This window comes from Dunckerocampus dactyliophorus, chromosome 17, assembly GCF_027744805.1.
Source record: "Dunckerocampus dactyliophorus isolate RoL2022-P2 chromosome 17, RoL_Ddac_1.1, whole genome shotgun sequence".
NCBI classification, from domain to species: Eukaryota; Metazoa; Chordata; class Actinopteri; order Syngnathiformes; family Syngnathidae; genus Dunckerocampus; species Dunckerocampus dactyliophorus.
The window spans coordinates 2,253,453-2,382,500 of record NC_072835.1 but is presented as its reverse complement, the minus strand read 5'-3'; the positions used below and the strand labels follow the sequence as shown (position 1 = coordinate 2,382,500).

The window sequence follows — 129,048 nt, the reverse complement described above, 5'->3', positions numbered from 1 at the left end:
ATACAGAAGAGAGGTGGCGGACCTCATAGCTTGGTGTCGTGATAACAATCTCCTTCTCAATACAGATAAGACTAAAGAGATGATCATCGACCCAAGAACAAGGGAAAAGGAGCCGCATAGACCCCTGTTTATTGATGAGACTGAGGTGGAGAGGGTGAAAACCTTCAAGTTCCTTGGCACACACATCAGCGAGGACCTCACCTGGTCTCACAACACCCAACAAATTCTGAAGAAGTCCCAAAGGAGACTGTACTTCCTGAGAAGACTGAGGAAATTTGGCATGTCCACCACAATCCTGAGTTGCTTCTACAGATGCACTATCGAAAGTGTCCTTACCGCCTCCATCACTGTTTGGTACGGTAACTGTACAACACGTGATAGGAAGGCACTCCAGCGGGTGATCAAGACCTCACAGAACATTGTTGGGGCAGCCCTCCCCTCTCTGCAAGACATTTATAAATCTAGAGTCCTACGCAGAACACACAACCTCATCAGGGACAGCACACATCCACAACACTCATTATTCACACTCCTACCGTCAGGCAGACGCTACAGGAGTTTGAAGTCCAGGACCACAAGACTGGCAAACAGCTTTTACCCACAGGCCATCAGGCTTCTCAACGAAGCACTCGCACACGCCGCACGCAACACACGCACACACTCATAGCACTTTATTTATTTATTTATTTATTTATTTGTATATTTATTTGTATTAATGTCTCTTCTGTTGTTGTTGCTTAATTTATTGGTATATATGTTTATATGTTTATGTTTCTTATGTTCTTATTCTTTCTTGTGTTTTCTTTCTTTTCTTGGGAGAATGAACAGAATAAGAATTTCATTGCATAGTATAACTGCCTGTTTTACTACGCATATGACAATAAAACTCTTGAATTTTGAATCTTGAATTATTTTTCCTCATAATTTTAGAAATTTAAAAATTCTCTTAAAATTGCAACTTTTTTTCTTGTTAGATTATGACTTTTTTCTCTTAATATGTTGACTTTATTTTTGTAAAATTGTGGTTGTTTTTTTCTTTTAATTTTCCAACTATTTCAACTTTCTTTTTGTAATTCTGACTTTATTCCTGTAATATTTTACTATTATTCGTGTAATATTCTAACTTTTTTTGCAACTAATTTCCCCAAAAAATGACAACTTAACCTGTTGTTTTGTTTGTTTGTCATAATATTTTGACTTTTAAAAAGAACAACTTTTTTCTTTCATGTTTCAACTACCAGTATGTGCTACAAAATGATGTTTTTGTTCCTTATAATATTTGGACATTATTACTTTTTTTGCAACTTTTTTTTCTTGCTAGAGTACAACTTTTTTTCCTTGTAAAATTATGGCTGTTTTTTTTTTAAATTTCTGGTGTTTTTTTTTTTTTAACTTTCCAACTATTTTAACTTTCTTCCTTTATATTTTTTCTCCTAATTATGACTTTATTTGTTGCTATTTTAACTTTATTCTTGTAATATTACCAGTGATTTTTTACAATTTTTGCCATTGTTTTTTTTGTTTTTCTTGATCAATTAAATTTTCAGAATGTACCACGGGCCAATAAAAGAACATCCACAGGCTGCAAACGGCCCCCGGATCCCATTTTGGACCCCCCCGATTTGGCTAAAGAAATGTAAACATGGATTTTATACTAATATTTTCACATCGGGTTTGATGAAACATTTTCCAGAGTTGAAGCCAACGTTTCCAAATGAGTTTCTTCTCCCGTCCCCATCGCTCATATCTGCCTCTTCTCTGCTGCCCCCTCCTCTTTCTCCTTTCCTCACCTCTTCTATACGTGACCCCCTCCGCTCCCCTCGGCACTCTCCTGAAGAAATATGCCTGCAGTTGAAATGAAAATATATTTGTTGTTTTGCTTGGCCTTCTCGCCTGCCGCTGGGCTGGCGTGATTGAGGCCGAGACCCCAGAAAGCCTGCATTAGTGCTTGATCAGCGGGCGGCTGACATGCACGGCATTAGGCCCTGACGTGGGATGAAATAAAGACTAATTTATTGGCTGCTTGTCTGCACAAACCATTCCTTTTCTCGCTTTGGCTCCTCGTATAATTAAATATGCAGAGATTCATACTGGGGGAGATCAGATTAGAGCAAAGATTGATCAGCTGATTTACCAACAATACACTGGAAACGCCGATACATACAGTACATACATACACTACCCTCCATCCTCAACAATCAAACGAAATGGGGGCTACTTTGATATTTTTCATCTTGTAAAAAAGACAAAAAACAATCCAATATGCTTGCAAGCTTTATATATAAAGTATACACACAGTGGTGTGAAAAAGTGTTTGCCCCCTTCCTGATTTCTTATTTTTTTGCATGTTTGTCACACTTAAATGTTTGAGATCATCAAACAAATGTAAATATTAGTCAATGACAACACAACTGAATACAAAATGCAGTTTTTAAATGATTTTTTTTATTATTAAGGGAGAAAAACCATCCAAAGCTACATGTCCCTGATTGCCGCCCCGTTAACATAACTGAAATGAATTGTGGAAAAGATTATAAAGCCATTTCTAAAGCTTTGGGACTCCAGCCAACCACAGTGAGAGCCATTATCTACAAATGGCCAAAACAGTGGTGAACCTTCCCAGGAGTGGCCGGTCAACCAAAATGACCCCAAGAGTGCAGCGAGAGGTCATCCGAGAGGTCACAAAAGACCCCACAACAACATCCAAAAAACTGCAGGCCTCACTTGCCTCAGTTAAGGTCAGTCAAAAAAAAAAAAAGAAATCAGGAAGGGGGCAAACACTTTTTCACATCACTGTATGTATGACTCCTTCTCTGAGGGTCCCGTCACACCTTGACAATTTAGGCAGCGCATGCCTGATGTGATCATTTTGATGGCCGACGTTTATTTTTTCCAATTTTGGGCGTATACATAGCGTATTCATAACGAGGTCGATGTAAACATGACGTATTAGTAACTTATATAGAATGTTTCTATAACTTATAGACAACGTATATCAACGAATGCGTAGCGTGTTGCCAGTGTTCACAATTTATCCCCAACGGCCAACGCCTGGCACACCTTGACGATTTAGCCAGCTTACGCCAACGTATGAAAAAATTGGCCAATACGCTGGCGTACGTCCAATAAGTTATGGGTAAGTTTTGTATAAGTTAAGAGCACGCTGAAGAACGCCAGCATACGTCATAGTACGTTTAAGTCATCCAAAAATTTTGTGCATGCACAAAACATTTCATCGTATGTCAACGTATGATTAATACGTCCCGCATACGCGGGCAATAAGTTATGCGATCATTGACGCCCGTTCACACACATTATTTGTAAGTTAAGGCCCTGGCACACCTTGACGATTTAGCCAGCTTCCGCCAACGTATGAAAAAATTGGCCAGTACGCTGGCGTATGTCCAATAAGTTATGGGTAAGTTTTGGATAAGTTAAGAGCACGCTGAAGCACGCCGGCATACGTCATAGTACGTCCAAGCCGTCCAAAACATTTTTTTCATACACAAAACATTTAGACGTATGTCAACGTAGGATTTATACGTCCTGCATCCGCGTGCAATAAGTTATGCGATCGTTGACGCCCGTTCACACACGTTATTTGTAAGTTACGTACAAGTCGTAATACGTCAACATACCTTGAGACAGAACTGTCTTCTTGGCGAGTGAAGATGAAGGCTGTTGTTATTGTATTTGCAGGTAAGTTTGTAGCTTGACCAGTAGAGGGCACTGTGACACTGGGAATGGAACCAACTTGGTTTGATTTTTTAATGAACTTTATTAATGCATTAGCGAGTCACAAATCCATGAGTGGCAGTGTACCGCCCTCGAGACATATACCTCACCGTGATTGGTTCGTTCGGCCGAGGTCCCGCCCTCGAGACATATACCTCACCGTGATTGGTTTGTTCAGCTCCGCACACGAGTTGCGGGCCACACGAATATTAATTTTTCATATTAAGACGGGGGCCACAAACTATCGTCCCGGGGGCCGCAAGTCTGAGACCCCTGGTGTAGGCTGCATACGCTACCACTCATGGATTTGTGACTCGCTAATGCATTAATAAAGTTGATAAAAAAATCTAAACTTGGTTCCATTCCCAGTGTCACAGTGCCCTCTACTGGTCAAAGCTGCAAACTTACCTGCAATTGCAATAATAACAGCCTTCATCTTCACTCGCCAAGAAGACAGTTCTGTCTCAAGGTATGTTGACGTATTTTGACTTGTACGTAACTTTGTGTGTATGGGCGTCAACGATCGCATAACTAATTGCCCGCGTATGCGGGATGTATTAATCATACGTTGACATACGTCGAAATGTTTTGTGCATGCACAAAATTTTTGGAGGACTTGGACGTACTATGACATATGCCGGCGTGCTTCAGCGTGCTCTTAACTTATATAAAACTTACCCATAACTTATTGGACGTACGCCAGCGTATTGGCCAATTTTTTCATATGTTGGCTAAATTGTCAAGGTCAAGGTATGACAGGCGTTGGGCATAAATTGTGAACACCGGCAACACGCTATGCATTCGTTGATATAAGTTGTCTATAAGTTAGAGAAACGTTCTATATAAGTTACTAATACGTCATGTTTACATCGACCTCGTTATGAATACGCTATGTATACGCCCAAAATTGAAAAAAAAACCCGTCGGCAGTTCAACGTATGCCATCAAAATGATCACGTTAGGCATGCGCTGCCTAAATCGTCAAGGTGTGCCAGGGCCTTTACATAAAAGTCAAAATACATCAACATACCTTGAGACAGAACTGTCTTCTTGGCGAGTGAAGATTGAGAGGAGATGGAAGCTGTCGTGTTTGCATTTGCAGGTAAGTTTGCAGCTTGACCAGTAGAGGGCACTGTGACACTGGGAATGGAACCAAGTTTAGATTTTTTTTATCAACTTTATTAATGCATTAGCGAGTCACAAATCCATGAGTGGTAGCGTATGCAGCCTACACCAGGGGTCTCGGACTCGCGGCCCCCAGGACGATAGTTTGCGGCCCCCGTCTTAATATGAAAAATTAATATTTGTGTGGCCCCCAACTTTGATATGAATGACACTTGTCGTGTGCGGAGCTGAACGAACCAATCACGGTGAGGTATATGGTCTTGAGGGCGGGACCTCGGCCGAACGAACCAATCACGGTGACGTATATGGTCTCGAGGGCGGGACCTCGGCCGAACGAACCAATCACGGTGACGTATATGGTCTCGAGGGCGGGAAATTGAAAAAACATCTGTAATTTCACAAGAATAAAGACAAAATATTAAGAGCAAAAAGTTGTATTCTAATGAGAAAAGTAATATTATCAACAGATTTGAAATATCAAAGAAAAAAGTTTAGTTGGAAAAGTTGTAGAAAAAGTTATCATATTACAGGAATCATGTCAAAATGTTATGAATATTGTAAATATTAATACATTGAAATAGTTGGAAAATTTGTATTTTTTTTAACCCAGCGGAAATTTATATATATATATATATAACTTGTTAGCATATCTTACAAAATATCAAAGTGGCAGAGTTGCATCCTTGCTGGGGAAACATTTGTACACGTGTGTAGACACACACTGATAAATAATTCAGCTGACTTTCATTGAAAAGATAACCGATTAAGTAATCCTCAAAGGCCAAAGGTCCTCCCGCTCTCTCTCGCTCTCTCTTTCTCTCACTCAGTAGGAAGTGAAATATTCACAGCTGGCGCCGTGGTCAGGTGATGCGGCCACAAGACTCCGAGGGCAAACAGAGGAGCTGCGAACATGCAAGGCGCTCGGTGTACGTTCCATCTGAGGTCCGACACCGGCCCGACAGAAGGTGATGTAGTCAAAACAGAAACAGCACACCGAGCCTCGCCACACGCCTCAACAAACCAAACATAAGCCGTCCTGGCGCACATGGAAACCAGAGGTACACAAGTACACCACGTGCCTCCTTCGCAAAGTGGACCACTTTGGCTTCAAGGTTGCAAATATCATTTTTAATCATCTTCCGACAGGAATATGTCTCCCGAAAACAAAGCTCTCAAACTCATGCGGGCCAAAGCACAGTCCTGGAACTACTACTCTCATGGCAGCCTCAGGATGTCTTTTATTGGTGCGCGGCATATTCTAAAAAACATTATTTATTATTATTGAAATATTATTATATAATATCAATATTATTTAACAAGAAAAACGACAACAACAGCAAAAATAGAAAAATCAGCAGTGATTTTACCAGAATAAAGACCAAATACAGTAGATGCCCCTACAACGTAAATAATCCGTTCCGAGAACCTTTATGTGATAGGGTTTTTATGTTATACGAAGCGTAAAATACATGTAAATAGCCTAATCCGTTCCAAGATCTTCCCAAACTCACCCCTTTGGACCTTCAAAATATTCAAAGTCCACCAAATATGTTGGGAAAATATAAGAAAACGTTAGCATAAACATAGTAGAGATGCCTTGATCAGGAGCACGCAAGTGGAGCCAGGAGGAGGAGTAGGAGGAGGACTAGCCTGAGTCGAAACGCGACTCAAAGAGTCTAAGAGTCAGCTGGTCTCACAGACAAACGCACACGCACTACACGATAATGCTGTATGCTGATAATGCTGAAGAGTAAGGAGGTTGAAGGGAGAAGCCTGTCTCTCACACAAACTCAAGTACGCGCTGTATAAGTCAGCCAATGATGCCTCGATAATCAGCCAATGAGATGAGAGCATAGGCGGTGCCCCGATAATCAGCCAATGAGATGAGAGCAGAGGCGGTGCCCTGAAAATCAGCCAATGAGAGCGTGAAGAGTCAGAAGGCGTCACTAAGTGTTAGTCTGAACTTGCACCGACTTGACGCTTTACGTTATATGGAATTTCTTCCGTAATACGATGGAAAAACTTTACATAAATTCAGGAGATTTACATTATGTGAGGTACTACTGTAATAAGTGGAAAAAGTTGTAAAAAGGAAATTTAACAAGAATAACATTGTAATACTGTGAGGAAAAAAACATAATTTCTGGTGCAGATAGGTGAAATATTAAGGGAAAAAGACATTATTTTTACAAGTCATAATATAATGAAAAACAGACACAATTTCTGGAAAATTAGGCTGCAGAAAAAGTTATAATATTACAATAATAAAGTCTATTATGGGAATAAAGACCATAATTATAAACACAAAAATTAGAAGAAGAATGATAAAATAGTCGGAAAATTAAACAAAACAATCCAAGTAAAGATGAACAAAACAGTCATTTTAGGAGAATAAAGTCAAAATGTTAAGAGGAAAAGTTGTAATCTAACGAGGAAAAGTAGACATTTTACTAGAATAACATTAATAGTAATATTATGAGGGGGAAAAATGTCCTTTTTTCAGCATATTGTTGAAATATTCAAGAAAAGAGACGTCATTTTTGAAAGTCATCATTTAATGAAAAACAAGCAAAACCATGAGTAAAGCTGTCATTTTTGGAAAATTAGGTTGTGGAAAAACTTACAATATTATTTTACAATTTCTGGAAAATTGGGCTGCAGAAAAAGTTATAATATTACAATAATAAAGTCAAATTATTATGGGAATAAATTCATAATTATGAAAAAAACATGAATAAAGTTGAAATAGTTGAAAAATTTAATAAAAAAAAACAACAGCAAAAATGATACCAAAAAATTGTAATTTTATGAGAATAAAGACAAAATCTGAAAAGAAAAAATTGTATTCTACTGAGCAAAACGTTGCAATTTTATGAGAAAAAATGTGCAATGTTGTAACATAATTTTAGTAGAACAGAGTTGAAATATAAAAAAAAAATACTTTAGTTTTTAAAGTTGTAATATGACGAGAAACAAACAAAACAGCAAATAAAGTTGGAAAATTAGGTTGGGGTAAAAAGTTATAATATTACGAAAATAATCGCAAAATATTATGGAAAAAAAGTCATAAATGGAGAAGGAAATTTGCAAGAAGAAAGCTGAAATCGTTGGAAAATGAAACACAAAAACCTTAGCAGGGATGAACAAAGCAGCTGTTATTTTTAAGACAAAAAAGTCAAAATATTAAGCGGAAAAAGTTGGATTCTAATGAGTTTTAAATTTACCAGAATAACATAATAGTAATATGATGAGGGGGAAAAAACCTTCTTTGTGTCGCATATAGTTGAAAAAGACGTTATTTTTTAAATATAATGAACAACAAACTGAAGAAACTTGCGGAAAAAGTTAGAATACTATGAGAATAATAGGAAATAAGAAAGTTGAACTAGTTGGAAAATTTTAATAATGAAACAAAGTGAAGAAAAACAGCCATAATTTTATGAGAATAAAGTTAAAATATTAAGAGAAAAAAAAAGTATTCTGTTGAGAAAAAAAATGCAATTTTAGGAGAATAAATTTGTAATATTATGAGAAAAAATAATATCATTTTAGTAGCATAGATAGCATTAGAAATATACAGTTGAAATATGGACTATAAGAATCAAACAAAACAAAATAAAGTTTTCATTTTTGAAAAATGAGGGTGGCTTTTATGTTTTATATTATGGGAATAAAGTCTAAATTATCTTATATTAGATACAGTATATTATGTATATATATATATATATATATATATATATTATATATCTTAAATGTATATTTATATATATTAAATAATATTTGCCGTCTCAGCGTGTAGGAACCGTTTTTTTTCTTATTGGCCCACAGCACATTCTAAAAATATAATTTATCAAGAAAACAAAACAAAAGAACAACAGCAAAAATAGAAAAGTCAGCAGTCATTTCACCAGAATAAAGTCCAAATATTAAGAGAAAAAAAGATGCAATCTAAGAAGAAAATCTGGTAATTTTACAAGAATAACGTCATACTATTATGAGGAAAAATAATGTAATTTTATTAGCGTCAAGTTGAAATATTAAAGAAAAAAATGTGATATTTTAAAAGTCAGAATATTATGAGAAAGAAAACCAAATAAAGTTGTAAATTTTAGAAACTTAGATCGCGGAAAAAGTTCTAATGTTACAAGAAAAAGTCCAAATATTATGGGAATAAAGTCATAAGTACAATAAGTTGAAATGGGGAAAAAAAAAACAAAAAACACAACAGCTGTAATTTTATGAGAAGAAAGTCAAAATAATAAAAATAAAAAGTCGTATTCTAACAAGAAAAAAGTCACAATATTATGAGAATAAACTCGCAGGAAAATAACGTCATTTTAGTAGCATAGAGTTGGAATAGTCGAGAAAAATATGTTGTAGTTGTAATAATATGAGAAACAAAACAAAATAAAGTTGTCATTTTTGGAAAATTAGGTTAGGAAAAAAGCTATAATATATAAAGTCAAATTAAGCAAAGACAATTTACAAAGATTATTGAAGAAGAAGATTTAAGAAGATTCGGTTTCCCTCGCTATAACGCGGTTCACTTTACGCGGCCTCGCTATCACACAGATTTTTTTGTATGCAATTTTTTGCTTTTTTTTTTTTTTTTTTTTTTACAGAGTATGAATGCATTGTGTTCTGCATTCCGATTCGCCGAGGGAGAACCCGCATTGTCTTCTGTGTCCCCTGGCTCAGGGACTGTACAGAATGCGTTCAGCTTGAACTTACGGCGCTGTAGGGCGCCGTTACGGAATAAATGAATCTTCGGTTCGTACCATAAAGGAAGAGGAAAATAACATAAGGACGACAGCAGCAATAAATTTGAACAAGGATGCAAAAAGGGCTTTAACTGTCCGCAACAAGACCACGGAGAGGCCGCCTCTGCGGATGCCGGGGCAGAGGCACACGTAAACTAATTTAAAGCCATCATCAAGGGAGGGGGCTATATAAGCCTGAACAAGTTTTTAATATGGATGAGACAGGCTTATTTTGGAAACACTACATCGCTGATTCAGCCCGTGGACCGTGGATGATCCGCGCTTTCAAGGCCCTCCATATGCGCAACATATAGTGTATATTTCCTCATGTTTGAGAAAAGTGTATAAAGTGTGTGGCGAGGAGTTTTACAGCCTTAAAACTTATATAATAAATGGAAAAAACATATCCAATAAACACAAAAAACATATATGATGAACAAAAAAACATATCCTGTGAACGAAAAAGCATGCACTATAAATGGAAAAAATATGATACCGTAAATGAAAAAACATCCTGTAAATTAAAAAATATATAATGAACGAAAAAACATATATAAAAAACAAAACAAAAAAAAACTTCTACTACACGGATTTCACTTAACACTGGTATTTTTTGGAACCTAAACCCTGTGTTAAGCGAGGGAACACTGTATTTTGAAAAATTTTTTTAAAAACAACAGCAAAAATTGGGAAAAAAAGAGCAAAGAGTGAAGTTGATGTTAATAATATGCTTTTCCAGCGATATGATAAAGCTGAGATGAAATATGTACCAGGGTTGTCTCACACATCTACTTGTACTTGTGTTGCTTTACAAAATATCAAAATTGGAGGAAAACCTTTGACTCGCAACAAAAATTGCAACATTTTGACTCGCTTTTGCCGAAGGAATGCCAGCCCTTGATCTTTATGAGAGTGGGTTGGTCAGGGTGGGGGTTTTGGCGTCCTGAAGGCGTTTCTGAGTAATTGTACTCGATATGTCGTTTATCAGCAGCAAAGTAGGAGCGCCCCCACCCCCCACTTACTCATGCAGACCGGAGACCAGACCAGAATCCTACACCTTGTCCGTACCAAACACAGGAGGATGAGTCCGTCCTATTCTGAAATGAACACACACACACACACATGCACACGCACACACACGCATACACACACACACACACACACACACACACACACACACACACACACACACACACACACACACACACACACACACGTAGAGAGGAACAGATGGCAGAGGGTTGAAATGTGATGGATGCAATGAACACATTGTGTGCGTGTGTGTGTGTGTGTGTGTGTGTGTGATGTGGCTGATTGTCGAGCCTCAACAAGGCATGACAAGAGTCAGTAAGGGGGGGTCTAAAAAGAAAAAAGGAGAGACATGGCAGGACCCAGACCAGGAACCACATGATGAGAGAACGGCGTTAAGAACTCACAAAGAAGATTAAGAAAACATGAGATCATAGTTAATTAGAATCAGGTGATAAACAAGCGGGCGTATTTACCTTACGCCATATGCCCCCGCTGTCTCCAGAGGCGGGCGAGGGGCGTCACGGCAACAAGTTTCAGACAAGGAAGGTCAAGGAGGAGGCCTTTCCCAGCTGCTGGACCACACTGGAACTCATGCCTGCTTTTACTTTGCTCCTTGCACCAAATTTATAGCAGCAAAGAAGACATCCACAATACTTGTGTGAGACGTGAACGCACGTCTTTCTCTTTTCGGTGCCGTCTAAACATATAAAAACTGATTTAACAAAAGAGGCAGCTGATTAATGCACGTAACGGGACGCACCTATTCCTATGGGAGCCCTGAAAGAAAAAAATATCCCAGTGGGAAGTCATGATGAGGAGATAAAAAGTCCAAACTATGAAGAAAAAATATCATAATTATTATTATTTTGTACTGCTTTCATCACTGGAGCTTCGTCACGTGGCCCTCAGCACATGCACAGTCTCATAATTATCACTTATTATCTCAAAATTATAACTTATTATCCCACAATTATGACTTTTTATCTAACAATTCTGACTTTTATCTCGCAAATATAACTTATTATCTCACGATTTTTACTTTTTATCTCAATTATTACGTTTTGTCTCACAATTCAAACTTATTATCTCACAATTAGAACTTATTATCCCACAATTATGACTTTTTATTTCAATTAAGACTTTTTCTCTCACAATTAAAACTTATTATCTCAAAATTATAACTTATTATCTCACAATTCTGACTTTTTGTCTCACAATTATAACTTATCTCAAAATTATTAGTTTTATCTCAAAATGAAAACTTATTATCTCACAATAAAAACTTATTATCTCAAAATTATAACGTTTTATCTCACAATTATGACTTTTTATCTCAATTAAGACTTTTTGTCTTGCAATTCTGACTTTTATCTCGCAAATATAACTTATTATCTCACGATTATTACTTTTTATCTCAAATCTGACTTTTTGTCTCACAAGTAAAACATATTATCTCAATATTATAACTTATAATCTCACAAGTATGACTTTTATTTCACAATTATGACTTTTATCTCACAATTGTAACTTTTTATCTTTAAATTACAGTATGACTTTTACCTCATAATTAAGACTTATTATGTGACAATTCTGACTTTTTATGTTGTGTGCTGACAAAGGCTGGACCCCAGATGCAGGAGGCAGGAGGCAGGAGGCAGGAGGCAGGAGGCAGGAGGCAGGAGGCAGGAGGCAGGAGGCAGGAATTAAAAGGCACCATGAAAGAAGGTTAAACAGAAAGGGTTGCCAACTGGAGGGCAGGGAGCAGGGATGGTGTGGCGAGGTGTCACTACGCCACACCATCATCAACATAGTTCTTGGGGGTAACAGTGTTAGTAGCAGTAACAAAAACAATGTCGCTGTAGCTTGGATAACATGCAGGTCACATTTTGTAAACGTGTCATTGCTGGCTCTTTTGGAGGTTTTTGGAGGTCCCACAAAATATAGAGACATTAGCTTACATGACATTACCTTAGCACTGCATGAAGTTATGAAGTCAGCCATGGCATGTCCCACATGATGGAATGAAAAGAAGTTATTCTCCCATTCCGGGTGGAAGTGGTAGGTTTTGGGCTTCTTAAGTTTTGAAAAAATGAATTCAAGGCAAACTGGTTAGCTCGCTAGCTGGCTAGCTAGCTGCCTCAAGTCCTTGCAGCAAGAGTAGCAATGATAATAATAAATAATAAATGTTTTATTACATGTCTAATAATGTTAAAAAGTGTATGTATTAACATTGAATCCTATATTGTGAAAACTCATTTAACGCGTTCAGGTCTGGAACCAATTATAGGGACGACTGCAATGCACAGACACACAGAAATATGAACAAAAAAGCATTTTATAGAGAAGAATTATAGTTTTACCAGCAGAAAACAATGTGAAATAATTATAAATGAAGGATGGTTGGCACTTTTTATTGATGCAGACTTTGCGTACATCCTGGTGAGATTTAATTCGATAGTTTTTCTCACCTTCTGCATCAAACTGCTGCCAATCACACTTCTTTGGCCCCATGGCAGGTCATTTAGTAGTCTCACACAGGAGCGAATCAGCACAGGGCAAACAGACTAGTTTGTTAAGTGCAATATTGTGACAAAACCGAAATTTGCAGAGAATCGTGCCATGTGGCGGTATAAAAAAGTGGATGTGAACTGTACAATTTTTCAGCGACGCCTTCCGCACACATGGCAGACATGCTGCAGCGAACATGTTGTATTGTCCCATGACGTCATCGGGATTTATGGTAGAGTAACACCAACATGCGTCTGGTTTCTATGAATTACACTATATTTATTTCTGCAAAACTCTACTGCTGATTTGAAGTGAATATCTTTGCAACTGTGTCCATCCATCCATCCGCCTTCTTACGCTTATTCAAGGTGGGTATTTTATAGGACTACTTTGGTATGGGATCGTATTGGTATGCTCTGGTATGGTATCATATAGATATACTTTGGTATAGTATCATATTGGTATACTCTGGTATGGTATTACTGTATATAGCTATACTTTCTATGGTATCATATAGGTATACATTTGTATGGTATCATATTGGCATACTCTGGTATGGTATCATATAGGTATACATTTATATGATATCATATTGGCATACCCTGGTATGGTATTTTTATGTATGCACTGGTTTGAAGTGGTATCATATTGATATATTCGGGTATGGTATCGTATAAGCATACTTTGGTATGGTATCAGATTGGTATACTATGGTATGGTATCATATTGGTGTACTCTGCTGTGGTATTGTATAGGTATGTATACTTTGGTACATTCATTTCCTATGCCGCTTCTCCTCATTTGGGTCACAGGGGCATGCTGGAGCCTATCCCGGCTGACTTCAGGTGACAGGTGGGTGCCAATCGCAGGCTCATATAGAAACAAACAACCATTAGAGTGCCCAAGGGAGAATCGAACCCACGTCTTCCCGATCTCCAGACTGTGACTGTGTGGCCAACATGCTAACCACTAGACCACCGTGCGGGGTATGGTATCATATAAGGTATATGGTATCATATACCTGTAGATATACTTTGGTATGGTATCATATATAGGTATACTTTGGTATGGTATCGTATTGGTATACTCTGCTGTGGTATTGTATTGGAGCTTTTTTGGGGGGGGGCTTTACAGTCGGAATAGGTGCGTTCCATAATGTGCACTGTTAGCGCCCTCATGCTAACTGTTTTTCTCTCTTTAGAACGCACAGAAAAGGGAAAGACGTGCGTTCATGCTTCACGGATGATGTGATGTTTGTGGATGATGGGCAAAAGTCACACTTTTTCGTTCAAATTCTGGTCAGGAGTGTATGATACATAATCATAGGAGGGTCTTGCTCGTATTTAACGTGAAATCATTTCCACATGTTAGCCATGATAAATGAAATATGTGAGAAGGATCAAAGAAGTTGAAGACACATATATTTCCATATTTATTCAGCTTTACAATGAGATAGTATTAAAAAAAAGAGAGAAGGATAAAAGGGTAAAAAAGACAAGACAACTGCCTCTTTAGCATGTTTTCTGTTAAATATTACACAAAATAAATAAATTCAAAGAAAACCCATGATATTGTTTGACTTGGTTTCCATCTTCTCCGACCTTCTCTTCTGACTTCTCAGTCCATCCCACAAGCTGCTGATCACATTTATTATTATTATTATTATTATTATTATTATTATTATTACTCCCTTATTTCTTACTGTGCCAGCGCACTTTTATAACTTAGAGCAGAAAATATTCTATACATGTATAGCAATATACAGCATCTTTCTTTCAAAATAAAATTGTCCTCATCTGACAGATGCAGAATGTCTTTATGGTGTCCATCCTACCCAGTGCATCCTTCACATCAAGGAGCCTTCAGTCAGCTTCCAAACAAAGTCATCCAGATGCTCAGCAGTCTGCAGAACCAACCCCCTTCCCGCCCCCCCGGCCGGTACAACGTCCCATCATCGTGGATGCACCACGATGGGCAGGAAGTGAGTGGTTGTGTTTTTTCTCCTGGTCTTCTTCCCCCTGACGGCCTTGCCGTTGGCGTTGAGTCCCACAAACATGTGCTTCCGCTTGTTGCGCCACTCGGCCGAGGCGTACGTGTTGTACTTGTTCTCCTCGATGCGCTCGATCAGGCGACAGTCGGGGCCAAAGTCCCTCTGCGGGCAGAGATTCAGAGTTCAGGTGTGAATGGAAAGCGGGGCAATGATTTGCGGAAGAAAGAGCTGATGCGTTTAGCGAGGAGGTTTCGTCTCAAACCATCGACCTTTGCCTCTCAGCTGGGGACGTGATACCCCCCCACAAAACTCTAGTAATGGTCATGATTTAGTTTACTTCCTGAACAAAGTTACAGTGAATTCAACGTCTCCGAAAATGCTCACTTCCTGTGTGTAACATGTACCACGTTACCGTTTCCTGATAGAGAAAAATATTTCAGAGTAAAGTTAAGAGTGCAGAGCAGGGGTGTCCGAAGGTTTTGGGCCACATGGTGAAAAATAAAACTCTGAGATTTGTAGCTATGCTGAGAAGTTATACTGTATATATTTCATCTCAGCTTTGTCATGCACTGTGGGTGACTTCACTCTTTGCTCTTTTTGTCCCTTTTTTGCTGTTGTTTTTTTTTTCATTTTCCAAACACTTCAACTTTCTTCTTAAATAATATTTGTTAGTTTTCTTTTTTTATTATTTTGCCTTTATTCCTATAATATTTTGACTTTATTCTCATAATATCACAATCTAATTTTTCCCAAAAAAATGGTCATTTTATTTTGTTTTGTTTGGTTTCTCATAATACTAGGAATTTTTTAAAAAACAAACATGTTTTTTCTTCAATATTTCAACTCAATGCTACTAAAATTACATAATTCTTCCTCATAATATTACAGATAGCAACTTTTTTGTAGTTAGAAAATAACATTTTTCTTGTAATATTTTGACTTTTTCTTGTAAACTTACTGCTGTTTAGTTCCAATTCTGCTGCTTTTTTTTTTTAAATTTTCCAACTAATTTTGTTCTTGTAAATGTCCTTTCCCTGCTTTGACTTTATTCCCATAATATTCATAATATTTAGATTTTATTTCCGTAATATTATAACTTTTTTCTGTCAACCAAATTTTTCAGAAACAACCATTTTATTTTGTTTTGTTTGTTTCTCATAATATTAGGACTTTGTTAGAAATTAACATATTTTTTCTTCCATATGTCAGCTCTATGCTACTAAAATGAATTTTCCTGATAGTAAAAATGGAGTTTGTTGTTGTAAAATTGCGACTTTTTCTCGTTAAAATACGACATTTTTGTCTTTATATTTTGACTTTATTCTCTGAAACTTACGGCTGTTTATCTCCATTTTTGCTTTTTTTTTTTTTAAATTTCCAACTATTTCAATTTTCTTCTCCTATTATGACTTTATTCCCATAATATTACAACTTTAATTAAAATTACAGCTTTTTTCCCTGTTTTTCTGCTGTTGTTATTTTTAACATTTTCCAACTGCTGCAACTTTCTTCTTGTAAATTTTCCTTTTGTAATATTATGACTTTATACCCATAATATTATAACTCCCCCCCCAACATAATTTTCCAAAAATGACTTTGGACACCCCTCCCTTACATTGTTGGGAAATATACGACACAGGTCGTATATGAATTAATCATGTAAACAGCTTTAACCGTCAGAATCGAATGCAGAAACATGACAGCTGCTGTGTTTTATGTCATTTCAACATGACACTATCTGGCAACACCAGAGAAAAACAACCCCCGAATTCCAGATGCAAAAAATGTGCTGTCTTTATGGATGTCATAGGAGACGGACTATTGATGTTGCCAGTCCATAACATGCATGCGATGCGTGCATGTACTGCGTCAGTATGTCAGGTGACTTTGCCATTTCAACTGACTGCATGCAACTCGCTCCAAATGACATTTTTGGAAACTTAACAATAGAAGAAGGCCATCGCCGGCTAGCATATGTTACCAATAGTGGTTTCAGAGAACAGCGTGTGCAAAAAAAAATGTCTATATTTGACACAGTTACAAATTAAACAAAAGAAAAATGTTTGCAAATTGTCATGTGGCACAAATAAAATAACTGGCGTTCATTGCTGCTACTGGTATGCATGCACACTAGCGTGTGTGTACATTCAATGATAGTACCTTTTATTATGTCTACTATATTGAGTAATAGGAGTGTAAATGTGACTATAGGGGTGTTATTTCATGTCTAGAGGGTTATAATAATGTTAAAAAGTGTATTTAGAAGGTGGTAAACACGTTTTCTTTGCTTAATATGTGTTATTTTCTCTTATTATATATACTATATTTGGTAATAAGAGTGTAAATGTGACTATAGGGGTGTTATTTCATGTCTAGAGGGCTCTAATAATGTTAAAAAATGTGTATTTAGAAGGTGGTAAACATGTTTTCTTTGCTTAATATGTGTTATTTTCTCTTATTATATATACTATATTGGGTAAGAAGAGTGTAAATGTGACTATAGTGGTGTTATTTCATGTTTAGAGGGCAATAATAATGTTAAAAAGCGTATTTAGAAGGTGGCAAACAGGTTTTATTTGCTTAATGTGTCATTTTCTCTTATTATGTCTACTATATTGGGTAATAGGAGTGGAAATGTGACTATAGGGGTGTTATTTCATGTCTGGAGGGCTCTAATAATATTAAAAAGTGTATTTAAAAGGGGTTAAACAGGTTTTATTTGCTTAATGTGTCTCATTTTCTCTTGTTATGTCTACTATATTACTACTATACAATGATAGTACCTTTTATTACGTCTACTATATTGGGTAATAGGAGCGCAAAGGTGACTATATGGGTGTTATTTTATGTCTAGAAGGCTCTAATAATGCTAAAAAGCATATTTAAAAAGCAGTAAACAGGTTTTCTTTGCTTAATATGTGTTATTGTCTCTTATTATGTCTACTATATTGGGTAATTGGAGTGTAAATGTGACTATAGGGGTGTTATTCCATGTCTAGAGGGCTCTAATAATATTAAAAAGTGTATTTAGAAGGTGGTAGACAGGTTTTATTTGCTTAACGTGTCTTTTTTTCTCTTTGATTGGGCAGGAATAAAATAACTGGCGTTCACGGCTGTTACTGGTATGCATGCACACTAGCTTGTGCACATTCATTGATAATGTTAGTAGCTAAACTTTGCCAAATCGCTATCATGAGCTGCTACAGCTAAAACACACGTGCGTGCGTTACATTTTACATGCTCAAAGCAGGAAGAGGCCGGATCTAATCCTGCGGGTAGGTTTGAATGTTGGCGCCCTCTCGGCAGCTGGAGGAAACATTGAAAGACGAATGAAAAGACTTTGAAATCATGTCTCTCTTTCCCCATGCTGGATTAATCAAGCATTGTTTATGGTGGCTTTTCTGTGACAATAGAAGTGCAATCACGCTGAACCCTCAGGCCACAATTGCATGTAATAATCCGCGAGTTGAATGAAAGGATGATTTCATTGGATGACTCCTGGATAAAGAAGTCAGCGTTGCAAAGCCATCACGTGTAATCAAATGCCGGCCCTTCTTCAGCCCTGTGCCGAGTGCGGCTTGTGTTGCAGCCCGGCGCGAGGCGACGTCATGGGAATTCGGTGCAACAGAATGCCTCCTTTGCTTTTCTAGCGTGTGTCATTTCATCTGTGCCGCCACTGCTGCCGCTCCTCAAAAATTGCCTCTTTCACACTGAGAGAAAAGAGATGAAACGCGGGCCGCATCCCCCACCCTTTCACCCACACCAACCACACTGGAGCAGGTGGAGGATTGTGTTCCCTGTCTCTGAATGGAGAGAAGTCACATTAAGTAACTTTGCTTCCTGTTGCAGGAATAGAAATCTCCATTGACCCTGCTTACAGTATGTACTAACCTGCCACAACATCCATCTAATGAGCTCCAGGACTCACAGCTGTACCAAAAATCAATCAGGTGAATGTAAATCATGCTTCTTTCTATGGTTGGGTTCTAATATTGGCACCAAATTAGGTCATTGAGAAACAGTATTGAGTAAGTATGATGCAATCAAGTCCGACACCACTGCAGAACACAACCACAATTATAAACACATGTCCAATGAGTATCTGTCCAACACAAGTACTCCATACAATTGGATTGTGAAATTGGTCTGTAGACCTCCCCCTCCACTGAAATGCGTATTTCCATTTTAAACGTCTGAATATGCGATGAACGTCCTGTTTTATTTTGAAACGGGAAGCGGCGCCCCTAAAACAAAGTGGCGGTAACTCGTCAGACGACAGCAAGGCAACGAAGATGTATGTCCGGATTCAAAATATACCGGTAATCATGTTTTAGCTGCTAGCTACTAGTAGCTTAGCTGCTTCACTATTTGCGACAGTGCCGTGTGTTACGGAGGCCCTGAGGGGACATGGAGGCAAAAGTAAAAAAAAAAACTATGTGACGCTACGCGATACACGTCCGGTCAGGCTTGCCTCCACACATGCATTTGCCTCCAAATGCATAGTTTAATTTCCATCTTCAGCATTTCCACATCCCTTACTGCACAACTGCAGCGGTTAAAGTCACACTCGAACTGCAGGAACACGTTTTCAATTCCGTCATGGTCATTGGGCTCGTCTTTTGGAAATAAAATGCTGACATCTGGTTCTAGCTAGTGGTGCTGGAAACACATCTCTGTGAGTACCAGTACTCCAAAGGAAATACACAAGGTCCCCAACTTACGAACACAATTGGTTCCAGATGACCGTTCTTATGTCGAATTGTTCTTAAGTAGGGGAAAAGGTAATATTACCTATGATATAGTGTATACATATACAGTATATGTGTATGTACAGTATGTAAATATGAGTTTGGATGCAGTAGTAATATTAAACCAGGATCATTAATGAAAAAAACAATAATAAAAGTGATATAATAATACGTAATGATAAATGTTATTTAACTTTGAAGAGGAGTGGTCGAGCATACGTTGTTGTGGTGGTGGAGGAGGAGGAGTTATTGAAAAAAAGACAAATCGTCGTCGTCGTTAGACTCTTGTAAAAGAGGTAGTGTTCTGTGGGTGGTGTAGAATTAAGCAGGCCTATTAACTCTTCATAAACTTTAATCACACGCTCTGTCCGGGTTGTATAATTTAGCTTTCCATTTAGCTTTATCTCCCCAGCGTCTAACTCTTCCTCTGTTGGTCTCATTAGCTCTCAGGCTGCATTAGCAGTGTCACAGTGCCCTCTACTGGTCAAGCATGTACAGTAGCAGTATAAATACTGATTTGAGCGACTACAAGGCAAAATAAAATAAAGTATAGACCAGTCGGCTTGCGTTCGTATCCGTGAATACGGGTCGTCGGGTGTTCATAAGTTGGGGACCTAGTGTACTTTGATTAGCCATACATGGGATTCTTTCACTTGTGTGCACAGTTTGTCATATAAGTACACATACATACCTATAAGTCATACCTGAAACTCAACCAATGTGCTGCTCTTAATTTGAAGTTTATGTCTACTATGTTGGGTAATAGGAGTGTAAGGGTGACTAAAGGGGTGTTATTTTATGTCTAGAGGGCTCTAATAATCTTAAAAGTGTATTTGGAAGGTGGTAATCAGGTTTTCTATGCTTAATGTGTCTTATTTTCTGTTAGTGTGTTTATTATATTGAGTAATAAGAGTGTAAAGGTAAGGTAAAGGTGCCGGTAGTGTTAGATTGATGACACAATAGCCACTGCAGGGAGTACTGCACAGCAAAGTACAGAACAGCAAGTCAAATGGAGCAAGAAAAGGGATCTAATATTGAAATGCTTATTTAGAAAATGGTAAGCAGGTTTTATTTGCTTTATATGTCTGATTTTCTCTTATTATGTCTACTACATTGGGTAAGAAGAGTGACTACAGGGGTGTTATTTATTTTCTAGAAGGCTCTAATAATGTAAAAAAAAATCATATTTTTAAAGTTGTAAACAGGTTTTCTATGTTTAATGTGTCTTATTTTCTCTTATTATGTCTACTATGTTGGCTAATAGGAGTGTAAAGGTGACTATAAGGGTGTTATATCAGGTCCTGAGGGCTCTAATACTGTAAACAAGTTTATTTTGAAGGTCATGCTAATGGCTAACGAGTTTTTGAGAACTTCACCATCAGGTCCTCATAAGTGGGAATGAAGGAAAGACAGTTTGTTTTGTTGATCTTTTGTGTGCATATTGTCTGTGAGCCTCGTCGGTATGTGTAGTGTCACTCAGTGAACGTGACGTTGCATTCCAGTGCATGTCAGTAGACAACAAAGATGCACCACTCACCGCGCCGTACAGCTCCCCCTTCTTGCTGATGGCCAGGTAGTAGTTGCTGCTGAGGCCCCTGATGGCCACCACCCCCACGTCCACTGACTTGATCTCCAGAATACCTAGCGTGCAATCGGCATAGTTTAATGATGGTCAATTCAAAAGAAAAAATACAACAAAATACAACTTTTAGCAGTTCTATTCATATGAATATCAAAGTGTATCAAATTAGTTTTAATGATCAAATTATTATTCTAATTATCAAAGCGTATCAAATTCATATGAAAGTGGCCCTTCCATCCATTGGCTCTTGCTGGAAAAACCTTTGGACACCCCTAAGCTTAAAAAGCTTCTTGACAAGTGAGCCCCAGTCTTGTCCTGCTCCTCCGTCCTGGCCCGGGATGTGACAGTCGGGCCTCAGAGCGGGCTCTCGCCCCCTGCTCACTCGCCTCTTTGCTCGCTGGCTGCGCACCCTGGGACCGAGGTGTAAGCCAGGAAAAAACATTTCTCCATCTTATGTTTGTTTTTCTGGCCTGGGGGAGCGCGTGCATGTATGCATGCATGCATGCATGCAGGCGGGCACATGAATGGGATGGAGAGCAGCTTGTTGACTGCCAGGCTAGCTAGCAAAGAGGTCACGGCGTGCCGGTCTCTTTTCAAGCCTCAACCAATTATTGGTTTAAGCGTTGGCTCTTTCGTCCACGTCCTGACAGTGGGTTCCAGCGTGCCATAAAACTATCAAAGCTTTCAGAGGATTAGTTGGAGGAGCCATCGCTTCTTCCTCTCTCCTTTTTAATGGTGAATTGCAACCACTCGAGTTAGTCCCTCCTCTTCCGCTGTGTAGTAAGTGTTCGTCACAGTGCGCAGCGCATTTTGCTGTCCGTCTCAGCGGCTCATAGGCTAAGTGTAAGTACTTAAGTGCGTGGATTGGGACGCAGGCTAGCATTGCTGCTAATCCTGTTGTAGCATATTTTCATTAGCAGTTATCATTATCATCATTTCAATAAATTCAAAGTATGTCTCCTCTGTATGGGTTAAAAAAAATGTTATATTACAAAATATTGTCTGTAGCCAAAGACACAAATTCAAATAGGCTTTTCAGGGTTACTCAATTTTTTTTTCATATTAAAATAATTCAATAATTACATTATTAAATGTAATTCAATGTAAATAATTAAATTAAATCATTTAATATTTATATAATTACATAAGTCCAGGGTGTACCCTGCCTCTCACTCGAAGTCAGCTGGGATAGGCTCCAGCATACCCCCGCGAGCCTAATGAGGATAAGTGGCATAGAAAATGGATGGCTGGGTAATTACAAAAATAATAGCTAATATTAAAATAATAAATACAACAATAATGTAATATTATCTATTTATTATCTATGTATTATTTATTTCAGTGGAGCAAAAATAAAATAATCACTAACAATCTCGGGAATTAAATCATGATAGAAATAATCGGCCTTGAAGAAAATCATAGCTCTTTTCGAGTCTTACTGGACAAATAAATAAGTAAAAAAACACAAAAGATTATTAGCAAGTACAGTATAGTGCTCACAATCTGTAAATAATGTTAATGTCAGTAATAAAAATATTACTTCAACAAATGCTTTATGATGTTTGCTCATCGTATCGTACAGTAGCATGCAGGCCAGACAGCATTTCATTCGTCAATCACACAGAGAATCCAACTGTAATGCGTAGTGCGGAGTGCAGAGTGCGGCCTAGGGGCCATTTATGTTTTTTATTAGTCCACAGCACAGTCTAAAAATATTATTTAAGAAGAAAACTAAAAAAGAAACAACAACAACAGCAAAAACAGAAAAGTCAGCAGTCACTTGGCCAGAATAAAGTAAAAAAATTGCCATCTCGGAAGAAAACATCTGAATTTTACAAGAATTACGTTGTAATGTTGTGAGGAAAAAATGTCATTTTAGTAGCATAGACTTAAAATATAAAATAAGAAAATGTTATTTTTTTTTTAAAGGTGTAATATTATGAGAAACAAACCATAATGTATACGCCACACGCAACAGGATTTAGAAAAAAAACAGGTTTGTACGTATATAAGCCGCACCGGACTATAAGCCGCACATGTCCACGTCATAAAAAGACATATTGTAGCACGCACAAGTCCCTGAGTACCAGATAGCTCTTTATTTGGCAGGAGTTAATCATGAGCTATGAAGAAACTCACGACGAGCTTGTCAACCCATCGGAAATCGCAGGAGGTCATGACTCGATATAACAGTCTGACTCACTGTGTCATCTCACAAAGAACGCTAAACTCATCACACAGACACTTAACACTCAAAAGGTAGCTACGAAATATACAAGACAAGTACCAATATGAGTTTAAAGTAAAACCTTTGAAACTTCTTCCCATAATGCAATATTCCCAGCAGAGCAGTTCATTGGCAGTTGACTGGGTTGGATTGGGGCCACATTGAAAAAAAACAAACAAAATCTAAGATTTTGAGAATAAATTTGTTAATTTACAAGAAAAGTATGACGAGAATAAAGTCATACATTTACACAAAAAAAGTCATAGCTTTACGACTTTTTTTCATCCTATTATGTTTTTTATGACAAAGAGTCGTAAAATTATGACTTTATTCATGTAATATTGCGACTGTTTTTTCTTGTAATTTTTCAACTTTATTATAGTAAATTTACAAGAAAAAACTTGTAATGTTGGGATTTTTTTATTTCTGGCAGGTTGAAGAAAATTGGCGTCCTACGATGGAGCATTAGGGCCACACTGAACAAAATAGTAAACTGAGATTTTGAGAATACATTTGTAAATTTACAAAAAATATATATATTACGAGAATGAAGACGTAAATGTACGCAAAAAAAAGTCATAAATTGACGACTTTATTCCCGTAATAATACGGCTTTTTTCTGTGTAGATTCAGCGAAAAAAAGTAATAAATTTACAAAAATAAAATCAGAAATGTGTAAAAAAAAAAAAAGACATAATATTACGAGAATGTAGTTGTAAATTTACGACTTTATTCTGGTAATATTACGCCTTTTTTCCCCTAATTTTACGACTTTATTCTCAAAATCTCTGATAATTTTTGTTTTCAATGTGGCCCTAATACGCTGTCGTAGGACGCCAGTATTTGTCACTGGAGGAAGGCCCTGCTACAGTATAGTGGAATAGCTGCAAACAGCTCCCTTAGGAAAACAATCCATTCAGAAGAAGCACTTCTATCTATCTCTATTCATCCAGCACGTGCCAGATATTAAAGTATATGATATTATTTCATGATGGCGGCAACTTCTCCTCGTGAATTCCATTTCAGGAAAAAAATGCAGCCTTCCCCTCTACTTTTCTACTTGTCTACATATGTTTCAGAGTATTCCAAGTGATGAACTGGCATGTTGGTGGTCAGCGCACATATGTCATACATCACCCAGCCAGTGTTTTTGGCGTACTTTTTCTTGAATATTGTCCCCAAAGCACGCTGACGCCAGGCCAGGCCTAACCTTCTTAACACTAAAAGTGTCTCACACACACACATTGTGTTGGCTTGCCATTGAGGGATCATTTGTCAAAGTGACATGCGTAAAAAGCGGTGGATGCGCCGCAACTCGTCCATCAACTTCAGAATGTTCTATCCCGCCAGACGTGTCAAAATAAGGTCGGTTCTTGTGGCGCTAAGGGCTTTCCCACAGGACTGCAATCTATTTACGGCAGCTGACTGATGTCATGATCTAATTTGCAGACTGTATTATCTGGACTTTGCGTTGCACCGGAAAAAAAGCGGAAAAAAACATAAATGGCATTCATGATGGAGCTTACAGAGCAAAAGTTTAAAATCGAATGAGAAAAAGTTCTACTTTGCAAAAATGACATCATAACATTATGAGGGAAAAAAATTATACATTTTTTTATTTATTACTTTTTACAGTCAGAATAGTAAAATTAAAATTTTTGTAAAATTAGGTTGTGGAACAAAGTTATAATATTACGACAGTAATGTAAAAATATTATGCGAATAAAGTCATAATTGTTAGAAAGTTAGAAAGAAAGAACAGCAGAAATGGAAAAAAAACAGTCATAATTTTCAGAGAATAAAGTTGGATTGTAATAAGAAAAAAGTAGCAATTTTATGGGAATACATTTCTAATTTTATGAGGATATGATATGTCATTTTAGTTGCATAGAGATGAAAAATTAAAGAAAAATATGCAATTTGTTTTAAAGTCATAATATTACAAGAAACAAAAAAAACAAACAAACAACAAATTAGGTTGGGTGAAAAGTTATAATATTATGGGAAGAAGGTAATAACAAGCCACCAGTCCAGGGTGTACCCTCCCTGTCGCACAAAGTCAGCTGGGATAGGCTCCAGCATACCCCTGCGACCCTAATGAGGAGAAGCGGTATAGAAAATGGATGGATGGATATACAAATAAAAAAATGTAAAAATAGTAGTCATAATATTACAAAAAGAATATTATTTCTTTTTTTTGCATGTTTGTCACACTTAAATGTTTCAGATCATCAAACAAATGTAAATATTAGTCAATGACAACACAACTCAACACAAAATGCAGTTTTTAAATTAAACTTTGTATTATTAAGGGAGAAAAACAATCCAAAGCTACATGTCCCTGTGTGAAAAAGTGATTGGCCCCTAAAGCTAATAAGTGGTTGGGCCCCCCTTAGCAGCAACAACTGCAATCAACCGTTTGTGATAACTTGCAATGAGTCTCTTACAGCGCTGGGGAGGAATTTTGCACAATTGTTGTCATTCAGCCACATTGGAGGCTTTTCCAGCATGAAGCGCCTTTTTAAGGTCATGCCACAGCATCTCAATAGGATTCAGGTCAGGACTTGGACTAGACCACTCCAAAGTCTTCATCCATTCAGAGGTGGACTTGCTGGTGTGTTTTGGATCATTGTCCTGCCGCAGAACCCAAGTTGCTTTCAGCTTGAGGTCACCAACAGATGGCCGACATTCTCCTTCAGCACAATTCATGCTTCCATTTATCACAGCAAGTCTTCCAGGTCCTGAAGACCATCACACTACCACCACCATATTTTACAGTTGCTATGATGAAATGCGGTTACTTTTACACCAGCTGTAACAGGACACACATTTTCCAAAAGGTTCAACTTTTGCCTCATCAGACCACAGAGTATTTTTCCAAAGGTCTTGGGGATCATCAAGATGTTTTCTGGTAAAATTGAGACGAGTCTTAATGTTCTTTTTGTTCAGCATTGGTTTTGGTCTTGGAACTCTGCCATGCAGGCCGTTTTTGCCCAGCGTCTTTCTTATGGTGGATTCATGAACACTGACCTTAACTGAGGCAAGTGAGGGCGTTTTTTGGATGTTGCTGTGGGGTCTTTTGTGACCTCTCGGATGAGTCGTCGCTGCGCTCTTGGGGTCATTTTGGTTGGCTGGCCACTCCTGGGAAGGTTCACCATTGTTCCATGTTTTGGCCATTTGTGGATAATGGCTCTCACTGTGGTTGGCTGGAGTCCCAAAGCTTTAGAAATGGCTTTATAACCTTTTCAACACTGATAGATCTCAATTCATCTCAGTTATGTTGTAACAGGGGGGCAATCACTTTTTCACACCACTGTACATATACCTATACACTCCTGATCAAAATCTTAAGACAAGTTCAAAAATTGCTAGAATTTGCATTTTGCACATTTGGATCTTAATGAGGTTTTAAGTAGAGCTAAAATATGCAAAAGCAAGAAGCGAGAGTGAGACAAAAAGCACTTTGGGACTTATAATTTAAACAAACAACCAACAAAAAAACTGAAATAGTTTATCAGCTGATCAAAAGTTTAAGACCACAGGCTATAAAAGCCAAAATCTGCTCAAAATGTTCATTTTCTGTCAGGCATCCACACTGTCATGCCCTCCTGATGGCTAAAGCTAAGAAGCTTTCTCTTTTTCAACATGGTGGGATTGTGGAGCTGTATAAGCAAGGCCTCTCGCAGCGTGCCATGGCTGCTGAGGTTGGGTGCAGTAAATCAGTCATTCTACATTTTTTGAAAGATCCTGAGCATTATGGAACAAAAAAGTCAAGTGGTAGACCCCAAAATAATCACACCTGCGCTGAGCTGGAAGATCCGATTGGCTGTCCCATCAACACACAGGGCGGTCTTCCACCCAAATTAAGGCCCTTACTGGTGCCGACTGCAGTGCAATAACCATCAGATGGCATCTGAGGGAAAAGGGTTTAAAAAACAAAAAAATAATTCAAAGACCTCGTCTCCTTCAACGCCACAAAACTGCCCGTTTAGACTTTGCCAGGGAGCATCAAACATGGGACATTGAAAGGTGGAAAGAAGTTTTATTCTTTGATGAGAAAAAATGTAACCTTAATGGTCCAGATGGCTTCCAACGTTCCTGGCATGACAAGGAGATCCCACCTGAGATGTTTTCTACCCGGCACAGTGGAGGGGGGTCCATCATGGTCTGGGGGGCTTTTTCATTCAGTGTAACACTGGAGCTTCAGGTGGTGCAGGGTCGTCAAACGGATGCAGATGTTGCAGCGGCCATCCCTCATGACTGAGGGCCCTGGTCTGTGTGGTAACAGCTGGGTTCTTCAACAGAACAACGCTGCAGTTCACAAGGCTCGCTTGACCAAGGACTTCTTCAGGGAGAATAACATCACTCTTTTGGACCATCCTGCATGTTCCCCTCATTTAAATCCCATAGAGAACATTTGGGGATGGATGGCAAGGGAAGTTTATCAAAATGGCCATCAGTTCCAGACAGTTGATGCCCTTGGTGAAGCCATCTTCACCACTTGGAGCAATGTTCCCACTAGCCTCCTGGAAACACCTAAATGATTTTTTGAAGTGATTAACAAGAACAGTGGAGCTACTCACTGAGAATTACAGTATTTTTGTTCTGGTTTGGAGAGTTTTTTGTTATTTTTTGAACCATGGTCTTAAACTTTTGATCAGCTGATAAACAGCCTATTTCAGTTTAATTGTTGTTTTCAATAAATTACATTTTCAAAATGCTTTTTGTCTCACTCCCCCTTCTTACTTTTGCATATTGTAGCTCTACTTAAACCTCATTAAGATCCAAATGTACAAAATGCAAATCTAGCAATTTTTCAACTGGTCTATATAATTTTTTACTATGTGGCCCTTGCTGGAAAAAGTTTGGACACCCCTGTGTTAGAGTCTCCAAAAAGTCAGCCAAAGTTGCTTGATATGTCACTCGTCGATTTTTCAACACCAGAATCTAGATGGCTCTCAAAACTTGCTAAGTATTGCAAAAGTTGCACATCTTCTCAGGTGCGTATGAGGTGTGTTACGTAGCAGAGTTCTGATGCCATCTACTGTACGCAGTTGGAACCACAAGCTGCGTTCCCAGACAGTCCCGTTATAATGTGTTTATGAGCGAGGACCAGCAGGTAGCGGCAATTTTATTTGTGGCGGCCCAAATGTATCTGTGGCGGGCCGCTATGTGTGTTGGAAACACTGCCACCTGTTCAAACCCCTTGCCTTCTTCTGCTCCTTGTTTGATGTGGTCTTTTATGGCCCAGTCACCAGTCACCAGAGTTAAAAGCCCACTTTCGCAACAAAAAGGTCAGGGTTGCAACAGCATTCTTTACAGGCACGTGTAACATCACGTGCAACGCATACGCAAAACACTCAACTATGCTGCTTTTCGTATTTTAATAAGCTCAGTCGACACCTTGCCCCCTTTTTTTTTGACATGTGCTCATTTATGTTGTCCTATTTCTGAAAAGGGCCGTGAACTCCCCCCATGTGTCCTCTGGCTCTCAGCCCAGCGTCTTAATTATCTGTGTTTTAAAGGCGAAGCAAAAGCACAACTAGCTGAAGGTTGGCCTAATAGAAACGGCATGGCGGCACACGCTGCCTGCTGGCATTCAAAGGAGGCCGGGGGCTTCTACTTGTAACCAAGCCCCCCGACCCCGCACCACCAACTACATCAAATATGTGATATGAAGAGAGATTTATGAGCAAAATAAAGGTAATTTATTGGGCATGTTTGTTTATAATGTGGGATAATTACTCAAGTCGGAGAGGGTGTTGACACAACGTCTTAAAAATTGAAAGAATATGGAACGAGACAGCAAAAGCCAAACAAACCTCAAATAATGGAAGCTCTTATGAAAGTATCATTCTTATGATTTATTGTTTTGGAATGAACTGCTCTCGTGTTTGGTAATACCTGCCTCTTACATAACGCTGAAAGCAGGACTGCCCAAGCTGAAGGCAACGTGAATCCGTACATCAAAGGATGCGAAGGGCCATTTCATGTGTTTTAATTTGGTCCAAAAAAAAAGTGTGAGAGTGAACCTCTCCTCAGAGAACAGTTGGGGCTCACCCCTACTCCCCGAAAAAATTGTATTTCTGGCACATATTTTGTGGAGTTTTCTGTGCGGGCAAACTCTTTGACTCGCGGGCCACATTGGCTTCAAAAATTTGACTTTTTTCTCGTTAGAATACCACTTTATTCTCTTAAAATTTTGACTTTGTTTTCGTAAAATTACATCTGTTTTATTTTTACATTTCTGCTTCTTTTTGTGTGTGTGTATTTTCTAACTATTTCAACTTTTTTTTTCTTGTAATATTATGACTTTATTCCCATAATATAAGTTAATATAACATAATATAATGCCAACCAAATTTTCTAAAAATTACAACTTTATTTTGTTTTTTATTACCTTAAAAAAACATGTTTCTTTAATATTTCAACTCTGTGCTACTAAAATTAGATTATTTTTCCTCATAATATTACAACATTATTCTTGTAAAAATTGTGAAAAATCAAAGCATGCTTTGCAGGCTTGGAAAATAGGTTTGTCTTTATTTGGCACCTCCCAGTGGCCGCACTTCAAGCCACACTTTGAAAGGCCCTGGGCTAAAATGAATCCAACATACAGTGGATAATATGCTAAGAAATCAAATCTATTGAAAGAAAAAACAGCCCGCATATCAGCTTTGCGTCATGGACAATTATTAGGAATGGAATATTTTCCGTTATGTTCTGGATTCCTCTTATCTATAACAAAGAGACAGCACATTCAAGACCTTTCACTTGGAAAAAAAGGCACGCCGTGTTTTTTCAATTTAGCACACACACACAGTTTCTTTATGAGTTTTCTTTATGAGCAAGATGCGCTGTATTTGGGCACACGCTCCGAGCAGCCGGTGTGCCACCATGGAGGTCTCTGGCAAACCTTTTGCGCTTTTCAAACGTTGCGTTACAACATGCCCCATGCGTGATCGCGACGGTGGCTGATAAGGTTTTTTGTGTGCTCGATGTTTTTTTTTTCCCCCTCATGCCGGAGGATTTGGTACAAGTAGCACAAAAAATGTCTTCTTGTGAAAGAGAGTGTTGGTTTCCAAGTGAGCTCCGGGGAAACGTCACAGGCAGGAGGAAAAAGGAGCGCTTGATTTGCTCACCCCCGCACACTACAGGTAATTTCGCCTCATTGGAGTGTTTTTTTACATTATCGGTTATCGGCACTCTTGTTAATATTATCAAATGTACCTATCTGTATGATGTCATAATTCCCCCATATCGACCCGATCATGAAATGACAACTTTAATTTGTTTTTTCTCATAATATTATGACTTTTAAAAATAAAATGATATTGTTTCCCCTCATAATATTAGAACATCATTCTCGTAAAATTGTGACTTTTTTCTCATTACAATATGACATTTTTGTCTTAGTCAACTCAAATTTTTTTCTCATAAAATTATAACTTAAGAAAAAAGGTTTTCTTTAATATTTGAATTTTTTGCTACTAAAATGACATTGCTGTCTTTACATAATATTCTCGTAAAATGACTTTTGTGACTTTTTTCTCATTAGAATATGACATTTTTCTCTTACTCTATTAAAATTATAGCTTTTTTTTCTGATGCTGATTTCTGATTTCCGATGCTGTTTTTTTTGTAATTTTCCAACTATTTCAACTTTCTTCTTGCAATTTTTTTTCTCATAATATTATGACTTTATGTCCGTAATATTATGACTTTATTCCCTTAATATAACTTTTCCCCTCAATCTAATTTTCCCCAAATTACAACTTTTTTTCTCATAAAATTATAACATAAAAAAAAGTTTTTCTTTAATATCTCAACATAACATTCTCGTAAAATTGTGTTGTAATATTAGGACTTTATTCCCATATTATTATAACTTGTCCCCAACATTATTTTCCAAAAATGACGACTTTATTTTGTTTTGTTTATTTTTCCTAATATTACGCCGTTTAAGAAATAACTGATACTTTCTTTGATATTTCAACTCTACACTACTACATTTTTTTTCTCATAATATTACGTGTTTGTTCTTGAAAAAGTGTGACTTTTTTCTCATTGCAATAAGACTTTTTTTTCTCTTAATATTTAAACTTTTTTTTATTAGGGCTGTTTTTTATTTTCATGTCTGCTTTTTAAATTTTCCAACTATTTCAGCTTTCTTCTTGTGAACTTTCTTGTCATAATTATGACTTTATAGCCGTAATATCCCATAGTATAACTTTTCCCCAACCTAATTTTCCAAAAATTACAGCTTTGCTTCTTATAATATTTCAATTTTTAAAAAAGAGTCTTTTATCTTTAATATTTCAACTATTTGCTATTAAAATGAAGTTATTTTTCCTCATAATATTACAGTGTTCCTCTGGGAAAATGATGGCTATTTCTCATGAGATTGCAACTTTTTTTTTTATATTTTGACTTTATTCTTGTAAAATTACTGCTGATTTTTTTCATTTATGCTGTTTTTTTTCAGAGCTATCTTGTTAATTGATATTTTAGAATTTTCCGCGGGCCAGTAAAAATACACCCGCGGGCCGCAAGTGGCCCCCGGGCCGCTCTTTGGACACCCTTGTACTAGTATACATCTAGATAGTGGAAAAGCCAGAGAGCAGAGCCTTAGCAGGATTGTTATATGTGACAAAGTCATTGCTGGTAATTCCTTCCTTCAACTGGCTAGTTGTTATTGTGTGTGATTGCCACATCGTCTGTGGTAAGGACAGAAGAACAAGCTGCTGTCCTTCCAAAAGCCACATCGCTTTCGGAAAAAGGACCCTTTTGTTTCCAATAGCAAAGGTTGCAAGTTCCAGGCCCTTGTTAGTTGAGGTTCCACACGTTCAGGTCACCCCCAGCACACACGTTTTAAAGCGGCTGGGAGAAAGCCAACGTGAACTTGGGGTGATGTTAATAGTGAATTGACAGAGAGGAGAAGGGCGAGGTTGACTTTGTAACACGATAAAGTGGCAACGCTGCCAGTTTCTGTCCAAACATTTCATGGCAGGAGTTATGTATGTAGCTAATGTGCCGTGACGGCCATCGGCTTTTCACACATTTTTCACTGGCCACTCAGCGACCTGTTGCGGTCGGAGGTGTGGGTGCTAAGCTTTCGTCTGGTTATTTTACACCGCCAATCTGATGAACAGGCTTTTTTTTGTTCTGCATCGTTTCGCCTTTTTGTAAACGACTATCTTGCTAGCGGTCAATGTCTCTGCATTTATTTTGTGTGGGTACCCCTCGGAGGTACCCCCCCTCCCCCCCCCCCCCCCCCCACACACACACACACCCCAAAACCCCCCAGCAAAAATGGTAAAATCAGATGTGATTTAACCATAATAAAGTCAGAATATTAACACAAAAAGTTGGAGTTGTGAAGTTCCGAGAAACAAACAAAACAATAAATAAAGTTATTTGGAAAATGTAAATGTTATATGCGAGTTATGGGAATAATGTCAGAATTACGAGAAGAAAATTTACAAGAAGAAAGTTTAAATAGTTGGGAAAGTAAAAAAAAACCCCAAAAAAACAGCAGAAATGGACATTGCAAGAATAAAGTCAAAATAATGAGAGAAAAATGTTGCGTTAGAACAATAAAAAAAAAACAGTAGACAGTTGAAGTATTAACTCATTCAACACCAAAGACGTATTTATATGTTTTTTTTTACTTTTTTTTGCATGTGAGGCAAAAAGAGGTGATGACGCAACTGCTATGTTCTACTGCTGATTACTAAAGAACGGAAAAAGGTAGAAACAAACTTTTTTTTCTGATGAAAGACGGTAGTCTAATCTTTCTTTTGGTATGTTCCGTGTTTATACAGCCATAGAACACAATATTCTGTGTGCCTTGAAAGATCAGTCAAAATCGTCTAAAATGGCCGCTATTGAAGGGGTTAAACTTTGAAAAATGGCTGGGATTGAATGAGTTAAAGAAAAATGATTTATTATTTTTTAAAAGTCCTAATATTACGAGAAACAAACAAAACAAAGTTGTAATTTTTGGAAAATACTGTTGGGGAAAAAGTTATAACGTTATGGAAATAAAATGGGAAAAATAAAATAAAATGGGAATAAAAATCTGAAAAGCAAATTTATGAAGACTACTGAAGAAGAAAGTTGAAATATTTACAAAATAAAAAACAGCAAAAATGGAAAAACAGCAGGAATATTCTGAGGAAAAATAATATAATTTTAGTAGCATAAAGTTGAAATATTAAAGCAAACAGATTTTTTTTCAAGATGTAATATTATGAGAAACAAATTTTTTGGTTGCGGAAAAAGTTATTATATTACAAGACTTCAAATATTATGGGAATAAAGTCAGAATTTGAATTAGTCGGGAAAATTAAAAAAAAACAACAACGTCAGAAATGGAAAAAACAGCTGTAATTTTACAACTATTAAGCAAAAATGTTAAGAGAAAAAGTCGTGTTCTTGGGAGAAAAAAGTCATATTTTGAGAAACAAACAAAACAAAATAAAGTTGTCATTTTTGGAAAATTCTGTTGGGGTAAAAGTTAGAATGTTATGGGATTAAAGTCCAAATATTATGCGAATATAGTCATAATAATCTCAAAAGCTAATTTCTGAAGACCACTTAAGAAGAAAGTTGAAATAGTTCCAAAATTAAAAGAAAACAATTGAAATCGAAGAAACGTCTGTAATTTTGCAAGAATAAAGTTAAGAGAAGATGGCCGTATTCAACAACTTTCTATAATATCATGGGAATAAAGTAATAATATTACAAAAACAAATTTAACGAAGATTATTTAAAAATAAAGTTGAAATGTGTGGGGGAAAAATCCCAACAAAATGGGAAAAAAAGAGGACTTTTAGGCTTTTTCCACTTACCGTAAATTCTGGTCTATAAGCCGCTACTTTTTTCTTAAACTTTGAACCCTGCGGCTTATAAAGCGGTGCGGCTAATTTATGGATAAATTTTAATCTCGTCACATCTCCTTTACTTCAGAACTACTACTAATTGTTTAAATGTCAGAGAGGAAACGACAGCTTGGCAGGAGCCAATCATGAGCTATCAGTGCATGCACATGCAACGATCTTGTCAACCCTCTGAAAATGGCAGGAGGTCATGATATGTAACAGTAATATAATAGTCTGACTCACTGTGTCATCTCACTCAGAACCCTTTACTAACAACACTACATTCATCACACAGCAACTTAACACTCAAATGATATACCTTAGAAATATACAAACATGTACCAATATGAATTTAAATGAAAAAAACATTTTGGACATTTTCTCATAATGCATTGCATCTGAATAACACATTCATTGGGACGCTGAAATGACGTCAGCCTCCCTCTGAGCTCTGGGTCCTCTGGCTCCCTCTGGTGGGCAGAAGGCAGAATTGCAACAATTTTCTATGCTTGTCCTCCAACGAAATGGTTTTCTCAAACAAAATGCATTATGGGAAAACTTTAAAATGTTTTTCCATTTTAAACTCGTTTTGGTACATGTTTGTATATGTCGAGGTATAACGTTTGCGTGTTAAGTTGCTGTGTGAAGAGTTTCATGTTTGCAAGATGAAAACTGTGAGTCAGAATGTTCTATTGAGTAACGGCCTCCTGCTATTTCCGATGGGCTGATAAGCTCGTCGTGAGTTTTTCATAGCTCGTGATTGACTCCTGTCAAACAAAGAGCTGACTGGTCCTCACCGACTGGTGCACGCCACAATATGCTATTTTATGACTCGGACATCTGCAGCTTATACACCAGAATTTACAGTATATCACAAAGATGGGATGCAGTTTTTTCTTGAAATATTTTCACATACTGTCTTTAAATTCAGCTCTTTCACACACAGATTAGGTTGAGGAACAAACTGGAGCTGCAACAATTATTATGCAGTTAATCGACAACTATTTTGATCTTTCATTAACTGTTTTTTTAAATTAAAAATGTAAATATCCTCTGATTTCAGCCTCTCAAATGTGAATAGTTTTGAATTTTCTTAGTCATCCATGAAAGCAGAGCTATTATTTCTGATTGTGTTTTACTTCACACACATCAGCTTTGACTTTGGAAAACACTCATCAACATTTTGGCCTCTTTTCTGATATGTAGCCGACCAAAGAACTGGTTGTGTATAGTTCCCATTGATTTGGTTCTTGTAGAACCTCGCCATTCGAACAACAGGCTTCAGATGAACTGACTAAGAAGAAGAAACTTTTGTATTGGAACATAACGTGTTTCCATAACCCCAGCCAATAGACACTGCTTGGTTTTCAAAATAAATGATAGACAAACAAATGCAAGAGTAAACGTGTCCCGATCCGATATCCATATCGGATATTGGTCTGATATATGCAAAAAAAAGAGTATTGTATCGACCTACACCTAAAATCTCCGATATAAGCACTCCGGTAGAGCTGCAACAATTAATCGATAACTCAATGAATCGACAACATGTTGTTAATTGATAAATATGTAAATATCCTCTGATTTCAGCCTTTCAGATGTGAATATTTTTAAATTTTCTTCCTCATCCATGAAAGCAGAGATATCATCTTTGTGTTTTAGCCAAAACAAAATATTCACACATATCAGGTTTGACTTTGGAAAACAGTGATGGGGATTTTTTTGCCTCTTTTCTGATATGTTGCGGACCCAACCACTAACTGTAGGTGTTTGCTTCATATTCAATTGGATCATCTATGTCAGGGGCCTGTAACCCGTGGCTCCGGAGCCGCATGCGGCTCTTTTATCCTTATGCTGTGGCTCCAGCTGGTTTATGCTTCTGTGTAGTCACTACGCTGTCTCTTCTGACGTCGTCATGAGCCTTTCAAAGCTCTGTGTGGGAGTTGAGCGTGTGCCGTGCAATTCTCCGCCAAAATGTCAGAGACAATGTTTTCTGGTGAGTCCGCTTGGTGAGAATCCATGATGCCGGTCAACTATTTCACTTGTTAGCTTCCATTTGTCGCTATTGAACAGTGGCAACGAAAGTGGCATGGAGAGTGGTACTGGAACTGCAACTAATCAATGTGTTACAACTTGAAACGTGACTAATTGCTCGGTGGCAACAGGTGTGGCTCGTCACTCCATCAGGAAGCCAGAAAAGGAACAATGTGCTTAAGGAAGCTATATACGTAACGTTACCTACAATTTAGGTTTTGTGGCTCCAAGTGAGTTTTAATTTAATGAAAATGGGCCAAATGGCTCTTTTGATATAAAGGTTGCCGACCCCTGATCTATGTCCTAACCCAGGGGTCGGCAACCTTTAGAATCAAAAGAGCCATTTGGGCCGATTTCCATGAAATTAAAACCCACTTAATGTTGTAACACATTGATTAGTTGCAGTTCCAGTACCACTCTCCATGCCCCTTTCGTTGCCCCTGTTCATTAGCGACAAAAGGAAGCTAACAAGTAGTTGACCAGCATCATGGATTCTCACCAAGCGGACTCACCAGAAAACACTGTCCCTGGCATTTTGGCGGAGAATTGCATGGCACACGCTCAACTCCCACGCAGAGCTATGAAAGGCTCATGACGACGTCAGAAGAGATTGAGTAGTGATTATACAGAAGCATAAACCAGCTGGAGCCACAGCGGAAGGATAAAAGAGCCGCATTTTTAGTCCGATTAATCGATTAATTAGCCCATTCCAGACTACGTCCCGGCACGTCTATCCAGCAGCGTGCAGGCCCCACGTGAACATGACAACAGTTCTAACAAGGGAGGAACAGGACAGACGAGCACCCCACCAAAACAGACGCCGCAGCAGAGTGCTAAACATGTTATGTGCTAAACAAGTCCCCCAAGGTGGCACAGTACCGAGGAAGTTCAACACGAGCCAACCCCATCGCGCATTCCAAGCAGCGACACAAAAAAACACGCTGAGGATCCTCACAAAACGGCGGAAAACAAATGTCTTCCATTTTCCATCACCCAAACAACCGATGCCGTCCAAAACATGAGAAAGTAAGTCTCTATTGCAGGGGTCACCAACCTTTTTGAAACCGACAGCTACTTCTTGGGTACTGATTCATGTAAAGGGCTACCAGTTTGATACACACTTCTGAAATAGCCAATTAGCTCAATTCACCTTAAACTACATCTTATTATTCACAATTAATGATATTCATACACTGATCATGTTAATGACTTTTCACAATAAACATCAACAATGATTTAATAAGAAAATAAATAGATACATCAATGTGCAACACTTTATTTACCCCCAGGAGTACGCCAACTGTATTTGGGGACACGTGAATAAAAATGAAAAACAATTAGCGTCCAACATTCACAATTACGAGCGCACCTGAACGCCTCATAGCACAGAGCTCACCGTCGTAGCAGAAAGGAGACGCGGCATGAAGTTCTTCATTGCCTTGTGTGAGTCATATGAATAAGTAAGTACAAGTACTTTTGATGCTTATGCTGTGTATTAAAAGTGTTTCATGTTGAAGGTTTAACCTACATTGGTGTTCCAATCCCCGCACTGCCAGCCAGGCATGTAAACAAAGATGCCAGAAAGTGAATGAGATTGAAACGTGGTATGTGACACGCTGTCGTCAATTGGCTACACACTTTACGGGCTATTGTTCATTTTCTGGATAATAAGAAACAAAGTGAAAGTCAAAACAAGACGTGCGCAAGTGCCAGCAAGACAGACAGGCAATTCCAGTGCATACTTATCAAAATAAAGCACAATGAAGCATTTCTATGATGTTTTAAATCATTTTCAAACTATTTGTTGTGCGTAAATAATAAGCTACATATGTATCTATATACCATATATTTACATTCATACAATACATTATTTAGACTTGTCGTCACGTTTAAAAAAAAAAAAACAACCTCACAATACCGACCTTTCAACTATACTAGGTCAGAGTTCATTTATATTAAACAGTTTTTAAGTATTTTTTAAAATATATATTGTCAGCTCACTGGCAAGTGGCAGTCCACGTTTCCACACAATTTATATGCAATAAAACATGGAAAGTTTAACAGTTGTTAAACATGACCAGCGTTCTCTCACACATGCACACACACACACATTACCACTTTTTCTCATTAGATTACAACTTTTTTCTCTTCATATTTGGCTTTATTCTTTATTCTTTATTCATGCATATTACATTGTTATTCTCATAAAATTGGGACTTTTTCTCGTTACATGATAACTTTTTTCTTTTAATATTTTGACACAGATGCAGTGCAGACATAAACACATGCACGGGGGATAATTAGCTGGCATTCCTGGCCGCTCTGTTCTTCCAGGCCGGCTGTCCAGATGCTCCTCCGGACTTAACTGGGAGCCCTCAGCGCTAACTTTGATGACTCCATTAAGAGTCCCACTTTCATGCAGGCTACACGAGTGTTAGCGCAGCGAGGGAAGCAGGTGGTGTGTGTATGGCAGCAGTCCTGGATGTTATCCATCACAGATGCCGTTCTCCACCTCCCACTGCTTTACTGGCTTGACTGGCCATTCGTTCTACCGCTTTTAACAATGACACTTTCGGTACTACACTCCCAGTGCAGAGGGACAGACAGGTGGGATAAAAATACGCATGAGTGAAAGTAATAGCGTCTTCAAGGCTTTTACTCTACAAAGGATGGATGCCAACGCCAAGAGCTGCAAACATAAAGAAGGGAAGTGCCGCTTTAGTTAATTGGAAGACAGAGTTGCACGTCCTACGCTTTACCACGGAGGGGTTCAAGCTTTTCTCCAGCGGGGGCCACATAGTGAACAGTGAAAGGATGCAACTTTGCCACTTTGATATTTTGTAAAGCAATGTTAGACTGGAAATACAGTATTTCAAGAAAAAAGTGAAAAAGTGTAGTCAGTTTTAAGTCTTTGCTTTTTTTCCACCCCGTTTTTGCTTTTATGTTTTATTTTAATTTTCCAAATATTTCAACTTTCTTCTTAAATAATCTTGTAAATGTTCTCGTCATAATATTATGACTTTATTGCCATGATATTTTGACTTTATTCCCTTAATATTATAATTTTATTCCCATAATGTTATGACTTTATTCCCATAATATTATGACTTTTTTATGACTTTATTACCATAATATTCTAAATTTTTCCCCCTCATAATATTACAGTTATTCTTGTAAAATTACGGCTTTTTCTCATTACATTGCAACTATTTTTTTCTTGATATTTTGACTATTCTTGTAAAATTATCACAGATTTTTCAGTTTTTGCTGTTGTTTTTTTCTTGTTAAATAAGTAAATATATTTTTATTTGTTTATGTATTCATTCTAAATAATAAATTTAAATTATATTTAAATAACATTTAAATAAAAAAATATTTTTAGAATATGCCCTGGGCCAATTAAAAAAAAAAAAAAAAAACATTCGCTGGCCGCAAATGACCCGGGACACTCCTGATATAGACTCACACATGCTAGCTTTGGGAGAGTTCCATCTTGTTACTGCAGTTACTTTTTGACTTCCTGTTTCTGTACAGCACTTCCTGCAGTGAGTGGCTATTGTCTCATCAATGTAACATTACTGACACCTAGTGGCTAGGGGTGGGGGAAATAATCGATTCTTAGATGCGTCGTGATGCGAACATTGACAATTATTAAATGATTCATAAATGTCAATACCCGATGCTGACGGAACAAAAAGACGGAAAGCGGAGATGCCGCCCGGACAGTTTATGGTGGCGCACCTAAGAGACGGGAGGCGACAAACGACTGCGATTGGCGAAAACTCCTCGCCAATGCGACGCACACGGAAGGCGACGAGCGGCTGTGACCAGCTACACCGGTGAGCGACGTGTTCACATCCAGAGCGAATTGTACAAGTCTCCCACGGTTTTGGTTGGCTGTCAGATGTGGAGGGAATTTGGGGGTGTCAAAGCAGTTCAGAGGAGGAAAAGCAGCCGGCGTTGATCGAGTACTCTTGCCAGTATTGAAGATAAACTTACATAAATGTCAGTTTAAATGAATGTAAACTTACCCGATATGTTTACTCTGGCGCCCAGGAGTTCCCATGCCGCTGTTTTTTTCGTTCTTTTTTTAGAAATGTCAAATTGCAAAAAATCGTAATTTAAAAATTTGAATTGTGGATCATTACAAATACACTTTGTTTTAGTCGAACAAAGAGAGTTAAAAGAAATTATATACAGAAAAAAATGACGCTTGGAAAAAATGGACAAACTATTGATCACAAAAAAAAAGATGCATCGATAATCGTTTTATCATCGCATGAATCGTAATGGCATCGAATGGTGAGGTGTTTTACGTCATTTAGATGTTTTTATGCTGAGAAATGCTTCAATCCAACTCTCCACTCTGATGATCTGTGAAAATTTGCCATCCCAGCACCAAAAAGCCTGATGTTCTTTTGGCCGGAAATTTCCCGAGCGCCTCCGCCTAACCCCGCGTGTTTACAAAACGATGATAGCCTCCAAGCGTCCTCCGCGTAGCATAAACAATAAAAAGGCTTCCCACCAACTCAACATTCTTTGGCATAATAATCTCCTATTTGCTCATTTTTCACAGCAGCAACTCGCGAGACGTCCGAAGCCAGATGCACCTTAAACGACCTCGTACGTGACGTCGAGGGGGTTAAAGGGCGCTCGTGCAGCCGTACATTCTCCCTCACCCACGTGGTGGGACCGACATACTGCAGATGGATTTATTCACTATATTCTACAACATATTTTGTGTTCCATTTGTAGGTAAATGATGCTACAGCAGATATTTTCCTGGTGTGTAGATTGCGCACGTACAGTACAAAGCCTCGGCATTCCGCTTCCAGTAAAAGCACATGAAAGGATGATGGGTATTGCGTGCCTCCTTTCATCATATTAATACTGTTTGTTCACCAGGTTCCGGTAAAACAAAATCAGTCAGGGATGAATCACAAGTGGCATAATTTGATCCAGACTCCTGCTTCATTTCAAAACAAGTACAACGTCTACTCAGGTGAAACCTAAAAGATGACAAATTCCCTGACATGATTCATCAAATTTGCTTAATACAGGGCTTCTCAAATAGTGGGGCGGGCCCCCCCTGGGCGCGTGAGAGGTGGGGAGCTGCCAACATGTACACATTTATGGTACTCCACATGCAATTTGACTCTTGAATACGCTTGCATGCTTCACAGCTCTCCATTTAGTTGCATTTTCCTGGTTTCACTTTCGAGTTCAGTCCACATTTCAAATCGGAGTGGGGGCTGAAAACATTTCTGCCCCCTAGGGGGTATGGCAGGAAATTATTGACAACCACTGACTTAATGTAAGATACTTTTTTAATGACAACCTTATTTTGTTTACACAAGTAGACAGGATGTGGCAAACAGTGCTCTTATTTTGAAGGCCGGAAGTGTGTCACGTGTGTTGAGAAAGCCCACTGACGGCTTTCGGGCACAAGAGTAAACGCGCCTCTCGTCCTTATTTCACTCAGAACTTGCACAACATCGATGAGCGTCGTTTGGATTAACAAGCGGTCAACCACAACACGGCGTCAACACACTCATACAGCCGCGCTAGCACGGGCTGCTAAACTAAGCTAACCCTGCTGGCTTCCATTCACACTCCGTACGAGAGGAGTTTTTTCGACAACTATTTTCCGCCACGATGGAGTGGCCCGCCAGGGAAATGCTTCCCCACACGAACGTTCCTTCTCCTCACGATGACAGCGTGTTGACTTTATTCCCGTAATATTACCACTTTTTTTCCTACCTAATTAAAAAAAAAAAGACAACTTTATTTTGTTTTGTTACTGCCTCATAAAAGTACGACTTTAACATATTTTTTCTTTAATATTTAAAACTCAATGCTACTAAAATTATGTTATTTTATCTCATAATATTACGATTTTAGTCTTAAAATTGTTAAAATTAAAAAGTTAAAATTGCACCATTTTTTCTTGTTACGTCTTTTTTCTCTTAATAGTTTGACATTATTCTTGTAAAATTACAGCTGTTTTTTTCTATTTCTGCTGTTGTTTTTTTAAGCTATTTTAACTTTCTTCTTGTAATATTACAACTTTATTCCCACAACTTATATAATTATTATATATGACGTTGTAAGTTTTTCCCCAACCTAATTTTCCAAGAATTAAAATTGTATTTTGTTTTTGGTTGTTTCTCATCATGTCACAACTTAGAAAAATTAAATTTCGTCTTTAATATTTCAACTTTATCCTACTAAAATGATTTTTTTTCTCATAATATTATGACATTATTCTCGTACAATTAGGGCTTTTTCTCGTTAGATTTTTTTTCATGCAAAATGACTGCTGATTTTGTCACTTTTGCTTTTGTTTATTTTTTTTAAATGTAATTTTCTTGTATAACTATATTTTCAGGGCCAATAAAAAAAACAGCCACTGGCCGCAAATGGCCCCCGGGACACACTTTGCCCCTGCCTTAGTACAAACCAGACATGGGCAACTTGCTGGCCAGGGTTGGGCCTGGGAAAAGAACTTTCTCTCTTTGATTGTTAAGCTGCATCAGCAAAGCCTCTCGCGGCGCGCCATCGCTGCTGAGGTTGGATGTAGTACGACGGTCATTTCAAACTTCTTCAAACATCCTGAGGCTCATGGAACAAAAAAGTCAAGCGGTAGACCCAAAAACCCATCATCATGTTTCTTCAATGAAAGAATGGAGCTTCAGGTTGCGCGGGGGCGTCAAACGGCAGCCGGCTATGTGGAGATGTCGCAGGGGGCATCCCTCATCACTGTAGGCCCTCGTCTGTGTGATAATGACTGGCTTCGCCCACTCTTTTAGAACATCCTGCTTGTTCCCCTCATCTAAATCCAATGGAGAACATTTGGGGATGGAAGGCAAGGGAAGTTTATCAGTTCCAGACAGTGGATGTCCTCCGTGAAGCCATCTTCACCACCTGAAGGAACATTCCCACTAGCCTCCTTGAAACGCTGACGTCAAGCATGCCCACAACCCACTTTTTTGGGGGGTTTCAACAGGGAAAAATGTCAATTCTTGCAAATTTTCAACCGGTCTTAAGATTGCGATCAGGAGTGTATGTCCTCTAGTGTAGGGTAGCAGTATAAGGATAACATCAGAGCAATCTTAGCAGATTGTCTGGTGATGCTGCGTCATCATTGCTGCATTATTTCTATCAGCTCAACTAATCAGTGGACTACGTCCCTCACAATGTGTGCAAGCTGACAGCAAATGAAAGCGAGGCTAGCGCAGTGAGGAGCGTGCAGGTAGTTTAGGTTTTAGTGTATGTTTTCAGAGCACAGCTGAATGTAATTGTTGACTTTGGCAGCTTTCGCTGGACTCGACCACGGCTTCAGTGTTTTCGGAGCGAGCCGGCTCGCCCCAGTGACGTTTGCACGCCACTTTAATTTACCGAGAGAGGAGTCCATGAAGATGTCAGAGTAACTTTGAAGCCAAAGCAACGCTGACACTAACCTCTGCCGCGTCCCCTAGCGCCCCATAACTCTCTTTTATGAGGCCACACTGATACGTGTTCCCACGAGAACACCCCCACAGAGAAGAACCAAGCGTCCTACAGACATAACAGAATAGACATGTTAGACCACGTTGGACGATGTGTTACATGTTTTGAAAAGGGGGACGTTAGGGGTTAGAGCTGGGGTGTGCAAAGGTTTTTCCTCCAGCGAGGGCCACATAGTGAAAAATGCCACTTTGATATTTTGTAAAGATATGCTACCAAGTTGTATATACTTCAAGAAAAAAGTGCATCTCAGCTTTGGCATTTAGGTGAAAAAAACCCATTATTTACTTTTTTGACGATAATCGATATTGTCCAACTCTCAATTTCTGATTCCGATGTCAACCGATACTGATATGTGTAACATACTGTATATCCTAGCTATCTATCTAGCTATCTATTTATGCACAAGTTCCGATTACGAGGAATAACACAGGACGTGACAAAGTATTTCCACGTGTTGCCGCTTCAATAACGGCAAGTACGGGAGCCCATAGGCCATACATACAGCAGTTTTTAATTATCCCTTTTCATTATAAGGAAAAACCCGATACCGATATTGAATTTTTATGCCAACATCGGCGGACCTATATTATTGGATATCCCTACTATTATTAATATCAACTTCAAATTTCAACATTTTTCTTAAACAATCTTTGTATATTTTCTTCTCATAATATTATGTATCGATTAGATCATAGATATATCATAGATTATATATCGATATCTATATAATATTTTGACTTTATTATCATGTTATGTTATTAGAATTTTTCCCAACGTAATTTCACAAAAATTACAACTTTTTGTTTTGTTTGTTTCTCATAATATTACGACTTAAAAACAAGTGACTTTTTTTGTTTAATATTTCAATATTTACAATGAAGTTATTTGTTCTCATAATATTGCTGGTTTGGTCTTATAAAATTGCAAAAAAAAAAAAAAATACAACTTTTTGTTTTGTTTCTTTGTAATAATATTACGACTTAAAAAACCCCAAACAATTCTTTAATATTTCAACTTTATGCTCCCAAAAAAAACATTATTTCTCTTCATAATATTATAAGTTGGGTCTTGTAAAATCGCAACCTTTTTTTTCATTCCAATACGACTTTTGTCTGCTAATATTTTGGCTTTATTCTCATAAAATTACAGCTGTTTTTTCCCCATTTCTGCAGTTTTTTTTTATTTTCTAACTTTTTCAAATTTTTTCGTATAAATTTTCTTTTCACAATATTCTGACTTTATTTTCACAATATTTTTACCGTATTCCTATAGTCTTTAATATATAAACTTTTTCCCAACATAATTTTCCAAAAATTGCAGCTTTATTTTGTTTTGTGTTTTTCTCATAATATTATGACTTAAAAAAAAATATTATTTTTTCTTATTCTTATTCTTATTTCAACTTTATGCTCCTAAAACAACGTTATTTCTCTTCATAATATTAAGAGTTTGGTCTTGTAAAATTGCGACTTTTGTCCATTACAATGCGACTTTTAAATAATAACAATCATAATAAATAAAATAATAAAATAAATAAGAAATAAAATAAAGAAAAAAACAAATATATAAGTAATATAAACAAATAATATATGATAAATAATAATACAATAAAATAATAATAATAATAATAATAATAATAATAATAACAATAATAATAATAATAATAATAATAATAATAATAATAATTATTATTATTATTATTATTATTATTATTATTATTATTATTATTATAATAATATTTATTATAATAATTATTATTATTATTATTATTATTATTATTATTATTATTATTATTATTATTATTGTTATTATTATTAATAATAGTAATAATTGTAATAATAAAAATACGTTTTATTTGGATAGCACTTTACACACCACACTTTGGACATCCCTGGGTTAGAATATAAATTTAATCTAAGAGTAAACTCAAAGGAAGCAAGAAAAAGGATTTGGACTCGCGCTTCATTCAGCCTTACTTTAAGATAGAGTAGAAATTCACCACTTCATGCACCACGTGGAGCCATTTTTCCTTGAACAAATCCTCCTAACTGGGGGTCGCTAGGTAAAGGTTAAACTGCGAGGCGGCGGGGTGGCGCAATTAGCACGGAGGTGGAAAAACGTCCCCTAAATCTGAATGCGAGAGGTGCCATAAAGTGTGCCACCTTCAATACGTTCCCACCAGCGGGGGCAGCAGGTTTGACGCTCTAACTTTGAAATGTGCGGCTGGCGCGGCCACACGTTAAGGATGGCGGCCGTAAACCCCGGGAGTGATGTACTGCTCTTGGCTCTGACAACATGATTAGAAAATTCAAGTTGTGGAGGAGATGCTTGACCCGGGTGCTGGGCCTAAACCGTCTTCATCACCTCTGACTCCATCTAATGACGCTCATTTGCAAGCTGAACCCCCTCCCCCCCAACACCACCCCCCCAGACTATGAGAGCTTGACAACCGCACTACAAAGAAAGACGCTTATATGAGATGTATGCAGAAAAATAATCTCTTGGCAGCTGTTTGTTCCATTTCTGCTACATCCATTTTTTTCCTGTAAATTTTCAACTCTATGCTTCGAAAATAAAGATTTTTCTTCATAATATCACAATTTTGTTCCTGTAAAATTGCGACTTTTTTATTTTTACAATATGACTTTTTCTCTTAATATTTTGACTTCCTTCTTGTAAAATTACAGGTTTTTTTTTCTGTGTTGTTTTTTAAAATTATTTTTAACTATTTCAACTTTTTTTCCTGTAAACTTTCTTCTCACAATATTATAACTTTATACGCATAATATTTTGACCTTATTCCCATAGTATAACAGTTTTCTCCAACCTTATTTTACAAATATTATAACGTTTGTTTTTTTTTTGTTTCTCCTAAGGTTACACCTTAAAACAAAAAATCATATTTTTTCTTCAGTATTTAATCTCTTTGCTACCAAAATGACATGATTTTTCCTCATAATATCAGAAGTTTATTCTCGTAAAATGTAGATTTTCTTCTTATAATATGAGATATATCCCGTAATATTTTTACATTATTCCCGGAGTGTAACTTTTTCCGCAACTTAATTTTCCAAAACATTACAACTTTATCATTTTTCTTTTTTTAAAAATCTTTTTTTCTTTAGTATTTCAACTTTTTGCTACTGAAATGACTTTTTTTGCCATTTTGATATATTTTGTAAAGCAACACATGTAGATATGCTAAGAAGTCATCTGTATTTCAAGAAAAAAACTGCATCCCAGTTTTGCCGAATAGGTGAAAAAGTATATTATTTGTATATTATTTGTATATTATTTGTATCAACTTCACTCTTTCATCTTCACTCCAATTTTTGCTGTTTTTTTTTTATTTAATTGTCCGAATATTTCAAAAATTTTCTGAAATAATGTTCGTACATTTTCTTCTCGTGATATTTTGACTTTATTCCCATAATATTGTCATTTTCCCCAAACTTATTTTCCAAAAATTACAACTTTATTTTGTTTGCTTGTTCATCATAATATTATGACTTAAAAAAACAAAATTTTTTAAAAAATATTTCAACTTTATGCTATTAAAATGACATTTTTCCGCATCATATTACAGTTTACTTGTAAAATTGTGACTTTTTTCTTTTCACAATGTGACTTGTTTTCGTAATATTTTGACTTTGTTCTGCTAATGCTTAAAAATGACGAAAATACTGTAAGTATTACATGTTATCATGAATGTACCTGCATGTACTACATGCTCACGACATTGATAGAAAACCATAAAACCTTGTTGGAGGTGTTTTAATAGCGGCCTTTCTAGGAGGAATAGCTGTGTCCCATTACTTGCATTAATTAGCTGCCTCTTTTGAGCTGTTTTTATACCAGAAAGGAGAAAGAGTGCGGTGCGCGGTCGTGTCTCACATAAGGATTGTGGATGATGGTCAAAATTCCCCCCAAAAAGTGCACTTTTCCTTGAACTTTTAGACACCTGAGTTTGTGCGGCGGAGACATGCTGCATTTTTGCTTGTATGTTACATTTAGTGTGTGTGAAAGCTATTTTTTTGCGCTGTCTTACCCGCCATGTGTTTTTAATGAGCAGGAATCGGCCTCAAAAGAACACATTTTTGCATTTACAGTACATGGAGGCTTTTGAAGCTCTCTTGGCACCGGCAGCCCCGACCCTATGTAGGATGCATGCATACATACATGAATGTATCTATATGGCTTTTTTTTTTTCTTTTTTTTTTACAAACAAGCTAATTGACAACGTAGAACAGATGTGCGCCGCGTCAAGGAAGGGTCACGTTGCCAAATGATCATGTGGAACATCGCCACAACATCAGCGTTCTCACTCAGGGGGACGGTGCCGTATGTAGCCTCGACTTTTATTTGATGAAGGGAGCCATTTGTTTGGAGCGCATGCTAAATAGCTGGAGGTGGTGTGTTAGCGTAAACATACATGCAAGCTTGTGCGCAGATGTGAGCATACGTCAAAGCATGATTCATCCCCGTCCTTAAATCATTCCCACTTGCAGAACGTGAGGCTAAAAAACCTAATAAGCCCAGAAGATAACTTCTGATTTATAGTCCAATCTAGAAGGTTCTGTCCTCTGATGGATTGGGCCGCTCATGCCATGACCTGATGCCATTACGCTTAGCGGCTTGTTGCACCATCAAAGTTGAGTGAGTGTGTGTGCGACTGCAAGCAGGAGGAGGGAGGAAAAGACGCTAATTGAAATTCCTTCAGCCATGTCTGGCAGAGCCTTGGTGTCTGAGTGGCACATACACACACACATTCACACTGGACCAGGCCCTAATAAAAGTGGGCTTTGCCATATGGAGACCATGTGCAAGACTGGCCTCTCTGTGTCCGTGCACACGTCCATCTGCGTGCACGCGCTCGGCAGGAGAAGCATTGACGCGTACGAAGGTGTGCAACTCGTCACCATCTGTGCAGGAAGACACGCCTACGGCAGGCATTCAAGTACAGGTAGATGCGTCGCAATGGCTTCGAAAAATGCGGAGTTCACATCGTTCACTTGTTCACCTCTCCCCCCAAAAGCACCTCAGGCCGTGGAGCTGTTCTCAGCCTCGCAGGCCAGAAGACGGGCCGTCTAGCTCCCAGATGTGTTTACATGAAGATGTTTCTTTTTTTGTCTGTAGCGTGATAACTAGAGATGCACGATATCTTCTTTTTTTCCAAACCTATAGCGATAACTTTCTGTTTCTCCAGACCGATACCGATAACCTTTTTCTATCTACTTTTTAAATATAGAATTAAGTGTAGTTTGTGCACACCAGGAGGTAAGACAGACTGGAACAAATAAGGGTTTGATTAATCTGTCCTAATCAAATATGGAGACATTACTACTAACACATCACTACTATCAGGTGAACCAGAGTATAGAGGGGGAAGGAGCCACTTGGCGAGGCCCAGCAAGGTGCACTGTAGTCGGGCACACGCTCCGAGCAACCGGTGTGATGATACGGAGGTCAGGTATGGAGCTTGAGGAGTTACTATTACGGTACTTTTTGTCATAACACTGTGACGTTATTCCCATAACATTTGGACTTCTAATAATAATATTAATATTACATAATATCACAATAATAGTAATATCATAGTAATAGTAATATAATAGTAACTTTTTCCCCAACCTAATTTTCCAAAAATTGCACCTTTATTCTTTGTCTAGTTACTAATGTTGCAAAAACGATTGCAGAAATTGTGATTTTTTTTCACATTATTGTTTATTTTAATATTTCTACTTTATTCCGCTAAATCTACTGCTCTTTTTTTCATTGTTTGTTAGTTTTTGTGTTTAATTGTATTTTTAAAATGTGCTTACAGAGGTCTGGAGAACCGGACTACAGAGTGGGAGGAGCCACCTTGCGTGGCCCAGCAAGGTGGAAGTTGCGTCAGGACGCTGAAGTCACAGGCAGGAGAGCAAAAGAAGCACCGCACAGTAGAGGTAATCTCGCCTCATTGGAGTGTTTTTTTTAAATGATCGGTTATCTAAACATCGGATTTATCGGTATGACCTCATAATTCTCTCATATCAGCCCGATAATTATCGTGCCCCCCCAGTGATAACTCTTTATATAGGTTGCTTGGTATCCCTGCTCTAATGACCTCCTTGCCAAGGACGCATCTGCATTTAGTTTTACTGTGAAAACTGGGGATTTAAACAGCGGTGCTGACAAAAGGAGGATGTGCTTAGTCCATCCATCCATCCATCCATCCATCCATCCATCCATCCATCCATCCATCTTCTTCCTCTTGTCTGAGGTCGGGTCATGGGGGAGCCTAGGCTTCCCTCTCCCCGGCTACTTCGTCCAGCTCCTCCCGGCGGATCCCGAGGCGTTCCCAGGCCTGTTAATAGACATAGTCTCTCCAACGTGTCCTGGGTCTTCCCCGAGGCCTCCTACCGGTCGGACGTGCCCTGAACACCTCCCCAGGGAGGCATCCTGACCACATGCCTGAGCCACCTCATCTGGCTCCTCTTAATGCGAAGGCGTAGCGCAGCAGAGTTTCTCCTGGTTGACAGTGCTTCTCGCCTTATCTCTAAGGCAGAGCACGGCCACATTATGGCAGAAACTCATTTCGGCCGCTTGTACCCGCCATCGGTCACTACCCAAAGCTCATAGGTGAGGGTGGGAAAGCAGACTGACCGGTAAATTGAGAGCTTTACCTTTCGGCTCGGCTCCCTCTGCAGACGTCGCACCAATCCGCCTGTCGGTCTCACGGCCCAACAGGTGGATCTGCGTGTCCATGCATGCTCACCTCCTCCGTAGTACAAGTTCTCCTGGATCCCCATTTTTAAGTATCCCCCCGGTTGATGATGTCCCCTCAAAGATGGAGAGACTTCCTTTTTTACGTGTATGATGGATGTTGACCGGTTGTACTTATAGTAACTTGGGAACTCAATATTTCCTTTCAAATGCCAGAACCAATCAGGTGAAAGTGACTTACTGTACGGATCGTCCTCACTTTTGGTGCCGTTGACTTTCCCCTTCTTGTCGATGCGGAGGAAGAACTTCTGGTAGGAGAAGAGTTTTCGCCGGCGGACGTCTCCCTGCAGGTGGTTGTAGCTGCTGCGCACGTGGCGCCCTGCCACGGCAGAGGAGGACAAGGACAGGTTTGTCGCCCGCGGCAATCTGGCAGAGGAGGCGTGCAGGGGCGACGGTGAGCTGGAGGATGTCGGGGTTTCCTGGGGCGGGCTCCCTCCTCCGGCATGGTGGCTCTGGTTGAAACTCAGCGGCGGAGGAGAGGGCTGGGGCGAGGACGAGGAGGGTCCAAGCAGGAGGAGCAAGAGAAGGAAAGCGAGGGGGAGTAGGCGCGTGGAGGTTGCGTAGCTGCGGTGGCAGGGGTGGGAGGAGAGCCAGGCGACGGGTGCACCTTGTGTCACTGTCCATCTACACATGGTAGTGGAGCTGGAGGAGCTGTGGAGGTGCTCAGGGGCTGGGGCATGCTGAGATGAGCGGCAGGGAGAGGGAACAAGAGCAGGAGAGGCCCCCTCCTCCAACCCACAACCACCACCTTTTGTACCAGAGTACGATGGACGCTTCTCGGCGCTGTTTGTTTATTCCTCAGGAGCTCTTTAGGAATGCTTTGACATCCATAAGTCAGATCACCTCAGCCTGAGCAACTGGAGGGCAGGGGGGCGCCTTCGTCCTCCCTCCAACACTTCACTCCCAGTCGTCCTCACACACTTAAAACCCTCAAGTTCATTGATACAGAATCAAACACCAGTCCCCGCACCGCTCTCTTCCAGTCCCAGGAGGTGGTGAGAGATGGTCCACCGCTTCGGTACCACAACAAAAAGTTCAGCCAGTACCAAAAAAACAAAACAAAAAAAAACTTTGAAAACAAAATGTCCACAGAAATCCGAGACAAAGCAAGAGGTGAAAGAATCCAGACTTTGAAAGTGTAAGCGGGGCCGTGGTCGCTCCTTGTGTGAGCGCTCCGAGCAGAGCGTCGCCTTCTGTAGCTCTCTCTCTCGCCCTCTCTTTCTTGGCCTCTTCTTCCCTCCCTCTCTCTTTTCTCCCTCTCTCCCTTGCCTGTCTCTATCAGCTGTGTGGACTCGATCCTCGTCTCTGCTTTCACCTTATTTATCTGCTGCAAACCCCCGCCCTCCTGCCCACATGTCATCTCTTAGTGTGATTGGACGTCTATGGAGACCACTCGGCTTTGAAGAACTGTGTGCATTTATGTGTGTCTGGTCGAAGGTGAGGGGGGGGGTCTGACACACACACACACACACACACACACACCCCTTCCCCCTCACCCCCTGGTTTTTCTGTCTCCTCCCATTGCTGAGCACGGAAAAGTTCATGACTGTAATATGTCGTATTAAACATACAGCAGAGCAACACATATGCATGTACTGTAATAGCACATTTTTATAAAGTGAATGATGCTTGGATCTTTCCAGGAGGTGCTTATCAATTTATTTATTCAGCTTTCAGTCATCAGCAGTGGGGGTGCACGATATGAAGCCATACCGGTAAATCCAATAACGTAAAAAAATACTGTAGCTCCGATAATTTAAAAAAAAATGCTCCAATGAGGCGAGATTACCCGTAACTGTGCCTGTGAGCAAATCAAGCGCTCCTTTTTCTCCTGCCTGTGACGTTAACGGTCTGTCGTAACTTCCCCTGAGCGCACTTGTAAACTGAGCTGGGATTAGACCGTCCTGAGACAGGTTAGTTGCACCCTACTGGTGATGTGTTGCTGTAACCCTAACCCTAACCCCCTAACCCCCTAGCCCCAAACCCTAACCCTAACCCTAACCCTCGTTGTACCAAATGCTCCGCTATGAGGGGAAAAAAACCCTCAATAGCCAGCGCCGCGGTGTTTCAAAAGTGCAAAAGGTTTGCTCGAGACCTCCGTGCCGGCACACAGGGTTCTCGGAGCGTGCGCCCGAATACAGTGCACCTTGCTGGGCCAGGCCAGGTGGCTCCTCCCGCTCTATAGTCCTCTTGTCCTGACCTCGGTAGGCACATTTTGAAAATACAATTAAACAAGAAAACTAACAAAAAATGAAAAAAGAGCAGTAATATTAGCAGAATAAAGAAGAAATATTACAGTAAAGTCATAATATTAATATAAAAAAAATCCACAGTACTTTTTGCAATATTAGTAACTAAACAAAGAATAAAGTTGCAATTTTTGGAAAATTAAGTTGGAGGAAAAAGTTGTGATATTACAAGTCAAGTGTGGATGAGCATAAAGTTATCTGTGTCGGCTTGAGAAAAAAAATACTGTGCATCTCTAATTGATTTATATTTGTGGCAACATTCTTTCAATTGCGACTGGGCGTATGTATCATCTTTACCAATTAGTTTGGCTTACTGGAAGAACCCCCACCAGTTTTCCTGGATCGTGCACGAAGAAGGTTCTAACATTTGGAGCGTTTAAGTATCCAGGTGTTGTGTCTGGTTTGGTCATCGTTTCATTTCCTTTTCACAAAGTCATCATTTCAAGATGATTCCAAGGTCTGTTCTTTCCTTTTTTCTTTTTGTTTGAATTTTACTGGAAGCTGCTGCAGCTCATGGACACTCGGCCGATGTCACTCACGGATGATCGTAGTCGGGAGCATGAAACTCTGATTGGAGCATCCCTAGTTTCAACCTTTGTCTTGTAAATTTCCTTCACGTAATCATGACTTTATTCCCATATTATTTTGACTTTGTGTAAAATTACTGCAGTTTTTTTTCTTGCCGTAGCATGAGTTCCCAAAAATTACAATTGTTTTGTTTATTTTCATAATATTGTGACTTTTAGAAAAACCTTTGCTTAATATTTCAACTTTATGCTATATGCTGCTAATATTACATTATTCTCCTAAAACTGTGACTTTTTCACATTAGATTGCTTTTTTTCTTTATATTTTGCCGTTATTCTCATAAAATGACAGTGTTTTTTCATTTCTACTGTTTTTTAAATTTCCCAACTATTTCCTCTTGTACCTTTTCTTCTTGTAATTATGGCTTTTTTTCCCGTAATATTTTAACTTTATTCTCGTAACCTTGTGACTTTTTATGTAACCTGATTTCCCAAAAATAACAACTTTATTTGTTGTTTTCATATTATTATTATTACTTTTGATAAATAACTTAGTAACAGCTTGTTACTAAAAGTATGTTATTTTTCCTCCTCCAATAATGACATTATTCTCGTAAAATTGCGACTTATTTTGACTTTATTTTCATACAATTACAACTTTTTTTTTAAATTTCCCAACTCTTTCTTGTAAATTTCCTTCACATAATTATGACTTTATCCACATGATATTTTGACTTTATTTGTGTAAAATTACAGGGGTTTTTTTTGTAAATTTTCTTCTTGTAATTATGTTTTTATTCCCTGAATATTTTGACTTTACACTAAGTCCCCTACTAACGAACATCCGACGTGCGAACTTTCGAAAATACGAACACAAGCCGACTAGTCTATATTTTCATGTGTTTTGTCTTATAAGTCCATATTTATACTGCTACATGCTTGACCAGCAGAGGGCACTGTGACACTGCTAATGGGAGTAACAGCGGGAGAACAAGAGGAGGACGGGAGGAGGGGAGGAGAGAGAAAGCTACATTGTGGCTGTATGATACAACCCAGACAGAGCGTGTGATGAAAGTTTATGAAGAGTTAATAGGCCTGCTTAATTCTACACCACCCACAGAACACTACCTCTTTTAGAAGAGTCTAACCACCACCACCATTTGTCCTTTTTTTCAATAACTCCTCCTCCTCTTCCACCACAACGACGTATGCTGGACCACTCCTCTTCAAAGGTAAATAACATTTATCATTGCGTATTATTATATCACTTTTATTATTGTTTTTTTCATTAATGATCCTGGTTTAATATTACTACTGCATCCAAACTCATATTTACATACATACACATATACTGTATATGTATACACGTACATGTAGTACCTATATCATTGGTAATATTACCTTTTACCCGAGTTAAGAACAATTGGACCTAAGAACGGTCGTCTGGAACCAATTGTGTTCGTTAGTTGAGGACTTAGTGTCTTTTCGTAACATTGTGACTTTTTCTGTAACCTGATTTCCCCAAAATGACAAAGTTTTGTTTGTTTTCATAATTTTATGACTTAACGATAAATAACTTTTTTAAATATTTCAATTATTTGCTACTAAAATTGTTATTTATCCTCATAGTATTACGACATTATCCTTGTAAAATTGCAACTTTTTCACATTAGATTACAACTTTTTTCTCTTCATATTTTTTACTTTGTCATAAAATTTTAGCTTTTTTTCATTTCTAGGTTTTTATTTCCCAACTATTTATTCTTGTAAATTTCCTTAACATAATTATGAATTTATCCTCATTGCTATTTGGACTTTATTCATATGAAGTGTTTTTTTCCCATTTATTTATTTATTTAAATTTTCCAACTGTTTCATTATGTAATTATGTTTTTATTCCCATAATATTTTGACTTTATTCTTGTAACATTATGACTTTTTCTGTAACCTGATTTCCCCAAAATGACAACTTTATTCGTTGTTTTGTTTGTTTTTATAAAAATACATTTTATATATAATATTTCAACTTTGTGCTACTAAAATGACGTTATTTTTCCTCATAATATTACGATGGGGTTTTTTTTGTAAAATTTCAACTTTTTTACGTTAGATTACAACTTTTTCCTCTTAATATTTTAACTTTGTCCTTGTAAAATTACTGCTGATTTGTGACATTATACTTTTAGAATGTGCTGCAGACCAATAAATGGCTAAAAATGGCCACACTTTGTAAAAATGTATTTAGGGACATGAAGGAAATATTCGTACTTACTTAGTAGCACTTACAGGTCAACGCCGACTGATAAGCTTCAGCACCACGGACAGCATTTTTTTTTTTTAAACATTGTGGTTATTCAACATGCCACGTGTGGTTGAAGACCCTCAACTGTGACATTACTACGTCTCTTTGTGTCAGGTTGTTTGATATATTTGGGTCCTGGGAGCCCCTCTGTAGCACATCTGCGTGAAGAACACCGAGAGCACAATGTCACTGGAGGAGAGACGAGCGTGCGGTCAGCCACCCACAGACGCACGCGTAGCTTCAAACGGACGAATCGTGTTATCATCCTTGCTTTGTAGCAGTCGTAAACACAAATGACTATTGTTAAATGATCGGTTACTGATCAGTGATGCACGCCACGGCCTGCCCGGGCCCCCGCCGGCCTCATGAAGTTGTGTGCGAGCGCCATAATGCATTTCAGATGTTGCATGTCGCTCGTCCGTGAGGGGAAGAAATGTTTCGTCACAGCAGAAAACAATTTGTTGGATGCAGCCAAGCAGCGCACCCCTCCCTCCCTTCTAAACTACTTAGGAAGGCTGTAGGGGTTTCCCTGTCTGGAAAGGATTTGCAGATAAATGTACTTTGCATTGCCGACTTGCTTTATATTATTTAAAGAGTCCGTCTGCAAAACCTGCTAAGTCTGTTTTAGGTTGTAGTATTGGATACGCCAGTGATTGTCAACTGGAGGGTCGCGACCCACTAGTTGTTTTCAGTGGGGCGCCAGCTTTGCCTGGGGGGGGGGGAGTGGACTGTTACCAGTCTCTTTAAAGATACCATATTTGAGAAGTTTAACTTGAAACATTGTTGCAATTTAGAACCACTGGTATAACACATTCATGTACTGTACAGTCGTCCCTAGTTTATTACAGTTCATTGGTGCCAGACCCGACCACCATAAGCGAATTTTGTAGTTATCTTGTCATTATTTTTGGAGTTAGAGCAAAGAAAGCCTATTCATGACTTTCTAAATGCGGGTTTTAACATTATTAGAGCCCTCTAGACATGAAATAACACCATTATTGTCACCTTTACACTCCAGTTACCCAATATAGTAAACATAATAACAGAGAATAAGACACATAAAGATATAGAAAAGCTATTTACAGCCTTCTAAATATGCTTTTAAACATTATTAGAGCCCTCTAGACATTAAATAACACCCCTATAGTCACCTTTGCACTCCTGTTAGCCAATGTAGTAAACATAAGATAAAATAAGACACATTAAGATATAGCAAAACCTATTTACAGCCTTCTAAATATGCTTTTTAACATCATTAGAGCCCTCTAGACATGAAATAACACCCCAATAGTCACCTTTAGACTCCTATTATTCTTTGTTTATGTCACATTGTGCAGGCTATGGGATGACACCAGGGACATAACAGATGGGCGCCGCTTTCCAAAACGTAAAGGAAAAGTGCACTCTTTTTGGAATTTTGCCCATCATCCACACTCCTTGTGTGAGACATGAACACGTGTAGTCCTCTTTTCTGTGCGTTCTAAGGATAGAAAAACAGCTAAAAAGAGGCAGCTAATTAACGCAGGTAATGGGACACACCTATTCCGCCTAGAAAGGCCGCTATTAAAACACCTCCAACCATGTTTTATGGTTTTCTATCCATGCGGTGCGCATGTAGTAACAGTCACATTCATGATGACATGATAACGTTAACGGATATATGCACGTCACATTATATGCAAAAGGAGCATTTTGGAGTCTTTATAGGTGCCTCCCATTTTGTGCAGTAATTTTAATTTAAAAATTCTCTTTTTATCTGTTTTTCTATCTTTAGAACGCACACAAAAGTGATAGACGTGTGTTCATGTCTCACATGAACCTGCAATAAAAACCTGTGGTTCCGGCGATCAAGTCTGGTGCTTGTCTCACTGAACATTTACTGACACCTCAGGACCAATATGACATACTACATTCATAAGTAGTCTTAATGGTTTATACTGTATTTGTATTTTAGTTCAATTGGCCATTTTCATGCATAAAAATGCTTAATTTGGGCAAAAAATATGTACAATTTACTTGAATATGCAGATTTACTTAATAATAGGCTGTAGTCAACCGTGAAACAGCAATTGTTTATTAATGAATTCACTTTTGAAAACCTGTGATAGAGTGAGGGACCACTGTATTAAATATCACAACAGTGGCGTATTTGGTTTCAAAAAATGTCGACGGTAATATCAATTCATGTCCATTTGTAGGGCCTCATGACATCCATTTTATTTTTTCCCTAATTCTGTTTCTTCCCATTTTCATTTTTTAGAATTCCGTTTTTTACATTTCACTTATCTTTACCAGCACAGAGTGTGTGCTTTTTGGGTTAGTGAATAAAAAATCTGTTAATTAAATGCAAAAATCCTTACATTTATTGATGCAACACATCAATGGACAATTTAGGCCAGTAATGGGGTGTCACACTCTGCACACGTTGCTACTAAATCGTTTTTGGGATAAAGTTAAATGTAGTCGCAAGATGCAAGTTCAACTGCATATGTAAGATATTTTTATGACACTCTTATTTTGTTTACACACTTAGACATGGGGCAAACGGTGCTGTCATGTTGATGCCGGGAGTGTGTTCTTGTGTTCCGTGTGGGCTGAGAATGTCTGTTTACGGCTAAGACGAGCTGGATGCAAAAATAATGATTCTCTTCTTTTTTCACTCAGAACCTGCACGTCGTTGTGAAACGCTCCTTATTCGCACACACACAATCCCACTAGCACGCTAAACTAAGCTAACCCCGCTAGCTTACAGTCACGCGCCGTAAGGGGAGTTCCGCCAACTTTGGCCGTTGTTTATCGCCATTTCAACATGTTTAATTTGGGAGGGGGCGGTTTAGTGTTTGTAATGACATTCCGCCACGACTGAGTTGAGTTCCTGGGATTTTTTATTTTGGCGGCCGGTTTCGGCTGTCTACCCGGAAACGACAAGCCGGCATTTTCAGATTCTCCCCCTCTGGAAGCCGTTTTCAAAAAGTTGAAACCAAAGGCTGAAACCACTTACAGTATGTGCAGGCGATCTTTCTTCTTCTTTAGTTTGGTGTGTCACGTGGTTCCGTCTGTGTTTCTGTTTACAGCGCCACACGTAGCTGTGCCCTGTGTATTACATCCTTTTCACCCTGTCATCCGTTCCCGTCTGGATGCAACTATTTAGGTACTAATCCGACACAATGTGGACGCCAAGGAACATTTCCGTGTGCACAGGGCCTCAGAATTGCTGCGGTCGGCAAGTCCATTTTTCCCACACTAGTGGTGGTGGAGGTGGTGGGTTTTGTGGCCCACAAGGCCAAATTGGCATTTCTTAGCCACTTAAAGGCAACTTGACGGGGGAGGTAGCCTGAGGCAGGAGGAAGCCATTCAAGTTGGAAACGAATCCTTCAAATGTGTTACATTTGTAGGGAATATGACATGACCAAGTGTGTTAAGATGCGGCCGCATTTCCTTTTTCATCCCAAAGAGTATAAGTGTCTTGTGGTTTCGGCTTAAACCAGGCAGGATTTCGATCCGTAAATGTTGGGGGCTCGTCTGACACAGGTCCCCTCTGGCTCTGTTGCTCATGCCTTAAATGAGTCTTGATTGCTCATGCCTGGAAGGAAGACATCATTAGGGACCAGCAGTTTGGCTCAGTGATTCTAATTGTTTCATTGCGTTTCGGGCTGGTGGCTTTGAGCACATTATACTCCCCAAACCACCTCTGCACAAATGGAGCTGGCACTTAAGTTTAATGAAAGACACATTACAACTCTTAGAGACACAAATAGGAGGTCTCACTCTGAACAAATTTACACCACAGTGTCAAAGAAATGCACAACAATGACGCCGGTTCTATTGAGTCATGGTTTTGTTAGGCCTAATCACTGAGCATTTGGAATGTTCTGCACTTGAAATGGAAACAAACAGATCAGCGGGTCAACTGTGGCAATCAGACCAACTAAGAAGTAAGCACCTCTCTCTCTCAGGCAGCGTCTGAAGGTGAGACAGCCGTCATCAGCCTTCAGATCACGTAAACAAAGATGTTCCCGGATTGAGACATGGAATACCGCGGCTAGTGCTTTGGTGTAAGAGAGCTTTATTAGTCACACAACAGTTTTCACAATCCTGATCATGTTTCTTTCATATTTACACAATGATGTGGACGTTTTATTCATCAGACAAGGAAGGTTGCATCTTAACAGAAAGTGGAGCTTTTTGGAAAATAGCAAGCTGCGGGGAGGTTAAAGGAAAAGTGCACTTTTTTTTTGTTTTTTTGCCCATCATCCACAATCCTTCTGTGAAACATGAGCACGCGTTTTCCCTTTTGTGTGCGTTATGAAGAGAAAAAAAAAGCTCGCATATGGGAGCTAAGAATGCACGTAACGGGACAAACCTACTGTATTTCAACTGGAAAGCCCCCCCCCCAAAAAAAACTCCAAAAAAACACCAACATTGTTCTATTTACATAAGCTACAGTGACATTGTTATTGTAGCAGCTAACACGAAGAACTATTTTTCTGGTGTAGTGACGCAGCGCCTCGCTCACGTGACGACCGAGAGGTAGCAGGCCCACTCCACAACAATGCGATAGGACAACAATCTGTACTGACTGGGAAATAAGAACAGGAATATGAACAACTAGGAATAGACAGCCAAATGATGTGTAAAGTATTAGCCCACATTCCATGTTTTGTTAGCACATGGCTAGATAGACTGTGTTGTGATATCATGGACAGTTGTCTGTCTGGTCCACCTGGCCTGGGGCATCTTTTCCAGCTGATTTTTATCACTGCATGGTTTGTGGGCAATTCTTAATAATTCCTTGTTGGTTGTTATGCAGTCTCTCGGAGCAGTGTCCTCCTCGCCATAAACAAGAAGCCTTGCCATTAAAGGTAACACTGTATGCCACTGTAACAGAAACACTCCATTTCTGTCGCCCTGGCTTAGCAAGCTCCACATTTACACCACCAAGTCATGCCACTGTCTACTCATCCTCCATATATTCAGGCTCAAAAAGACAAGGTTCTGGATCCTCATTTGTCCAATCTCACAAAGTCTGCCATGATTAGTCTTTACAAACAGACACCTGCTTGATATGCTGCTGTTGTTGAAGGAAGTAGTTTTAGTTCCTATCTATGGGCTCTGTGAAATCAATGCACCCAGGAAAGATGTTCTGGTCATGTTTAAAATGATCAAAATACTGTATTACATGTTATCGTGAATGTACCTGTTACTGCATGCTCACAGCATGGATAAAAAAACCTTGTTGGAGTTTTTTTTAGAGGGCTGTATAGTCAAAATAGGTGTGTCCCATGACGCGCATTGTTAGCGTCCCCATGCTAATCCTTTTTCTGTCTTTAGAATGCACAGAAAAGGGAAAGACGTGTTCATGTTTCACGTAAGGATTGTGGATGATGTGCAAAATTCCGGCCCCAAAAAGTGCATTTTTCCTTTAAATAATGGAACAGCATTACATGGTTTGCGGATGTTTGGCTTTGTGTACTGGTCCAGATGATTTTATCCCAACCTGTCTTTCATCCTCTTGACTCCTTGTGATCCATCAGAGCAAACGTACCTATGAAGGTCGGAGGGCTACGGAGTCATTTCCAACGGAGACAACCCAGAACAATCTGGCGCTGGGTGGCTGTTCTTCTTCAGCCACAACTGTCCTCTAAAAATCGACACTGACGAGGGATAGTTTATTTCTTAAGGCCAGGCTGCATGAAGCCTGTGACCCGACATGAAGTCATAACAAGGCCAATTATACATTCAAAAGGAAAGTGATGCCATATTTTCTTTTTTTTTTTTTAAGACACCCAACCTTGCATCTGTGAAACATACGTCAACCCCTTGACATTACTTACAGAAACATCCATTTCTCTGCACCAGGACCACGTATGGTGCTACAAACAACCTTCAAAACCTTCACTTGTTGACCCCTGCAGAGAGCCGAAGAATTTGCTGGATCAGTTTTATGCTAATATTATTTTATTTTATGCCACCGGGGACACGGGGATAGAGTGGAGTTGCTATGTCTGCTATGGCAGTCTCTGACGGTTTTATTTGGATCATCTTCAAATTAGGGTTGCGAAGGATACACCCATGAGTTTTATCAATAGCATCCTCCTGTATTGATAAGAATCCTTAGATTAATCGATTGTAGAGACATGCACCGGGTATCATGAGACAAGTAACCGGTTGACAGTCCGTCTCAGACACAACGCAAGAGCCCGGGCTGCCGGCGAAGCGATTTTGGCGCATGCTCCCTAGCTTACCATGACTGAAGACGAGAATGGACGCAAATGTAGCAGAGCGCTAGTGCGAGCTAGCTACAATATTTTCAACACATCAGCAAAACAACTTTGGAACACATCTTTGGATTTTACAAGAAGGACGGAAAACGCACTTGGCACTCAATTCGTGACACCAAATAACCACACTCCCGCACTACTTATTTTACACCTTGTCAAGTAGTGTTTATGTCTAATGCACAACAATAGTACACATGAAACACATTTTTCTCTCCTGGGTATGCATTGTGACCGCATCCGTGAAGCAGTCGTGCTATTATTTGGTCCCATTGCGTGACGCCACGCAACAGCAGACATCACCACTATAGCTTCATTCATTTCTCAATTTGTAAGGGACCTACAATATATTGAACTCCAGAGAAGATGCTCATGACCAAAAGAAAGGCAAGTATATTAGGAAAAGTTAACCCATTCATGTTAATGAATTCATTAAGCACAGGTCGTGGTTTCACGGAAATTAGGTGTGCCACAAATTTTTAAGATTTTACCATTTTCTTTGCACACTGGCACACAGCCCTGCACACTTTACACATTCTTCACACTTGTTTACCACCAACTTACTCATTGGCACGCTATCGGCACGCAAAATTGCACACCACTGCAGGGACAGACTGCATGCAAGTGTAAACACCCCTGAACACAGCATTTTGGCAAATATTGTTATTTACTTATCTTTGCGTGGACACATTTATGCCACTTTTGAAGAAATGTGTCATTATTTGATGGGCTTTGTGCTATTTATTTATTAGTTATTATTGACTGGACTAAGGACTAAGACTTTTGTTTTTTTATTGATATATTTGGAATTGACCCCATCAAACAAAAAGGCATTTAATGGGGAAAAAAGTTTATCCTCTCATTCCGTGTGGAAGTGGTAGGTTTTTGTCTTCTTTGTTCTTCCTCCCCACTCCGTTTGAAACACTTTAAGTTGAGCATAAAAGTAAATTGGAGAGGCTAACTACGGTAGCTTGCTATGCTAGTGGTGGCCGTCTGCTTTGTTCCTGAAGTGATAGCATGGCCTGAGCAATGTGATGTAAATGATAAATAAGAAGGGTGTAAAAGTGACTATAAGAGTGTTATTTCATGTTTACAGGACTGTAATAATGGTAAAACCCATATTTAGAAAGTCATAAACAAGTTTGTATGGTATAATTATGAAAATTTTCCATTTATTAACACTTGAATCCGATATCGCAGTCGGGTCTGAAACCAATTAACCGCGATAAACGAGGGATTAGTGTATTGCTTTTTAATTGTTTTGTATCTACCTAAATGCATATTGAATCGTCTATCACAAAGATATTTACAACCTTATTGCGTGATTGTTGGGATCTCAACATGTGACAAAAAATGGTACATCATGCTTTATATCAATATAGTTTACATTACATAATCTATAAGAAATGCATGAGTTTTAGGTGCAAGCGTATGAGTTATGATATGTTAAGTGGTGATCCATCACATTTTGGCCCATTGCGAAGCATATTTGTTGCACTTGGCTGACTTTTACTTTATTGGCAGCCTTTTTTGTGTTAATGTTTTAAACCCGGGGACCTGGAAAGCTTAATAAAATAATAACTAACAACAGCGTTTTGGATAGGGATACATCATAACTGAATCATTTATCATATTAATAAGAATAAAGATTGTTACGCAAAGATTCCTCCCCATCACATGATGTACCAAAAGATCCCAGCAGAGTTTAGGCAAAGCCCAGTGGAGATGAATGGCCGTCGGTGAAATATTGATAGGGCAGCTCGGGGTGTTAGTTCCGGGTGAATAATACAACAGGGAAATTAGTTCGGCTTTCAGAGAAAGCAGATTAATTCATGACGGCTCAGCCAGCAACATTGAAATTCACTTTAAAGCTTCGTGTCGTGATGCACCAAAACAGGTTGAAGTAACAGTAAATAGGGATGGGCCGGTTATCCATTTCCAGGTATATCACGGTATGAAAAAGTCACAGTTTCAAAACCACCAAAATGATCCGTCATACTGTCATGCGGTGTGAGAAAACGTGGCGGTTCATTGCCTGAGAAAAGTTTATAAAGTGTATGATGAGGGGTTTTACAGCCTTAAAACATATATAATCATTGTAAAAAAAAATATAATAAGTTGGTTACTTTGCGGATTTCACTTATTGCGGGCTATTTTGAGAACCTATCCCCCGGGCTAAATGAGTGTATTCCGCTGTATTCCACACACAGTTTTGCTAAGTAAATCAAGGAAGTGTAGATGCAAATGAGCTGACACACGTCAACTTCAGAGTATTTCCGAGTTATTTCTCAGTTTGTTTGTTTTTTTTGTCAGTATTCAGACAATAACGAAAATGACACTGATTCAAAATCAGAAATATTGTGATTGTATTCAAGTGCAAGAGTGAGTGACTGAGAGTCCATTTCATTTTTGTTTGTTTTTTTTGTTTGTTTAATTTATTATGTTGTTTGTTTGTTTAATTTATTTTATTTAAAAAGTCTTGTCATCCCAATTACAATGTTAAATACTCTTGAGAAATTAAAGTTTATTGCTTTTGATACAGTGTACTCGTATTATTATGCCATATATTATCATCACTTTCATGAAAAATGGTCTCAAAATAACGTTGACAGTAATATCAATTATTGGCAATAATTTGTAGGACAATTATCATCCAGCAAAGTTTGTTATCGTGACAAGCCTAACTGGGCTTCGATGTGTTGAAACCACAGACATGTGTTGTGTTGTCAAAAGTCGGGCATAGATAGCACCTGCGTTAGCTGCCTCGTTAGCATTGAGCAGCGCTGGTCCGGCCGTGCTGTTGTCGTCGTTGTCGGTCGACATATTACTCACGTGGAGGGTGGAGGGTCACCAAATGTGGAGATGTGATCCCAAACGAGACAGGAGTCGAGGATAAGTGGTATAAATCGTTTACTCCACTGAACAACAAGCCGCTTAACAACCACTCAGTTGCTAACAACAATCACATGACCCGGAAACGCAAGATTGTGGAAAAGTGTGACCTGCACTCTGCGCCACTATGAAATAAAAACGTAACATTACAAAGTTTTTTTTTTTTTTGTTATTATTTATGTTGTAGTTTTGTGAAGGATAAACTGATGCAATCGGATCAAAAACACTAAATGAATACAGAGCCACCATCCACCAGTACCAGCCTGGACTTTATCTAGATGCGCATGCATTTCCATCCATATTATTTTGTGACCTATTGAGTGACTTGATTGCATTTATTTGATTGCATTTCATTTATTTATTTAGAAATAATTCATTTTTTGTTGTTTATTTTAAATACAAACGTTCCACTTGTGATCTGTTAAATGGTTTTAAAATGACTTCTGTTCTCTTTTCAGTAAAGATATTTCAAAATAGCACATTTAAGAGCTGTAATTATAAACGGTGATATTTCTTCCCCAAGGTAATCATACCGACCCATTCCTGACAAAGTATAATTGTGTTCATAGCAACACAGACAACTAGACTTCATTCTCCATGAGCGACAGAGGTATGCACTGTTGTGCATGTTGTCACATGCGTCTTTTGGGCATGAAATAATTGTGGTTTGCATTCTGGGCAGTGTGCATGCATGAAATGATCTCAAGTCTCAAGAGGTTTTTAGTATTTTTTAATTACACCGCAGCCAAATGCCTTTAAAACCCTAACGTTGGCTTCAACTGGTCCAAAAGTCAGCGCCTCTCCTACGTGAGCATAATGAAGTTTGACATTTTGCATAAACTGGCACATCTGATCTGTCACAGTCCAGACATGTTGGTTCTTAAAGAGAGACACAAACAAACGGTACACAAGATAGGCAAGGTGGTAGTGGGGGGAGGCGCTAGCTTTGAGCTGGGGTCAGCTAGAGAGGCAGAGAGAGGTAATTGTCTGTGATGATTGATGATTCTTATGGCGTTCTTGTTTATTTCATCAGGCAGGAAGTGGAAAGCCAAGTACGTCTGTGACCAATCAGTGGTCATCATTAAGAGAGCGAGACCAGCGCCAAAACCAATCGCAGGCTGAACATTTGAAGGTGGAATGAGAGAAAGGTAGTCTGAAGGCAGGCAGTGAAGTAAAAGAAGCGAAACGTGTGGTCGGTCCAAGTTGGTGATTGGCAAAAAATGTTGTCATGTTTTGCTTGAGTTTCCTTTTTCACTTAGTGCCAACAACGGGTAAAGGGCTTTAATGTGTTAAAGTTAGGACTGTCAATCGATTAAAATATTTTATTGTGATTAATCGCATTTTGTCCATAGTTAACTCATAATTAATCACAGATAGAAGTATATAGTTTCTATCTATAATAAGTACGGGTGTAAATCTCTTTGTGGTAAACGATTTGATACGCAACTACAACGATAACTAAATCACATGTTATGTAAAGGGATATCAATTTCGGAAATATGGGCCATTATTGTATTCAAAAAATAATATACAGTTAGAATGTTGGCCACACAGTCAGGAGATAAGGAAGATCTGGGTTCAAATCTCGGTCGGGCATCTCTGTGTGGAGTTTGCATGTTGTCCCCGTGCGTGCGTGGGTTTTCTCCGTGTACTACGGGTTCCTCCCACATTCCAAAAACATGCATGTTAGCTTCATTGGAGACTCTAAATTGTCCATAGGTATGAATGTGAGTGTGAATGGTGTTTGTCTGTATGCCCTGCCATTGGCTGGCGACCAGTCCAGGGTGTACCCTGCCTCTTGCCCAAAGTCAGCTGGGATAGGCTCCAGCATACCCCCGCGACCCTGATGAGGATAAGCGGCATAGAAAACGAATGGAATACAGACCTGATCAAAATCTTAAGACCAGTTGAAAAATTGCTAGAATTTGCATTGTGCGCATTAGTATCTTGATGAGGTTTTAAGTAGAGCTACAATATGCAAATGCAAGAAGGGGAGTGAGACAAAAAAGGCAGTGCTCCAGTAACTTCTCACTTCTGTCTGGCAGGCGATATAGTCTGTGACAACTCAAATCACAGCGACAGTAGATACAAATAAGTTTGGTCTTGTTGCGAGAGCCATCTGCCAGGGCTTTGATAGAAATCAAAACACTCTTTTTTTTGTCAATTTCTCATCAAAATTTGCTCCCGCTTGGCCCTCCACAGTCACCACTGCATTTCCTGAAACTACGGTGTGGGCTTAGGGTCAAACAAAACGTGCACATGCTAATTGTGTCAAAAAAAAAAAAACTTGTGCCGTCAAAGTAAACGTCCACTAACGCATTATGTCACACTGTTCAGTTTTGAAAGCAAACGGTAAATTGGCAAAAATGACATTTATAGGTGATGCCGCCCTCCATGACGAACTAGCTCGCAGCTCAGTCTCATTTCCGGAAGTGACGTCTTCGGAGTGACACCTCTCAGCTACAGCAGAGTAGGCAAATGCTTTTCGAGGTAGATTGTCAACTTGGTTCAGTATATTTTCATCAAAGTAGTAGTCATGCCACAATGGACGAAGCAAGTGCAAAGAACGAGAGACAGATGGACTCCCACCTCGAATTCTGTTCTTTGCAGTAATCATTTCACTGACGACTGTTTGGAAGCAAAACCTTTACAAGAAGCATTTGGCTTGAAAGTACAGTATAAACGCATTTTGATTAACATCTATAACTATTGTCACCAGGCAGGTCACTGGAAGGCTGAGTGTCCGGTTTTAAAGGGCTGGAGTAAGGATGCTAAACTCAACGTTAAGCCTGCTGATGGGTCGTTATTTGGTGATTGTCACCTTGAGGTGTTCGCAACATATCTTCCATTCATACGTGATGGGTTTGTTTCCCTGGTTGATAGTGGCATTAAAGGCCCAGTTAAGATTGTGAGGGACACTGCTGCTTATGACTCTTTTATTGTGGGTTCTGTCCTGCCCTTTTCAGCTAATTCTGACAGTGGGGGCATTATCCTTAGCCGGTGAATAGGTTACCCATTCTTTGCATCTTTACACAGAGTGGTCTCACACTGTGAGCTGGTACAGGGTGAGGTGTCTGTCGTGGTGCGTCCAGCTTTGCCCATGGAGGGGGTTCACCTTATTCTAGATAATGACTTGGCTAGTAGCCGAGGCGTCCCTTTCACCATCTGAAACGCAACGTCCGACCGAGTGTGTTTTGAAAGAAAGTGCATCACCACAAGCCCGGCCCACCTGTGTAGTCACACGAGCAATGGCTAAGTCAGAGCCAGAGACTTTGTCAGTATCAGCATGCTGACATTTACAGGTTCCATCTGATTCTGTCTGATTTTCCCCTCAGTCTCACCCGAGATATTAAAGCATAAAAAGTTGAGTAATACTTCTTTGAAAGACTATTTTGATCTTGCCATGCCTGCTGCTGAAGTTGGTAGCGCTGCGAGTGGATATTTTGTACACAATGGCTTGTTGTTCCGAAAATGTGTTTTGTTGCTTGATGACTGTGTCGGAAACGCAGCTTGACTGCTTTATTTTGTCCTTTGGTCTTGAAACTAGCCCATGACAAGAGTGGAAATTTCGGTATTAAAAAAAACATACCCTCATATTCTTAAACCTTTCTTTAGGCTGCCCCTGAAAAGCATGACGTGTCCGCATATGTACAGTATGCACATTTTTCATCATACCTTTTTGTGCAAGTGCTAAAACCTCAGCCTATCATGCACAAAGTCAGGTAGCTTTGGAACGGTTTCACCAAACCGTTAAGTCTCTCCATTGTGCGCATTGCAGTGAGTTGGATCGACACTGGGGAGAGGGGCTTCCATGGCTGATGATGGTCACGACAGAGGCTGTTTAAGAGAGCACAGCTTTTAGTCCGAATGGTGTGATTTTTAGCCACAAAGTGCGCAGCCCTCTTTCTTTATTGAAGGACAGTTGGGTTGATGCTGAGCCACCTAAAAACCTGATCGAGTTTGTCAGTGGTTTTAGACACCGTTTGCTTGTTTCTGGTCAGGTGGCGAAGGAGAAATTGTGTAAGTCTCAGGAAAAAAAATAAACTCTGATGTGACCGTCGCACAGAGCAACAGGAGTTCAGTCCTGGAGACGAGGTTTTGGCTCTCATGCCTGTTGTTGGCTCCACGTTTCAGGCCAAGTATACTGGTTCTTTTACTGTGACTGACAAGGTTTCAGACTTAAAATGCACGTCCAGGTTGTGACACGGCCAAAATGAGGGTGGCTGGGCTCTGCCCTAGAGTTTCTCCCGGCTGACAGTGCTTCTCACCTTATCTCTGAGTAGAACCACTGCTCCTCCGCATTGAGAGGAGTCAGATGAGGTCACTCGGGCATCTGATCAGGATGCACGTCCAACCAATAGAGGGTCTTTGGGAATACCCAGGTCACGTTAGATAGACTACGGCCCTGTCCACATGGAAACATTACTGGGATTTTTTTTTTTTTTAACGGATCACTGGGTGAAAAGGATGTATTACACAAGGCACACCTATGTGTGGCGCTGTAAACAGACACAAAGACGGAACCACGTGACACACCAACCATAGAAGAAGAAAGAAAGCATGCATAAATCATCATAAAGTCGTCTTCCGCTTTCCAAGGCTTGTCTAGACTTACGACAAAGTGGAATTACTTCTAAGAGTCATTTTGGAGAATAAGACAACAAAATATCAGGAGAATGTCGACTGGGGTGAGCCATGTCTGTTGAAATATTCAAATATTATATTGGCTTGTTGTGAGATTGATGGGCGAATTGGCACAGCGTCTGCAGTAATGCGGTCGCTGTACCGGACCGTCATGGTGAGGAGAGAGCTGAGCCGGAAGGCAAAGAAGAAATAGGGTGAGGAGCTCGGTCATCCGGGAGGGTCTCAGAGTAGAGCAGCTCCTCCTTCACATGGAGAGTAGCCAGCTTGGGCATCTAGTCCGGATGCCTCCTAGACGCCTTCCTGATGGGGTGTTCCGGGCATGCCCCCCTGGGAAGACCTAGGACACGCTGGAGGGATTATGTCTCACAGCTGGCCTGGGAACGCCATGGTGTCCTCCCGGTGGAACTGGAAGAAGTGGCTGGAGACCAGGAAGTCTGGGCTCCCCTGCTGAGACTGCTGCCCCCACGACCCAGACGTAGAAAAAATGGATGGATGGATGATGGACTATCTTAGTAATAGCTTTTCCCGAAATTCACATTTGAGCGATTTCCACACATGAGAAAAGAGCATGTATGCAGCATTTTTGCTCTGGCCTGACTTCAAGCTGTGAATACGCTTGTTTCACCCGTGTTGTCACGTGCAACCCAGAAGTGTTTTGGCCAGTTTTTGTAAAACAAGATGTTCTGGATGTATGGAAATGAGTACAATTGATTCATTTCTGTCATGATCTGGATCGAGATGGAGAATTCTGGAGCTGATCCCAGTAAGGATTGTTCAACCTTAGCAGCGACAGATGTGGGTCAAAGGTCATCTGGTGATAGCATTATGTGCACACGCACCTGACCGCCATTGTCTTCCATTACTTTGCCAAAGCGTCGGAACCAGACACCTGCACCGCTCCATTCATCTGGGTCAGATTGCTGGTGTCAAGTTCAAGAGGGCTGTATAGCCCCTACGTACATGTATACGCACGGCACTGGCCGACCGCGCACCACGTGACATCAGGTGGGACAAGAGAGGATGACAGCAGCTGAAAGGCGATTGTGTCCAGGCTGTGATGGGAGAACAAACTACAGCACACACAAAACTGTGTGATGTGGCGAAGGCAGTCGACTGTGCCGAAAGCATGCAGGAGGCCGGAGGAATAGACTGTCTAGACGTGCGCACAAAGCAAAAACACACTCAATACAGGCTGCAGGAGACACAATGAAAACAGGATTGAGCTGAAAGGCCTTTGAAAGTAGTGAATTCACTTTACCAACGTCCAAGGGGGGTTATTTCACGCTGCAGGCTTGGCATGCATCCACTATACTCAATACATGATTGATACAGTATTTTGAGTAGGGCTGCAACTAAAAATTATTTCAGACATGATTTTTTTTCAACCTGTGACCCTAAAGAGGAGAAGCGGTATAGAAAATGGAAGGATGGGATGGGATTTTTTTCAATTAGTCCACTAGTCAAAGTAAGAGGTCGTCGGTTCAGTTCCAGTGTTGTGCTCAGTTTCCAGTCTACTCTTACTTTCATTCTACATCTTAGCATATTTCCACAGCGTTTCAGTCCAGCTTCAGCTTCCAAACTGCTATGTTCATTCTACATTTCCATTTCCGTATAGAATAAATAATAATAATACATAGGGATTTTGCAAGATTAGCAGATTAATTAATCAAATTTATCATACATATAATTATCAATTAATAAATGAAAACAAACTTGCCCACCTCAAACACATCCACCCGACCCAGAACGTGACCACATGTTAGCCACGTCACCGTATAAGCCGTGGGGTTCACAGCATGAGAAAAAAGTAGGAAATTTATTATGGTAAAATGACGGTACTTCATCTGTAATCAGAATAATAAAGATGAACGTTGCATGTCCGTCTGTAGTTTGAGACGTCTGTTCACACTACCTTCGCAATCGACGTATGAATCGAGTGTTTGTTTTACTTCTTGCCTCCGCTAACGCCGCTTCTCGCATGTGACTCTTCTTCTTTTGTCTTTCTACTTCTCGCCCACAGGACTCAATTAATATCAATTATCAATTAATATTTGACTAAACGACGCGTCGATTGGTGCGGCGTCTGCAGAGATGCGGGCTTAGCTTTGCTAATATGCTCCATGCTTGTGTTCTGCTGGGTTTTTATTTCTTTCTATTTCACTTTCTTTCAACTTTCTTCTTAGAAATTTTCTTTTCAAAATGTTATGACTCTATTCCCTTAGTATTTTCACCTTATTGTCATAATATTACACCTTTTTCCCCAACTTAATATCCCAAAAATTACAGCTTTATTTTGTTTAGTTTGTTTCTTGTAAAATTATGACTTTAAAAACAAGTATTTTTTTCTTTCATATTTCAACTTTATGCTTCTAAATTCTGTTATTTTTTCTTGTAATATTATGAGTTTGTTCTCGTAAAATTTACTTTTCTTCTCGTTAGTATACACCTTTTTTTCTCTTGATATTTTAACTTTATTCTCGTAAAATGACAGCACTGTTTTTTTCCATTTCTGCTGTTGTATTTTCCAACTATTTCAACTTTCTTCTTGTAAATTTTCTTGTCATAATATTATGTCTTTATTCTCATAATATTTGGCTTTATTGCTATAATATTATAATTTTTTCCCCAACCTAATTTTTCCCAAAATTACTACTTTATTTTGTTTTGTTTCTCATAATATGACTTTTCAATATATTTTTTTGTTATAATATTTAAACTTGATGCTACTAAAATGTTATTTTTTCCGCATAATATTATGAGTTTGTCCCTGTAAAATTGCAAGCTTTTTTTCTGGTTACAATCCAACTTTTTTCTCTTAAAATTGCGATGTTATTCTGGATTACATCGTTTTTTTCTTGCTCTCAAATTATTGCTCCATCTACATTCCTCACCTATGACCATGAACGTTGGGTAGTTCCGTAGAGTGGCTGGGCTCTCTCTTAGAGATAAGGTGAGAAGCACTGTCATCTGGGAGAAAATATAGGACGTAGAGCCACCGCTCCTCCGCTTAGAAAGGCGCCAGATGAGATGGCTCGGGCATCTGGTCAGGATGCCTCCCGGACGCCTCCCTGATTAGGTGTTCAGGACACATCCGGCCGGTAGGAGGCCTCGGGGAAGTTGCTGTCCTCTCATCTCTCCACTGGCCTGGGAACGCCTCAAGATCCACCCGGAGGAGCCCGACAAAGCAGCCAGGGAGAGGGAAGTCTGGGCTTCTCGTCTTAGGCTGCTTCCCTCCACGTCCCGACCTCAGATAACAAGATAAGATAAATGGAATCTTTATAATCAACAACTAAAAGCGTTTTTTTTTTCTCCATTTTTGCTGTTGTTGGGTTTTTTCTTCAATATTTTTTGTACATTTTCTTTATGTAATATTATAAATTTATTCCTATAACTTATTCCCCAACTTAATTTGACAAAATTTACAACTTAATTTCGTTTGTTGTCGTTTGTTACGACTTTATACTAAAATGACATTAGTTTTCTTCTTCAGAATACCATTTTTTTATTGTTAGAATACGACTTTTTTCTCTTAATATTTTGACTTTATTCTCATTAATAAAATAAATAAACTTTTAAAAATATTTTTTCATTTCATGTCATTATTTTTTCCAACTATTTCGACTTTCTTCTTATTCTTTTTCCTCAACCTAATTTTCCAAACATTACAACTTTATTCGTTGTATTGTTTGTTTGTCATACTATTACGACAAAAATGTCTTTGTTCTTTAATATTTTAACAATTTGCAATATGACATGATTCTTGTAAAAGTTTTTCTCGATAGATTACAACTTTTTTATCTTAATATTTTGACTTTATGCATGTAAAATTGCTGTTGATTTTTCAATTTTTTGCTTTTGTTTTCTTGATAAATGATGTTTAACTTTTTTTTTCAATTTATGAACATAAATGGTCAATAACCACACGTAATATATGTTATATATTGGGGGTTCTTTTCCTTATTGCCACTTATTGTAAGAATTGGCCAGCATATAGATGGTCTTTATTCACGACCTCATGCAGCGCATGCAGATGCACCACAGTTGTATACATCATATCCGCTCACGCAAATAACAACATGCATTGCAACAGGAGTCAAATATAAATATATATTGACAGTACATATATATTACAATACAGACACTGCAAACAAAGGAAAAACAAATATCCATTGATAAATACAAATACAGATACAATAAAGCATATAAAACAGGCACCTCTGCAGCTTTATACACCCGAGTTTTTGTGCCATTGATGCACTCTCACTGCATGGGCAACACGCAACCGACTTTCTCGACACACAAGAGGCACATAAGAGATAGGGCAACATAGGGAACATTTTTTCCAAACCTGACACCAGCACAACGTACGTAAGACACACGTTGGCCACACGAACACGTGCAGTTTGACATGACCAAGGACCTCTGCGGCTCGAAACACGCGCACAAAACTCCGTGCCTTTCTTGTGTTTTTTGCAAGTAGACCGGCCGTAGTAGCCCGTATGACCTGGGCATAAAGGATCCCTGACATGATTTATCAACTTTGCTTCAATATCTTAATCTTCAATTCAACGGTAAATTCACAAAAATGACATTGATAGTTGATGGTGCCAGCCATGACGAAGTAGCTCGTACCGCAGCGTGCTTTCCAGAAGTGATGTCATCAGGGTGACGCCCCTCAGCTAAACAAGGGAATCCCCTGAGGGAGCACTGTCCAGTACTCCCTCTAGAGACTCCAAAAAGTGTGGGTAATCTGAACTGCTGTTTGGCATAAGCACAAACAACAGTCAGGACTCGTCCCGCCACCTGAAGGCGGAGGGAAACTACCCTCTTGTTCACCAGGTTAAACACCAACATACAGGCTAAAAGCCGGGGCGGAACAAGAATTGCCACCCCTGCCCGTCGCCTCTCACTGCTGGCAGCACCAGAATTGAACAAAGTCCGTCCCCTCTCAAGAGGACTGGTTCCAGAGCCGTTGCTGTACGTTGAGGTGAGTCCGACTATATGTAGCCGGAACTTCTCAACCTCGTGCACCAGCTCAGGCTTTTTCCCTACCAGAGAGGTGACATTCCATGTCCCAAGAGCTAGCTTCTGTAGCTGAGGATCGGAAAGGTCTCCGCCTTCGGCTGCCACCCAGCTCACTCTGCACCCGACCCCTTTGGCCCCTCCCATGAGTCGTGAGCTCATTGGAGAGGGCACCCACGTCGTCTCTTTGGGCTGGGGCCCAGGGGCATAGGCCGGGCTGCCAGACGCTCGCCATCGTGCCCCTCCTGCAGGCCTGGCTCCAAAGGGGGGCGCCGGTGACCCGCGTCCAAGCATGGAAAAACGTGGTCCAATGGTTTGTTTCGTCATAGGGGTCGATTGAGCCACTCTTTGTCTGGTCTCTCACCCAGTATATGTTTGTCGTGGGTGACCTTACCAGGGGCATAAATACCCCCGACAACTTAGCTCCTAGGATCATTGGGGCACGCAAACTCCTCCACCACGATAAGGTGGTGGCTCAGGGAGGAGTAGATGGTCGACTTGGTTCAGAATATTTTTCATCAAAATAGTAGTCATGCCAAAATGTTGTTTTGCTGCTGGATGTTCATAGTATCCCAGTGATACTGTAAGTTTGTTTTTCTTCGGAAAGACAAAGGTTTAAGACAAAAAGGAATAAAGCAAGTGCAGCAAACGAGAGACAAATGGACGGCCACCTGGAGTTCTGTTTTTTGCAGTGATCATTTCACTGATGATTGTTTCGAAGGAACACCTTAACAAGAAGCATTTGGCTTGAAAGTACGCTATAAACGTATTTTGAAAACGGATGCTATTCTGCTGGAACAAAGGAAAAAACAAGATAAGAAGAATGACAGGAAAGTTGTCACAAGAGAGTAAGTCATGTCTTGTTTACATAATGTCTGCTAAACACTATTCCACGATAGCGACAAGGCTGCACAGCATCATACATCTTCTATAAACATCTTTTCACAGCCATATGTTTACTGTAGGGGCGGTGGCGGCAGGTGCGACGGCAGCAAAATATAAAACAGGCTTTAAAGACCTCTTTATGCTCATTAAGAATCCGATTGAAAAGAATAATTGAAGGAAAAGCAACTCCAGAGTAATTTACACTTACCGTTCTGTGTTTTGAAGGCAACCATTCTTCATGTCCATGTCTTAAGGCTTAAGTCCATGTTCTGCAAGTTCTCTATTTCATCTCCAAATGTTTCTTCCTCCTCGAAAACTATTGACACATCACTCAATTCTTCGCTATAATCACTGTAAACATCCTCTGTCTCGTACACCGCTATGTTTGTGTACCTGAGTGATGGCGACACTTCCTGAAATGAGGCTGAACTGCGAGAGCTAGCTCGTCATGGCTGGCGTGATCAACTATAAATGTCATTTTTGCGAGTTTACTGTTCGCTTTCAAAAATGGAACAATGCAGAACATAATTACAAACAATATATAACAAGCAAAGTTGATGAATTATATCAGGGACCCTTTAAGTGGTATGTTAACAATCTTATTCTAATTGTAGTTTGCAATGTTGAGGAGTTGTGAGGAGTCTGTGATATTTTGTCCTTGAGTCAGCCAAGTAACCTGTGATCCCGAGCTGGTTCAGATTATACGCTCACAAGCTCACCGAAGTGCTTCTAGAAACACTGCTACCGGACATACCACAAACAGTCTTCCAGCGCACATGAGGCGCTTTTACAAAAACCACAACAAAGTGCACCCCGGGACGAATCCCGCGTCTGTTTCTTGTGTTTTTGGCTTGTTTACGCCCTCCGGCCATTAGCCAGGAGAGTAACTCCCACATGAAACGCTTCATCATTGCCATGATGGCCTGCTGCTGTTAATGAGTAGAACGAAGAATCACAGCTTCCTGTTTGTCTATGAAGAAAGCAGCCGTGACTCTTGCTTCATGTTTTTTTTTTTTCTGTGCAATATGAAAGGAGGATCTCACTTCAGCGTTGAGCTATTAAAAAGCCCTTGCTAAATTTGACCGGACCGTGAGGAAAACAGCACTCAGTGTCGCATAGAGTGACGGGTCAGGACAGCTGAGGCGCGTACAAAATTAAACAATATCATGAGAGACACATTAACCACCTGCCACTGTTCACAGCCAGGTCACATCTCAACTGCGGCCCATCCTAAATGTTGCTTTGGTGACCACGGGACAAAAAACCAAGCTCTATTTGGAAGAACGGGGCGGTGAGGGACAATAACACATCCGTGGACCCTGGTAGACCCTTACAACTTCTCCATGTGTGTAAAATAGACAACACATACTGTAGGTCACATTATTGGATTGCTGCCATGTCTCACTATCTTGAGGTAATGGCTTATATTGTGCATCTCATAAGTCACTTTTTTTCTACAGACACAGATGTCCCAGTGAATAAGAGCCTAAACAGTGAGAAGAAGTTACCGTTTTAGGTTTGCAAGTCATGCTTAAGCTTGCTTTTTTGAATCAGGATAACATAGTGACTCAGTGATTTAAATGCAGAATTGTGCATGGCTTGCAGTCTTTCCAGCCTATCTTGCCGTCCATCCGTCAGTTTCAGTAAGTAAATCCATATTTGTTTGACTAGATCTGTGTAGGAATCTTACAATAATAGTATGGGGGTTCATTCCAGGGCTAAATAAGCAGTGATCACTGCTCATTCAATTATAGGTAAACAAATACAGCGATTTTTGAATAAGGTTGCAAAATTATGATCACTTTCTGGTCAATTTGATCAACGTTGTCTCTCATAAGCAACGTTTGCTGAGGAATTGTGGAAATAAGGTCAGACACAAAGTTGGAGACTTTTTGTTGGTGGTGTGTCGGTGGTGTGAAAAGGTGTTTTCCCCTTCTTGATTTCTTATTTTTGTCTTATATTTGTCACACTTAAATGTTTCAGATCACCAAAAAATGTAAATATTAGTCAATGACAACACAACTGAAACTTTTTATTATTAAGAGAGCAAAAAAATCCAAAGCTACATGGCTCTGTGTGAAAAAGTGATTGCCCGCCTGTTCAAACGTAACTTAACTGAGTTAAATTTATCAGTGTGGAAAAGGTTATAAAGCCATTTCTAAAGCTTTGGGACTCCAGCCAACCACAGTGAGAGCCATTATCCACAAATGGCGATCACATGGAACAGTGGTGAACCTTCCCAGGAGTTGCCAGCCAACCAAAATGACCCCAGGAGCGCAGCGACGACTCATCTGAGAGGTTGCAAAAGACCCCACAGCAACATCCAAAGAACTGCAGGCCTCACTTGCCTCAGTTAAGGTCAGTGTTCATGACTCCACCATAAGGAAGACACTGGACAAAAACGGCCTGCATGGCAGAGTTCCAAGAACAAAACAACTTCTGAACAAAAAAAAACATTCAGACTTGTCTCAGTTTTGCCAGAAAACATCTTGATGATCCCCAAGACCTTTGGGAAAATACTCAAAAGTTGAACTTTTTGGAAGTTTTGTGTCCCATTACATCTGGCCACATTTCAGAAAAAGAACATCATAGCAACAATAAAATATGGTGGTGGTAGTGTGATGGTCCGGGGCTGTTTTGCTGCTTCAAGACCTGGAAGACTTGCTGTGATAAATGGAAGCATGAATTCTGCTGAAGGAGAATGTCGGCCATCTGTTGGTGACCTCAAGCTGAAAGCAACTTGGGTTCTGCAGCAGGACAATGATCCAAATCACACCAGCAAGTCCACCTCTGAATGGATGAAGACTTTGGAGTGATCTAGTCCAAGTCCTGACCTGAATCCTATTGAGATGCTGTGGCATGACCTTAAAAAGGCGCTTCATGCTGGAAAAGCCTCCAATGTGGCTGAATGACAACAATTGTGCAAAATTCCTCCCCAGCGCTGTAAGAGACTCATTGCAAGTTATCACAAACGCTTGATTGCAGTTGTTGCTGCTAAGGGGGGCCCAACCAGTTATTAGCTTTAGGGGCCAATCACTTTCATTTAAAAACTCCATTTTGTGTTGAGTTGTGTTGTCATTGACTAATATTTACATTTGTTTGATGATCTGAAACATTTAAGTGTGACAAACATGCAAAAATATAAGAAATCAGGAAGGGGGCAAACCCCTTTATACATCACTGTATTTTTATGTTATGTCCGCTCGTGTTGAAGGCTTTGATGACGTAAGCTTATTCACGTTTCTAAACGACACCTTTTGCCTCATCAGATCAAACTTTGTGGGACAAATGTTTCCGTACTGCTCCTCAGATGGAAATAAAAAGTCAAAAACCCACAAGATGTTGGACAGTGGAAAAGCATGCTAATGTAGCAGGAAGTCAATTCACATTTCTCCTGCTAATATTCTCTATGCTTTGTTCTTGTAAAATTTCTACTTTTTTTCTCATTACAGTATGACTTTTTTGTCTTCATATTTTGTCTTTATTCTCATAAAATTACAGCTGTTTTTTTTTTACATTTCCCAACTATTTCAACTTTCGTCTCGCAATACTATGACTTTATTTGCTTAATGTTTTCACCTTCTTAATATTACGCTTTTTGCCCAACCTAATTTCCCAAAAATTAATTTTTTTTTTGTTTTGTTTGTTTCTCTTAGCAATACGTTTTTTAACAAGTAATTTTTTCTTTTATACTTCAACTTTATTTTACTAAAATTGCATAACTTTTTTCTCTTAATGTTTTGTCTTAATTATCATAAAATTACAGTTGTTTTTTTCCTTTTCAGCTGTTTTTTAAAATTTTATAACTATTTCAACTTTCATTTTGTAAATGTTCTTCTCATAATAATATGACTTTAGTCCCATAATATTTAAACTTTATTCCTATAATGTTTTTTTCACCAACCTAATTTTCAAAAAATGACAACTTGATTTTTTTTGTTTCTCATAATATTCCAACTTTAAAAAATATATTTTTTTTAATATTTCAACTTTATGCTGCTATTATTTTTTCTCACAATATTATGAGATTGTTCTCGTACATTTTTTTTCTCTCAGTATTATGACATTATTCTTGTAGATTATGTCTTTTTTCTCTTGATATTTTGACTTGATTCTTGTAAAATTACTGCTGATTTGTCCATTTTTGCTGTTGTTGGGTTTTTTATTACTTTCTTGTTGAATTATATTTTTAGAATGCATTGCGAGCCAATAAAAAAACAGCTATTGGCTGCAAATGACCCCAGGGTCATTTACTCTTATTCTGTCTACTGTGTTGGCTAATACAAATGTAAAGGTGACTATAGGGGTGTCTAGAGAGCTTGAATAATGTTAAAAAAATGGTATTTGGAAGGTAGTAAAGAGGTTTTCTTTGCTTAATGTGTTGTATTTTCTTGTATTATGTCTACTATATTGGGTATTAAGTGTGTAAAGGTGACTATAGGGGTGGTATTTCTTGTCTAATAATGTTAAAATTTATATTTAGAAGGTGTTAAACAGGTTTTCTTTGCTTAACGTGTCTCATTTTCTTTTATTATGTCTACTATGTTGAGTAATTGGAGTGTAAAGGTGAATATAGGGGTGTTGTGTTATGTCTTGACAGCTCTAATAATGCTAAAAATCATACTTAGAAGGTGGTAAACAGGTTTTCATTGCTTAATGTGTCTTATTTTCTCTTATTATGTCTACTATATTGGCTAATACGAGTGTAGAGGTGACTACAGTGGTGTTATTTCATTTGTAGAGGGCTCTAATAATGTCAAAAAGCGGATTTAGAAAGTGGTAAACAGGTTTTCTTTGCATAATGTGTCTTATTTTCTCTTATTATGTCTGCTATATTGGGTAATAGGATTGTAAAGGTGACTTTGGGGTGTTATTGCATGTCGTGAGGGCTCTAATAATGTTAAAAAAACATATTTAGAAGATGGTTAACAAGTTTTCTATGCCATAGCTATAAAAACATTCTGTTTATTAGTAAAATTCACTTATCGGGTCTGGAACCAATTTACTGCCATAAACGAGGGACTACTGCATACGTCTTCCGCACGCATGCAGCATATTCCAGCACTAGCGTGAAACGCGCTTGGAGAGGCGTTAGGGTGGGAAGAAAAGGAACAACAAGGATGCCAGAGGTAGAAGCTCCACTCCTTGGGATGAAATGCTATTGTTGTTTTAGGCTGGGAGGAGCGGGGGAACATGTGGCATATCGCTATGGCTGAGAGCTTTTTAAGCAAAGTTGTTAGTCATCTTGTACAGTTAGATAAGATAATGGAATGGCAACGGATCAACTCAGCAATGAGCCAAAGCTTTTAGGGGTGATGGATTTTGGGGAGATGTGTGTTTGGGAGTGGGAGTGCTGGGACGTGTGGGTGGGCTGTGCTATGATGTCATGGGAGCCATAAAAGACAAATAGTTGAGCTTTTTTATCAAATAGTTGAGCTTTTTTTAGAGATAGAAAAAGCTAGAAGGGGTTAAATGCAACGACATTATTTAGACAAGATAATGTTTCTTTTTTACGTACAGTAGATCCTCCATGGTGAAACACAGTGTTCAGATTTGGAGGCACTTTTTCTCACAGCAGATAATATGAATATAAACATTCTGTTGCTGTCATTAAACCTCGATTAAATGGAATATTTTTACATTCTAAAGCAGGAGTGTCCAAAGCGGGGGCCACATAGTGAAAAATGAAAGGATGCGACTTTGCCACTTTGATATTTTCTAAAGCAACGCATGTAGATATGCTAACAAGTTATATTTATTCCACCTCAGCTTTGTCATATGGGTGAAAAAGCCTATTGTTAATATCAACTTCACACTTTGCTCTTTCTTCCCATTTTTGCTTTGACTTTGACTTTAGAAAATTACATGACTTATAATAATATTTGGACTTGAATCCCATAATATTTTAACTTTATCCCCAACCTAATTTTCCAAAACATTATAACTTTATCTTGTTTTGCTAGTCTCATCATATTTTGACTTATATTTCTTCTTTTATATTTCATCTCTATGCTACTAAAATAACATTATTTTTCTTAATAATATTACAACTTTTTTTCCTCATTGGAATACGACTTTTTTCTCTTAATATTTTGACTTTATTCTAATAAAATTAAATTATTGAAATTAGCGAATTTAAACGAGAGATGCTCCGATCAATTGGCCACAATATCGTCCGATTTCCCTGAAAAACCATGTGATCGGCATATGCAACAGCGATCACAAAAGAATATAACCTGTGGCTCATACTACTGGCGTGCCAAGCCCAAAACAAAACAATCACCCTGCAAAACATGCCCCGAAAAATATCTCGCCAAGTTGGCACGTTAAAAAGCTTTGATTTAATGCGGCATTTGAAGTACAAACACGTGACGGAGGATGGTGGGTTTACGAGGCTCACGATGTGATCATCAGTTAGGCCTGTCACGATAATCGATAAACGGATAAAATTCAAGATTGAAGAGTTTTATTGGATATGCATAGTAAAACAGCAGTTACACCATGCAATGAAATTCTTATTCTGTTCATTCTCCCAAGAAAAGAAAGAAAACACAAGAAAGAATAAGAACATAAGAAACATAAACACATAAACATATATACCAATAAATTAAGCAACAACAAAAAGAAGAGACATTAATACAAATAAATATACAAATAAATAAATAAATAAATAAATAAAGTGCTATGAGTGTGTGCGTGTGTTGCGTGCGGCGTGTGTGAGTGCTTCGTTGAGAAGCCTGATGGCCTGTGGGTAAAAGCTGTTTGCCAGCCTTGTGGTCCTGGACTTCAAACTCCTGTAGCGTCTGCCTGACGGTAGGAGTGTGAATAATGAGTGTTGTGGATGTGTGCTGTCCTTGATGAGGTTGTGTGTTCTTCGTAGGACTCTAGTTTTATAAATGTCTTGCAGTGAGGGGAGGGGATAAATCGAATGATAGAAAAAACGTTGATAATGGTCGATAAGTTTGACGCCTGGATAAATTGACATGCAGCATATACGTATGCCTGTTCCATTTCTTTGTCTCGCTGTACCACACAGACTGGATGACACGAGGGTTCACTCTGCATGTATCTGTGTACATTGGTTCTGTAGTGGAATGAATGGAGAGAGTGAACCTCCACAGTTATTCAGCCGCTTTGTCCCAGTGTGTGGAGGCGGGGGCTGGGTAGTGATACACACAGTGCTAGCAGTTAGCAAGCAAACACGAATATGAATGAAGGCACAAAAGCGATGCCGCAGTTCCAGGGTGGATGTGCAGCGGGGCCTTGGTTCCGGCGGTCGGCTGGGGCATTTGATCAGCGAAGTGAACGTATAGGGTGGGGAGGCGCGGGGTGGAGCGCGCTCGCAGATGATGTCGCTCGCTGCATTGCAGGGGAGGTGTGGCCTTTCGGTGCAGTTGAGGGGCCAGCATTTCGAGAGATGCTGGAGGTGCCTGGCGGACGGTGCAAGTTGCCTGGGAGGGCATGAATGCGCATGTCGCGGGCAGCGGTTCCTGAGCTGTGTGGCCGAGTGGAGGAGGACGTGTTGAAGCACCGTCAGGAACATTGTATAGTACGCCACAACTCATCTGTGGTTCAGCTCAAATATGACCCCCTACATTAGTTTAACAATACATTACATAGCTGCATGTGTGTGTGTGTGTAGGTTTTACTGGAGTGTTTTTTTTTTCTTAACAAGAGACTGTCTATATAGTGTAGCGTCGCCAGGAGCACTTCCTGTTTCCCAGCACGCTTTGCTGTACTGTATTTGTAAATGGCTGCTAAGTACATGCTTAGAGCTCAGATTCTTGTTGGTTATTCTGCATTATAGGTTGGCAATGTCTTGTCTGTTTTTATCCACCTATTGCGTTGCTGTGTGATGTTTGAGCTCTTTTAAGACACCAGGAGTAGGATTGGTATGTGAAGTGGTGACGCCCCACGACTTCAGTGGCGTTGAGAAGTTCATTGTGAGCTGTGTTGTTACTCTGCTTGCAAAACAAAGTTACCTCTTCCTCACCGACTCGTGAGTGCCACAGTAGGCAACTCACACAGGTAGACTATACTTGACTAGCATCTAGTGATTCAAGTGCGACACGACACTTAATTAGAAATTAATGAAAACATTTATGAAGAAATGGTCTTTAAAAATGTTGATATTATCAACAATAATTTATAGCACAATTATCGACCAGCAAAGTTTGTTATCTTGGAAGGTCTATCATCAGTCAAACGGCAGCTAATCGAAAGTAAATAGCCCCAAAAATAATTGAATTAATCGGACTAGATTACCAGCCTCTCTGAGCTGTGGAAGACACCAGGTTCACTCTCTCACTTGGAGCCCCACTGTGTGACACCTGGAAGTCCTGCTAGAACGCCATCAAACTATGTACTCTCACATGCAAAGTCTCCTTAAAGAAGGCGTCTCATCACCAGTGATGGTGATGAGACGAGACAAGTTAACAATAAGCTGTTAACATTAACGGTCATGCTTAACTTCAACTAGATGAAACTACTTTCAGAAGAAAGTAGAAAGGCTGAAAAGCTGAAACTGAAGTGAAATGCAGGAATATTCTAGAAATGTGTTGACTTTTATTCACCGACAGAGACCACCACCCTATGACCTGAATCATGCCACCGTGTGCACAATAAGCAGAATTTTACATGTAATCAATCAATCAAACTTTATTTATAAAGCCCCTTACATCAGCTGTAGCTGAACCAAAGTGCTGAACAACATTGGAAGATATATCCACCCATCCATCCGTCCATCTCCTACCACTTATCCGATGTTGGGTTGCGGGGGCAGCAGCCTAAGCAGGGAAACCCAGACTTCCCTCTCCCCGGCCACTTCGTCCAGCTCCTCCCAGCAGATCCCGAGGCGTTCCCTGGCCAGTTGAGCGATATAGTCATAGTCTCTAGACATAATCTCTCCAACGTATTCCCCTACCAGTCGGACGTGGAATGAACACCTCCCCAGGGAGGCGGCCGGGAGGCATCCTGACCAGATGCCCGAGCCACCTCATCTGGCTCCTCTCAATGCAGAGGAGCAGGGCTTCTACTCAGAGTTTCTCCCGAATGACAGTGCTTCTCACCTTATCTTAGCTTGTACCCACAATCTTGTCCTTTCGGTCACTACCTAAAGCTCATGACCATGGGTGAGGGTAGGAACGAAGATTGACCGGTAAGAGAGCTTTGCCTTTCGGCTCAGCTGCCTCTTTACCACAATGGACCGATGCAGAGTCCGCAAGATAAACACAAAATAGCACAAGAAGAATAGAATAAAACAATAAATAAAATATATTAGAAGAATACAAATAAATGAAAGTATCATGATGCTCTTATGTGCCAAATTCAGTACGGAACAAATGAGTCTTGAGTTTTGCCTTAAACAAATGTAAGTCTATGATGGTCCGCAATTCAGCAGGTAAGATGTTCCAAAGCCTGGACCAGCTACAGAAAAGGACCCATTACCCCACTGTTAGTAACTGGACCGAGGGACCTCAAGTGGGTGTTGGTTGGCAGACCGCAGAGCTCTGCTGGGGCGATGAATATTTAAAAGCTCACATAAATAAGACGGTGCAGAACCACGAATTGCCTTAAAAACAAATGTTAAAAGTTTAAAATCAACTCTGAAACAGACTGGAAGCCAGTGCAGAGTGCGCAGAACTGGAGTGATGTGGCTTTGTTTACGAGTGTTGCTCAAAAGGCGCACAGCAGCATTCTGTGCAAGTTGCAAGCGCCATTTCAAGATCTCGCCGACGAACAAAAGGTCTTCACTTTAGCCAGAAGGTGCAGCTGGAAAAAAAGCTCCAACGACAGAACCAATTGTCAAAGTTCAGGTAGCTGTCAAATTTAACACGCAGATTGTTAACCACAGATTTTCAATAGGGGGATAAGACATTGGGGGAGGAATCTGGGACAGCACCGCTGATCCAAACACAATGCATTCAGTTTTGGACTCATTTAAATGTAAGAAATGATGTGAGAGCTTGTTCTTGATGTCTTCAATGCAGTTGAAAATGGAATTCAGTGAGTTAGGATTGTTTGGAAAAACTGGTAAGCAGAGCTGGAGGTCGTCGGCAAGCATGGATCCCTGTGGCACACCAGAGGAGAGTGGAGCAGTGGAGGACAGAAAATCGTTAATCGTGACAGCAAACATCCTGTCTGTCAAATATGGCTTGAACCACTGATAAACGGACCCACGAAGGCCAACGGTCTGAGCCTAACGTTAGTGGAGGATAGAGTGGTCCACCGTGTCAAATGCAGCAGTGAGGTCAAGCATCAGCAAAACAGGTTTTTTAGAGTCAAGTGATAAAAGGATGTCATTTTGAACTTCAAGTAGCGCGGACTCAGTGGTTTGTTGTTAACTAAAACCAGACTGAAACCTATCTAAAATAATATTATTTTCTAAAAATGACCGCAACTGAATAAAAACAACCTTTTCCAAAACCTTAGATGAAAATGAAACGGGTCTAAAATAGTTGGATGAAGGATGTTTTTTTTTGTTGCATGTTTAAAAACAGTCTGAACCACTCCTGAACCTCCACCTTGAGAGGAGCCCGATGAGGTGACTCAGGCATCTGGTCAGTATGCCTCCCGGACGCCTCCCTGGGGAGGTGTTCAGGGCACGTCCGACCGGTAGGAGGCCTCGGGGAAGATCCGGGACATGTTGGAGGGGCTATGTCTCTCAACTGGCCTGAGAATGCCTCGGGATCCGCCCGGAAGAGCTGGAGTCGCGGAGAGGGAAGTCTGGGCGTCCCTGCTTAGGCTGCTTCCCCCGCAACCTGACCTCAGATAAGCAGAAAAAGATGGATGGATGGATGGATGGACGGAACCACCCCTGATCTAAGAACATGAACCCCTGAGACCTGCTCAAAACTTCCAAACATAACCAAGCATTCAGTGATATGTGAACTGACACATACACTCCTACCGCACAAGATGCACTGCAACCACCTTATCAACGGAAAAATTGTCACAAGTAGTCCTTGAGACCTGCGACAGCGCAGTAGGAGGGTTTAGGACATGTCATGATAAATGTAGTATACTGTATATGTATTGTCCATTCATTTTCACTGGGAAAATGTCACAGAAAATATTGAATTATGGAAAATGTGGGAAATTTTTTTAAAAGTCCCGATGTATAGCCTACATTTCCTGAATGAACTGAGCATTTTGATGTTGGAATGGTTTGAAGTGGTTGAGAAAACAGCACAATTTGAAAAGTTGGAATGCAAAGAAGGAGAATGATTGTTGGTATGTATTAATATGCTGGACCATTACACCAGGACTAAAGATCAAACCAGCAGCCATCGGCTTGGGAGATGGTCATTACAGTCATGGAAAATGGAAAAGGCTTTTCCACCAGAAGGAGGCGCCAAATAAGTTGCCCGTTCATTTTCAATGGGCAAAGTGTCACCAATTAAAGTAAATGAGGGAATTTGTTTGAGAAGTCCTGATAAATAGCCAACGTGTCCTGACTGTGCTGAACATCTTGCCGCGATATAATAATAATCAAACCATGATACAGTCGTCCCTCGTTATATAGCGGTTCGACTATCGCTCCCTCACTATATCGAGGTTTTTCAAAAACTAATTAATTCATAAATGATGGCTGTTTGGTGGTGTACTTCCTCAGTGTTTTGGTGTATAAGTGTACACTTGCACACTTACACTTATTGTTTTAGCGCATAAGTGCACACTTGTGTACATACACTTAGTATTGTAGTGAATAAGTGCCCTAAAACGTAGGGTTTTAGTGTATGAAGGACACATACAAGAATGTATTCATGCTGCAATTTTCCTTTAAGTTTAGAATAAGTAAGTCAGAGAGGCTAACTAGTTAGCTCTCTATCTTGCTATGCTAGCATCAGCGTCTGTTATGTCTCTGCAGTGATCTCTCAGACTGTGCAATGTAGAATAATGGTAGTGTAAAAGTGACTATATGGGTGTTTTTTCATGTCTAGAGGGCTTTAATAATGTTAAAAAGTGTATTTAGAAGGTGGTAAACAGGTTTTCTTTGCTGAATGTGTCTTAATTTCTCTTATTATGTCTTCTATACTGGGTAATAGGAGCGTAAAAGTGACTATGGGGTGTTATTTCAAGTCTAGAGGGCTGTAATTATGTTAAGACCTGTATTTAGAAAGTCATAAACAGGCTTTCTGTGCTCTAACTACAAAAATATTCAGTTTATTAATATTGAAGCCTACGTCATGGATATTTATTTATCGCTGTCGGGTCTGGAACCAATTAACCACGATAAAGATGGACGCCTGGGAAAACGTTTGGACACCCATGCGCTACATTGTCATAAAGAATTGCGAGATGTCCGGCGAGAATCATCGACCATGCATTTCTGGTCTTAGTTTTTAGGAGCATACGTACGACAGTGCAGTGTTCGGTGTGTACGCCATCATTACGACAACGTTGCGCTCGCAAGTCACCTTCGGACTTTCTACGCTATTTATGCATGTTTTTTCGATTCTCTCAGCTGTTGTGCAACCCTCCAGCACTCCCTAGCAAGAGCTGAGGTCTTGTAAAAAAAAAAAAAAAAAGTCCAGCTGTGAAGACAAACTCCAGAACTTCCAGGAAAAACGCTATCAGACGGCATCGGACTCGACGAGCGTTGTTGATTAATTCTTTACTAACAGGCTCGGACGTGGCTACACACGAGAGATGTGAAACGCTAACGCCATTACTCACGCCCGCTCATAGTCGTGCGTGAACACACACACACACACACACACACACACAAGAGAAACAAACATTGTGCGTCGCTCTTGAGGGCCCACGTTTGTAACTCCATCCCACTTCCAACAGGTGACACCAAACGAAGAACATGGGAGAAGAATTGTTTGGAGGTTGTATTTATTTCCCAGAGAGAGAAATAAGCATATCCAGATAAACAGTGATTATTTGGACAGATCAGAACCACATGCGAGGCCCTGATGAGAACCAAAAGTGAGGGCCAGATCCTATCCGTCTCTCATTCATTACCGCGAGGACTCGCCGGGATTTTGACGTGGGGCCAGATCAAAGCGGCGTGGGAAGATTGGATTACCAAACATACACTAATGATGATTGCTTTTTACAGCAAGATGAAGAGCAAAGAGCCGCGGCGAGAGTGAGAAGATGAAACGGGGGTAGAATGTGATATCTAGCCCTCGGTAATCCTGTTGTGCGCTGACGTTATCCTCATGTCCGCCTCGTTATTGTATAGCGGAGCGTATATGCACGCTCCTACTCGGCCTCCTAATTAAAGACAAAAAGGAGATGTCTGTTGTGTGATAAAACACAATGAGTCATTTTAATCATTCTCATACGGGTGCTCGGGGGAATACCTCCTACGTGATGAAGCATGGCTTTATCAAGCTTTATTGTCATTTCTATCGGCAGTTAAAGCAGGAAGGTGTGCTAAACAACACAAAGCAGACTAGACTCAACAGTAATTACGATGATAATGCGCTCTGGCAACCTCACTAATTATCTACACCACACGCTGTCCAAAGGTTTTTCCTTCAGTGAGGGTCACATAGTGAAAAATGAAAGGATGCAACTTTTCCACTTTAATATTTTGTAAAGATATACAGTACTAAGAAGTAGGGATGTCTCGATCCAGTCTTCGGGATCGGCTGCCGAGCCGCTGTATTTTGAAGATTGATTTTTGAAGAAAATATCGGCTTCCGCTAGGAGATTGGACCAGTCCGGTTGCCATACAACGTTCGTAACTCTGGTCCACACTCCAACATGGTAGGTAGGGTAATGCGCCTTAAAGCTGGACTCCCACTCGACACCAACTCAACACCACCAAGCAAACATGTTCACGGTGTACCGTGGTGAGGTTAGTTTCACGTTTGACGTTGGATATTCAGCTCCGTAGCTACAGCGGTAGTTCCCCTCTCATGGTGCGGGGAGCTCGCACGGGATATGCCTCTCTAACCAAAGGTTGTTTATACTAAGGACTGTCAATAAATGACTAACTATTGCATTGAAGAGAGTTTGTTCAAAAATGTCATAGATTCTAAATCACACCACAAATTGATCTATAACCATGTCAGATGATGAGTCCTACCCTAAAAGTATTTTGCATGCCTGTTTTTTCCAATTGTATCTTTCATTGGATGGACTTTTATTGGATTAGGGACGTGACTCATAAAGGTTTGTTACAAAAGCCAAACAATGTTGTTGGTCATCCTTTGTAATAAAAAAGTATATTCAGCAATACTTTGGTTACATTATTTTTAATGCTTTGAAGAGCTATTTTGATAACCATATTCAATTCCACAAATTCATCTTCGTAACAAAAGCTTATTGTTAAAAAATAAATAAATAAAAGGATCGGATCGGCAAGACTATAAATAAAAATCGGATCGGATCGAAAGCCAACAAATGTGGATCGGGACATCCTGACTAAGAAGTGACATATTTAAAGAAAAAAGCGCATCTCAGCTTAGGGTGAAGTGGGTAGGTGAAAACGCCTATTATTAATATCTACTGCACTGTTTGCTCATTTTCCCCCTTTATTTCTGTTTTTGTTTTCTAAATATCTAAACTTTCTTCTTAAATAATCGCCATAAATGTTCTTTTTGTAATATTATCACTTTATTCCCGTAGTATCACCAACCTAATTTTCCAAAAATGGCAGCTTTATTTTGTTTTGTTTGTTTCTCATAATATTAGGACTTATTTTTAAACAACATATTTTTTTATATTTCAACTCTAAGCTGTTAATATGACAGTTTTTTCTCATAATATTACAAGTTTATTCTCTTAAAGTTGTGATGTTTTTCTCGTTAGTGTACGACTTTTTTCTCTTAATGTTCTTGTAAAATTACAGCTGGTTTTTTTTACCCATTTCTTTTGTTGTTTTTTTTATTTTCCAAATAGTTCAACTTTCTTCTTAAATAATCCTTCTAAATGTTCTTTTTGTAATATTATGACTTTATTCCCATAATATTATTATCCCCCAGCCACTTCGTCCAGCTCCTCCCGGCGGATCCCAAGGCATTCCCAGGCCATTTAAGAGACATAGTCTTTCCAACGTGTCCTGGGTCTTCCCCAAGGACGTGCCCTGGGAGGCCTGACCAGATGCCCGAGCCACGTCATCTGTCTCCTCTCAATGCGGAGGAGCAGCGCTGCTGCACTGAGTTTCTCCCGGATGACAGTGCTTCTCACCTTATCCTTAAGGGAGAGCCCAGCCACCCGCCATCTTGTCCTTTCGGTCACGACCCAAAACTCATGACTATAGGTGAGGGAAGGAACGTAGATCTACCGGTAAATTGACAGCTCCCTCTTCACCACAACGGATCGATGCAAAGTCCGCAGAGTCCTCCGAGTTTCCCCCGGAAACGGAGTAGAAGCGTGGCTTCTCTGCATTGAGAGGAGCCAGATGACGTAGATCAGGCATCTGGTCAGGATGCCTGCAGGACGCCTCCCTGGGGAGGTGTTCAGGGCACGTCCGACCGGTAGGAGGCCTCAGGGAAGACCCAGGACACGTGGGAGAGAATATGTCCCTCAACCGGCCTGGGAAAGCCTCGGCATCCGCCGGGAGGAGCTGGACGAGGTCGCTGGGGAGAGGGAAGTCTGGGCTGCCCTGCTTAGGCTGCTGCCCCCGCGAACCAACTTTGGATAAGCGTTAGAAGATGGATGGATGGAGTTAAAATATTAAACAAAACAACAAAACAAAACAAAAAGTTGTAATATTATGAGAAACCAACAAAAATACATTTTTGAAAAATTAGGTTGGGGAAAAAGTCTGTGGCCATCTTACTGATATAATATGTCATTTGTTTTATTGTAGGCAGTTCATGATAATCGCCTGGAGTTTTTCACACCCTGGCTGGTAAGAGCAGCCATATCACACAAGTGTTTAAAGTCTCCTACTAGGACTGTGAAGTGTTTAGTCTGGGCGCTCCGTGCACTCGGCCATCTGCTTTACAGCTGCCTCTGAGAAGGATAATAATTAGCAATCATTGATGCTACATGGCGCTAACAATTAAGGCGAGCAGTCGGGTCACAGAGGAAAGAAGGCGATTGAGACAAGCTGCTAGTGTTAAGCTACTCTGCTTTTGGAAGTCATTAGGGCGTGCAGGTGGATCTGGTGCAGCAGCCCAGCCAGCGTTGGACGCTGTTGAAAGTTGTAATGATGCATGTAGCAAATATTTCCTGCAGCTTCTTTGGTCTCTTGTTTTGTGCTCCATCAATGTGTCTCATTTGTCCCACACATCCTTCCTGTGCCGGCCCTCGCTCTCTCATGTGGTCTTCCTCCTCAAGCCCCCACCCCCACATCAAGTCATGACTGGTGGAGTGGATTCCTTCCTCTGAGCCTCCATCATCAGGTACTGTATCTTTTTGGAGTCCACGTCCTCTTCATCTTCATCCTCTCCCACATTGGTGCCCCCACAGCTCTGACACTGTCCTGGCTTTGAAGTGCACTTTTAAGAGCACAATGAACCCCCTCCTCCAGACACGACACTCACTTGGCACCTTTTTAATAAGGCGCTTCCCCACCCCCCTTTCTTTCTCACTCAAGTCCTTAAAACACGCCTGTAAATTCTTTGTCACTTGGCTGCAAACTCGGGGACCCTTTCCTGTGGTACTGTACGCGTGCACGTGCGTGCATGTGTGTATGTGTGTGTGTGTGTACTCTGAGAACAGGAGAGGGCAAATAAAGTTAAAGGTAGAGGCTTTCTCTGGCGCTTTGACTCAGTGTGAATGTCGCTTCCGTTACTTTGATGCAAAGTGAATCACAGGCCACCGCGGGGGGGGGGGGCTGGTGGTTGCAGGGAGGCTTCAGGTGGGGTGGGGTGAAAAGGAAACCATTAGGAGACCACCTAACTGCCGCTCAGCATGTGCCGCCCCTAGCGTCTGTTCGGTGGAGAGTTTAGCGTGTTAGTCAACAGTCTGACACAAGGGTGTCCAAAGTTCGGCCCAGGGGCCATTTGTAGCCCACGACACGTTCTAAAAAATATATAATTTTACAAGAAAACTAAAAAAAAAAAAAAAACAGCAGCAAAAATGGAAAAATCTGCAGTAACTTTACAAGAAAAAAGTCAAAATGTTAAGAGAAAAAAGTTGTAAAAAAGTAAATTTTACGAGAATAACTTCTTAGTACCATAATGTAGAAATATTACAGAAACATTTTAAAAGTCATATTATTATGAAAAACAAACAATGAATAAAGCTAGAATTTTTTGAAAAGTAGGTTACAGAAAAAGTTCTAATATTACAAGGGATGTCCAAAGTGCAGCCGGGGGCCATTATTATTTTTTTTTATTATTATTGGCCCCCGACACATTCTAAAATATAGAAAATAAAAGAACTGTGTAGAGTGTATGAACGTTAGACCAAATGAACCTCATTGGACTATTCTAAAATCTAATTTAACAAGAAAAAAACAACAGCAACAACAACAGCAAAAATGGAAAAATCTGCAGAAATTTTACAAACATAAAGTCAAAATATCAATGGAAAAAAGTTGTAATTGAATGAGAAAAAGTTGTAATTTTATGAGAATCACACCATAATACCGTGATGGGATTTTTTTTTAAAATTTTATTATTAATTTTATTATTATTATTATTAATTTAATTAAATTTTAGCAGCATGTAGTTGAAATATTCAAGAAAAAAAGTCATAATACTATGAGGGGAAAAGACATCATGTTAGCATATAGTTAAAATATTAAAGAAAAATAAAAAAATTGGGGCGTTATATAATGAAAAACAAACAAAACAATGACTAAAATTATCATTTTTGGAAAATTAAGTTGCGGTCATAGTTATTACAAGAGGTGTCCAAGTGTGGCCCCGGGGCCATTTGCTGTCCAAGGCTGTTTATTGACCCGTGACACAATCTGAAATATAATTTAACAAGAAAAAAAACAGCAATAACAATGACATCGTATGGTTTAATGGTTATGGTTTAATTTTATTTGAACATCCATACAATTACACTGGAGCACTGGTCCGGCAGACAATTGCCACGTGTTGCGTGCTTCTGCGTTCTATCCACCCGCCTGTATGGCGCAGAAAGACATATGTCAAATGTCAGTATTCCACACAAAGAGTTACATATTTTGGCCTAAAAAGATATCAAATGAAGATTAAGAGGTGTGTTGACGAGATGTTCAAAGAAGGTTGCGCTCCTTTAAAGCAGCTATATCATCAGGCTCAACTCATAACCTGGTCCCCACAATGTTATGTCTAAAAACCTGGTCCATACAAGATTATGTCTAATAACCTGGTCCCCACAATGTTATGTCTAATAGCCTGGTCCCCACAATGTTATGTTTAATAACCTGGTCCCCACAATGTTATGTCTCATAACCTGGTCCCTACAAGATTATGTTAATAACCTGGTCCCCACAATGTTATGTCTAATAACCTGGTCCCCACAATGATATGTCTAATAACCTGGTCCTTACAAGATTTTGTCTAATAACCTGGTCCCTACCAGGTTATGTCTAATAGCCTGGTCCCCACAATGTTATGTTTAATAACCTGGTCCCCACAATGTTATGTCTCATAACCTGGTCCCCACAATGTTATGTCTAATAACCTGGTCCCTACAAGATTACGTCTAATAACCTGGTCCCCACAATATTATGTCTAATAACCTGGTCCCTACAAGATTATGTTAATAACCTGGTCCCCACAATGTTATGTCTAATAACCTGGTCCCCACAATGATATGTCTAATAACCTGGTCCCTACAAGATTTTGTCTAATAACCTGGTCCCTACCAGATTATGTCCAGACTTTCATCTTAAAATGGGCTATGAAAGCGCCACTGTTTCAACGTGTAACCAATTTTTACTAATTGCCTGTGCATACTCAACCTCGCTTTCAATAAAACACACACATTCTCTTATTGAGATCCGTAAAATATGAAAACAATACAAATACATTTGTTGTCCTCGCTCCCTCTATTGGTGGCGACAGTGTTGCTTCTTGGCAATAAGCCAATAAGATCATCTTTTTGAACGCTCCATAATAATTACTTGCGTAAAATACAAAATACACAGGCTGGGATCGACCCAAGAACACTTGGCGTTGCACAGTAGAGGAAAATGTGAAATCTTTGAGACTGACATGGGAAGGTGTCCACAAAACAGCCCAGAAATGGTACCGGAGTACATGCTCAACCACAACCAACATTTGGAAAAGCAGGGGTGTGCAAACGTTTATCCAAATGCAACTTTGCCACTTTGATATTTTGTGAACAACACATGTAGATATGCTAACAAGTTATATATATTTCAACATCTCAGCTTTGTCATGTCGGTGAAAAAACATATTCTCATAAAATTACAGCTTTTTTCCATTTCTGGTGCTGTTGATTTTTTTCAGCTATTTCGATTTCTTTCCTTATTTCCATTTCTGCTGTTGTTTTTTTTATTTTGTCAATAGTTTAACTTTCTTCTTAAATGGTCTTTATACATTTTATTTTCTTAATATTAGGACTTTATTCCCATAATATTTTGACTTTATTCTCCTAACATTGTAACTTTTTTTCACAACCTAATATTCCCAAAATTAATTTTTTGTTCTGTTTTGTTTCTTTTTCATAACAAATATTTGTAATATTTCAAATTAAAGCTACTAAAATGAGATTATTTTTCCTCATAATATTACAACATTATTCTCGTAAAATTATGACTCTTTTTCCTCAATATTTTGACTTTGTTCTTGTAAAATTACTGCTAAATTTTAAATTTTTCCTGTTTTTTTTTTTATTATATTTTTAGAATGTGCTCTGGGCCAATAAAACCACAGCCATGTGCTGCACATGGCCCCCGGGCCGCAGTATGTACACCCCTGATTAAAAGGATCGAAACGGGGTCGAAGGTGACCTTTTAAGGAATCAAATGGGACAAAATATCATAGAGTGGGGCCGGCCAAGGCCCCTGGTGCGGGTGCAAAAGGTTTCTCAGAAGAAAGCTGAAATAGGTGGAAAATGTTTGGGGGGTTTTTTAAACCCAGCAAAAATGGAAAAAAATGCTGTAAATTTATTTTAAAAAAAATAAAGTTAAAATATTGCAAGAAAAGAGTTGTATTCTAACAAAAAAACAGTCGCAATTTTACGAGAATAAACTCATAATATTATGAGGAAAAATAATGTCATTTTAGTGGTATAGACTTGAAATATTAAAAAAGAAATTAAGTCGTAATATGAGAACCAAACAAAACAAAATAAAGCTGTGATTTTTGGAAAATTTTGTTGTGGAAAAAAGTTAAAATGTTTATAAATAAGAAGATTTACAAAAAATATTTAAGAAGAAAATTTAAGTATTTGGAAAATTAAAAAAAACAGCAAACAAGAGCAAAGATGAAGTTGATTATGACAAAACTGAGATGCAGTTTTGTCTTGAAACATGTATCACTTCTTAGCATATCTACTAAATATCAACGTGGCAAAGTTGCATTCTTTCATTTTTCACGATGTGGCCCTCGCTGGAGGAAAACCTTTGGGCGCCCGTGGGTTATGTTTATGAAAATGCGTAGGATAATTAGCTAAGCGCCGTGTGTTGACAAAGAAGGATGATCTTTCCCCAAGCTTAAAAGACGTAACTTCCAAAAGCAGCAGAAAAAGTAAACACAAGTTCTGACATTTGCCAGTAAAAAGTGTGTACGCAGGTCAAAAGTTGAACCCTACAAATCCAGCAACATGCAGCTGAGCACTCTGAGAATGAAAGGCATTTTCCAAATTCAAACACAAGGCACACCGCTTTCCTTTGAATAACTTCCTCAGAAGCAAGGGCAGCATGGCCCCACTTTCCTTTTGTCTCTAATTTTGCTCATTAATAACACAATATTGTCCCATGTGTTGTTGGGAGCCAGCATGGGGCCACATGCTTCCACTTAACCTCATCAGAACCTCATGTAGGGAGGCCAGAGCCAACCAGAGAGGCCAAAAGTAGGCTGACTGGCCTGCGATGGGAGCGAGGTAATTGAATCACAGGGCATGCTACTATTTGGAGTCCTCAGGTACACGGTTTAGTATGAGAAGAATGGTCTGTTTGGAATCAAATCAGTCCTCGTGGAAGAGCTTGGACATTGTGGTGCATGAGTACGACCAGAAACAAACATTGTGGTCGTCTACGATCGACCAGAGAGAAACATTGTGGTTGTCTACGATCAACCAGAGAGAAACATTGTGGTTGTCTACGATCAACCAGAGAGAAACATTGTGGTCGTCTACGATCAACCAGAGAGAAACATTGTGGTTGTCTACGATCGACCAGAGAGAAACATTGTGGTTGTCTACGATCTACCAGAGAGAAACATTGTGGTTGTCTACGATCAACCAGAGAGAAACATTGTGGTTGTCTACGATCAACCAGAGAGAAACATTGTGGTCGTCTACGATCAACCAGAGAGAAACATTGTGGTTGTCTACGATCGACCAGAGAGAAACATTGCGGTCGCCTCCGATTGACCTTATAAATTTTTGTCATGCATATATGACTTTATTCCCATAATATTATGACTTTATTCCCAACTTTATTTGTTGTTTTGTTTGTTTCTCATATCATGACACATTTTTCTCGTTAGTTTACCATTTTTTTCTCTTAATATTTTGACGTTATTCTCGTACGTTTTTTTCTTTTTTTTGCATTTCCTTTCATTATTTAAATTTTCCAAATATTTCAACTATCCTCTTCTAAATTTTCTTCTTGCATTTATGACTTTATTCCTATGATATTTTGACTTTATTCTTGTCATATTATAACTTTTTCTGCAACTTCATTTTCCAAAAATTACAACTTTATTTGTTGTTTTGTTTGCTTCTCATAATATTGTAACTCTTTTTTTCTTTAATGTTTCAACTTTATGCTACGCTTGTATATGGTGAATATGTGATGGTGAAGCATAACATGAAATGTACATGTATAGCCCATATAGCACACAGCTTGCTGTGTATCAAAAATAGACATTTTTATGGGCGTATTAGTTGCTCGCGATTTTTCACAACATTCACACTTGGTCCTGGGATGTGATCCCCACAAAAAGCGTCCATCTACTGTATACACAGTGCGTATGTGGAATAGTATGGCATAATGTAAATCAGGGGTCACCAGCGTGGTGCCCGCGGGCACCAGGTAGCCCCCACGACCACATGAGGTGCCCGCAAGCCTGCTTTTCATTCAGGTTTCCAGTTAATAATGAAAGAACAGTAGAAAGAAATGCATTGTGAAATACAACATGTGAGTTGTGGACACCAGCATTTTGTTCATGTTTGGGTTTAAAATAAGCTCTGAAAATAAATGTTACAAAAATGAGTAGCTCTTGGCCATTTTCATTTTGTACAAGTAGCTCTCACAAGGACAAACCTTGGTGACCCCTGCTGTAAATAGTTTGATGACGACATTGTTTGGAAAGCATTGTGCACTAAATGACATGCAGAAATAAACATCTCTGGGCTTTGGACGACGCTTTCCCATCCAGCCCCCCTGCAAAGATCACTGGTCTGTCTGTAAAACATAGAATTGGAATGAACATGACAGTGAGTATTATTAAATTGGCATTTATAGTGCTAATCCTGCCAAATGTGCATGTTTTCAGTCTGCTTGTGTTTGAGATGCAACCTCTTCAAACATGAATGAAGTCTCGAGCACAGACGCTCTCCCACGTCCAACCTCTCACCTTCCCACTGCAACATCTTGCGTATTCTCCCATTTTCACATCCAGGGTGTAGGTGTAGATGTCCCAATACTTATGCTCATTTACAGTATGTGACCCTGGAGCCTGACGTGACATTATACCAGCGGTGTCCAAAGGGCAACACACCCGTTTGTGTCCCGCGGATGTTTTTTTTTTTTTTTTATTTGCCCGCGACACATTCTAAAAATATTGTTTCTCTAAAAAAACAACAACAGGCAAAAAATCAGCACTAATTTTACAAGAATAAAGTCAAAACATGAAGAGAAAAAAGATGTAAACTAACAAGAAAAAGTTAGCATTTTACAAGAACAATATTAAAAAACATAATTTTAGTAGCATATCGTTAAAATATTAAAGAAAATAAGACAGTTTTTTTTTAAGTTGCAATTTTTTGAAAAACAATGTAACAAAATAACAAATAACGTAATTTTTAGAAAATTAGATTGCAGGAAAAGTAATAATATGACAAGAATAAAATCAAAATATTTGGGGATCATAAATATGAGAACAAGATAGTTGAAATATTTGGAAAATTAAAATAATGAAATAAAATTTAAGAAAAGTACAGCAACTGTCATTTTACAACAATAAAGTCAAAATATTAAGACAAAAACTAACAAGAAAAAGGTGTAATATTATGAGAAACAAACAAAACAACAAATAAAGTTGTAATTTTTGGAAAACTAGGTGGTGGGAAAAGTTATAATATGACAAGAATAAAATCCAAATTTGGGGGGAATAAAGTCATAAATATGAGAAAAAAATTTACAAGAAGAAAGTTGAAATATTTGGAACATTAAAATAATCAAATAAAATGGAAAAAAAGCCGTAATGTTATGAAAATAAAGTCAAAATATTAAGAGGAAAAAAGTGGTATTCTCACGAAAAAAAAAGCACATTTTACAAGAATAAGCATGTATTATTATGAGGAAAAAATAACTGTAATTTTAGGAGCATAGAGTTGAAATTTTCAAGACAAAATATGTATGAAGTTGCAATATAATGAGAAACAAAACAAAATAAAGGTGTCGTTTTCGGAAAATGTGGTTGCGGAAAAAGTTAGAAAATTACCAAAAAAAAAAGTCAAAATATTACGGGGATAAAGTCATAAATATGAGAAGGAAATTTACAAGAAGAAAGTTGAAATAGCTGGAAAATTAAAGTAACGAAATGAAAAAACAGCCGTAATTTTATGAAGAAATTCAAAATACTGAGAGAAAAACATGGTAAAAATTAGCAATTTTACAAGAGTACATTTGTATTATTATGAGGAAAAATAATACATTTTAGTAGCATAAAGCTCAAATATTAACGAAAAAATATGTATAAAGTCGTAATATTGTGAGAAACACAAAATTTTGAATGGTATTTGAATGAAGTCATAATATTGCGAAAAGGAAATTTTTAAAGATTATTTAAGATGAAAGTTGAAATATTTGGAAAATTTACAAAAACAAACCCAGCAAAAATGGGGGAAAAAAAGCGCAACGATTGAAGTATAAAAAAATATTAAGGGAATAAAGTCAAAATTTAAATAATAGATACATAAAATTATCATTTTCACCTACACTGTATATCACAAAGCTGATATGGAGGTTTGTTTGTTGTTTTTTTACTATATATAACCACATAGCATATCTCTTCATTTTTCACTATGTGGCCCTCGCTGGAAAAAGTTTGGACACCCCCGGACCTACTGATTGAGGCTGAGAGTGTGTCATGTGACTGTCGATGTCACGATTTCGGCCAGGCTGAGTTCTGGATTTCACGATGCAGAGTGAACACACAGCGAGTGGTAAATAAAAAGATTTATTACCAGAGGCAATAAATAAAAAATACACACAATAACACAAAAAGGGTAGCAAAAAGTCTCAGGGCATATGGCCAGAAGAAAACGAAAAACACAGCCCAAAAACTAAGGCAGGACAAAACGTAAGAAGAAAGCTTAGGGAGCTGCAATACAAAACAATGCAGAACTAACCGTAGCATTAGCGACACAACTGCGGGATAAGCACGCAGGAAACAACAGGTAAAGGTATGACCAGTTAGGCGCCACCCGAGGAGCGGGAATGGCAGTAGGTAACAGGTAACAGGTAACAGGTAAGGAATAACTGGCGCTGCTCTGCTGTCTAGCTGCACTGAAACAGACAGCAGACAGGCGGCAGCAGAGCAACATACGCTGGACATGACAGTCGAAAGCGATACGACCTGTACGCTTGGGCTTTGTGGCACAAAATGTTCCACTATAGGGTTGGTATTCCATGTCTAGAGGGCTCCAATAATGTTGAAAAGCGTGTTTAGAAGGTTGTAAACAGGTTTTCCTTGCTTCGTGTGTCTTCTTTTCTCTTATTATGTCTACTATATTGGGTAATAGCAGTGTAAAGGTGAATGTAGGGGTGTTATTTCATGTTTAGAGGGCTCTAATAACCTTAAAAAGCGTATTTAGAAGGTGGCAAACAGGTTTTCTATGGTCTAACTATGAAAATATTCCATTTATAAATAAGGAATCCTACTTTGTAGAAATTCACTTATCACAGTCAGGTCTGGAACTGATTAATAGCCATAAATGATGGATTACCACAACCCCCCCAACACCTCACCACGCTCCCTCTGGGGGGGGTCCCACCCCACTGTTTGAGAAGCACCGCTCTAAAGCGTGTCTTTCTGTGACGGCTGCAGTTCTTCTCATCATGTGTGTTTAGGAACACGTGATGAGGCCAAATGCAGATCAGTGGAGCATGTTTGCATTCATATCATCTTTGATCCATTGTGTAGTGGTCTTTAAACGCCTCAAGCAAAGCCAGCGTATATATTCTATTCTATTACAGTATATTCTATATATTTGGAATTGCTCCAATTTTGATTTGGTTTGATGAACGTTCTCCATGAAGACTTTTGTCTGTTGCCAGCAAACAAACAAGAGTTTGCGAAGTTCTTGAGGCTGCTTTTTCCTGTGCCCCCCCCCCCCCCCCCCTTTTGTTTTTTAGTAACACTTAAAAAAAAAAAAGAAGAAGTTTGTGAGAGTATTTGTGGGCCACGGTGGGCTGCAGGCCAGGTTACATCTTGCAGCAATTAAGTCGCATGCATGTCTTATGGCAAGGCTCCTGTTTCAAGGCCAGCAGGCTGCTTCACAACTATTACTACACCTTTGACGGGCCGGTGGTCAAGGGGGCGGGGCCAACATAGCAACAGCATGGACGGGCACGTCACGTAATTCCACGTGCTCACATGCTTCCCATAATATTGATTTTATTCCCATAATGTTATGACTTTATTTCCATTTTATTATGACTTTATTTCCATTTTATTATGACTTTATTCCCATAATATTATTACTTTATTGCCATAATTTTATAACTTTATTCCCATTTTATTATGACTTTATTCCCACAAGATTTTGTCTTTATTCCCATAATATTATTACTTTATTTCAATAATATTTTGACTTTATTCCCATAATAGTTTGACTTTATTCTCATAATTTTATTAATTTATTCACATAATATTTTGAGTTTATTCCCACAGTATTATGACTTTATTCCCATTTTATTATGAATTTATTCTCATAATATTATGACTTTATTCCCATAATATTTTGACTTTATTTCCACAATATTATGACTTTATTCCCATTTTGTTATGACCTTATTCTCATAATATTTTGACTTTATTCCCATAATTTTTGTCACGCTTCGCAGGACAGGAGCGTGTACTTCCTGTCCTGCGCCATTATTCTGGCAAGCGATGCTTCCGGGGTGGTGGAAGGAACTGCCACTCCACGCCTGGTGGCCGCACAGCTGCGGTCAATTGTAATCACTAACAGTTAAAAGACCAGCGCTGTCGTATGCGCCGCGCTGGTTCATTGTTGTTGTCATTTCCATCGTTGATTTTTCCGTGCTGTCACCTACCTGTTTATTGTTTGTATTATTTTTCCCACAGAGTTTTTCCTCTGTCACTTTTAGTTTGTTCCTGTCCTGTGCAATAAAATTACTTTTATTTTTGCACTTTGCCGCCTTCTCTCTGCACCCTGGGGGTCAACCTGCCGACAGCTTCAACGAACCGTGACAAATTTTATTACTTTATTCCCATAATTTTTGGACTTTATTCCCATAATATTATTACTTTATTTCAATAATATTTTGTCTTTATTCCCATAATAGTTTGACTTTATTCTCATAATTTTATTACTTTATTCACATAATATTTTGAGTTTATTCCCACAGTATTATGACTTTATTCCCATAATATTTTGACTTTATTCCCACAATATTATGACTTTATTCCCATTTTGTTATGACCTTATTCTCATAATATTTTGACTTTATTCCCATAATTTTATTACTTTATTCCCATAATATTTGGACTTTATTCCCATAATATTATTACTTTATTTCAATAATATTTTGTCTTTATTCCCATAATAGTTTGACTTTATTCTCATAATTTTATTACTTTATTCACATAATATTTTGAGTTTATTCCCACAGTATTATGACTTTATTCCCATTTATTATGAATTTATTCTCATAATATTATGACTTTATTCCCAGAATATTTTTACTTTATTTCCACAATATTATGACTTTATTCCCATTTTGTTATGACCTTATTCTCATAATATTTTGACTTTATTCCCATAATTTTATTACTTTATTCCCATAATTTTTGGACTTTATTCCCATAATATTATTACTTTATTTCAATAATATTTTGTCTTAATAATAGTTTGACTTTATTCTCATAATTTTATTACTTTATTCACATAATATTTTGAGTTTATTCCCACAGTATTATGACTTTATTCCCATAATATTTTGACTTTATTCCCACAATATTATGACTTTATTCCCATTTTGTTATGACCTTATTCTCATAATATTTTGACTTTATTCCCATAATTGGATTACTTTATTCCCATAATATTTTGTCTCTTATTCCCTTAATGTTATTACTTTATTTCAATAATATTTTAACTTTATTCCCATAATATTTTGTCTTTATTCCCTTAATATTTGACTTTATTCCCATAATTTTATTACTTTATTTGCATAATATTTTGACTTTATTCCCACAGTATTATGACTTTATTCCCATAATATTTTGACTTTATTCCCATACTTTTATGACTTTATTCCCAAACTAGTTTGACTTTATTCCCATAATATCATTACTGTATTCCCATAATTTTATAGCTTTATTTCCATAATATTCCGCTAAACTTTTTTCCAACCTAATTTTTAAAAAATGGGTTAGAGAATTAGGTTAGATTAGGTTGGAGAAAAAGTTACAGTCATGTAAAAAATGATTAGAGCACCCTTGTTTCTTCAGTTTCTTCTTCATTTTAATGCCTGATAAAAACTAAAGGTACGTTTGTTTGGACAAATATAACAATGACAACAAAAATAGCTCATTAGAGTTCATTTTTTGGGCAGTACACGCTATCGCTATTCATGTAAGAACTTAAGTGATTCTGGGATGCAGCCCTTGATGGAAAAAGTTTGGACACCCCTGCCATCCATCCATCTATTTTCTGCAGCGCTTATACTTTTTATTGTAAAAGTTTGATAATTGCCAGGAGGAAGTGATCTATTTTATATCGCTTATTTGTTTTAGTGAAACACCCCTGAGGTTCCTCGACTGGAACATCTCGTTCGCAGCCCTCATGGCTGCTGGCATTGCTGACATGCCCAGAACTTCCCCCGAGGCCGCATGCCGAGAAGCCAAGCGTCTCCCTCGGGGGCACTCGCTTGGATTCGGTGTCACCAAACAATTTTTAGGTGCATGCCAACACAAATGTTTCCAAAGCAACAAATAAATAATGTTCCTTATTTTTTAGGTGCTGTATCGTTGCTCTTAGGAGATGAATAACATCATGCTGTGCTCTCATGCTAAACTAGCTTCCCTTTAAGGCAGGGGTGTCCAAAGTATAGCCCCGGGGCCATTTGCAGGCCGCTCCACATTCTAAAAATGTAATTAAACAAGAAATTAAAAAAAAAATTAACAACTACCAAAAAAAAGACATCAGCAAAAATGGAAAAATCAGTAGTGATTTTACAAGAATAAAGTCAAAATATGAAGACAAAAAAGCAATTTTATGAGAATAATGTCGGAATATTGTGAAGAAAAACAATCATTTTAGGAGCATAAAGTTGAAATATTAAAAACAAAAGATGTTGTAATAGTATGAAAAACGACCAAAATGATGAATAAAGTTGTCATTTTTGGAAAATTAGGGTGCAGATTATTTTGATTTTTTTCCCACAGTGTTATGACTTTAATCCCAGAATATTTTGACGTTATTCCCATAATATTATGACTTTAATCCCATAATATTTTTACTTTACCCCAAAATATTTTGGGAATAAAGTCATAGAATTATGGGAATAATGTCAAAATATTTTGGGGATAAAGTCAAAATATTGTGGGAGTAAAGTCAAAATATTTTGGAAATAAAGTCATCAAATTATGAGAATAAAGTAAAAAATATTCTGGGAATAAAGTAAAAATATTACGTAATAAAGCAAAATATTCTGGGAATAAAGTCGACATATTTTGGGAATAAAGTCATAAAATTATGGGAATAAAGTCAAAATATTTTGGGAGTAAAGTCAAAATATTTGGGGAAGAAAATCATACAATTACGGGAATAAAGTCAAAATAGTCTGGGAATAAAGTCATCAAATTAAGAGAATAAAGTAAATATATTCTGGGAATAAAGTAAAAATATTCTGGTAAGAAAGTAAAAATGTTCTAGGAATAAAGTCAAAATATTTTGGGAATAAAGTCAAAATATTTTGAGAATAAAGCCAAAATATTACAAAAAGAAAATTTCCAGAGATCATTTGAGAAGAAAGGTGAAATATTATGAAAAAAAACCCATCAAAAATAGAAAAGAAGGGCAAAGAGTGAAGAAGATGTTACAGAAATGGAATTGATGATTGCACGTATGCAAACGGATAACACCTAAGCAGATAAGGAGTGTGACGCTCACGGCGGGCCAAGCACACGTCGGTATGACGCACTTGAGTGAGAATCACACAACAATATTTACCGAGCACGGAGGACATTAAGAAATGTTCTGTGTAAACAAATGATTAGCAAAGACAGGCAGAACATGTTGAAAAGTTCAAGTGGCAAGTTGGCGGAAGCCGGCAAGCGCGGCTGCCGTGACGAATGAGTCAGCCGACAAAACAAACCACAAATATCAACATAAAACCGCAAACAAGCTATGTGGAATCGTGTGTTTTTGGTTCAAATTGCACGTGTTGTTGCACACGCAGCTGCAGTTTGTGACGTCTTGACAAATGCGGGCCCTTGCTGGATCAGCATGGCGGCATGGAGCCCCCGGGCTTGAGGCCACAATGTGTGGGGAAGCCGCATTTTGACAGGAAGTTGTCGTGTAAAGGCACATGTGTGCGTGTGTGTGTGTGTGTGTGTTTGCCTAGCGGGCAGAACACAGATCCAGGACAGGAAACCAAGCGGTCGTGCCACCGGATAGAGGAAACAGAACAGTAGATAAATGATTCCGAATCAGGCAGGCGGGACCTCAGACATGGATTCATTTCATGTGTGCATCACTTCTCTACAGCAGTGTTGTACTTTTACTGACTTGCTTAAAGTGTCTACTGTACGCGCTCTTGAGAAACTAGTGGCGTGTCTAAAAATATTGCCATCTAGTGACCTTGGCGTGCATGAAAAGTTTGGGCCTTTTTTTAAAAAAAATGAATTCAGTATTGATGGGACTTGACACATTGCACATATGTTTCAAATAAAATGCAACATATTTATAAAATCAGCTGGTAATAGTGATGTGTGGATGGATACTGAAATATCGATACCAGCTCTTCAGGCTCTACAATCGATTGAGGTCATGTTTGCCTGAAACGTTTGTCTGTTGCAACATTGACCGATCATAAACGGAGTGTTGTGTGAATAGTGAATCAAGTTTTCATTCATACAGTAGGTCTTAATTTATTTTTGTTTTATTTCTTTTTTTTATTTTCATTATTTTCATTTTTTTATTTTCATTTTATTTTATATGGTTTGTCCTCTGTTTTTTTCTGTTGTTGTATATTAGCTTGGCTATATTGTAAATCACCCTGCTACCTTGATAGACTTAAGGGTTTAAAATCCATTCATCCATTTTCTACCGTTTTAAAATAAATAACTAAATTAAATATAATTAAATAACAAATTTAATTAAATAATAAATGCAATAATAAGGGTTTATAAATAATCAAAATAACTACATTAATTATTAAATTATTAATTTATTTACATGCATTTATTTGATTAAAACTAATATATTTACATTTATGTTAATTTTTTTAATAGATTAATGTCCTGTATTATTTATGCTGTGATATGAAATACATTATATTCTCAAATTTATCAGACACATCAGGTACATTTGCATAGTAAGTTTCTGTATCGGTGATTTCAGCCCGAATTTTACTCAGTGTTATCGCACATCACTAGCTGTCAAAGTAATTTGGAAAAGATTAGCATGGCTGTTGAGCTTAGTTGCTTTTGTCGCCATCTTCTGGCAAGGAAGCGTAATTACAGCGACACTCCTTCCTCTTTCAGTTCGTCCTGAATCCAAGTTCTCGTTAGGCCTGTTTTACGGGGGCTTCGGCATCTCATCACAGTATCTGAACTATGTACTATTGTGGTGGTGGCTTGCCGTGTCCAACTGTACTACATCAGACCCACGGCGGTTTCTATGTTGTGGGAGCAGGAAATGTTAGTGAAACAGACTTTAATTGCGATATGGTTATGTTAAAACTCCATTTCTTTCTTATATATCCATTTGATGTAAAACAAAGACGAGCATTGTGTTCAATGACGGAAAGGGGGAGGTGCTTCTTAGTGAAGCCACGCCTAGCCAAGATTGCATCAGTTGTCCTCTCTCAGGTCCGCATTCATGTAATAAGAGTGGCCGTTCGCGTGCGGTAGTTATTGGTTTTCGTTGTTGACTACGAGAAGTAAACATGTCAGGAAGAGGCAAGGGAGGAAAAGGCTTGGGGAAAGGAGGCGCCAAGCGTCACCGTAAAGTTCTTCGTGATAACATACAGGGTATTACCAAGCCAGCTATCCGCCGTCTGGCTCGCCGTGGCGGAGTCAAGCGTATCTCTGGCTTAATCTACGAGGAGACTCGTGGTGTGCTGAAGGTGTTCCTGGAGAACGTTATCCGTGACGCCGTCACATACACCGAGCACGCCAAAAGGAAGACCGTTACCGCCATGGATGTGGTCTACGCTCTCAAGAGACAAGGACGTACTCTATACGGTTTCGGAGGTTAAATACTTTGATCATTCCACCAACACGCACCCAAAAGGTCCTTTTAAGGACCACACACATTCCTGGAGGAGCTGCTATTCCTTATTTTGATAATCTGTTGTGGTATTGATGGTTTCGCAATTAGTCCCGTAAGCGAACGATAACACTTGGACTCTTTCATAGACCTATACACGCAACCCAGGAGACTAGATAACTGTCCTTTCATTTGGGATTATGTTCTACGCGGTTTTTGCCGCCATAGTGAGCAGAATCCCAAAAACATTGCTTTATGAACATGTCCTGCGCACACCGCTCAGTCGTTAATTGCTATAACAGACGCTCCAAAAGACCAGATTTGTCGTTTCTTGTAGTTTCCCAAAACAGACATGTCATAAAATGTTGATTTATAACAGGTTGTTGTAAATAAATGAGACACTGGACAAAACTTAAGGCTGAGGCTAATTTGTTTCGCTGAGTGATGAAATGAACTCATGACATGTCAGTGATTTAGATTAGTTTTATCACATGGATTAACGATGCCATTATTGGGAAAAATGTTGCATTGTGTCCATACTTCGAGTTAAATATCCATACTTTATATTTAAAAAAATCCTGTTATTCCTTATAGTCATGAAAAAATAACCAGATTTGTTTTAGTCAACTTGGAATGGTAATGAATGATTCTATGTGTAGTCCTACCCACACTTGTAGGATATTTTGGAATATTGTTATTGTCTAATTATTACACATACTGCATAATATATAACGTTTTATATATATATATATATATATATATATATATATATTCATTGTGTTCACTCAATAACATCCATTTTCTCAAAGTGTACGCACAGCAAGAACTTTATTTTCTAGTCAGCTCAAAGCCAGTGAATACATCGTGCCCTATTGTCTGTCTAGCCCGCCCACTTTTGCAGCTGATCGGCTATCCCGTTAACTCTGCTGTCATTGATGCAAACGACTCATTGATAGTGAAGTGCGATATCATTTATTTGGTTTCAGAGCCTATACTGAGTAAAATTTTGTCGATCCGATACCGTTTCTACACTTCTACCATTTATTGTCATCAAAAGTTGTGTCTTGTATCTAAAATAAAACCATTTAATGAGTTCTACCGAAACCATCCAAGCTGCATTAAGAAAGGGAACAGGTAACATGATTGTAATTGCGTATTCTCTGGAAGGAACTTGTTACACACGTGCGAGTTTTTGTTCGTGCGACTTAAAAAACACTTATCTTTAAGAAAAGAATTGTCTTCATTAAATAAAATGAAAACAATGGTTGTTGAATGAATCATTTCTTTCAAAGTTCGGTTTTTCGCCGCGAGAAAATGTTGGCAGAAAAGGTGCTTCACGTTGCAACAAAGGAATCACGTGGTCCGGGACGTTGCAGTTGTTTGAGAGCTTCCAAGCGAAGATGTGGCGTTATCCAATGAAAGAAGGGCGCTGGCACAGTGAAATTTGCATGAAGGTGTTTATAAAAACACTGACTCCCGCATTAAAGCGTTTTCTATTCGGTGAAGATTTACTTACCGTCGTTACGATGCCTGAACCAGCCAAGTCAGCGCCTAAGAAAGGCTCCAAGAAAGCGGTCTCTAAGACCACACCTAAGGGCGGCAAGAGGAAGAGAAAGCCCAGGAAGGAGAGCTACGCCATTTACGTGTACAAAGTTCTCAAGCAGGTGCATCCCGACACCGGAATTTCATCCAAAGCTATGAGCATCATGAACTCGTTCGTCAACGATATCTTTGAACGCATCGCTGCCGAGGCGTCCCGTCTGGCTCAGTACAACAAGCGCTCCACCATCACGTCCAGAGAGATCCAGACCGCCGTGCGTCTCCTGTTACCCGGTGAGCTTGCTAAGCACGCCGTGTCCGAGGGCACCAAGGCCGTCACCAAGTACACTAGCTCCAAATAAAGTCTTCCCGTCATGTCGTCACCCAACCAACGGTTCTTTTAAGAACCACGCACTGTTATCTTGATAGCAAATTTTCTTGTTAGCTAGTGTAACCGATGTTAATTCAGTGAATTTAATTTCACCAATAATTCATTTTTCATTTCTCAGGTATGTATTTGTTGTTATAAGCATCTTTTATGGGAAGTCTTTATTTTATTTGCGTTCTTTCTGTTATGTGAACTTTGACGTCGCTGTGATGTCATTTCCTGCCGTTCTGTCGCGCTCCTCTTCAGTCGCTTTCTGGACTGCTGAGGAGAGGTACGTTAGTCTGGTGGCAACAATGTTTGAATGTGTCTCTCTGTATTATGTACAGCATTTGAGGACAACTCACGAAAGTTACTGCTGTTAAGCTAGTTTTGGGGGTTCGTTTTTCATGTGGTTTTCTTTTTTTAGGAGACGTGTGCATGAAGCTCATTCAGGTTGCTGTACATTTTGTGTTGTGCACAGGTATGTCGGCTCCCTCTTTTTTTATATTTTATTTAAAATGTTTCAGTCGCCTTGGACTGCTGAGGAGAGGAGATGCGTGCATGAAGCTCATTCAGGTTGCTGTACATTTTATGTGTTGTGCACAGAGAATAAACGCCCCCTCTGGATGGCAAGAGAACTGCAGCTGTCATCATTCACATCAAAGAACAAACGCAACGCAGAATTAATTTTTAGCCAGTGTCAGGACAGACCGGCTACACTAGCACTGCTAATGGCAGTGGCCATTTTGAGTATGGTGTCCTATGCAGTAGTGACGTGCGATACCAGTAATTTTGTTTCCGCTTTGAGTAAAATTCAGGCTGGTATCAATATTTAGTGCAAATTTGCTTAATGTGTAAATTAATAGATTTGTTATAGAATAAAGAATGCAGGATGTTTAATTTATTTAAAACCCTAAAGTATTTTGATGTAGTACCAAGACTCACAAAAGTAGGGGTGCCCAAAGTGTGTCTTGGGGGGCCATCTGCGGTCTGTGGCTCATTTGTCATTGCATCGCTGCTGAAACTAAATACATTTTTTAAAAACAGCATAAATGATAATACAACAAAAGGTACAATGAGGAAAAAGGTGAAACATTGAAACCACCAACCAATAACACAAAGCGTGTGTGTATGTGTATATATGTGTATACAGTATGTGTATGTGTGTGTGTGTGTGTGTATATATATATATATACTTATATAACTTTTCTTTAGGCAGCGTCTTCCTCTTAAATCACCACAGGCAGCAGTTTCTGTCCATTACCATGGCAACCATGTCCCCGTTGTGTGTATCGCTACCGTGCTGGTCCCCTTCTCTATCATGTGATGTAGTTGGCTAGTAGTTGTCTGCAATGTTTTTACTGCAGTAGGAGCGGAAGATGGCCAGCTTTGCTTATAATCCGCTGGATGTTGCTGCACCACGGTAGTCCTTGCCCGGATGGATAGATGGCGCCGTTTCATAGAATATACTTATATAACTACTGGGGCGTGCTTAGCGTCCTCAGTCACATCCACCTTTCCTCTATACAAGTAGCGTGTCGGCAGGAGACACTCCCAGTCAGTCGAGCGGAGCGCTCATCAAAGTCACACAGCAACACTTACAGATTTTGGAACTCGGCACACACATACGGCGCTCCGCGTTATAAGGCGCCCCACCCATTTTGGACAAAATGTAAGACTTTTAAGTGCGCCTTATGGTTGTGAAAATACGGTACTGTATATATATACACTACTATACCTACTGTATACCTACATGTACACAATACAGCCCAGCGTCTCTTCCAGATTTGCCAATTTTTTTTTGCTCATATCAGGTCTGGTTTAACACCTTACACTCAAGAGCTTTTGGATATTGGATTTTGACTCATCCCTGAGCTCTCCAGGTTACAGGAGTCCACACACACAGCACCCAGCCGGGCAGAAGTGGTTGGTCCAAGCAGAGTCGAGAATGCAAACAAAGGCCAAGAAGGTGTAGAGGCCTTAGTGGCCAGCTAACACCGCACAGGCCCTTGTTACTGAGCATTTTCCTCACTCATATGCGGCCTTTAGTGAATAAAACGGACAGGTTCCAATTCCACATCACCCACAGTGAGAGGCTTTTGGACAGCAGCGTCATCATTTTCACAGAGACACCAAGTGTTTTTAGCTTATTTTTCTTTGAGGTGGAAAAAGTCACAAATGAGATCCGTCTATTTTGGCATCGCCATTAGCGGTGGTCTTTAAAAAAAACAATAGTCAACTATTAGTCGAGTATGGACAGAATCTAACGAATCAGATTCAACTATGAAAATCCTTAATTGAAGGCAGCCCTAGTATAAACTATTATTAGCTATTTAAAAGATTTGTATTTGCTATTGGCATTGATAACAATGACCCAAACAAGGTCAAGAAAGCAAATATAACATATAAATTAAAGTATATCAATATATAGTTAAAAATTATTATGAATATTTAAATAATTAATGCTACATTTCATACAGCATTATCAATATAGTTAAATACATGTATTCAATACAATTCACTTTAAGCAAGATCATAAATTCAGAGGTTCATAAGTTTGTGTGTGCAGTTTAAATAGTAATTGAATGCAAACACTGAGGCTTAATTATATCACATCAGTGTTTCTAAATCAGTCATAATGTTGCACAACAGTTTCATCCAACTCAACATTTTGAAGCCAATTCAAATCCCACTTGGGCGTCCATTGATTAGGTCACACAAATCACAATAAAGTAGAAAAATGAACAAGAGTAAAGGTTCTTTAAACACTATGACCAGTGAACATCCAGGGAAGGGACATTGGAATGGTGATATTTTAAAAGTACGTGGGTGTTCATCTGAACCATAAACTGGACTGGACTGACAACACAGCAGCACTTTACAAAAAAGGTGAGAGCAGACTATCTCCTCAGGAGGCTCAGGTCCTTTCGGGTGCAGGGCACACTCCTAAAGACCTTTTATGACTCTGTGATGGCCTCTGCCATCTTCTTCTGTGCAATAACCATGCAATAAACATGTGGCTTGATCAACATGTGCACAGCTGTAAATAGTGCATATAACTTATTGATTTGTATTACCTTGATTTTGCACTTTCTATGTTCTTGTGTGCTTTTTGTACTCGGCTTTTGCTGCTGTAAACCTGGAATTTCCCCTTGTGGGACTAATAAAGGCATAGCTTATCTTATCTTCAGAGACCCCTCTAACACCTGCCAGTTTCTTGTAGAATGCATGATCGCCAAGTCATCCATGTACGCAAGTTTTTTGGCGATTGTTGCTGGCAAGTCGTACATAGATGTTGAATAAGATGGGAGCCAGGACTGATGCCTGTGGGACGTCATTTCTGAGGCAACATTTTCATTCTTATAATAGTTCTTGATAGTTTATTTTAATAGTTTTATCATTGTACTACATTTCCTATACCATTTTCACATTTTATTTTATTTGTTTTTTGTTTTTTTCTGTTGTAGCTTAGCTATTTTGTAAATCACCACTGCCACTTCAATATACCTCAGGGTTCAAGATAAAAAAAATATATGATTTTAATGGATTAAGTTATTTAAACTAATCATTTATGTAATTTAATAATTTCATGAATAAATTAAATGTCTTGTATTCTTCATGCTATGTTATGAAATAGACTACTTTTTAAAATTTAGTAGTCATAATCTTCACATTGAAGTAAAAGTTAGATAACTGTATATATAATATCTGTTGAAACACTTGAGTTAGTGTTATGACTTCACGAACGAACCGGTTCTTTCGAACGACTCGTTAAAGGAATAGTTGAGAATTTTTGACATGACGTTATGGTATGACATCCCCATCAACACTGTACTACAGCAACAGTGACTTGCCCCCCCAATTGGTCTCTTGAGTCCAGTTCAGGTTGTCTTCATCACATACACATGAATGCACAGGAGACAGTGCGCAGGGATACAGCAGGAGAAAAACATAACGCCAAGTGTTTTGTGAGGTCATATTTTTTTGAGGAGGCCTTTTCGTGCTGCAAATGTATTACTCAAGCCTGCTTTGTTTTTTAATGTTTATATGTCTTCAAGTCATGGTTTACACACATGCACAGAATTTGTACAAAAAGTAATTCAAAATAGTGACGACAATGAATCCAGATCAGACTTAAAATTTAATCCACACAAGTCAAATAAAGTTATAATGAAAACTTCAGAATAATTCAAACTCATATTGGTGATTATTTTGAAGACCAGGTTTGCTTTTTCATACGTAATACAAAAAAGAGCCAAATGAGTCAGTTTTTTGAACGGCTCACCAAGACCCGGCTCCCCTTAAAGAGCCACAAATCCCATCTGTAATCTACTACTCCAGGTATATCCAAATTTAGCAAACCGAGATGTGATTCCTCAAAATGAAAACCAGGTGTCATTGACTCGGTTCAGACGCCAGACAAGGGACTATAGTACAGCATTTGCTGGTCATAAATTATACGTTTATCAATTACTAGATTACCTAGTCATAATCCACACATTGCAGTTAGATAACTGTATGTAATATCTATTAAATTCAGATGTTTAGTGAAATAGGAGAGATTTATGTAGATAATCACACGTGATATACAACAACCCACTTCAAAGAAGTCTTGCTCTTTTTGAGAGAAGTGTGTGGCTCTTAAAAGAGCCTTTGTGGGAGTGGTGGTTTCAAGGATCTTACTTCTTTGGGGGCTTCTCAGTCTTCTTGGGCAACAGCACAGCCTGAATGTTCGGCAAGACGCCGCCCTGAGCGATAGTCACGCCACCAAGGAGTTTGTTGAGCTCCTCGTCGTTGCGGACGGCGAGCTGCAGATGGCGGGGGATGATCCTGGTCTTCTTGTTGTCGCGGGCTGCGTTTCCAGCCAACTCCAGGATCTCAGCGGTCAGATACTCCAGCACGGCCGCCAAGTAGACGGGAGCGCCAGCACCGACGCGCTCGGCGTAGTTGCCTTTACGCAGCAATCTGTGAACACGACCCACTGGGAACTGCAGTCCAGCTCTGGAAGACCTGGTCTTGGCCTTTGCTCTAACTTTGCCGCCTTTGCCACGTCCAGACATGTTTTCCAGATGATGAGGTTATCTCTGTGTCTCCTAAACACAATAAGTACAAAAGTTCAGAGCAATGCATTTAAGCACTTTGGTCCTCCTCGGTGATTGGCTAGCTGTGGCGGGGAAACAGTTGTCCAATCAGCAGAGGGCTACTTGTTTGTCGCATTCTTTGATTTCGGATTCTACTTCCTATCTTTATAAATTGTACTTTACCGCCAACAGGTTGTGGGAACGAATGTGTAATATATGAAAGTACATTAATGGCACCTTTGACATGTATTGAGTTAAACATCCTAGACTACGTTTTAATATTTGTGAATTTCATTTCAGAAGCATGACTACATCTGCCTCCTAATTCTCTTGCATAAACCTTTGCAAGTTCATAGTACATTACAATCGCTATTGATGAAACCAGTTAAACTGTTACGTCAAACAAGGAATTACAACTTTAGTTGGAAATGTGGTGGCTCTTAAAAGAGCCGTTGTGGTGTGGAGAACTTCGCAAATTAAGCTCTCTCTCCGCGGATACGACGGGCCAGCTGGATGTCTTTGGGCATAATGGTGACTCGCTTGGCGTGAATGGCGCACAGATTGGTGTCCTCGAACAAACCGACCAGATAAGCCTCACTAGACTCCTGCAGAGCCATGACAGCCGAGCTCTGGAAGCGCAGGTCGGTCTTGAAATCCTGAGCGATTTCTCTAACCAGACGCTGGAAGGGCAGCTTGCGGATGAGCAGCTCGGTGGATTTCTGGTAACGACGGATCTCCCTGAGCGCTACGGTACCGGGTCTGTAACGATGAGGCTTCTTGACGCCTCCGGTGGCAGGAGCGCTCTTACGGGCAGCCTTGGTGGCCAGTTGCTTCCTGGGGGCTTTGCCGCCGGTGGACTTACGGGCTGTCTGCTTGGTTCTTGCCATACTTTAGTAAGTAACGCGCTACAGAGTATGCTAAAGAGAAGTGCGCGAGTTGTGCTTTTTATAGCAACAAGGCAGCGCTAATTGGTCCGTTTGGGAGTCGGCCGCGCAAATTCTGATCAACCATTGGACAAAAGGAATTTGAAATAAGCCAATCACCGACAAAACCACCCAACGGCTTCTGACGTGTCCAGCTAGCTATAGGTGTCAAGTGATTTAAAGGGCTACGTTTACATGAATAGAATGTTTGATAGAATAATTGTAAGACCCCGGTATTTTTAATTGAACAGCTCTGTGTCAAGTCGATTGGTTAATACAGAATTTAATAAATTTAACTCAGTGCTGGTGTCAGAAGCATCGACCTTTTCAAAGAGATAACCGAATGTGGCTTAATACTAAGTGGTTGGCCTGCTTGTTATCAAATTCTACCAGGGTGAACCTACAGCGAGCCCATCGCATTGGCCGTGTAGCTTATGGGTGAGCAAATTCTATGTGTGCGTGGGTGCTGAGAAGGCTATTGTGTGGACAAATAGCTTATCTAAGAGCTGCGGGGCTTTGAGCGGTCAAGGACATCTTCACTTCACTCTCTTCGACCTTTTCTGATACACAGATACTTCTACAACCTACAGTTATGTGAGAACAACCATTTAAAGGTTATGTGGCTCTTACAAAAATGATTCCAACAAAGCGAAATAAGCAAGTGTTCACATAAAAACATGTATTTACTGATCTGAAACATGCCACGAGTCCCAAAGCATGTTTACATCTGGTGTAGGGGCTTTATAAGGTGACATGTTTGGCTATTTGTGTAAACATGTATGTAATATGTGGTGTTGTATTGCAGTAGTACGGTATTGTACAATGTGGACTCTGCTGCCACTTGCTGGTGACAATACATATTGCAGCAAAAAAAGTGCCGTCAGCCATCCATCCGTCCATTTTCTATACCGCTTTTCCTCATTAGGGTCGCGGGGCATGCTGGAGCCTATCCCAGCTGACTTCGGGCGACAGGTGGGGTACACCCTGGACTGGTGGCCAGCCAATGACAGGGCACATATAGACAAACAAGCATTCACACTCACATTCATACCTATGAACAGCTTAAGAGTCACCAATTAACCAAACATGTATGTTTTTGGATGTGGGAGGAAACCGGAGTACCAAGAGAAAACGTGGCGTTGTCATTTGTTACTAAATATACTGTAAACAGGAGGGCACATATTGTGCCCTCACTATATATATATATATTTATATATATATACACACACACGCAAATCACAAGGAATAATACTGCTCTTTAATGGTGATGTGGTGGCTCTTAAAAGAGCCTTTTTTGAAGTAAAGTGTTGAATAGAATCACTTCTTCTTGGGTGCCTTCTTAGGTTTAGGCTTGGTCACCTTCTTGGTAGGGCTCTTCTTAGCAGGAGCTTTCTTAGCCACTGGGGCTTTTTTGGCTGCCTTCTTGGGGCTCTTGGCGGACTTCTTTGCAAGCTTCTTGGGGGTTGTTACCTTCTTTGCAGCCTTCTTGGGTGATTTCTTGGCGGCTGGCTTCTTAGCTGCAACTTTCTTAGGTGTTGTTGCCTTCTTCGCTACAGGCTTCTTCGCTGCTGGCTTCTTAACGGTCTTAACCTTAGCAGCAGTTTTGGGCTTCGCCTCAGTCTTCTTATTCATCTTGAAGGATCCGGAAGCGCCGGTTCCCCTGGTCTGGACCAGAGTCCCCTTGGACACCAGGCCCTTGACGGCAAGCTTGACGCGGGACTTGTTCTTGTCCACATCGTAGCCAGAGGCCGCCAGAGAGTTCTTGAGTGCGGCCAGCGAGACGCCTTTGCGCTCTTTAGAAGCAGCCACAGCCTTGACGATGAGCTCGCTGACGCTGGGTCCGGGGGTCCTGGGCTTGGCGGGCTTCTTCTTGGCCGCTTTCGCCTGGGTTGTGGCTGGAGCTGGAGCTACTTCTGCCATGATCGCCGTTTAACAAATCGCTTCGTTCCAGTAAGCTAGGAAGTCTGACGAGTGATAAGATTCCCCTACCCAGAGGCGGTACTTAAACCCAACATGAGAACCGTGGAGAGTCAATCATGTCGCCAACTGACCGTGTCTCCTCAACTGTGTTTTCTTTGCACATCAAAAGTGCTAAACAATCACATACGAAGACATTTTTGAAAATAAATTTGATTTGACCCGATAGAGGACTAGTATATCTACATATCTGATTCATTTATACATAGTTTCCTTCCTGTATTTTGCTTGTACAGCCTCCAAACTTCACCCTGTCACTGATTTGACCAACACTGCTGAACGACTTTCCCCAACAATTTCTATCATTAAAAGTTAAAAAATAACCCTCAACTCCACAAAAACTGCTTTACAGGTAACAAATCGTGTTCACTCAGAGACTGCAAGTCCAAAAAGACATGCCTTGACAATAATTTTGGAGCAAGACAACGTTTTTGTGGTGGCAGCAAACACACTGATGCTTGACTGAGACCCCAGATTCACTTGTTAACATGTGTCAACACTTTACAACTCTTTAAATTGAAATGATTTTATCTGCAGGTAAACAAATATCTCGTCCAACAAACTTAAATAGTTTGAATGCGATTATGAAAGGAGCAGCAGTGTTAGTTTTAGTTTGAATGCTCATGCTATGTTATGCTTGGCTATGTCATGTTGTATTTTGCTGTTTATATTCTTGTTTTATCCTTATTTTTCCTCCTGAGATTTATAATGTATATTTATCTGTTTATCTATGTAGTTAAATAAAATAAGATGCATGTACACAATAGCATTCGGCATACACAGTTATTCATAATACACACTGCACCTTCTATAGATGATATATTTTACTCGGTAATATAGATAGTATATTTTTGTGGCTGCACTGTGCATGCTGGCAAAGGTATCCGGTAGATTGCAAACCTGTGATCATATAGACTGCAAGATCAGGATGAATCACAGATATAATTTATTATACCCATTTTGACATCCCACCCCTGTGCTGTGACCAATATGAAACATAAATATTTGTTGTATTGTATTTGAATTATTCTTAACATGCACCCAAGGTTTTATGAAAAATATGTATTAACTATACAACTAGGAGATATGGCCTACAAAGTAGCTGTAACAGAACACAACTACTGCGTGCGATTATTTGCATGTCGTGACTCTGTTTAACCAACAATATGTTTATTATTTTTGCTATACTTGTAATTATTAGATCTTGGGGATGAAATGCATTGCCTAATTGGCCATGGTAGCATAGTTGTGTTGTATTTTTCATCACTAAATACTTATAAACACGAGGTAAAATGATGAAGTTGCTCTTATTGCACTGAATACTATGGTATATGGTTAAGTGCCTACATACCAATCATAGATCAAAACTAACTTTCTGCTGTTAAAGGATTACACCACTGGATTAGAGGAACATAAGAGGGGCAATACACTACAATATAAGAGTTTATTTTCATTGTTGCAGCCACATTTTACAATGCAAAGATGTCTGGCAGCACATCTTATTTGTGAATTTAAGACAATATAAGGCATGTATCTGTACAATATCTATATATTGCCTAGCATCAATCTGATACTGACAAAAGGATATTCATTTCAGACATACATGGTCCATAGAACGTTGAAAAAACAATAAAAGATGGCTATCTCTTGCTATATAGGTTAAGGCACCAATGTTTCCACAAACTGGAAAAGAACCTGACCGAGATTTGTACAGGGTTGGTCAGCACATACATTATATGATGCTGTTTACACAGCATGTTAACATACACATACATCTGTTCATGAGGTTCCATAATACAGCAGCACAAGTATATACACAAAACTACATGCAGTAAGGAGCATAGTCAGTACTACAGTTCTCATGCACTCATGAACATCTACTGTAATAGTGTGTCAAGTACAAATATGCAAATTACAAGCTCAGGCCAAGTAATACTAGGAAAATTAATTCAGTTATTTTAATTTTATTTTGTCAATTCAAATAAAAAGCCACTCTGTATTGAGCATATAAACTGTTATATAAAGTGTTTGATCGGTTTGCATTTACTACTCACGTATTCAGGCGAATTCATTTAAAATTAAAAGGTAGCTAGCTCTTAAGATGGAGTGTGTGGCTCTTAAAAGAGCCGTTGGGTAGAGGTGTGCTTTCCACTGGAGCACTTTACTTGGAGCTGGTGTACTTGGTGACAGCCTTGGTGCCCTCGGAGACGGCGTGCTTAGCCAGCTCACCCGGTAGCAGGAGACGCACGGCGGTCTGGATCTCTCTGGACGTGATGGTGGAGCGCTTGTTGTAATGCGCCAGACGGGACGCCTCGGAAGCGATACGTTCGAAGATATCGTTGACGAACGAATTCATGATACTCATGGCCTTGGATGAAATGCCGGTGTCAGGGTGCACCTGCTTGAGCACCTTGTACACGTAAATGGCATAACTCTCCTTCCTACCCTTTTTCCTTTTCTTGCCGCCCTTGCCAGGGGCCTTAGTAACGGCTTTCTTGGACCCCTTCTTCGGGGCGGATTTTGCTGGCTCAGGCATCGTGGAAAAACTGACACTGGACCTTCGGATGAGGCTACAGTGTGCGAGCCAGTGTTCTTATAGACGGTTTCATGCAAAGTTTAATGCGCCAACGCCTCTTTCTGATTGGCTGAACACATCTCTAGTTCTGATTGGTGCTGTTTGAGCAGAAAAAGGCGCGTGACTGAAACGATTATGATGACGTAACTCTTTTGTTACACTGTGACGTTTTGTAATATTATTGTTTGCAATAATGACAAATGTTAAACTGTTATTTTAACTACACTGCAATGCTTGAACATGAATTGTCTTATCCAGAGTCAAATTCATGCTATATGTTGTTATATGCAGGGGCGGACTTACCATTAGGTAAACACAAACCCAAACGTCTTATAAAAAACTATAGATTTTTTTCCCTTTTAATTTAAAGCACATATTACTGTTTTAGTCTTAAGTCACGTACTTAAAAGTACATCAAAATGCATGACCTATTATGATCGTTTCTGAGAAGAGGAGAAGGCAAGAGGAAAACAAAACAGAATTGAACAAAACTGCGGACAAAGGCTTCAACCTTTTTCTGGCAAAACAAACGAGGAGAGTTCTGTCAGCGTCAGTCGTGGAGAATGCAGTAGTTCTAGAGATGAAGCTGAGAGTGACGCTTTTCATCACAAAGATGGGAGGATTAAAGCAGTAAACCACATCAAATGTTGCTTAATGTGAAGGGCCCCAATGACTGGGTTTGCCTCGGGCCCCCAAATGACCAAATACGTCCTCTTGGCGTGCTTACATGTTTATGCTCTTTTGTCCCTATATTGTTCTGTGAAGGGAAAACAATCAATTGCTTGGTGTATCTGCTGCCTATATTACTCGATTAAGACACAGAAGTAGACGCTTGCAAAGAGAATTGAGTAGAATTGTTTCACAGTAAAGTGTGACCATTAGAAGAACTCAAGGAACATGTCAAGTAGTGCTTTGCTTTTGCACACATTCACTAGGGATGAGCGGATCGATAAAAAAAGCGCAGTTATTAGCAATCGGGTCGATACTTGGCTTGATGAGATCACCGTTATTTTAGGGATGTGCGGATCGATACTGAAATACCAGCTCTTCATGATCTGAAATCAAAACATAATTTTGATATTAATATACTATTACTATTATTATATACGATAATATACTATTAATATACTATTTTCCTGGGTCATTTGACGTTTGTTTGTTGAAACGTTGACCGATCATGTATGAACTGTGAATTAAGTTTCCATTGTTAATGTAGTTCTTAATTATTTGAATGGTTTTATTTTACTTTGCTTAAAATACCATTTTGACATTTTTGTCCCATTTTTCCCCTCATGTTGTAGATTAGCTTGGCTATATTGTAAGTCACCTGCCCACCAGTATACTTGAAAATAACTTCAGAACACTACTTTTCAAAGGGTTACCAAACTGGCTGAATTTGGCAGGTTCAGGTCAGTACCAGATACCAGCCTGAATATTACTCAGTATTTAAATCAGAAACAGTGTTCAGAAGTGGTAATAAAACTAGTTAATTTACATTTATTTGAAAAAGTGAGTTTTCCTTACAACAAATGTGAGGAATAATCTTTAGTAGAAGTGTTGAGTGGCCCTTAAAAGGACCGTTTTTTCTTCAAATGTTGACTCAAGAATGAACAGTTTAGCCTCCAAAACCGTACAGAGTACGTCCCTGTCTTTTGAGCGCGTAGACCACATCCATGGCAGTGACGGTCTTCCTCTTGGCGTGCTCGGTGTATGTGACAGCGTCACGGATGACGTTCTCCAAGAACACCTTCAGCACACCGCGAGTCTCTTCGTAGATCAAGCCAGAGATACGCTTGACGCCACCGCGGCGGGCAAGACGGCGGATGGCGGGTTTGGTGATACCCTGGATGTTATCACGGAGAACCTTGCGGTGACGCTTAGCGCCCCCTTTCCCCAAGCCTTTGCCTCCTTTACCCCTTCCCGACATTTTTTTAAAATGCTGTTATCACCGACGTGCACTTACTACTACATGGCGTGCTGGCGGCCATCTTTATTTCAAGAATACGGACGTGATAGAGGACATCTATCGCAGTCTCGCTGGGCGGGGCTTCACTCAGCGCATAGCATCGACACAATCCTATTCTTTGTTTTACTGCAAATCGTATTCAATTCGTGTACAATTAGTAGAAAGACTTATTTTTAAAACATAAATAATAAAATAAACATTTTGTCCGTGAAAATATTGCATTGTGATGATTTTGGTGTTATATGGAGTCTTATATCCACTAACATACACTTTAATTATAGAACACAGTGTTCTCAATCCTCATCTTTAAATCTTAAATTACAACAATTTGTATTATCCCCCAAAAAAATCTCTTTTTTGGTTCAACTAGATTGACATACTCATTTGGTCCTATTGTTCAGTCACAGAATAAGGCCCACCCTCAGGTCAAGAAGTCACACAACCCACCATCCCCTCTTTTTCTGCAGGTTATAGGATCTTATCAGTCCTAATACTGTACTGATTTTTCTGGTCCAACTGTCACAGACGATGCAACTTTCCTCCACACCACTGCCGTACTTCAAAAAGTTTGTCTCAGAAGACATGATTCCTTTGAATTCCTTTGAAGAGACCATCCCCAGGTGATGGGAGTCCAAACGGTCCCTCTTACAAGAAAGCATGTGTTCACCCTCCACAGGATGTGCGCAAGGACCTAACTGGACATTTCCCGAAGTTGAAGAGAGGACGCTGAAGACATTGCAGTAAAGGGTATACTAATACCTGTTGGAGATTAAATTCTCCCCAACCTGCTAAACGTCACAAGGATCACTTTAGAAAATTAATTAAGCCAATTTCACCCCCCACCACCACGTGTTCGTTAATCTCCAGTTATGAGAAGGAAAGAAGACTCACACACTGGTATTAGATTTACTAAATTTATTGAAAAATAAGTCAGACAGAATAATTTCACATTCTTCAGATATCCGGACTAACTGTTTCTCCTAATGTCCTGCTGCGGCTTCCTGACCAGAAGGAGAGAGTCCGCCCTGATCGCTAGTCCCCTCTGCCTTTTTATAATTGTTTTCCTCAGACCATTGGCGCCAGTGTCTCCCAAGATAACTGTCTCCCAGATTCTTTGACGAAGCTTGTATGACGTCAGCAGGTAATAGTCGGAGCTTTCGCTGACTTGTTGACACTTTTCTTGCACAAACAGCATTATTTCTCCCCATCTGTCTCAAGGCCTACTTTGACTGTGTTTCTGTTCCCAAATCTGGCTGCTGGTCCTGGCTGGCCTTCGGTGATTGTACACCATGTGTGAGCTCGCACTATTTTTTTTTTACCTTTGACATAATTAAACAGTTGTTCATCTACTCAGCTAATTGTTTAATAAAGCATTATTTCTATAAAGTACTTGTACTCACTCAGTTATGAGATTAATCAATAAAACAGTTATCATTACATTGTATGTACGTATATTAAGGCATTTGGTTAATAATTCAATCAATGAACGTCAATAAAAACAGTTTGTCTAAAATCTACTAAATCTACTAAATATTTAACCACTCAGCTAACAAGTTAATGAAACAATATTATCCTACATACACAATGCAGGAAGTGTGATGTTCGCCTCTTGTTGTAATAAATGAAACTTCATAACAGCATGACTGAGATTATTTTTCATGTTATACTGTTCTGGACAAAAGCAAAACCCTGCAAATGAATCCGTAGTTTAGTAATGTTGTTCAGACAATGAGTACAAATACAAGAGTTTCTGCTCCCCATTGGGCCCAACATTGCAATATTACATCATTTCCGTAAAAACTTACAAAACATTGGGCCTCATTCACGAAACATTCTTACGCACAAATGTGTTCTTAAAGCCTTCTTACCAAGATTTTTGGCATTCACAAAACGTGTTCTTAACTCACAGTTCTTAGATCTAAGAACAAATTCTACGAACGCTCAGGAGGACTCTTACGCACAAGCAAAGCTTGCACTTTCAATGCGCAATCGCCCTCATGATGGATTTTGCAACCTGATCCCAAAAAATGTAGTGCAAATTAAATATCCCAACAATTATTTATCATCAAAACAACTAAAATATACTCCATCGATAAATATATATTCAAATCCCAATTCATCAAAAAAAAGTAGCTGGCTGGACGTGCGCTGCGCAGAGAGAGAATGTAAAGGGACCATTAGATTTATTTGCTGAAAGCAACGAATATTTGATGTCCCGCTTCAGGCTTCCCTCTCTGTTCTTGCAGGTGTTCAGGATCATCAGAATAACATCGCAATGAAACGTGATGTGTCTATTGCGCACGTAGCACCCCCAGATAACGACATGCGCCCCCAGCCACGTCTTGAGCCAGAGCACGGGGCTGCTGCATTAATTAGGCAGCGTCTAATCAAATGTAACCACAGAAAAAATACATTGTCACACACAAACTATGTATTTTGACTTTATTTTTCCATCATGATTGTGTAAATATTTTAAAGAGTTTCCGAAATGGTTTGGTTTCTGATTGATGGCCCACCTCCCGTTTCCTCCAGATCCCTCCGGTGCAGTCTAATCTTTTTTTTTAGTCTATTTTAAGTCAAAACACTTCTTTTTAACCTCTGCGGTGGTGCGTTTCTCCGTGGAAACGGCATTTATGTTTCCTGCAATGGTGCTCCATGCCAAGTCTTTTTGGATGGCCTGATGACCGGTGGATACACGTGAAAATAAGGTGGTCTTGTGTTCGCTCACTCCTTGTAAAAGCACCTCTATTTCAGTAGAATTGAAGTTTTTCTTTCGTTTGTTGTCCAGCTGCTCCTCAGCTCCTGTCTTTAACCAACTACTGTAGATCAGATTTGCCAATTCCAATCAATTGTTTTTATGTTTTTGTCATGTCAGATAAATATTGGTTTCGAACTGTTCCAAATTACAATGTAATATAGAGGATTGGATTTTGAAGTTGTTTTCAAGATGACGTATACAAAGATAAAGTACATTTGATTTGATAAAGGACATTCATCCCCAATTCTCTAGTGCCAATTGTGTATATTATTGATTGTTTGTAGGATTGCTGTGTGGTGGTGTTGGTATTAACTCCTTCAATCCCAGCCATTTTTCAAAATTCAACCACTTCAGTAGCGGCCATTTTAGACAATTTTGACTGATCTTTCAGGGCACACCGAACATTGTGTTCTATGGCTGTATAAACACGGAACATACCAAAATAAAGAATAGACTCCCGTCTTCCATTAGAAAAAAAAGTTTTTTTCTACCTTTTTCCGTTCTTTAGTAATCAGGAGTAGAACATAGGTAGGTTTCAGGAAAATATCAGTTCCCAATAAAAAAATAAGGGAGAAAAACAGCTTTTTATGAAAAGATACATAAATACGTCTATGGGAACAAGCGTTCAGGTTTAAAAAAAAAAAAAAACGTATAAATACGTTTTTGAGTTAAGAGGCTTAGGTCGCACTTTTTTTTTTATTTTGCCCATCATCCACCGTCCTTATGTGAGACATGAACACATCTCTTTAGATATGTCTAAAGATATAAAAACAAGTAAAAAGAGGCAGCTAAATAACGCACTAATGGGACACACCTATTCTGCCTAGAAAGGCCGCTGATAAAACCACTCCGAAAAGCTCCAACAAGGTTTTGTAGTTTTCTATCCATGCTGTGAGCATGTAGTAACATGTACATTTATGATAACATGTGATACTTACAGCATTTTGGGAACTTATATACTTCAGGGTTCAAAATGAATACATTTCTTAAATTAGAAATTGATTTAGTATTAATTTATGCAAATTAATGTATTTAATAAACTAATTAAATATCATATTTATGCTATAATATACACAAGAAAAGTGTGACTCGGTGTCAGACCAGAAACATTTCACATTTTCCTAGTGTTGGTCACCGTTTACTCGTTTGAATGAGAGCAAGTAGTAGGCAATTGTGAATTATGTAGTCCTTTACTACCATCTGCTGGGAGGACTGGAGTACAGTTGCTGGCTTGCAGGATTTAAGAGGTTTGCAAACATTTTGTTAATAAAATGTACATTAGATATACTTACGACAAAATGAGGAATTTTATCTTTAGTTGGAAATGTGGTGGCTCTTAAAAGAGCCGTTGTGGGGGAGAGGGCTTTGTTATTTAAGCTCTCTCTCCGCGGATACGACGGGCCAGCTGGATGTCTTTGGGCATAATGGTGACTCTCTTGGCATGGATGGCGCACAGATTGGTGTCCTCGAACAAACCGACCAGATAAGCCTCACTAGACTCCTGCAGAGCCATGACAGCCGAGCTCTGGAAGCGCAGGTCGGTCTTGAAATCCTGAGCGATTTCTCTAACCAGACGCTGGAAGGGCAGCTTGCGGATGAGCAGCTCGGTGGACTTCTGGTAGCGACGGATCTCCCTGAGAGCTACGGTACCGGGCCTGTAACGGTGAGGCTTCTTGACGCCGCCGGTGGCAGGGGCGCTCTTACGGGCAGCCTTGGTAGCCAGCTGCTTCCTGGGGGCTTTGCCGCCGGTGGACTTACGGGCTGTCTGCTTGGTTCTTGCCATGATTTACGTTTGCTAAGGATAGGGAAACGCAGGCGGCGACTGGCTTTTATTGGGAAGTCGTAACGTCAGGTCGACGCTGATTGGCTCTTTGGGGCAGCGCGCGCAGCAGCTGATCAAGCATTGCAGGAGAGAGATTTGAATTTAGCCAATCAGCTTCAAGAGGTGCCCAACAGCTTCCCAGGGCTCCGTGGTTTTGCGATACAGTACTGTCATGAATAACGACACATTAAAAAACGATACTTAATCCCTTCTTTTTGCTAATAGATTACATTCTAGCAAGAGCAACGAGCAATTCAGCCAATAAAAACGTGAAAGATAAGAAGACAAAAGGTAGTTTCCAGGAATCTAGCTTTTTTTAAAAGGGGGGGTGTCGGAAATGGCGGAGGCCTGGGGGCCCTCCCCCAGAAATTTTTTTAAAATTAGACCTCATTTCCTGCAATCTGGTGATATCTGAGGCCAATTTTATGTCCTTAATTTCAAGAGTTTGTTATTTCTATCCATGGACTATATCGTTTAAGCCAAAACATTCTATTTATAAAATTACCGGTACTAGGAGAAACCCATTTTAGCTCTATTTCCTGAAATATTTTCTAATTTGAAGCAGCTGTAAATTCCGAGGATTTGAGTATAATTTTATGTCACTGGGGATCGCTTTTCTGGTTAATTTTCATTGAGAATAGACAACAGTTTTCCTTACAGTCATGATGCTGCCTGCACTGGTCACAGGGATGATCAGTATCAGGAACAGGATCCTATGTGTGTTGGGGTACATCAGCCGATTTGCCTGAGCAAGAGTTTCAGGGAGGGTATCCGGTTTGGAAAGAATGTGTCAGGTTCAAACTCCTGTGACACTTGTAAAACACAGCAAAATTACAGAAGAGACAAGACAACAAGCGTGTCTTTTTACTCACGAGGAGAACGGAAGGGACGCACCAGAGTTGCCTTCCCAAACCGCTCTGAATACGCTCTCCGAAAACCTCTCTATTTTCTATTGGGCGTTCCCTAGTTACAGGAGAGTTCAGCTTCTCAAGTAAGGGGCCTACTACAGCTGGACTCTGTGTCTTTGTTTGGCTATGTGTGTGTGTGTGTGTGTGTGTGTTGTTATCATGCATGTGTTTAAATCACTTTTCTAACATCATAGGATACGATCAGGAGCAGAAGTGTAGCTCCTTCATGTCTCTGAGTCACACAAGACTGGTCTTTTGTTCTTCTCACGGGGCCTGCTTGCTCCTTTCTGTGCACAAGGGTACAGTAATACAACAAGCAATAGTATATCTACAAAAATGGGTGATAACTTATATACACGTATATACATTTCTCTAACAGAATGTCAGCCTCTCACTTCTTTCTCCCAAGATTGACCTCTGTCTGCAGTGTGTCTGGGGATGGTTTATCATTTTATCATTAGCTTTTATTGTGGCAAAAAAAATCGTGGGTGCCTCAAAGGGGGGCGGGGGTGTACACCCCCCACACCACCCTCTAAATCCGCACCTGGTTTCATCCAACAAATGTCTTTGGAATTAAAATAACTCAGACAAATTCACAAAGTGCAATTAAACATGATGTGAAACACTTGAATTCATTTCATTGAGATTATATTCAATGATTGTAATGTAGTCACTGGTAATAAAGCTGAATTAAGTAGTGTATTCATCATTTTAACCTCCATTTCACATAATCTCGTCTCCAATGTGTGACAATTTCGGCAGTCTTTTAGTCTCAGAAGTAGTTCAGTCTTAAACAATATTTGTCACAAGAAAATGACATGAATAGCTGTATGAAGTGATTGCATCTTAACGCAGGGGTGTGCAAACTTTTTCCAGCAAAGGGCCACGTACAAAAAAAAAGAAAAAAAGGGTGATATTTTTCATTTTGTAAAAAAAGCTAAAAGCAAGACGTTATACTTAAATAGAAACAGACTGCATGTCAGCTTTGTGTTCTGTCTTATGAACTTTTCAATAAGAAAATGACCTTTGGGCTGCAAATGACCCCCAGAGCAACAACAGATGCCATGGCTGAGATGAGTGAAAACAAGGTTTTCCTCTCATTCCGTGTGGAAGTGGTAAGTTTTGGGTGTCTTAGCCCTTCTTCCCCACTCAGTTTGAAACACTATGTTCAGAATAAGTAAATTGGCTAACTAGTTGGTTGCTGCTACCATAGCAAGATGTTACATCCCTGCAGCAACCTGTCACAAATAGTAGTGTAAACGTGACTATAGGGCTCTAAAAATGTTAAAACCTGTATTTAGGTCAGAGGTTTTCTACTAAGAAAATATTCAGTTTATTAATGTTGAATCCTACTTCAAAGAAGTTCACTTATTGCAGCCAAGTCTGTTGAATTCAAGTCAATTAACTGCAAAAAGCAAGGGACTACTGTAGACAATAATTGAGGGTCTCCTGCACACACAAAAAACCTACCTACTATTAAAT

The 129,048-nt window shown here is 39.2% G+C and overlaps 6 protein-coding genes across 6 annotated transcripts; 2 read left to right on the top strand and 4 right to left on the bottom strand.

The window, feature by feature from the left end:
• Positions 1-14,501: 14,501 nt before the first annotated feature.
• fgf10a (fibroblast growth factor 10a) lies at positions 14,502-52,168 on the bottom strand. Its single transcript, XM_054757853.1, has 3 exons — positions 51,080-52,168; positions 21,436-21,539; positions 14,502-15,312 (listed from the first exon to the last, which is right to left on the bottom strand). The coding sequence occupies exons 1-3, from the start codon at positions 51,528-51,530 to the stop codon at positions 15,112-15,114; spliced, it is 756 nt and encodes a 251-aa protein (XP_054613828.1). The 5' UTR covers positions 51,531-52,168; the 3' UTR covers positions 14,502-15,111.
• A 55,145-nt stretch (positions 52,169-107,313) lies between these two features.
• Positions 107,314-108,047, top strand: LOC129169782 (histone H4). The gene has a single exon (XM_054756521.1). The coding sequence runs from the start codon at positions 107,328-107,330 to the stop codon at positions 107,637-107,639; it is 312 nt and encodes a 103-aa protein (XP_054612496.1). The 5' UTR covers positions 107,314-107,327; the 3' UTR covers positions 107,640-108,047.
• A 1,129-nt stretch (positions 108,048-109,176) lies between these two features.
• On the top strand, positions 109,177-110,271 carry LOC129169780 (histone H2B-like). The gene is made up of 2 exons (XM_054756518.1): positions 109,177-110,037; positions 110,163-110,271. The coding sequence occupies exon 1, from the start codon at positions 109,177-109,179 to the stop codon at positions 109,549-109,551; it is 375 nt and encodes a 124-aa protein (XP_054612493.1). The 3' UTR covers positions 109,552-110,037; positions 110,163-110,271.
• A 3,300-nt stretch (positions 110,272-113,571) lies between these two features.
• Positions 113,572-114,643, bottom strand: LOC129169778 (histone H2A-like). Its single transcript, XM_054756516.1, has one exon. It carries the CDS (start codon positions 114,614-114,616, stop codon positions 114,236-114,238), a length of 381 nt encoding a protein of 126 aa, XP_054612491.1. The 5' UTR covers positions 114,617-114,643; the 3' UTR covers positions 113,572-114,235.
• A 470-nt stretch (positions 114,644-115,113) lies between these two features.
• Positions 115,114-126,619, bottom strand: LOC129170309 (uncharacterized). The gene is made up of 6 exons (XM_054757715.1): positions 126,215-126,619; positions 121,754-121,955; positions 119,767-120,060; positions 117,213-117,473; positions 116,980-117,042; positions 115,114-115,529 (listed from the first exon to the last, which is right to left on the bottom strand). The coding sequence occupies exons 1-6, from the start codon at positions 126,617-126,619 to the stop codon at positions 115,114-115,116; spliced, it is 1,641 nt and encodes a 546-aa protein (XP_054613690.1).
• LOC129169779 (histone H2B) lies at positions 119,699-120,073 on the bottom strand. Its single transcript, XM_054756517.1, has one exon. It carries the CDS (start codon positions 120,071-120,073, stop codon positions 119,699-119,701), a length of 375 nt encoding a protein of 124 aa, XP_054612492.1.
• Positions 126,620-129,048: the final 2,429 nt, after the last annotated feature.

Excerpts from the sequence above, each read along its gene's own strand:
- fgf10a (XM_054757853.1), bottom strand. The coding sequence starts at position 51,530 with ATGTGTAGATGGACAGTGACACAAGGTGCACCCGTCGCCTGGCTCTCC. Across the intron at positions 21,540-51,079 it reads AAGTGAGGACGATCCGTACA|GTATTCTGGAGATCAAGTCA; the intron begins GTAAGTCACTTT and ends ATTGCACGCTAG. Across the intron at positions 15,313-21,435 it reads AGGGGGAGCTGTACGGCGCG|AGGGACTTTGGCCCCGACTG; the intron begins GTGAGTGGTGCA and ends CTCTGCCCGCAG.
- LOC129169778 (XM_054756516.1), bottom strand. The coding sequence starts at position 114,616 with ATGTCTGGACGTGGCAAAGGCGGCAAAGTTAGAGCAAAGGCCAAGACC.
- LOC129170309 (XM_054757715.1), bottom strand. The coding sequence starts at position 126,619 with ATGGCAAGAACCAAGCAGACAGCCCGTAAGTCCACCGGCGGCAAAGCC. Across the intron at positions 120,061-121,753 it reads CGCGCTCAAAAGACAGGGAC|CAAAATCCGCCCCGAAGAAG; the intron begins GTACTCTGTACG and ends TGCCTGAGCCAG. Across the intron at positions 117,043-117,212 it reads GGTCCAGACCAGGGGAACCG|GCTGCAAAGAAGGTAACAAC; the intron begins GCGCTTCCGGAT and ends TCACCCAAGAAG.
- LOC129169779 (XM_054756517.1), bottom strand. The coding sequence starts at position 120,073 with ATGCCTGAGCCAGCAAAATCCGCCCCGAAGAAGGGGTCCAAGAAAGCC.
- LOC129169780 (XM_054756518.1), top strand. The coding sequence starts at position 109,177 with ATGCCTGAACCAGCCAAGTCAGCGCCTAAGAAAGGCTCCAAGAAAGCG.
- LOC129169782 (XM_054756521.1), top strand. The coding sequence starts at position 107,328 with ATGTCAGGAAGAGGCAAGGGAGGAAAAGGCTTGGGGAAAGGAGGCGCC.